This window comes from Schistocerca piceifrons, chromosome X (genome assembly GCF_021461385.2).
Source record: "Schistocerca piceifrons isolate TAMUIC-IGC-003096 chromosome X, iqSchPice1.1, whole genome shotgun sequence".
NCBI lineage: Eukaryota > Metazoa > Arthropoda > Insecta > Orthoptera > Acrididae > Schistocerca > Schistocerca piceifrons.
Window position 1 is genome coordinate 411,673,820 of NC_060149.1, and position 144,179 is coordinate 411,817,998.

Below are 144,179 nucleotides of genomic sequence, written 5' to 3' on the forward strand. Positions count from 1 at the left end.
TTCTGATCCCTTAACTCGTGCTAGGTCTAATCAATTTAACCTTAATCATAATGTTGTATATGCAGAGATAATGTGTTACAATAAAATACACACAGCTTGCAATCCAGTTTTCAAATCATTGTAAAGATTAAAAAGAAACAAATAATGTTACCTTACATATATTAATAGGATCATGATATTCACAATATGAGGATAATGCGTAGAATCAAGTCATCCAAATCATTTGGACCCCACAGAAAGAGAACGAGCCCTGTGAGTTGTCTTATGGCCCGTATACCATTATCATACAATCATTGGCATATACAAATACTGCCTGGCAGTATAAGTTGTCATCAACTTACTGCAGAGTCTCTCCTTGGCAACTACATTTTTCCTTACTGATTAGGGTCTCCAAGCCCCAATCATTTTGAAAGAACACATCCAATCTTGTAGTCATAGGAACCTCTTCCAATAATGCTGGAAGATTATTTTCAAGAAAGTGTAGGTAATGAGGCCCTATAAGATGATGCAGTTAATGAAACAGGCTCATCATCTGATTGTTTAGCATATCACACCACACATCTACAAAGAATTGGTCTTGAAAAAATGTTTTCACAGGCCATGTGGGTTTTTGTCAGACCACTCATGAGAGTTACATGTGTTGCTGATACCATCACAGGTGGTAGTGACTTCGCCAGTCAACAGTATTAATGGCATTACTTAGTAATTCGCAATTAGCCAATGACAAAATTCCATCTCCTCCTTGGAGGTGTTGTATCCATTGTAAATGATAGGGATAGAGGTCATGCATACATAACGTATACCATATTCTTGTATGTGGAACATTGATACATGTAAAAATTCTTTATGTGCTTGCTGAAGCAATATGTTCTACTGACTGAATATCACAATATGTTCTACTGACTGAGTGTCAAACTACATCCACAAACTATTCATTTGTATGTTCAGATGAAATTTGACTGCTGGGCATTGTGCCAGTCTCATGCAGTTTAGTGAAAACGTGAATAAATACTCTTGAGTCAGTAAACTGTGGTTATACAATTGTCTAGAATATTTTCTGCAAACACAGCAGCATTTCCGTTACAAAGCCTGTACAAAAATATCATATTGGGATACTCAGAATTTCTTAATATGTGAGATGAGATGTGTGTAACTGAAACAGTATAATTGACCAACAAATCACAACCATAGTTGACAAATTCTGTCATGTAAACTCAAGTACAGCCTCACAACATGGACTACAAAACGAAAAAGACAGCTGATTAATAAACCCATAGAAGATGGCGTACTGACAAGTGAAATGAAAACTTACATGTACTACCAGGTTGCATATCTGTAACCAATAAAATTTGGACACATCTTAAATAGAATGTTTTAACACATTAGTCTGTACTTCCACTTCCTAGAATATTTACTATTCCTCCTGAAATACCCTAGCTAATATTCTGGATAAGGAATGAGGGTAAGTTATTCAAAAATAGTTGCAACATAACATTTTGTTGTAATTGGTAACTTATTAAAATAATTCTCAAATAATTTAATTTTGTATTGCTGATTGTCTTGCAGACATCATCTCTCAAAGTAAAGGTATGTGTGACCAATGCAATTACAAGACAAAATCTTCTGCAAGCAGAGTCAGTATAAGAGGGCTATGAATAATATTCCCCAACAGATAGTGTGCAGTTGCCACAATTTCCTATGGTATTGCATTAAAAATGCATTATTGTGATTCATCAGGGGTATGAAAACTACAGAGAAGAGTTCTCATATTGTCAGTAATTATCCTTCATGTACTTCCCAGAAGCCAGGAATGCCACATCAGAGCCACTACTAGTTAGTGGGTAGATGATGCTGCCATTGAGCTGCTACATTGCCAACAGCTTTATCATCCTTCCCAATGGACATGGCCATCTATCTGTAGTCAACACACCATCTAGTGTAGGAAACTGACAGAACGTAATGATATTTTGTCATACACAGTTGTCTAGCCAGGCATATGCACATCCTGCAGAGGGCAGGCCCCTCTATGGAAAGTATGTATGTTGACCATCCAACCACAGAAACCAACAGCAAATATTTACCTGTTCAGTAACTATGCAGTGTATCTTTAGACAGTGACAGCTTAATCTGTTTACAAGGAAGTATTTGTTATACTTGGAATGGGACTGGTATGTTAAGAGGACTGTTGTCACATAATATTTCAAGTAATATGATCTCTCTCTCCTTTTTTTTTTTTTTTTTTTTTTTTTTTTTTTTTTTTTTTTTTTTTTTTTTTTTTTTTTTCCGAAGTGAGTGGCTCTCATATAAAGTTTTCCGATTTCCAACCGGCACCTTTTTGATGAACTCACTCAGCTAAAAACTTGAGAACTTTGTTATTTTAAGTTCCTCTGAAGGGCTCTTCCCACATAGACTCAAACACTGACCTGTTGCATTTCATTTGAGGCTGTGTAGGACTTTGATTGTGATTTCTGCTAAACAATTTAAACTATGAGAATACTCAAGTAATTTATCATTTTTCACACTCTCTCTTCATGATTGTAGAACAGAATTTACTGGAACTACAAATGCAATTCCACTGCACAGTGCCATGGGAAAAATAAACAAGTGTATTTTTCGCATCATTGCACAACACAGTGACCAGTGTGTGAACTGTACTTGTGCAACAGTCAGGTACATACACCGAAACTATACTGAACAGAAAAATCAAGAAATGATGCATGTCAAATAATGAGTGCTGAGGCAAGTCTAGTTGCTAGTCAATAAAGTACTGAGGCTTGCCTCTTGATTGGTATACTTATCGTACTAGAAAGGGATGCTTTTAATGCTATAGTACTCCACTTATGATCTCATGTAATGTGATAATATTATGTTACAATAATTTGTTTTCCTGAAGTATAGAGATGAAGTGACAATCAAATCATAGTAAAAAAAGTGCTTTTAACAGGACTGATTCACTGTCTTTTAGACCCTGTGTTTCTATTGTCTAAAGACAAGAAAGATTTTGAAAAAATATGATATTACTGGTATCATGCAGAAGAAAACTGCACTGCACCGTGCGAATATACTGCTAGCCATCAAAATTGCAACATCATGAAGGCAGCATGCAACAGATGTCAAAATGGCATGAAGAGTTCTACATTTTCAGTTACCCCAATGGTTAAAATTTCATGCAACCACAAAAAGTAAGTGAAAGTGGTGCCATCTACATTCTGTATACAAACAAAGACTGTACAATGGTTTTCTCATTCAGAAATCATATTTGAATGTTGTTTGTCAGGAGATCATGTCATGTCTCATGTAAGCAAGAGAAGTGTCTGTTGGCAAGTGTCAGAATTCCTCAGCAGCAGGATTGTGGCCAATCGAAACTGCAGTTTACTGTTGTTTGGCAGCTCATGTCATCAGGATTCCACAGGTGTTATACGAATATGGAGTCAGTGAGCTCAGGAGGGCCATACTCAATATCATGTACAATCTTAATGGCCCTGTGAGACTTGCTCCCAAGAGACTGGACATATTGCTCACTCACCCATTCAAGATCGCACAGCTATGTGTCAGAAAATGGGCTTGTGTGCAGGAAGATAATTATTATAATAGGCAGTGTGATGACATCTGGAGCACTGAGGACTGTCAGCACAGTGACCATTGTTTCTGTTTTCCTTGACTCAACAGCAGGCAGAGGTGCTTAAAAAATGACACCAATGGACACAGGAGTGGCACCACATCATGTTTCCAGGTGAATTCCAGTTCTGAATACAGCATCACACTGCACATATCCATGTGTGGAGCCTCCAAGGAGAAAGAACCTTGCTGGATTGCATTTGTTGTCATCATATTGGCTTAGCAGCTGGAATAATGGTGTGAGATGCCATTGAGTATTGTAGGTGATATATTTCTGATGTGTTAAGGCCAGTAATTGTGCTCTATCTGGGGACTAGACAATGCAAGACTGCGTGTTGCCCATGCTGTCCTGATGTAGATTGATACAGACAGAGTTCAACTGTTGCCCCAGCTAGCAGGTACTGCAGTTCCCTCACACACTGAAAACAAACAGGCATGTGTTGCTGAGGTACTGCTATGCCATCACTCTTCAGCCACTATGACTGATGAACTCTGCCATAGATTTGAAGCTGCAAGAAATGATGAACCCATGCCTGTCATCCAAGCTCAGTTTAACTTGGTAGTTGGGATGGCTAAAGCCTTTTTTACTCCAAGGTAGCAGCTCTGTGCACTAAATTTCACATTCTGTATATCCTCAACTTACCTACAAATTTAATCAAGTATTCTTCCTATTATATTTCATATGCACCACATGTAAAATTTTATTTGCAATCCTTGCTGGTGTTGCAGTTGTAATTGTTCATACTGTACACATTCATTAGCTTGTGATTTGTGTCTCCTCCTAATGTTCAAAGTCACTACCTTATTTGTACTCACATTCATAAATTGTACCTTTTGAAAAATATCTGTTACCTTATTAACTGAAAATGCCTTCCAGACCCATGTATCATTACCTGGAAAGCTTCCAAATGACCATTTTCAGATTGAATACTAACTACAAGGTGTGTTCAGTAAGTAATGTAACACTTTTTTCTTGGCCAATTTCGGCTGAAAAAATTCGGAATTTGTTGTGAGACATGGAATATTCCACCTTCAGCTTCTATAGTTCCATGAAGTGCTGATGGGTGGCAGTGCTATGTATAGCCTTGAAAATGGCATCTGTAATGGAGGTGCATTCCAACCAGAGAGCTGTCATTGGGTTTTTTGTGGCAGAAAACCAGAATATCACAGATATTCATAGGTGCTTGTAGACTGTCTACAGAAACCTGGCAGGGAACAAAAGCACAGTGAGTGATTGCGTAAGGCATCTGTCATCATCACAACAAGGTCACGCAAACCTGTCCGATGTCCCGTGTGCTGGACGGGAAGATGCAGCTGTGATTCCTGCAATGTTAGAACATTTTGACACACTCATGTGAGGTGACCAACAGGTCACAAACGCCTCACTGCACAGTTGGACATTCCTACACCTGTTAGGGTACTCAAAGGTGTGTGCTTGTTGGGTTCCTCACTGCTTAATACAAGACCATAAAGAGCAGTGAAGGACCATCTGTGCACAGTTGCTTGCACTTTACGAGGCTGATTGTGACAATTTTTTGTCGAACATCATCACAGGCAATGAAACATGGACTCATCACTTCGAACTGGAAACAAAATGGCAATCCATGGAGTAGCACCACAGCACCTCTTCTCCAAAGAAAAAGTTCAAAGCCATACTCTCAGCTGGTAAACTCACGGTGATGGTGCTAGAACTCTTAGGGGGTTATGCTGTTTGAGGGGTTATGCTGTTTGATGTCCTCCCTTATGATGCAATGATCAACTCTGAAGTGTGTTGTGCTTCCCTCAGGAAACTGAAGAAACAACTTCAGCATGTTTGTCACCATAAAAATGCAAACAAACTTCTCCTTCTCCATGACAATGCAAGGCCTCACATAAGTGTGCACACCTGAGAGGAACTCAACTAAACTTGATTGGACTGTTGTTCTTCCTCACACACTCTACAGTCCACATTTTGTACATTCTGATTTCTATCTGTTTGGCCAAAGAAAAATCCATGGGAAGCAGTACATGTATGATGGGGAGGTTATTGATGAAGCAAGATGAGGGCTATGACGTCGATTAGTAGAGTGGTACCATGTAGGCATACAAGCCCCTCCCAGTAAGGTGGTGTAAAGCCATCACATTGAATAGAGATTATGTTGAGAAATGGGTTTTGTAGCCAAAAAGAGTGAGAATTAATATAAATTATTAGAATCCTGAATAAAACCAACCTGTTTTCAGAAGAAAAACCTTTGCATTATTTATGACAACAATAGTTTGAGTTGTAATGCTCAATGTATTTGTAACGGTTGATATGTCACATGTGTTTTCTGTTTTGTTGTCATGTTTCCATGACCAGAGTCGATGGTAGAATGGAAATTTGTGTTTTGTAAGAAACTCCTGGTTTGTGAGGGTGCTGCAAACCTCAGTGTGCAATGTTGATCAGATGGTTGTTAATGTGAAAGGCAATCTCTGGGGTTTTGTCAAGTCAACTTTTATTTCCCCAGCTCCATGTGGACATGTGGAACTTCTATGGTGGACATAATTTTTATTAAAACAGTCACAGTTGCTTGGGTGAGCTGCTGTGTAGCTTTAACATCAAAATCCAACTAGGCAACAGTAACAAACTACACATCAATTGTCAGAATATATTTTGAGTCATATAAAGAGAATATGGTACACTAAAAAAAATACAGAAAGCACTCTACAGAATAGGAGGAATCCTAAACCTGGTGAGAAGTCCCTGAACTGGGACTTCACTAGTGGTAACAGTCACATTGCATCAAGCTGCTCTGCTGCAGAATATAAATTACTTGGAGAGTATCCTATTTTGGCAAAATTGCACATCATCATTAATTTTAGTAAGGGATTTAGACAACAGTGAACTTAAGGAAGAATTTCCAGAAAGCAAAGGAGAAAGGGGGAGGGAGTGTTTAACTGGCAAATGCTACATTACATTGGAAGTTAATGGTTAACTGCAGGTGATTGTCATTTTTGTTGAATTTCAACATAAGTCTTCCAGAATATCAAAGGCTTTAAAATGTTTAGGGGTCAGCATTTCAGACTCATTATACTGGCACATAATGGTAGGGTGGCATGCATAAATCATGACAAAGCTGCTCATAAGTCTTGCATCTCACGCTAATCTGCACCACAAAGTGTTAATTGCACTGAGAGCCATGCTGCCTGGAATAGTATTTGTCTCATTCACCTGGAGGAGAAGACACTCCAGGAAATTGAAGGGATCAAATGTGTAACATTTTGCAAAGCAGAAAAGGTGTATAAGGAGGCATGTCAAGTGCCTCATTTTTCAGTCTAACTTGCTACTTAAGTGAAGTAACTACTACAAAAAATTAACATGTTAATAAAAATGTGAATGGTGTAAAAAGTTGCACCACTGGAACACTGGACAGCATGACCATGGTGAGAACAGGGCTAAAGCAGTTGTCACCAGGATATGCTCCCACTTATCTGTTAACAGCAGACGATTTGGACCAAAAAGTCCTCAGTGTTTTTATAAAATACTCCTCTGCCCATTCCTCCCAATGGTTGAATTTGTTGCACACAGTGAGCTGTATGGCTCAGTATATTACATTAGTTTTAATCCATGGATCCCACAGAACATGATTTTTGGAATGTAGAAGGAAGTCAGATATATATTTAATGTAATTTAAGAGCAAGGCAATGATATAACTTAACATTACAAGAGACTATTGCATTATAGAGGTAATTCTAATTATAAAGTAACCTAAATTGTTAACATTAACCGAATTGTGCATCGATGCCTGGCAGAACATGGCAGCAATATTAAAAAGAAACAAACACTTTCCCAATGTTCTGAAAAATGTTATTCATTTCATTACGAAACGGCTTTTAGTCAGGTTATAAGTAAGTGAATGTCACAATCATACACAAAATGACATGCAACTTATACAGATGATGGGTAAAATGATAAAATACAGAGTGCTTACAAAGGAAAAATGTTACTTTTTCATGTTATGCACAGACTGTTACTTTTAACAAAAGTCAAGCTTTTTTATCTTATGTGTAAATTATTACATGAAACAAAAGATAAAAAATAAAACTGAATTTACTATTGTAATCTACCATCTGCATAGTAATTGTGTTTGACCATTGAAAACTACGCTGGTGTCCTGTTTTACACGTTTAGTAATTTCAAAAATTTACAGAAGTTTCAATCTTTTGGGTTTTTTTTATGTGGAGATAATCTTTTTAGAGAAAACCACCCATACAATTTAGCTGTAGAATACTTTTTAGTAAAAGTCACAACTGGTTTTAGCATCCTCAGGTGAAAAGGATTCTTTTCACTAGGCCATTGCCAAAAGGTATCTTTAACTGGCTTAGAGCTGCTCCCCATCATTCACATCATGTGGTAAACAAATAACACACTAAAAGTGCTAGTACTTATTTACAAAATAAAAAATAAAAAGAAGGTTATGCGATAAGGCTGTTCTTATTTACTGGGTTCTGCTACTCTCTCCATTTTAAATAAGGACTACAGCTTTTAGCAGGCTATGTGATTACAACATGATTTGAATGATGGGGAGTAGTTGTAAGGCAGTTAGTTACAGTCATAGTTACTGCAATAAAAACTATTCTACAGCCAATGCGGATTATTTCTTTCAAAATGTTGAAGTTTGGCTGCAGTTGCCAGCATTTTAAAATAACATACAACGTAAATTATGATGTTTTACATACCGTTAAGAAAAGCAGAAAAATAATACCATTTATTGCGAGGGTATAAAGCTGGCAACATGTTCCTACAGATCCAGCAATACCCAAGCCTCTGTGATGAAGTTGAGGAGTTGCCACTCGCCATTCAGTAGTAACTCCTAATGCTCAGTCAGTTCCAGATCTCTGCCATACAAAACCATTGCTAGTCTCTATGTGGAACTGAGTGTCATGATTCAACCCTAACCCAGGGTTAGAGGCAATTGTCACAATGGCTATTGAAGAATTTTAAATTTGCCAAGTCACAGAAGGTACTGCATTCTTGAACATATTAAACTATTTGTTTCTTGGAATTTCAAAACTTGTTCTGAGTCTTGTCTGCTGTATATGTACAAGATACTTCCTCACATATAGGTTTGGAGGGCGTATTACAGAAACTAACTGTTATAACCTCAGTCTTTCCATTTCAAAATGCATATATCCTTCTTGTATGCTCTTTGATGCATGCTACAGTAGTGGACTACAAAATTATCTCATAAGTGGGCTGTGATACTTTTAATACTGCTTGTTATTGTTGTTGTGGTCTTCAGTCCAGAGACTGGTTTGATGCAGCTCTCCATGCTACTCTATTCTGTGCAAGCTTCTTCATCTCCAAGTAACTACTGCAACCTCCTTCTGAATCTGTTTAGTGTATTCATGCCTTGGTCTCCCTCTATGATTTTTACCCTCTGCACTTCCCTCCAATACTAAATTGATGATCCCTTGATGCCTCAGAATGTATCCTACCAACTGATCCCTTCTTCTAGTCAAGCTGTGCCACAAATTCCTCTTCTCCCCAATTATATTCAGTACCTCATCATCAGTTACGTGATCTACCCATCTAATATTCAGCATTCTTCTGTAACACATTTTGAAAGCTTCTATTCTCTTGTTGTTTAAAATATTTATCGTCCATGTTTCACTTCCATACATGGCTACACTCCATACAAATACTTTTAGAAAAGATTTCCTGACTGTTAAATCTATACTCAATGTTAACAAATTTCTCTTCTTCAGAAATGCTTTCCTTGCAATTGCCAGTCTACATTTTATATCCTTTCTACTTTGACCATCATCAATTGTTTTTCTCCCCAAATAGCGAAACTCATCTACTACTTTAAGTGTCTCATTTCCTAATCTCATTCCCTCAGCATCACCGGATTTAATATGACTACATTCCTTTATCCTCATTTTGCGTTTGCTGATGTTCATCTTATATCCTCCTTTCAAGACACTGTCCATTCTGTTCAACTGCTCTTCTAGGTCCTTTGCTGTCTCTGACAGAATTGCAATGTTGTCGGCATCAAAGTTTTTATTTCTTCCCCATGGATATTAATTCCTACTCCAAATTTTTCTTTTGTTTCCTTTACTGCTTGCTCAATACACAGATCGAATAACATAGGGGATAGGCCTGTCTCACTCCCTTCCAAACCACTGCTTCCCTTCATGCACCTCAACTATTATAACTGCCATCTGGTTTCTGTACAAATTGTAAATAGCCTTTCACTCCCTGTATTTGACTCCTGTCACCTTCAGAATTTGAAAGAGAGTATTTCAGTCAACATTGTCAAAAGCTTTTTCTAAGTCTACAAATGCTAGAAACATAGGTTTGTCTTTACTTAATCTATCTTCTAAGATAAGTCGTAGGGTCAGTATTGCCTCATGTGTTCCAACATTTCTACCAAATCCAAACTGTTCTTCTCTGAGGTCGGCTTCTACCAGTTTTTCCATTTTTCTGTAAAGAATTTGTATTAGTATTTTGCAGCTGTGACTTATTAAACTGATAGTCCAGTAATTTTCACGCCTATCAACACCTGCTTTCTTTGTAATTGGAATTATAATATTCTTCTTGATGTCTGAGGGTATGGGACAGAAACCATTTCTGGGACATCAATCCAGACATATGACTAAAGTGAAAGAAGTTGCAATGACAATATTTATCAGCACTCACATGCTAATGTGGACCACCACCACAGATCATTTAGCACTTGGGTCACTGACCTGCCAAGTAATCACCCTGACAGGATGCCGAAAACCAGAGCTCCTGAGGGGCCACCAAATGATAAAGATAGCACAATCCATTGTGCAAACATCCAAGAGTTGATGATGTTAATCCCCAGCTGGGTGATGCACTTTGGAGTTAGTTAACTGAGACCTTGAGCAATTGCAATTTAGCAATTGAACTGCTTAAGAAAGTGGAAAATAAAGATCTATCTAATATTAGTAGAATGGACCAACCTTCACAGTCTCCTTTGGAGATTTCCTCACCGTAGAAATGCATTGCTCTTAAGTCATATAATCTGTTGTTTGAAGTCTATTACAATTTTCTAAAATTATAATAGACTTCAAACAACAGATTATATGACTTAAGAGCAATGCATTTCTACAGTGAGGAAATCTCCAAAGAGGCAGCAGTAGAGGTTATAGTGTTACACTACTTTCATGAGTCTGAGGAATTACAGATAAAAACGGGTTCACAGTTAGCCTAGCACTCATACACAAATCTAGTCATGCTGCACTGTACAAGGAATTATAAATTCTTGGGTGCAGTGAGAACAGATTGCACTATCACTCCTGCTGAGGAACCCTGTGAATAGATCATACAATGCAGGCTTTCATGACCAGTTCAAATGGTTCAAATGGCTCTGAGCACTATGGGACTTAACATCAATGGTCATCAGTCCCCTAGAACTTAGAACTACTTAAACCTAACTAACCTAAGGACATCACACAACACCCAGTCATCACGAGGCAGAGAAAATCCCTGACCCTGCCGGGAATCGAACCCAGGAACCCGGGCGTGGGAAGCGAGAACGCTACCGCACGACCACGAGCTGCGGACCATGACCAGTATTTGCTTTATTTTGCTTTATTGCTGATAGCTGTTTTGTGGGCATAAGGTTGTGGTCCAAGGCATAATTCTTGCCTAACAGAAAGGAAGGAGGATTGAAATTAGACAAGTTGTATGCCTTAGTGCTAAATAACACAAACTGAGCCAATTCGTCCCCACTACAAGCTCCATAACATACTCTGGAGTGACTCTGCAATCTTAGGCAGAGGTCTGATGACGTCATGAACTGGCCATTGCATAGATGCATATAAAAAGTTCTGTTTTCTGAGCTTATTTGAGACTAGAACAGTTTTCTGAGTCGTTAAATGCTCTGATGATGTCTCCAGCATTGAAAGACAAAACATTAGGCAGAGAATTATGCCTTAGACCATGGCCTTGTGCCCATAAAACAAATATCAGCCATTGTGAATAGTCACCAAACACTGCAACAGTTAACATTATACTGTGAGCATGCCCACAAAGAGTACATGTACTAGGAGAATGAGTCATGCTACACATGAATTCTTCCTTCAGAGCAACTTCATGCGTATATGGAGCAGGAATGTGGGGAAACAGACACAGAATCATTTCATGAAAACTGCAGGGAAACATATGGCATACAAACAGTACTATTCACACAGTGTAACTGGATGGACATAATGCACAACAATGCACTTGCAGTTAGTAGTTAGCCAACCTGCATCGCCAGGAAACATGCCTGACGGAGAGGGATTAACAAGCAAGCCCACTCATACACATAAGGTACACTAACTGGGAATTGTGCATAAGCTGATGATATAGTACATACCGTATATACTCAAATAATCCGCATGTTTTTTCCCGAATTTAAGGATGAAAAACTGGGATGCGCAGATTATTCGAAACAACATTGGAACTGCTCCGCCTCCAACAACACATCCCATTACACTATTGCATTGTTGTGGGCTCAGTCTGTAACACATCAGTAGCACGATAGAAGTAAAGTATTGACGTCTTAAAACTTGTTAATCATGGCTACAAGTTCTTGTTATCACTCTTACAATACTAGAGAAAAACTGAAAATTATTGAAGAAGCCAAGAACACTGGAAACTGTGCAGCGAAAAGAAAGTACGGCGTGAGTGAGAGTTGTGCTCATGACTGATGGAAAAACAAAACGCGGCTTCAAGAAACTAACAGTAATTACCAGGCATTTTGCAGCCAAAAAGCAAAGCATCTGGATCTCAAAAAAAGGCTCTGCGATTATGTAGATGAGAAGTGACAATACAGATGCGCGGTGACAAGTGAAGTGTGCCAGCTTAAAGTATTGACTTTAGCCAAAGAACTAGGCATTACCAGTTTCAAAGCTAGCCAGGGCTGGCTATCAAGGTTTTTCAACCGAAATGGATTAGAATTCCAGAGGAAAACTACCATTGCTCAATGGCTTCCCAGCTTTTCAACCGAAATGGATTAGAATTCCGGAGGAAAACTACCATTGCTCAATGGCTTCCCAGCGATTATGAGGAAGGAAATAGTGCACTTTCATCATTATGTGATAAATCTGTTACACAAAGAGTCCTATTTGTTATCGCAAATTGGTAACACAGATCAAATGCCAGTCTATTTTGAGATCCGCTCAACAACACTGTGAACAGGAAAGGAGAGTCTAGCATCATGATACAAACTGGCAGCAGTGAGAAGCAAAGGTGTACAGTGATGTTGTGTGTGATTGGCGATAGATGAAAGCTACCACTTTACATGATATTTAAAAGGAAAAACATTCCGAAAATATCAGTGAAAGGCATACTAGTGAGAGCGAATCCGAAAGGGTGGATGGACAGTGACCTTATGATTGACTGGGTGACGCATGTTTGGCAATGTCAATCTGATGTGTTACTGAATTTACGTAACATGTTGGTCCTGGGTAGCTTCAGAAGACATACAACTAAGGAACTGCTAGACAAATTACAAAAATGGAAAACTGACTTGGTCACTATCCCTGGATGTCTAACATCCACCCTACAACCACTAGATGTGTGTATAAATTGGCCATTCAAAACTGCACTTAAACAGTGATACACACAATGGACTGAGTGGAAAAATCAAATGGCCAGATTTGTGAGTGGGTGAAAAGTGCCTGGCACTCCATTCTGCCCACTGGTGGAAAAAATCCTTCAAAAAATGTGGTATCACAAATTCACTGGATGGAGCAGAGGACGACGCTCTATGGGAAGATGGTGAAGACAACAGTTATTCTCCCACTAGTGATGACAGTGAAAGTGATGATGAATAGAGAGGTAAGGGAGCCTACGTATTGACTAAAATATTTTATTGCATATATCAACATTAAATTCTTAAACATGGTAATTCACTTTTTTTTCCTATTGCAGGTAGGCCCAGAGTCCTGGATGGCGCAGATAATGTTCCCAGGCCAGCCGCCCAGCTAATGGGCAAGTCGGCAGGCCCGACAGCCGGCCAGCTGCACGCCACTGAACTGGTTGCGTTTTAATGATTTATTAACCTGTACAACAGCATGCGAAGATTATGACACATTTCTTCAAACCAATTGATATTATATGTAATTTTGAATACATCATTACATTAGAACATTTTTTTTCTTTTTTTTGTAAATGAAACAAATTAAAGAAAAAAAATCCCTCCCTCAAAATTAGGGTGCACGTATTATTCGAGAACACAGATTATTTGTGTATATATGGTATTTTACTCTGAGGTTACTTCTGATTTGTGAAGTGGGAAATCTGCTTGTTGGAATGGGAAACCTATGCAGAGTAAACAGGAAGAAGGGTTGATGGATTAAAGGGATAATACAGGAATAAATATGCACATGAAGTGCAACAGAAACAATCATAGATGTAAGCCAGAGCTCAATATAATTGTGGAACGTCATAGGACACCAGCAGAAACAAAAGTAGAACACACTTCCAAAAGAATTATCTGCTGGTATTTCAGATGCTATTTACTGAGTGCACTGACCACAAACTGCTGCAAGTCTCAGCAGCACTGGAAATATTTCCTCCAGTAACATGAAAATAAAGCTAAAACTGTCAGAATACAACTATCAAACCACATACTGGAGCAGGAAAAGTAAACATGGTTAACAAGTCCTCTTATCCAGTTAAGGAATGCGCATCAAGCTGACATAGTTGGAATAATGTGCTCACAGGCATGTGCCAATGAATTTCACCCTCAATAATGCAGATAAAGTTGAAATAATACAACAGTAACAATACTGCAAGTTTATCTAGAGTTTAGAAAGTTGCAGTATAATAAGGCAGCAAAAAAATATGCTTCATAACCTAACTGCAATACCCACATACATTTTCAAGTGATGAAACATAGACAAGAATGATTCTTATCAACCATAGTAACTAGTACATTCTTATATTCCAGGATGCTCTAATCCTTAAACATTTTTGATAACTATGGAAATCTTCATTGCTGGTGCACACTTAATACAAAGTTTCAGATATCTGACAACATGAATTAACTAGCTCTTTCGCAGATATAGTTAGTGAGTATTGGCACATAGCTGCTGCAGAAACAGCAGAATATGATTAGGTGATTGAACTGCCAGCCGTTAACCAAGGAATTTTGTGTCTCGTAGTTACTGAGCAGCATCTCATCAGAGATCTGATAGCAAACTTCCCAAAGCAAGTTAAATGCAGTAAGAAGCCAACTGCACAGAAGCAACTGTCATTTCCTCCACTAACACTGAACATAAATACATCATTTTACTGGCATCTCAAATGGTAATGTTTAAAGTTTTTATTGCTACCTTCTATCTGCTGAGTTCATCCTTCACATGTAATATGAACAGTACTTGCAATGATTAGTGTGTGCTATTGAATGATGACAATGCACTCTCCATAAAGGAAGCCTTAATCTGACTTATGAACTGACGTCCGTAACAGACTATCCAGTCAATAATAAAATATGCTGTTGAACAGTCCTATTAATTAAAAAATAATAATTCAGCACATCATGTTATGACAGGAGTAATATGTAGAATTTTTAAAGACTTCTTCATGTAATCAGCTCATTGCCATATTTTGGGGAGAGGTGTGGTAACTTTTACGAACTATGAAATATGACGCTGATATCCATGTCACAGTATCATATATCTGTTCTCAACTTAGACTGACATGGACCGTGCAAAAAAACATCATAAAGAAATGGAACTTTTGTGTTCATAGTGTTATCCCTTACATACGCAAATAATAATGACAGGTATTACTGTCAACAATACATTTGCAAATTTATAATGGAAAATTAAGTAATCGTGTAATTCCCAGTATGAGGATTACATATTCTGTATAATGACACAAAAATCTGAGACAAACCATTTTTTTTTTAAACATTATCTTCTTCTACTGAAAAATTTGTAAAATTTTATATCTGAATAATGAAATGTGAAGACGTTAATTTTATGGAAAAAAATATTTATAGATTCCACTTGCCTTCATTTAAAGATATCCAAGATGAAGGCACTATTATTTCACAAGCAGAAATGTTTTTAAAGTCATTAAGTTGATAATATTTCAAATGTTTAAGTGCTATATATTGAATGTGCACCCATCTTGTACTGCATTATTGTCTAGAAAATTCAGTGACACATATTTTTGTCAAAAGGTTGAATCAAATAATTGCAGTGACATTAAAATGAATAAATAGACTGAACTGATGTGTATACTCAAAGTTTAAACAATGGAAACTCCAGGTTGGAATGTCAACAATATTAATATATTTGCTACTTACTGTAAAGATGACCCATTGAGCTGCTGATAGGCACAACAAAAAGACTGTTACACATTACAGCTTTCAGCCAGAACCTTCTTCAGCACAGAAAAAACACACACACACACACACACACACACACACACATATATATATATATATATATATATATATATATATATATATACACACACACACACACACACACACACTCACACACACACACACACACACACACACACACAAGCATGCATACCTCATGCATACATTACCGCTACCACCGGCAGCTCCTGGTTCTGTGATCAGAGCTGCTGGTGGTAGTGATCATGTGTGCTTGAGGTGTGCTTGCCTATGTGAATGTGTGTTTTCTTTGCTGAAGAAGGCTTTGGCTGAAAGCTACAATGTGTAACATGCTTTTTGTTGTGACTGTCTGCAACTCAACAGGTCATCTTTACAGTGAGTAGCAATCTATCCTTTTCCTAATATTGCTTACTAGAAGTTAACATCTCTAAATTTTTGTAGTTTAGTAATCTTCTTTAAATGATCTTAAATAACATTTAATATGTGTGAAAGTAAGAAGCACAAACACAAAACACAGATAAACATAATAAAAGTACAGTATGATGTTTTGAGTAATCGTGTAGACATATGTACTGTACAGCACAAACAAAAAGTGTATCACCTACTCCTGTACGGCACCGATAGTGGGACTTGCATTATGTAAATCTCCTAATCCGATAGTTACATCTCACACTGCAGCAAGGCCATAAAAGTGACAGCCAAACCACAGCACAACTGAATGAAATGTCAAAATCAAAACTTCAAATGGCCTTCTTTGAGATAGTGGTAAGATCGTGTATCAATTTATGTAGAAAATTATTTCAAGTCCTCAATGCACTACAGAAAACAAGAAGTTACTGTAATAAAGAATCTCATAAAGTTATTACTAGAATTTTAACTCTGGTGATTAGCTGTACCATCCAAACTTTTAATATTGCCTCATGTTGTGAATCATGTATTGTGGTGTTGAGGTTATTGTTGCTGCTGGCAACATTTAATCATTGGTTTGATTCTCGCCTCCTACAGTTATTTAGGATTTGACATTTTATTTCTAAAACATTGAGGGATTTACTTGTTTATGAAATATTGTAATTTGATATAACAATCCACGTATGCAAGGTGATTCTGTGATTATGATGATACGAAGTTTCAGGGATGATGGAGGAGAGTAAATGTAGCAGTTTGAGGTATGGGTCTGGTTTGGATATAAGTGAGTCGTGTGGTATGTTATAAGTGAAAATTGTCCTGCCTCCACTGACAGTGAAATACATGTACCAGTACTGTTGATAATATGATTGTGGGTAGGCAACTTCCAGAGGTCATAATAGATACCAAAACAAGAAAAAAGGTCTGATAAATATGGGCTCCAAAATACGTACCTTAAGAGCTATGGGCACTTGTCCAGTAGAAGAGATGAGTTCCACAGTAGCAAAGGTGGAAAAGTGCTCATAGCTCTTAAGGTATCCATTTTAAAGCCCATGTTTGCTACACATTTTTTCCTTGATTTGATCCATACTGTAACCTCTGAAAGTCAACTACCCTACAACCTTAGCAATAACAGTACCGTTACATGTATTCCATTGCCAGAGATATCAGAGTGATTTTTATTTGTACTTTTGAATCTGTACTTTCTGGACCAGGGTCCCTTGATACATTTACCCTTCTCCATCATTCCTGAAAGTTTGTGGCATCATCAAGGAATCACCCTGTAGAAGCACGCACTACTGAAACTGCTCTTGTAAATGGTATTTGGTACTGAATTCTACATGAGACAGTTTGATGGTGACATTGGATATCTCAGACAACAACGTTGCCATAGCTCCCATATGGCTACACAAAAGCTGTTGCCCTATATACATTCCTCAGATGGTCCTCATTGCCAAGGTACCAACGGATACCAGAGCTTAAGCGGGTCAAATGTACATTGAGCATACAACAGAGGTTTGAAAGATCCTGGGCAGGATCCAATTGGATAATGTGATCATGTCAGAAAATTCAATAGATAGGATCAAACACTGTGTCTCACAAATTTCTGCTTTTACTTGGGCAATAAAGCCCAGCAGGGGATTGACAACAATGAGGAAAAGCTCAGGAGCTGGGACAAATTACAGGTGGAAGTTAATATGGCATCTGGCAACAACAAGCAATAGGTCAACACAGCTTAAGAACACCTGAAGAACAGAACACAACACCAGAGGTAGATGTCACAGCCACATATAAAGAATGTTTTGTGGTTGTGTCACACAACTGAATTGGAATTAAAGGAGTTGTTCACGAAAAATAATTTTAGGTTAGGTTTAAAATTTGCTTTGCCACCCGTCAGACATTTTACATTATTGGGCGAATGGTCCAAAATTGGAGAGGAGGCTACAGGATGACCGTGGGTAAACACCACATATTATTTTTATTACTCATTTTTGTACAGTCAATACTTTTTTCCCTAAGTAATGACTTACAAAAAAATTAGAATTCTGTAAAACATTATTGAGTGCAAATATGCAAAATACATCAGGAGGTTGATTAATTTGTTTCAAAGATAAGCAATTTCACAAAGAGCAAAATTAGATGAGCACACCAGTGGTGCGAGGTCTCTGGCTGCACGCCTACCTAACACTCCCAGCACAGCAGTAAGTGGGGCTGAAGAAGGGTGAGGAGGAAAAGGAAGACTGCAGCCAGATGCGACTAGAGCAAGACAGTTGCCTTGTTACATGCCAAACAATCTGCTAGGTAAACCAGTAGTGTTAAATTTGATTTCCAGTCTGCATTAGGAATGCTACTGTGTCTGTGCGGTGGGGGGAAGGGGGGGTGGGGAGGAAGTGGAGAAACCACAGAAACACACCATTCAGTGTGAAATGGGAACTGTTTCACTCTTTCATATCACTTGAACACCAATGTGCTTGACATGTCATCACACTATTATGAGTGCTTGACATGTCATCACACTATTATGAGTTGTAATATCATTACATTTTTCATCATTAGTTCCCAAAGAGATTCCAAGGCTTTTTAAGAGTGAAGACTAATTTCAATTTACTTGTTAAGACAGTTCTTGCTTTTAGCTGATGGTATGCCATTAATTCCAACTTGAGCTGATAGATCAATAGGGTAGCACCTGGCTGTACGGCCTGTTTGTCCAATCCACAAATTTACAAGACTGTAATAAAGTGTTGCACCAAGAGTAATACCCTTGAGTGCACAGGCAAGCTGTCAAAGTTATTTCGATGTCTGATGTCAGGTTAGCATGTGTGTATAGATGTGATGTGTTACTGTCCACCCCCCCCCCCCCCCCTTCACGCACTCCAATTATGAAATTGACAATCTGGCCAACATTTGGGTTTAACAGATTTTACGCTTCATAACTCCCCACATTTGGCTGTATCAGGAACCATAGTTTCAGATCTATTACACATCATATTATTGGAATAAGTGTAAATTTATAAACATTACAACTAATGTTAAGTGCCTGTATGTAAAGTATTTTGTTTAGCAAAAAGGATGTTTAGTTTCACTCATCATAATAACACTATATAATATATTCATTTAACTAAGTATTAAATTTATTGCTTTCGTAGAAAGATAAAAGATTGAAAATAAACATTAGTGATAAAATCCTCATTATAAAAGTATGTGCAATATTTGTCTCCCAGAAATAAACCCACTGTGTTGCAATCATATCTTCCTATGTTTCCCACTTGTGCAATCTGTGGCATATAGCTGTCTCTATTACACACCTCCTCAAAATAGTGCAGTGCTGGTGGAAGCTCCAGTGCTGAGCAGGCTTGACTGCACTCCCAAAGTGCAAGTGCTTGCCAATAGCAAAAATCTTATCCAGGCCTGCCACAGATGCATTTTTAACACACAGTGCCATTTACATATCACTCCATTTGTCAGTATTATTGGACAAACATGTTTTCCAAGAGCTGGTGGAAGAGGATGTGTATGGCAAACCAATTCATGTTCTAAAGTGGAATAATTAGGTCTGTCATAGATATTGTCAACTAAGTGGCATATACGTGGGATTATAGATATTTCATTGTGTAACAACTGATTAAGATATTTTGTTAGATCTCATGACTATCAAAAATAGTAAATATTGTGTGCGTGATGCAGAAAAATTTTAATTACAATATATTTCTCAATTTTCTTTATTAAAGCCATAACTTCAATCTTTGAAACCTTACATTTACATCTTTCTTAATATAAGTTACATTTCATCTGACACATGTATTTTCTGTTCTATTCACTGTACTGATGGTCATTTTTCAGATTTAAGTGTAGCCTCTTCAACGAGGTTAATAAGTTCTTGCAGTTTTTCAACTTCTGATCTGTTTAGGCCCTTATTTTCAACCTGAAAAACAAACAATTGCATAATATGGCAAATATAATAACAACTTACTTTGTGTGTGACAGAGAGGGAGGGGGGAGGGGGAGAGGGAGGGGGAGCTGCTGTAAGTTACTTAATATCACAAAAATATGATGGACAAGTTCACCAAAAATCTTATGAAGAGACCAGTAGAGATTAATATGAGATCTTTAAAAATCATATGATGATTACTACCAAGCACTATTTTGTATCTGAACGGCATTTCTTTCAAAAACTTTCTTTATACACTAATGTCTAAAAGTTAAGCATAATCACAAAAACACGTAAATAAAAAGAGAAAAGGTGAGTAATCACCCAATGTCACCATAAATATTTACCTACAACCCCTGCTTTGTACAGGAAAGGAGTATTCCCTGCTGTGAACAGTGGTGTAACTGAAAGGTAAACACAAATAATGTGCGTCTCATTCTTATTTGTCGATTCATAGTGATCAGAGTGTAATCTCTTGCTGAAGCTGACAACATAATCCAACAAAGACGCCATTTGGAACCTGTTATGCAGGGCAGAATACTGGGCCACCTGGAAGCAGGCCAGAGACAGACCGAAATCTCACTATCCTTGTATGTGCCAGTGTCATTTTGAAGTTTTGACGATGGTTTCAAGATATGGGAGATGTTTGTCTTCCACAGCAGGATTGATATCAGGCCGTAACTGTCTGACAAAATCAGAGTACACCTGCAAGGCAATTGGCTGCATGGTTGCAAAGCTTGCACCTGCCTCAGGAAATGATGTTTGCTGACAAACTATGTATCAGAGGTTCAGAACAGCAGGACATGTGCATTCCACTCACTACAGCACAGAGACAGGCCCATGTATTGTGGAGTCAGCAACATCAAAATGGACCATGAATGATGAGAGGAATGTGCTCTTTACAGTAAATCCGATTTCAGGTTACAAAACAGTTTTCATTGCATATTATGCTGGAGAGAGCCAATGCAACCCCAGGAGCATTGTAGGAAGAGACTGGTTTGATGGTGATGGCATTATGCTATAGGGTGACATTATGATGAATGACCATATGGAGCTGCACATCTTCGTTGGTGGTCAAAGGACTACTTTAAACACTCAGCTACAGAGATGAGGTGCTACTACCATACATTCACCATTTCAAAGGTGCAACTGGTCCACACTTTCTCTTTACATACGATAGTGCTCGTCCGCATCGAGTTGCTCTGGTGAATGAATTTAAGATAACAATATCCATTGCACGGAGTGGACAGCAAAGGCCTGAATCATATAAAACATGCCTGGGACGCATTAGGGAGATGAACAGCATCCTGTCAGCCTCCACCAAGGACAACCCCAGACCTCCACATTGCTCTTCTGAGGAATGGGTCGATCGCCAAGAGAGTCCTTGAAACATCTTACCGTCACAGTGCAGCATGTATGGTTATTAGGGGGTAACCATATCACATATTAACAGTTTATTCTTCTTATTTCCTAGTTGTTTTATTTTCTTACAAACGTTCATCTTAGCTATCAGATTTTTTTAACAGTCTGTTTTGGGCACTGTTGTATGTCAAATGTCTTGTGATTAAACTGTAGCTTGTCCAGTAACCCTTCGGCCACACTGATAAGGCAGTATGTCCTCTTTTCAAGATTATGCTTAACTTTCAGACATCCCTTTTTCTGCTGACCATCACCCCTACCACCAGAAAAGGTCATGATTGCAAAATTGTCAAGGCAGAGTTTGACAACCTGGTCACTGCCAGTGTGCTGCACACTTTGAAGAGCCCGTAGGCATCCACTCTCCACCTTGTCAAGAACAGATGGTGCCCATGGGGCAATTACCAGGTGCTAAACTCCAGCACCATTCCTGCCTGGTATCTTGTGCCACTCCTACGCAGCTACAACAATTTGCTGGCAGATGCTACAATCTTCAACAAGTTTGACTGCACCAAGGCTTTTCCCAGATCCCTGTCTCACATAAGGACAACCAGAACACTGCCACTATCACACCCTTTGGCTTGCATGAGAGTGCCTTTACGACCTTTGCTCTCTGTAAAGCTGCCCAAATGCGGAGGTGTTTCCTGGATGGCACCTTGCAAGGCTTGAACTATTTGGATGACATCCTTGATTTCTGCACAATGCCCAAGAAAATGGAAAGCACCTCTGCATAATCTTTGAGAACCTCCAGGAAATCGGCATCCCTGTCAACACAGCTAAGTGCATTTTTGGTGTCAGCGAGGTGGTACTCCTGAGCCAGACCACCTCCGCCACCAGCTCTCACCCACTGTCCAACAAAGTGCAAGACATCCTCAGTTTCCCATGCCCTGAGAATTTGAAGGACCTCTGCTGCTTTCTCGGCTTGTTAAACTTTGTCCACCGACACCTATGGGCTGTCACTACTATGCAGGAGCCGATTGGTCCTGATTTCAAAACAAAGGGGAACAAGTCAGTGCCATGGATGCCCCAAATGGAAAACAGCTTTGCTGCTGTCACGTATGACTTGGCAAATGCCACTCTGCTCATCTAGCCCCACCCCACCATCCCACTTTCCATCATGGTTGATACCAGCCAGATGGTCACTGGTGCTATCCTGCAGGAGCATGTCAGTGACACCTGACAGCCACTCGCTTTTTTCTCCTGCAAGCCCTTTGCCACACAATGCCACTGGAGTGCATACGACAAGAGCTCCTTGTCATCTACAAGGCAATCAAATACTTTTGGCCATCAGTGAAGGTCTTTCACTTCACAGTCTTCATCGACCACAAGCCTATAATGTTTGCCCTCTCGAAAGACACTGACCAGTGCTCCCCATGTAAGTTTCGGCGAGTTGTTAATCTCTGAGTTTATCACCAACATAACTCATGTTGCCATGATTGGCAACGTCATCATTTACTGTTTCAGCTGCACCTGCACCATCACTTCATCCCTTGACTATCAGGTACTCAATACTACCCAGGAGCACAACTCAAAACTCGTCTGCCCTTGGTTAGGTGTCACTTTCAGCCACTGCCTCAATGTATGTTGACCCCTGGCTCAGACAGCAGTATCTGGCGTAGCATATCCATTGGCTCGCCATGCCTGTTCCTATCTGCTGCCTTCTGCAAGGCAGCATTCAACTAGTTAAACAACCTCAAAAACCCCAGTGTGCACATTTCCACCACTCTGGTGATACAGCATTTTGTGTGGCCAGGTGTTCAGAGGGGCTACAAGACCTGGGCCCACACCTACCTCGCCTGCCAGTGGGCAATGTCAGTCACCACATACACATCCCTGTCGCGACTTTCCCAGATGCTGGGCATCACTTTGCCCATATTCACATGAAAATCAGCAGCCATCTATCTTCCTCTGATAGCTGACACTACGTTCTCACCATTGCCAACCACACCAGCAGGTAGACTGCACTGGTACTTCTCGGCATTTACGTCGCTCATGAGACCAACGTGGAGACATCAACCACTAACCTGGTCACAGCTAGCCAGCTGCTGTTCCGGGTTATTTCCTGGAGCTCACCAACCTGCCTGCAGGTGATGTCATGTCCGAGTTCATCCACAGCTTACAGGACTGCATGGCTCACTTGCGAGACACCCTCCCCCCTCAATGCCATGGAACCTAGTCTTGCTCACCCAAGTAATACTGTGCATAAATGCTCACCAGCCCCCACTGGGTCCTGAAGTGGGACCCCAAGATGTTCCTCCATCTCCACGGCACACGTACCAGCACCACAATTGATAGGCTCAAGCCCAACTATATGCTCCCTGACCTCACACCATTCAACCTGACCCCATTCTTATTAATACCCAACAGACATCTGCTGCCACCCATGGTGGCACCACACCGACACCACTGGCACCACACCGACACCACTTGAAGCACCTTTGCTGTTGATACTGGTCTCCCCCTGCCCTATCTCTGACCCCCCCTCCCCCCACTCCCCAAAAGATGCCAGCCCACTGCACCACTGCCTAGGACATTGTCATAAACCCACTAAGCTCATCAGCATCAGCACTGATCCCAATCCACCAGCTGCCAACACAAGTGCCAGCATCCCTGACATCTGGCACACTCATGCCCCAGCCCCTCTTTCTCTGTTGCAGCCTATGCCTGATGCAGTGATTTCGCCTCTACTGCTGCCAATAGCTGACTGTGTCCAATGTTGCCTCACCATCCCTGCCACCTCCACCATTCTCACAGCAGTGTTATTTCACACACTGCAGCACCTTGTCCTGGACCTACTGGCACCCAACCTCATGCCAGAGGCACTAGTGATTCACTCTCAGAGTGGCATCCCTTCACCCTGTTGTTCCAGCCAACCTGGCCTGGCACCTCCACACTGTGTACTGCTACCTGACACATTGCTCATGCTTGTGGCCAGCACCTTGCTGGCCCTCCCTGTCGTACATTGGTCTGGCAATATTTACAACCAGTCACCCCTCCTACCTCACACCCAGCGTTCTGAGTCCAGCACCCACGATCTGTACCCGCATCATCAACACCACCACCCTCGGCCTCGCCTTTGGTACAACATGGTCTCCTCCCCTTCCCACTGGTACCATCCTCTGCTGTGACCACCTTTCTCCTCCTTCGATCTCTGTGAGGGTGGAGAGGGAGGGTGTGTGGGGGTGGGTCCTGTGTGGAGGCCCCATGGTGCGCCTCAGACTAAGCAGTACATGTTGGCCTAAACTCATCCTCAGTTCAGATCTTCCCTTTGCAGTCACATCATCATCATCAGAATTCCCCCCCCCCACACACACACACACACACACACACACAGTGACGGGTGCACAATGATGTGCTTTCACACTTCGTATCTGAGACTCACCCATGCCACCTCTACTCCCGCAACACAGCTACGTATGTAAAACAGTGGTTCATGCCACAAGGCATTTCCGCAAGCGTTTGTGCCCCCGTGTGTGTGTGTGTGTGTGTGTGTGTGTGTGTGTGTGTGTGTGTGTGTGTTATGGGTGCTCAAATGCAAGGTATTCAGTGTCTTTACACTCATTAAAACAAACGAATGTGAATAAAATTTCTAAAATTGTTCCTCATTCATGCAATCGAACTGACCACACAATCACTCTATCCCACATGCACTAAAACAATGGAAAAAGAGTAAAAGTAGCTATACATGAAATTAAAGCATAAGTATAATGACAAAGGAGCTAAAAGAAAGGCATAGGCAAACGTCACTGGCTGTCCACTTTCAAAAAAAATTTGGGTGAGCCAGTCACCCTGTTAACACATTTAAATCATTTTCTTAAAATCTTAGGGAAAATGTTGGAGTGATCTGTATACCACAAGCACCACGCATTGGAGGGCTCTCTTGCCAGAGCACGAACCCAGGCACCATAGGGCTGTGGCCTATGTGAAAACATGTAAGGAGGACATCACCCTGTCATTGTGGCTGGAAGGAGGAACACCAAGGCAGCTCTGTGGACTTTACTGGATGGAGCTTATTGTCTGTCACTTCCAGCAACTCGTCCTCCCACCAACGCAAGACTCCGGAGCTCAACAGCAAGCCTATAGCATGCAAAGGGATGGAACACTGAAATAACTGAGGATCACAACATGCCTCCTTGGCTGCTAAGATCTGTCCTTTTGTTCCCCGCAGTATGCTGGTACCCAGCAGAAAGACACCTTCTTCCCGAGTTGTCATAGTTGGGAGGAGGGCACCCTGGATGTTGTGGGCGACTTTATCTGCTGGGTACAAATGTTGCAGAGAGTGAAGGGCAGTCAGAGAATCGGAACAGACCAGAAATGTAGCACTGGAAGAATGTCTCATCTGCTCCAGTGCTCCCAATATTGCATATAATTGTGTGTCAAAGACAGTAAAGTACTGAAGCAGCAGGACCTTGATGACATGATCCAGGAACACAACACAGCAACCAGCTGAGGCCTACTGCTTAAACCCACCCGTAAAGGCAGCTACATAGTTGTGGAGGTCATATAAAATGTCAGAACATATTGCATTAAAAACATAAGCAGGAGTGCAGTCTCTCACCTAATCTCTCACTGCACCACTCAGATGTTTAGGACGGGTGGTAGGGACAGAGCATCGAGTGACATTATACTGAGTGCACTATCCGAAAATTACCTCGAGCAATTAAACAGAGAACCGACTCGTGGAGATAACATATTGGACCTACTGATAACAAACAGACCCGAACTTTTCGAATCTGTATGTACAGAGCAGGGAATCAGTGATCATAAGGCCGTTGCAGCATCCCTGAATATGGAAGTTAATAGGAATATAAAAAAAGGGAGGAAGGTTTATCTGTTTAGCAAGAGTAATAGAAGGCAGATTTCAGACTACCTAACAGATCAAAACGAAAATTTCTGTTCCGACACTGACAATGTTGAGTGTTTATGGAAAAAGTTCAAGGCAATCGTAAAATGCGTTTTAGACAGGTACGTGCCGAGTAAAACTGTGAGGGACGGGAAAAACCCACCGTGGTACAACAACAAAGTTAGGAAACTACTGCGAAAGCAAAGAGAGCTCCACTCCAAGTTTAAACGCAGCCAAAACCTCTCAGACAAACAGAAGCTAAACGATGTCAAAGTTAGTGTAAGGAGGGCTATGCGTGAAGCGTTCATTGAATTCGAAAGTAAAATTCTATGTACCGACTTGACAGAAAATCCTAGGAAGTTCTGGTCTTACGTTAAATCAGTAAGTGGCTCGAAACAGCATATCCAGACACTACGGGATGATGATGGCATTGAAACAGAGGATGACTCGCGTAAAGCTGAAATACTAAACACCTTTTTCCAAAGCTGTTTCACAGAGGAAGACCGCACTGCAGTTCCTTCTCTAAATCCTCGCACAAACGAAAAAATGGCTGACATCGAAATAAGTGTCCAAGGAATAGAAAAGCAACTGGAATCACTCAATAGAGGAAAGTCCACTGGACCTGACGGGATACCAATTCGATTCTACACAGAGTACGCGAAAGAACTAGCCCCCCTTCTAACAGCCGTGTACCGCAAGTCTCTAGAGGAACGGAGGGTTCCAAATGATTGGAAAAGAGCACAGATAGTCCCAGTCTTCAAGAAGGGTCGTCGAGCAGATGCGCAAAACTATAGACCTATATCTCTTACGTCGATCTCTTGTAGAATTTTAGAACATGTTTTTTGCTCGCGTATCATGTCATTTCTGGAAACCCAGAATCTACTATGTAGGAATCAACATGGATTCCGGAAACAGCGATCGTGTGAGACCCAACTCGCCTTATTTGTTCATGAGACCCAGAAAATATTAGATACAGGCTCCCAGGTAGATGCTATTTTTCTTGACTTCCGGAAGGCGTTCGATACAGTTCCGCACTGTCGCCTGATAAACAAAGTAAGAGCCTACGGAATATCAGACCAGCTGTGTGGCTGGATTGAAGAGTTTTTAGCAAACAGAACACAGCATGTTGTTATCAATGGAGAGACGTCTACAGACGTTAAAGTAACCTCTGGCGTGCCACAGGGGAGTGTTATGGGACCATTGCTTTTCACAATATATATAAATGACTTAGTAGATAGTGTCGGAAGTTCCATGCGGCTTTTCGCGGATGATGCTGTAGTATACAGAGAAGTTGCTGCATTAGAAAATTGTAGCGAAATACAGGAAGATCTGCAGCGGATAGGCACTTGGTGCAGGGAGTGGCAACTGACCCTTAACATAGACAAATGTAATGTATTGCGAATACATAGAAAGAAGGATCCTTTATTGTATGATTATATGATAGCGGAACAAACACTGGTAGCAGTTACTTCTGTAAAATATCTGGGAGTATGCGTACGGAACGATTTGAAGTGGAATGATCATATAAAACTAATTGTTGGTAAGGCGGGTACCAGGTTGAGATTCATTGGGAGAGTGCTTAGAAAATGTAGTCCATCAACAAAGGAGGTGGCTTACAAAACACTCGTTCGACCTATACTTGAGTATTGCTCATCAGTGTGGGATCCGTACCAGGTCGGGTTGACGGAGGAGATAGAGAAGATCCAAAGAAGAGCGGCGCGTTTCGTCACTGGGTTATTTGGTAACCGTGATAGCGTTACGGAGATGTTTAATAAACTCAAGTGGCAGACTCTGCAAGAGAGGCGCTCTGCATCGCGGTGTAGCTTGCTCGCCAGGTTTCGAGAGGGTGCGTTTCTGGATGAGGTATCGAATATATTGCTTCCCCCTACTTATACTTCCCGAGGAGATCACGAATGTAAAATTAGAGAGATTAGAGCGCGCACGGAGGCTTTCAGACAGTCGTTCTTCCCGCGAACCATACGCGACTGGAACAGGAAAGGGAGGTAATGACAGTGGCACGTAAAGTGCCCTCCGCCACACACCGTTGGGTGGCTTGCGGAGTATCAATGTAGATGTAGATGTAGATCTAAAATTACTCTAGGCCTCTGCAGTATCCAGGGCAGCAGACAGTTAAAACTCTGGATTTGGGGTTGCACTTGCTCTAAATGGAATGACTCCAGCTTATGATGCATGCGGATTCCAACTGGCATTGTGGCTCATGGACGGTTGGAGAAAAGGTGTTCCAGAGGCGGACAAGCAACAGTATAGTATGTGGGTGAAAACTGAGCTGTGAGGAACTTACATTGCTGACGCACCATGAAGAGCTGCCACAAGATGGTGAGTGGCAGTTCCTCACCCTCAGCACAGAGACTTGCTATGGGACTGATCCTACAAGCCCCCATGGCCAGCTGAATCCCCTCATATGAACAGCGCCAATGATCTTAAAATAAGCAGACCTCGCCGATCCTTACACCATGCACCCATGGTCTGGCCATGAACACATGAAAGTCCCATAAACCTGGAGAAGATGTACCCTGTCCACTCCCCAAGACCTGTGCCCATGGCATTTTATGATGTTCAGTGCCTTGAGGGTTCTCGCAGGTATGTCAACCACGACAATTTGGAGTAAAAAATGAGGCCCAGAAACCACACTCAGTTTCTAAAATGTAGGATGGTGTCCCTCTTATGCAAGTCAGGTAAATTAAAAATATGACGTGAACAATTAAAATGCGCATGCGTGTGTGCCGCCCCCCCCCCCCCCCCCCCCCCCACACACACTGATGGCTCACTGTTGCAACACTGGAGGAGGAACAGTAAAACTGTCCACAAATAAGGAGCACTGTACAGGACATCTTACCATAAACTTGACACAGTTTATGGCTATGGCAAGGAAGGTGACATTTAAAACACTGCCTTGAGGGACACCATTTTCCTGTTCCGAATCACTGGACAGTAAGTCACCAACTCAGGTTGCTGAGACAGAAAGGACCATAGGAAGATGGGGACACGGCTACAAAAGCCCCATTGTGTTGCACGAGAATACTGTGTCTCCAAGTAGTGTCATATGCATAACAGATATCAAAGAATACAAAGAATATGTCAACATATTGACATTTACATAGGAAGGACTGTCGAATAGCCACCTCTAGTAGCGTCAGGTTGTCGACAGCGGACCAAAACCTCCAGCACCACACTGAGAGTGGCTAAGGAGTTGCCAAATCTCTAACCACCAAATGAGATGACAATTAACCATTCGCTCCAGGGCCTTTCCCACACAGCTCGTTAAGGCAATACTTTTGTAACTACTTGGAGATACTGGTTTGAGAAGAGGTATCCGAATTCCCTCCCTCCATGAGTTGGGAATGTTACCTGTCTGCCACATAAGATCAAAAATTTGAGGAGGACTTCCTTTGATGCCACTGGCAAATGTTGAACCATGCAGTAGTGGATTTGGTGCAGTGTCACAAGTCTCAGACAGTGCTGATTCCAGTTCCCAAATGGAGAAAGGGGAGTTGAAGGACTCAGAATTACTGGATCTGAAGTCCAACTTGCCCCTCTCTCCAGCCACACTGTTTTGACGAAACGCCTGATCCTGGCTTGCATTAGCAGTAGTTTTTGCAAAATGCTTGGCCAGCACCTGAGTGATGTCTCCAGGTGTTGTCTGGAGACATCCTTGTCCCAGCACTGCTGCTATTGGTAAGCGAATGTGTTTACCAGAAATTCTCCCAATGGCTTCCAATACTTTAGTAGAACAAGTAAAATGGTTGATAAATTATAGGAATGCTTGCCATTACCACTTCTTGCTCTCCTTAATAATGTGAAAGGCTCTGAGGTTGTCTGCGTCGGTCGGCACTTAAACTGTCCGAGAGCTACATGCCCGTCCTGGATTGCAGAACAGCACTCATCTGTCCACCAAGGAACAGTTTGCCTGCTATGATGACATGAACACTTTGGGATGGATAGATCAGCAGCACATGTGTGATGTGGTCCACCCATTCCTGGAAACTGTTCAGTGTTCAAGCACAGCCAGCAGGCTGAACAGCACCCAGTTAACCTTGCTGATCATCCATTTTGATGGCTTCTGTTCAATTAACCCTCTGTCCATTAGGTGGATCCACAGTCAGACATGGTCAATGGAATGAAAGTCTTCAGTTGTTTCCCACTGTGCTGAGTCTGCACACGCTGGGGAGCAGAATGAGAGGTTGATGGCTGAGGGTGACCCAGTAGCAGCCAAGAAATGAGTGGGACTGCTTGTGTTGAGGATGCATAGCTCACAAGGTCCTTCAGACTTGGCCCCTGGGGCTATTATAGTTTGAGCCCCGTAATACAGTGTGGGTATTGAAATTACCCAGTAGGAGAAACAGATAGGGGAGTGGGGAAGCGTTCAATAAGGCCCACAAGAGCTTCAGAGTCTATTGCATCCTGGAGAGGTAAAGACAGGGAACAGATAGCGACCTTCTGATCCACATGAACTACAACAGCTACTGTTTGTAGGTCAGTAACCAAGGAGACAGCAGAGGAATGGTGTGTTTTATTGACAAACATAGGAAGATCCCTCTTGGTTCCATCCCCAGTAATATCCTTTTGGTGGAGAGCATAGCCCCGTAGCTCAGAGCACAGGGGCATCAGTGGCTCTTGAAATACGTTTCCTGTAAACACAAGCACAGGGACAGTGCCTGTGCCAGGAGTTTCAGCTCCTTCACATGAGTCCCGAACCCATTCATCTTCCACTGTAGTATGGTGGGGAGCCCACAACAGATGGAGGTTCAGCCTTTGGGCAAGATGGTTGCTCCAGGCAGACTTCACAGTCCATTGGCTCTGAAGCAGAATCAGCAGAGCATCAAGTCAAATGACACTGACATCTGATTTATTGTCTGTTCTTGTCTGTTGTAGAAGCTACCCATTTGCTTTTGTTAGACTGGAAGGGTTTTGGAGGAGGTATCGCAACAGTGGTGGAGGCAATGCGATATTTTTTACTGGGCTCTGCCTTTGGAGGTACTGCAATGTATGCAGTTGTGGCAACTATCGCTTTAGCTGATGTTCTCTGAGGGGCTATGGGCTCTGAAAGAACTGCATCTTGATACGTGCACTGAAAAACACAGGTACTAGTGCTGACACTAGCAACCTCCATTTGTGTAGAAGCACTGGCTGTCAAAACAGGCTTTTCAAGGGCAAAGCAAAAGATGTAGTGAATGGGGGAGGCTGCATGACCTAACAGATCTTCTTGGTCTCTCCATATGGGAAGCATTACCATGTCTTAATCTCCTGCAGCTTCCATTCTTCATGGAAGACACTGCAAATGCTACTCCGGACAAGACAGGATGATTCCCAGAGCAAGTTACACATTTTGGAGGGGAGGAGAATCCAACTTCATCATGGGTTATCTTGCCACTTTTGTCACAAGTGGTTTCACCCTTACATCCTACAGTGGTGTGCCCAAGGTGCTGCCACTGAAAACAGCGCACTGGTTTGGGGACATATGGCTGTATGCTTAGATGAACGAAAACTGCCTTGATATGCTCTGGGAGTTATATGCTACTGAATGTAAGGATGAAGGAATCAGATTTTATGAGATCCCCATTCACCCTTTTCAATATATTTTGCACATCAGTGACCCCCTTCTAAACCCAATCATCCTTCAATTCCTCCTTGGGAATGTCGAACAGATCTCTACAGGTCACAACACCTTTGCTACAGTTCAAGCTATTGTGGAGCTCCATTTCTATGGCATATTCCCCAAGGGACTTAGCTTTCCAGTGATTGGTGACTTGTTGGGAACTTGCAGTTGCAACCAACAGCATGCAATTACACAATCACTTCACTGATTTCAGAGTACCTGTGACACCCTCTAAACCTTTCTGAATATAAAAATGTGAAACCTTCCCAAAGCTGCTCTCTTTTCACTTCACAATCAAAAACACATTCTGACCAGCAGTGTGCATTCTGTTATTATGTACTAAGGAACTCTGTATAATATCTGAGTCAGGAGGATTGGTTACACAAGCCCTCTTGTTACATTGGGTGTTGGTACTTATTAGTGGTCCACCCTTTCCGCATGGAGGAGGACGAGAAAATTTTGAAGGATACATCTTGGTCTCGCTATCATGTAGGGAAATAAAAGTCCACCTAGACAGAGCCCCATGTGCCTAGGTAAGCCTTAAACAAATGAGGCTCTGTAGTTTCCCCAGAGGTTGCCTACTAATGGCTGTTACACCTCAACAGCCAAGCATCTCATCGATGTGCAGCATACCTTGAGGCTGAGGGTTTTTTTATAGAGATTTTTACAATCCTCACAATCCGGACAGTCAAGCCAAGACCTCCTTTCCTGAGACACACCCACACTGTAGAATGGTTGCTGAAGCATGCCCAGAGCTTACGGTGACAGGGGACCGGTGGTACTTACCAGTCCCCAGCTCAGGAACCCTGGGGTTGTCAAGATGTGGATACTAACTGAATTTCAAGCTCACACCCATCACAGCTGGTACATTCATGTGATAACTGTGTTCCATTTCTCTGGTTCTTGCCCTGGCCATTTCTCCCATGAGAGACATTTGAGTCTGCACATTGTGTTGGTGAAAATTGTGTTCACGCAGGTGAATACTCAGCAATGAAGAAGTGACACTCGGTTTTGTGTTCTATAATTACTGGAACAGTTGTAGAGCATTTACTTTTTGGGCGGGTCACCACTACAGAACCTATTCTCGTGCGCTGTTGTATTTAGTGTTACCATATCAGCAAATGACTAATCTATTATATTTTGAGACCATTCAGTCGTCCATGTTGTAATTTAGTTATTTGAATAAACCTGTTGTCTTTCTTAAACCCCTGAGAACATTATTCATTGTGCAGTACACAACATGCCTGTCCTCATGTCCTCAACTTCAGTTAAATTTTTGTGATTATTTTATTAAGTTGGGTAGGGATACTTTCCAACAAGATTTAAACTGCTGTGTTTGATTCCAATACAAATTTCACGTACAGCGGAAGAGGTACAGAAACTGAAATTGGAAGGGCCAGTCAGACACCAGGATGAGAATGTCCCACCTATTGTGACACAACAGATATATGTATAATGAATTTTACCTCCTGAAGATAGGTATTGTACAGCATTTCTGTTCCATAATTTCTTAGTTTTCTCAATCAAATTTTCCTTTTGTTTTTATCATTTTGTTAAAAACAATATTATTTTGTTAAAAACACACACACACACACACACACACACACACACACACACACACACACACACACACACAAAATTATTTATTATTTTTACTTTTTGTGTAATTGAAGCAAGTGTACCTATGACTGCCATTGCAATAAATATACACTGACTAACAAAAAGGGGAAGCGCCCACAAGACGTGATCAGATGTAAATGTAACTTCATATAAATTCACACCAATGGCAGGTATGTGAATGATCAGAGTTGGAATTCTCTGAGACACGTAGAATGGCCACCAGAGTGCACTCGTGTTGTTCATGTTTTAGTGTTGTTACCAGGCCTCATAAGATATATGAAGGGTGTGAACAGCGTCAGATGTTGAGTGATCACTGTGAAGGACACAGATATGCTACATAATTGTGTGAGACAGTATTGTCAGCACCCGCCAGAGTTTAAAGGGGTCCTAATTGTGGGTCTCCATTTGGCCAGCTGGCTGAATCATACAATATCCAGATTTGTGGTGCATTCGGATGAGACAGTGGTCCAATGTTGGAATGCACATGAATGTGAGGGCAGGCATATTAATTGTCACGTTTCCAGCCAACCATATCTGACCACTACAAGGGGGATCACCATATTGTGCACTAAGAAAAGCGTAGCCCCTTCATATCTATGCCTGCCACTTGAGAACAAGTAACGGACTCCCAATTTGAGAACACGTAACGGACTGCCTGCAACGTTTTGTGTCATCCCAAATCATCAGAGACTAGCAGCAGCCAGACTATGGAATTACCATTCCATTGGTAGGCTGCCATTAACACCACAACACAAAAGGCTATACTTAGTGTTGTTGTGGTCAGGAAGCATGGACTGCTGATGAATGGTGTCACATTGTAGTCTGCACTACCCAGGATGACCACTGTCAATGAGTACGGCAGTGACCTTGGGAGAGGTTCCATTCTTCCAGCATTTTTAAGAGTCACAGTGGTGTTACTTCTGGTGTCACAGTGTGGGTGGCCATTGGGTATGACTTCAGACTGCTGATGGTGTGATCGTGGGAACTCTAACAACATGCATTACATCACGGGCGTCCTACATCCTCATGTGTCAACCATTATGTGACAGTATTGTTGTGCCATTTTTCAACAGGAGAATGCTCGTCACCGCATGGACTGTCTGCACGATGTTGAGGTACACTTTTGGCTAGCACAATCCCAGCACCTGTCATCAAAAGAACACATGATGGACCAGCTTGGATGTCACCTCCATTCCAGTGACAGTATTCAGTTACAACAGTTGGCTAGCTTGCCTCAGGAGAGGATACAATGGCTTTATGACAACCTTCCCAACTGAATCAGTGCATGCATCTAGGCCAGAGGGGATGCAACATCATGTTGATATGTGGACTCATACTGCCAAGTTCTTAGTAAATGTGACTAAGTTTTGTAATCACTGAAATAATATCACATACTCTCTCAACCTGTGAAGCTTCATTTTGTCTTCTTCTCCCCTTTTGGGTGCTTCACTGTTTTTGTCAGATAGTGTACATTTCATTATGCTCTTTCTGTTCCACTGTCACAAGGCCAAATCGACAATGAACATCTTAATTTTGTTTCTACCTGATAATATTCAGAATGATTACTTAAAATAAAACTGAAAAAGCAGAACAAGTGGCCCACACACAAACTTTGAACAGCAAGACTATAGACCAAGAGTATCAAAACATCAAACATTGTTCAGTATCTTATAGAGTGGAGTATGAATTTTTACACCCATACAATTGTTATAATAATTGTTGAACTTGTCCTTAGGCCCTACAGAATCCTATATTTTTTGCTGGATATTATTACATGCAAAGCCAAGGATTACAATCTTATTAAAAACTCAGATACCTGAAGACCTACTCTGTGACCAGATAGTCTTGGTCGGAGAAGCTATCTTTGAATTTAAAAATGGATTACAAATATTTATTGCAGTCAAGACTGCTTCTAATCCATTTTTAAAGTATTTAGGCAGACCCCTATTTTTCTCCATGAGAAATGTTCTCAAAAATTACTTTCTTTGAATGTCATAGTTGTACTCCGTTTGTGAGAATATGACTATGGAATGCTTAACTTCTGCCGTATATGGAACTCTGACAAGGTCCAAGCCAGGAGTATGTAATCATCTCAGAAAAAGGCTGTGGTGCTGCAGATTGCTGTTTTCACTGGAAGGACAAAAGAGCTGAAGACTGTGCGTCATCTACGGTGGTGTGACAGGTATTTGCTGGCATGCAACATGCAGGTCCAATGTTGTAATCTAGCCTTGTGCCAGAATGTGTAAATCTGGAAGTCCCCCCCCCCCCTTCCCCCCTCCGCCCCCCCACACACACACAAAAAAAGAAGAGAATATTGTATATAAATATGGTAATGGAGTGTTCTAGCAGAACACAAGTACTTCAGGAACGAATGTATCATCTTACTAAATAAAAGAAGTGTTGAGTTGTCAATAGGCACATAAAAAAGATTGAAAAATTGGGTCATGTATGAGGTAAAAGCTTGTAGGGGGACTGAACAGAGATCAGGAGGTGGAAGGATCAAACTTCCTTGGCAGTAACATCAGCAATTTCATTTCTCTGGATGACTAAATTTCCTAGGACTCAACAGAAAATTATTTCCTTTTCTTACCCCTATAAGAGAAGGATCATATCTTGTACCATTCTATCTGATGAACAGCCTAAGTTTTATTGGGAGTGATGCAGCATAGCTCTGTTTATCTGCTTTTGCCACAATTCTGAATCATACAATAACATATCAACTTGTGTCATCAGAAAAAGACTCCTATTGTCTTCTCAGTACGCTATGCCACACTATTCAGTAATACTTAGTGCATGGCCTGTGAACTTGAGCTATGTCAACAGTCTTTTTTTTTTTTTTTTTTTTTTTTTTGGGTACCGTTTAGCCACACCACGGCCGCAGATTTCTTAGTGCTAAAGGCCTAAAAGCGATCGATATTCATCGTGAGATCTGTGCAGTTTATGGAGAAACATTATGAGTGATGGAATGGTAAGAAAGTGGGTGAGAGCATTTAAAGATGGCCGCACAAATGTGCATGAACAACGGAGTGGGCGTCCTTTGGTCGTTAACAAAAGTTTGGAGTAGGAAGTGCACAATAAGGTGAGAGAAAACAAACGCTTTACGATTTCCTCCTTGCAGGATGACTTTCCTAATGTTTCTCGTAGTGTTTTGTATGGCATTGTGACCAAGCACTTGAATTACCGACAATTGTGCACACATTGGGTACCGAAAACGTTGACAGATGTTCACAAAACCAAACATTTAGACAGTGCATTGACTTTCCTTGAGCAGTACCACAATGACGGTGATGATTTCTTAAGCCAAATTGTTACGAGCGATGAAACATGGGTGGCCTACATCACACCAGAATCAAAGCAACAATCCACGGAATCACAGCATTCAGATTCACCCAGTAAAGTGAAGTTTAAGCAAACAATTTCTGCCCGGAAAATCATGTGCACAGTTTTTTGGGACCGAAAAGGAGTATTGCTTGTGGAATTTCTGTCTCGTAATGAGACAATGAATGCAGCAGCTTACTGTAAGACATTGCACAATCTGCGCCGTTTGATTCAGAACAAAAGACGTGGTAAGTTGAGCAAGGGCATCGTTTTGCTGCAAGACAATGCCCGTCCGCATGTGGCGAATCAGACCAAAGATCTCATCACATCTTTTCGATGAGAAACTCTAGGTCATCCTCCGTACAGCCCCGATCTTGTGCCCAGTGACTATCATCTGTTCCTGCACTTGAAGAAAAACCTAGGCGGTCAGCATCTTCAAGACGATAACAAAGTCAAAACAATGGTGATGCAGTGGTTAACAAGTCAGGTGGCAGACTTCTAAGACGAGGGTATTCAAAAACTGGTACAATGTTATGACAAGTGCCTCAATATTGATGGAAATTATGTAGAAAAGTAGATTAAGGTACAGGCTTTCATGCAAAAATAATTTTTTACCTGGTTATTAGTAAATAATGAAAAATACCAGTTATTCAGAACTAAAATACTTGTATTGGTTTTGACTGGTCAGTTTTTCCTGTCCCTAGTTTGGGTTTGGCAACTGCCTGGAGAATGTTGCCTGCCATCATGTGTAGTGTAAACAGTGATGTACACAGGAAGTGACGTTTCGGTATGGGGATATTTTTTATGATTATGGTGTAGTCCCCTTACTGTGCTTAAGAAAATGATAAACGTGGAATGATATGAACACAATAGAGGAGGAACAGTTTGGAGAATACGATTGTTTGTATCAGCAAAACAATGCAGTCTACTGTAAAGCAACATCTGTGAAGCAGTGGTTTGTAAACAATAACACTCCCAAAATGGACTAACATGCCCAGAATCTTGACCTTAGCCCAATGGAACACCTTTGGGATGAGTCAAAATGTTGACTTCATTTCAGACCCAAGAGTCCAACACACTACTTGCCCTGGGTTTTGGCTTTTGAGGAATAATGGGCTCAGCAGACATTCAGATACCTCACTGAAAGTGTCCCCAGAAGAGTTCTAGCTGTCATAAATGTGAAGTGTGGATATCCAATATCAGTGTCCACTAATAGGTGTTCATGTACTTTTGCTCATATAGTGTATCTTTTATGGTGGTTGAAGATTGTCTTGAGCCTAGGAAACTTCTGCCACATGTTTACCATGTCTGACTATTCTTTTAGAGCTGTGAATTTATCTTACAAGTCCCTCAATGATATGTTCATAAAGAACCTTCAGTTAACTCTGTCTATGAACTTCTGCAAAAGATGTTTTGTTGTCTGCAAGAAGCAAGCAAAATTGTCATTTTATTATTTTTCTATGAAAAATGTAAATTTCTTTGGTAACATATGCAAAATTCCATTGAAGCAGCTGTGACACCGCAACTGCACTTACACTGACTTTCTGGACAACACGTACAATTTTATTCAAATATTTATTAAAGCATATAACTGGTATTTGTCAACTTGTTATAGTACCTCTTCCCTTACTGTTTCTACCATTAAATAATACCTGACAACTCTAAAAATTCAGCAGTTTATTGTAGTAGCACTCTAACAGTTGAAATCTTGAGTGGAGGGATAGCAGGATTATCTATAATGTTATTTCTCCTCAGACTATCCATCTCTGCACACAATGCTTCCTTGGAAAAGAAGGCACACTCAGATGTATCAAAAGTAAGCTGTTTACATTTGCTGAATGTAAAGAAATCTGATTCGTCTTCAAAATGTCATTTCCACAATGCATTGTAATTTATCAGTCACGGGCTATACATAATGCTACACCGGACTTATCATCATGCTTTCTCGATTAGTCAGCTTCCAGCAGTTTGAACAAGCATCTCCTCCCTAAGCCGTAAGCATAGTTACCAAGCACCATGTTTGTTCTGTCACATTGTCAATTTCATCAGAAATTCCTTGATTCTCAATGCATTAAGCAGAATTAATGGCAAGCATGGTTTTGTACTTTAACAGTTTGAAATGACCTTCATTTTGCTGTTTAATAAAGTTATGATGTCACATCATTGTACTCCTTTGATAATAATTACCTCTTCACAGAAAGTCCTTACATCAAGGGCAAGCTGTAGTCTGATTTTATCATCATCACCAATTCCTCTTCCCTCAACAAGATTTGCTGATGTAGATCTATCTCTAATTTTCTTCAGCCGACGAAGGCTTTCTTCAGTTTTCTGCACGGATGTTAACACATCACTGACAGCTATAAAATATCTGAAACATAACAGTGTAAAAGAGATGAAATATGGCAACTTCCTAAGAAAACAACAAAAAAATGAATAAATTTAAAAAATTACAGATCAAAGTCCATCCACTGGCTATGTATTTTATCATCTCTACTAATTATAGTCATGAATGTTTTATGTCCTTGGGTCTGGCATGAGAAAGAACAGTAAATAATACAAATTATAAAAGAAATGGACATCTTATATTAAAATTAAGTTATTCCTTGAGTAGGTTTTTCATTGATGAAAGATTATAAGTTTGTGCTAGAGCAGAATTTCTAGACTGACATATGATCTCGAAGGTCAAGAACTGCCTTATCTAAGCATACATTATCTGATCAAAAGTATCTTGGCACCTATTAGTGTACATTAATATACACTCCTGGAAATGGAAAAAAGAACACATTGACACCGGTGTGTCAGACCCACCATACTTGCTCCGGACACTGCGAGAGGGCTGTACAAGCAATGATCACACGCACGGCACAGCGGACACACCAGAAACCGCGGTGTTGGCCGTCGAATGGTGCTAGCTGCGCAGCATTTGTGCACCGCCGCCGTCAGTGTCAGCCAGTTTGCCGTGGCATACGGAGCTCCATCGCAGTCTTTAACACTGGTAGCATGCCGCGACTGCGTGGACGTGAACCGTATGTGCAGTTGACGGACTTTGAGCGAGGGCATATAGTGGGCATGCGGGAGGCCGGGTGGACGTACCGCCGAATTGCTCAACACGTGGGGCGTGAGGTCTCCACAGTACATCGATGTTGTCGCCAGTGGTCGGCGGAAGGTGCACGTGCCCGTCGACCTGGGACCGGACCGCAGCGACGCACGGATGCATGCCAAGACCGTAGGATCCTACACAGTGCCGTAGGGGACCGCACTGCCACTTCCCAACAAATTAGGGACACTGTTGCTCCTGGGGTATCGGCGAGGACCATTCGCAACCGTCTCCATGAAGCTGGGCTACGGTCCCGCACACCGTTAGGCCGTCTTCTGCTCACACCCCAACATCGTGCAGCCCGCCTCCAGTGGTGTCGCGACAGGCGTGAATGGAGGGACGAATGGAGATGTGTCGTCTTCAGCGATGAGAGTCGCTTCTGCCTTGGTGCCAATGATGGTCGTATGCATGTTTGGCGCCGTGCAGGTGAGCGCCACAATCAGGACTGCATACGACCGAGGCACACAGGGCCAACACCCGGCATCATGGTGTGGGGAGCGATCTCCTACACTGGCCGTACACCACTGGTGATCGTCGAGGGGACACTGAACAGTGCACGGTACATCCAAACCGTCATCGAACCCATCGTTCTACCATTCCTAGACCGGCAAGGGAACTTGCTGTTCCAACAGGACAATGCACGTCTGCATGTATCCCGTGCCACCCAACGTGCTCTAGAAGGTGTAAGTCAACTACCCTGGCCAGCAAGATCTCCGGATCTGTCCCCCATTGAGCATGTTTGGGACTGGATGAAGCGTCGTCTCACGCGGTCTGCACGTCCAGCACGAACGCTGGTCCAACTGAGGCGCCAGGTGGAAATGGCATGGCAAGCCGTTCCACAGGACTACATCCAGCATCTCTACGATCGTCTCCATGGGAGAATAGCAGCCTGCATTGCTGCGAAAGGTTGATATACACTGTACTAGAGCCGACATTGTGCATGCTCTGTTGCCTATGTCTATGTGCCTGTGGTTCTGTCAGTGTGATCATGTGATGTATCTGACCCCAGGAATGTGTCAATAAAGTTTCCCCTTCCTGGGACAATGAATTCACGGTGTTCTTATTTCAATTTCCAGGAGTGTAGGACATTTCCACACCCCACCTTTATGATGGCTAGAACTCTGCTGGGGACACTTTCTGATGTCTGAATGCCTGTGGAAGAATGGCAGCCCATTCTTCCTCAAGGGCTGAAACCAGAGACGATAGTGATGTTGGAAGGTGGGGTCTGCAGTGAAGTCAATGTTCAAACTCATCCCAAAGGTGTTCCATTGGGCTCAGATCGGGACTCTCAGCAGGCCAGTACATTTTGAGTGTTGTTATTCACAAGTCACTGCCTCAGAGATGCTGCTTTATGTCAGGGTGCACTCTCACGCTCATACAATCAATCATTGTCTCCGAACTATTCCTCTACTGTATGGGGTTACAGCCTGCCATGAAATGTGTTCATATCCTTCCGCATTTATTGTTCTCTCAAACACAATGAGAAGACCACACCTTAACCACAAAGAACATTCCTATACTGTAACACCATCTCCTCTGTACCTCACTGTTAGCGCTACTTGTGACGGCATGTAATGTTCTCCAGGTGTTTGCCAAACACCACCCTTTCCATCAGATAACCTGAGGGTAAAGTTCGAGTCATCAATCCAAATCACTTGTCTCCAGTAATCCACTGTCCAGTGGCATCGCTCGACATACCTCCTCAAGTGTCACTTAACACTGACTACAGAAATGTGTGCTTTTGAGAAGTTGCTTGAACATTGTACTCCATTCGATTTAAGTCTCTAAACACGATCACTGGGTTAACTGGACTGGTGGTAGAATTTTGGAATTCACAAGTGATTCTTCCCACCGATTTCTTGTGATTTTTTTAGAATCAGCCCCGCAATACTCAATGGTCCTTTCCATCAGTACATGAGGTCACCCTGGTCTGGAATTAGCTGTGTTGTCCCTTTGTGCTTCCACTTCACAATCACAATCGCATCACCAACAGTTGACTTAGGCAGCTTTACTAAAGTTGAAATGTCCCTGATGACTCTGTTACTCAGTTAACATCCAATTACTGGTCTAAGTTCAAAGTCACTGAGCTCTTCTGATCAACCCATTCTGCTGTTACTGCTTCTCTATTGTCAAACTTCCTTTTATACTGACAGATCCACCATATGTGACATCCACTGGTCAACTTTGCACTACATAGGACTGTCTGGATACTTCTGATCAGATAGTGTACCTCAGGACTTTACTTTCACAAAACTACAATTTTATTCTTCTGACAAACGCAGATGCTTCTTCTGGAATCAAGAATTACAGATTTCTCAAAGAGAAAAGGTTAGCATATGCCTGGATTGGATTATGAAACTTTCACACAGTTAGCGGAAAGAGTAAAGGTAGCCACTCACTGTATAGTTGAGGTATTGTGCGGCTGACAGGAACATAAATGAGATAACAAGAATAAATCATACAATACTTTCGAATAATGTCCTTCCTGAAAGTTGTCTCTGATTGATTGACAGACAGACAGACAGACAGACTGACTGACATGCATGCACAAGTGCATGCGCACCCCCTCCCCCCCCCCCCCCCCCCACACACACAGAAAGAAAGGGAGAGAGAGAGAGAGAGAGAGAGAAATTGTACCCTAATCAGTCACATTGTTCTGGTTCTGCAGCTCAACTAGGGTGAGGGGCTGTTTTTGGCAGAGAGGAGTGACAGGAACTAGGAGAAGGGGTGGGAAAGAGAAATGTGGCGGAAGGGAGACTGATGACTGGGAGGGAGAGGCAGCAAAAGATTTTGGTACTGTTGATCCTGCCCTGGCATGGGCAGGGGAAGTTGAATATGGAAAATTAGACTGAGGAGAGACCAGTATGGGTGTGGATTAATGGAGTGAGGTAGGAACTCATAAGAGACAGGAGTGGAAGTGGATGTGGGTTAGGGACCGGCAAAGATTGAGGTCGAGGGATTTGTGGGATCAAAGGATGTGTTGTTAGAACACTTCCCATCTATATAATTCACAGATGATTGTAATTTGGAGAGGGGGGTGGAGTCTAATGGCACAGGTTGTGAATTAGTCAATGAAGATGAGCATGGTGAGCTCAGTAGTATGTTATGCTATGCCACTGGGTGGTCAAATTTGTTTTGGCCTCAATTGGATGGTTGTCACTCATTCAGAAATTGGAGCAGAGCTGGAATTTGGCAAGACTGCTTACACAGGTGACTCTGCCTTGGATAGGGTGGTATTTGTCTGTGAGAAGACTGGGACAGGATGTGCTTGGTGGGTATACAGGACAAATCTTGTACTTGCGTCTTCCACAGGGATATGACCCATGTGGTATTTGGTACTCATAGACTCAGTAGATGAGAAAATACTGTTTTGAGAATTGCATAGCATTTTTGGCAGTATGTTCCTCATTTCAGTGCATCATAACAGGCAATCGAAGACATAGTGAACAATGTGGTTAGGTTGTTAGAGCCCATGGTGATATCTGATAATGAGGAACATTATCCATTGCAACTGGCTCATGAAAATGGTTGAAGAATCTGGAGCATGTGTGGATATGAGAAGGGAGGTATAGGTTTGAAGGAGAGCTTAAAAGATCTTCAGTATAGCGGGCAATGGATTTCCTGTCGCTGTAAATGCATCATTGCTGGGCAGCTACACTTTAAGAGTTTTTAGTGTGGAGAGGATAAAAGCTATTGAAGTGGGGGTACTCTTGATGGTTGGTGGGCTTTATTTGGGAGAAGGTTTCAAAGCTACCATAAAAAGGTGTAGGTCAAAACCCAGAAAGGTGGCATGCAAATGAATAGGAGAGAAGGTGTTAAGACTGTAGAGGAATGGGTACAGATTGTCTTGGCCTTGGTTCCGCATGTTACACATAATTCAGGTCTCATTAATGAATTGGGAACTTGGGAAGGAAAGGAAGTAAGGAAGGTTAGGGTTTAGCTGTGTGTCAATGATGAGATTGTTATAGACAGACTAAAAGCTTAGATAGAGGAAGGAAGTTGGTCATGCTCTTTCAAAATATCCATCTCGGTTTTCACCTTAAAGAATTTACGCAAATTACTGGATTTACAGGAAACTTAAATTTAGAGGGCCAGACAGAGACTTGAACTACCATCAACCTGATTAAGAATCTAATGTCTTATCACTGTGCCACCTAACTCAGTAAATGGACAGAACTGAGTGGAACCATAAACTGGTTCCACCCTTAATTCAATGTGTTTCATGAATGAAAACTGCAAATATTTCCCTCCTGAATGGAAACTATTCAATTAATATAAGTTCATGGTTTAAGCATTTTCTTAAATCTGCAAACCACATGATAACAGACAACTAGACCACAATTGCCGGAATAAATGCTGTGAATGTTGTAAAATTAAACTTACTGCTTTGTAATAGCTGAGAATATAAGCAATAACCAGTGATCAAGCAGCTTAGGAGACACTGAAGAAGCACTAGCTGCACAAAACTTTGTCGGTGGAGCTAACATCTGAAGAACATATGAACATGCCTTGGTAGGAACCTCTCGATTAGTGCGTCTGTAGAGTCGAGGTATATCATTAACTTGTTTGAGCTGTAATATACTCCGATGGCTTACTGCACTCACTATCTCTTGTGTGACTTTCGGAAGCTGCTGTTTCAACTGCTCTTGGCTTGAATGCTGGCTCCCTGCAATATGAAGTTAAGCATGAACTTTTTTTTCAGAGTACATGGCAATAAAAATTATCTTATAGTTTCCAAATTCATTCTCTCTCTCTCTCTCTCTCTCTCTCTCTGTGTGTGTGTGTGTGTGTGTGTGTGTGTGTGTGTGTGTGTGTGTGTGTGTGAGAGAGAGAGAGAGAGAGAGAGAGAGAGAGAGAAAGAGAGAGAGAGAGCGGGGTGGGGAGTGGGGGGGGGGGGGGGGGGTGGAAGGGGGGCATGCAGTTGCATGCACTCATGCATACACACAATAATAAATTCAGAACTTAATCTGACTATACTTAAGAGTATTCTACTACTTATGAAACAGTAAGGGTGTCTGTGTTCAAACTGTGATGTAAGAAATGCTATTTTAGACAACAGAAACTCCAGTTTGGAATATCAACATTATCAGGATAGTTTGCTTCTCATCATAAAGATGACATGTTGAGTTGCAGAGGGGCACAACAAAAAGACTATTACACATTTAGCTTTTAGCGAAAACCTTCTTCACAAAAGAAAACACACACACACACACACACACACACACACACACACACACACACACACACTGGAATGCATTCTGGTCCAAGCTGCTATAGATGGCGGTTATCTGTGCATGAGGTGTGTGTTTTCATTTATGAAGAGGACACTGGCTGAAAGCTAAATGTTTCACAGTCTTTTCATTGTGCCTGTCCGCAACACAATGTGTCATTTTTATGATGAGTAGCATTCTCTCCTTTTCCTTATATTACTATAAATACTATATTAGGTTACCTGTATATAAATTTAATGCTTACTTTCAAATATTTTCTGAGCGTCTTGTGATATTTGTGTTGCTTTGCTCATGACAATGCTCTGGAGACTAGGAAGCATTTCTATCAGTTTTTCAATATCATTGTACAGACACACAAGATACTGGAGGCTCTGTACTGCACTTTTTTCATGACCTTCCTTAACAGTAGATGTTGAAGCAATTCCAGCACTTTCCACACTTAATGGCCACTGCATAAAAGTAGAATATAATGTCAAAATATTGTAATACTCAAATCTTAGGTGGATAAAGCACAAATTTTGTGTGAAAAAAACCAAAAGTTTGCAAATCGAAGAGCATTGTGTACCTGGGAAGCACGCGTGTATGCACTATGAAGCAGAATTGCTGAGGTATTCCCTCCAAAAACATTTAATACAGAAAACCATTAATGTTAATTTTGTGTCTATGATAATTACTTAGCATATGTATTCTACATTGAAGAGCTAAAGAAACTGGTATATCTGCCTAATATCATGTAGGGCCCCCATGAGCATGCAGAAGTACCGAAACACGACATGGCACGCACTCAACTAATGTCTGATGTAGTGCTGGAGGGAACAGACATTACAAATCCTGCAGGGCTGCCCATAAATCTGTAAGAGTACAAGTGGGTGGAGATCTCTTCTGAACAGCACATTGCAAGGCATCCAAGATACCTTCAATAATGTTCATGTCTGGAGAGTTTGGGGGCCAGCATAAGTGTTTAAACTCAGAAAAATGTTCCTGGTGTCACTATGTAGCAATTCTGAATGTGTGGGGTGTCGCATTGTCCTGACGGAATTGCCGAAGTCCGTTGGAATGCACACTGGACATGCATGAATGCATTCAGGTGATCAGACAGGATGCTTACATATGTATCACCTGTCAGAGTCTTATCTAGATGTATCAGGGGTCCCATATCACTCCAACTGCATATGCCCCACACCGTCACAGAGTCTCCACAAGCTTGAACAGTCCCCTGCTGACATGCAGGGTCCATGGATCCATGAGGCTGACTCCATTCCCATACACATCCACCCACTCAATACAATTTGAAACGAGACTCGTCCAACCAGGCAACATGTTTCCAGTCATCAACAGTCCAATTCAATGTTGATGGGCCCAGGTGATGTGTAAAGCTTTGTGTCGTGCAGTCATCAAGGGTACACGAGTGGGCCTTTGGCTCTGAAATCCCATAGCAATGATGTTTTGTTGAATGGTTCACATGCTGATACTTGCTGATGGCCAGCACTGAAATCTACAGCAATTTGCGGAAGGGTTGCACTTCTGTCATGCCGAACGATTCTCTTCAGTCATCATTGGTCCTGTTCTTGCAGGATCTTCTTCTGGCCACAGTGATGTCACAGCTTTGATGTTTTGCCGGATTCCTGATATTCATGGTACAGTCGTGAAATGGTCGTATGGGAATATCCCCATTTCATCACTACCTTGGAGATGCTGTGCCCCATCACTCATGCACCAACTATTACATCACGTTCAGACTCACTTAAATTTTGATAACCTGCCATTGTAGCAGCAGTAACCAACCTAACAACTGAGCCAGACACTTGTCTTATATACGTGTTGCTGACCGCAGCTCCGTATTCTGCCTGTTTACATATCTCTGTATTTGAGTACATTTGACTATAAGTTTCTTTGGCACTTCAGTGTATGTTAGTGTATGTTATAAGACAGTTAATGAACCCTTTATTCCATGTACACAACTGCAGGTATGTAACAACACAAGATGGAGGTTTATTCTGCAACACACCTTCCAATAGTGTGGTCTAATAGGCATTTGTATCTTCATTTATAGAAGCTGTGACTTGTGGTTTACACTTCTTTTCCTCTTCGGAAACTACTTAGAATGCAGTTTCCACTTTGTGTTAGTCTGTTAATGTCAGAAAATGCAAAATTCAAAGAGGGATGCAAAAATGCAATAAAATTATTTTCCTACAGTGTGCCCTAATACTTCATAATTTAATCTGGTCAAAATTGACTTTTGTTGTTAGTGGTCTTCCACTGGACAAGCTAATCATTGGTATGAAGATATAAATGTGTTCAGTCATGAAGAGACCCCTCCACCTATCTGTACACAAAATTATAGTTAGTTATCTTAGTTATTCGTACCAATTTTCTGATAAATTTCAGTACTGGTAACTATTCTCCTCCCCACCAAGCACAGAAATAATAAAAATAAGTAGTATTCTGACAACAAAGCAAGCTGAGCTTGGTTGTGTAAGTCCTTCAAAATGTGATTGTTTATTTTATTAAGGTAGCACACAAATCTACAAACTTCACAAAATGTTAATATATGGGATCTTTCAGCCTTTAATATGTCTGTAACTTCACAATAGAGCATCTTTTGAGATTAACATTTGAACTATAAGTAACATTTGCAAAGTCAGAGTAAAGCTAAAATAAATTTGAGAAAAGATGATTTTTCATCATGGACTTCATTCCTGCATGTACTGCAGTTCACAAAATCAAGTCCTGCGTAGTTCAAAGTTCATGTTACGTTATGTTCTCTGCATTTGAAAAGCAAAACTGCAGCCAAAAGTATTGTAAACACTTTTATGTTTGTGAGGAAGATGGTATGACCATGCAAAATGTGAAAGAAAAGCTCATAAGGTGCATTCAGAAGGCTGCTAATGACAATAGCAAGATCTGAAGTTTGTATTTCATAATCAGTGACATAGTTCAAATGATAATGCAAAAGAGGGGAAGTAGAAAGAAAGGTATGGGATTAATGTTCTATCTGTCACAAGGTTATTAGAGATAGAATAAGAAACAGATTTCAGTTGATAAATATTTAACTGCTGATAAACTTTATGAAGAAAATCCATAACAAGAAAGAATTGTTTTTCAGGAAGAACTCACAGAAAGATTAGGCTAAGAGGCAATGTGCATATGATGTACTGAAAATATCTTTGAAAAACCAATTTCTAATTACATTACATAGCCAACTGCAAGAATTACTACAAGTTGTGAAACAGAAAATAATTTTTTCTACGCATCACTGCAAACTCATATATAATTTCAGTGACCAAGAGAATATGCTGTTTTCAATCCAATTCTGACCATTTTTCACCGACAATTAAAATTTTTATAATATGAACATAAGATAAATAAATCTCACTTAGCAGCTTCAGAGATGAACAGAGAATGTTCCTTATAGCACTTTTTACACAAACAAAAAACTGTTAATGCCAGTGTTCACAGAAAAACAAATGGGAATAAACCAAAATATAAGGAAGAGTGACTATTATATGAAAACATATGTCCACGTACAGCTTCTGGCACAGGCCCTTTGCAATTTTTCAGTTTATTTGTTCTGGAGCACTGCATAAAACCTAATCATATACGAAGTTGTTAGATGATGATGATGATGATGATGATGATGATGATGACAAAGACAGTCATTTACTTTGTTACAGAGGAGCACAGGCTAAATATTCTGCACTAAGAAAGGCAATATATCAAGATTCTTTGCTCTGTACTTGGCTTTATCCCAATTTCAGCAAGTGCTAAATTGTCTAAACTTGGTGTTAATGACAGTGGCAGAGACTGTTGGAAAAAAAAGTGTTGGCCACTGTGTACAACCGTAAACAAAGCATTGAGTACTGATGCACCTTCAAACCTCACCATGTGTTCTCACTCTTTCTACCTGTCCCCATACAAAAGAAATTTGCCTTTACCTAGCCATGCTACTGCTCCTCTCTCCACTCTTATAGTCCCATATAAGGTAGCTACTCCCTTTCCATGAGAAGAATCCACCACCTAAAGACATCAATCTGAATTTCCAGAGTATCTCTGTGTGACGCTTTACAACTCTAACAGTACAGTTGTCAGTACCTTCAATCTCTTCCATCTGGTGGGCTTAATAAGACTCCCATTTACTAGAACAACAGAAAATAATACTTTTAGGTGCAGTGTACATAGACTACGTTTTTACAGAACTCTTGTAATAAACAAAAGTGTTCTGTTTGTTAACCTGGGACTTGAACAAGGTTCCTTTTGAACAGAATGCTAATAAATCATAATGTTTTCTTATTCGTATTTTAGTGCCATGTGCAATGCCCTATTTACCAAAAATGTTATACAGAACAGCTTTAAATAAATCATATGCACAGGAACTAGATAGTTCATAATACTAACCCCCCCCCCCTCTCTCTCTCTCTCTCTCTCTCTCTCTCTCTCTCTCTCTCTCTCTCTCTCTCTCACACACACACACACACACACACACACACAGAGAGAGAGAGAGAGAGAGAGAGAGAGAGAGAGAGAGAGAGAGAGAGAGAGAGATCACTGTTATTTACAGTAAGTTTCAAAATTTTAGTTTTACACAAAATGTCTCTTCTCTTACTGCAAAAATCTGTTCACACAACAAACTTACCTTATGTAATACTGCACTAATCCAAAAGTTGTATCTTGCAAGGATCAGTAAATTTAATTTCCAAAACCTGAAACAGCAAAGGATAATTCATCCAAGTTTATCTAATTTTTATCCTTCACAGTCTGTACTAATCATGTTGATTATTAGAGTATCAAATAAGCACGTTTGATAAAAGATCAGTCACACTCAGGAGTTTCGGACCTTGATAATGGCCGCAATTTAGCAAGTAAGAAAGTCCACTAATTCCTTCAGGCATACCACATTCAGCTAAAGCCACACACTGTTGATTAGATCCCATAGAGCTACCTGACTGCAGGGACGTTCAACACCACATTTCACCTGCTGTTCCAAAAGTTCCATGCATATTCCATGGGATTCGGTCTGAGTGATTTAACAGGCCAGTCGAGGTGTTATAGGGTGCCTCCATGTTTATCAAACCAGGAACATGTGTGTGCAGCCCTGAGACACAGCTACTGTCAACTTGGAAGGTGAGAATTGAGAATGTCCACAGCACATTCATCGAAAAGATGTAGAAGAAAATGCAACAGTTGGTCACCAAGAATGAAATAAACTTCTTGATTCATGTTCACGGTACACTGAATGAGTGGGCCACCACATATCAAGAAAATAATAATAACAATAATAATAATAAAGAATCACCTCCACCCTGAACTACATTCTGCACACTTACTGGGTTAAATGCTTCATTGGGTCACTGGTGCACTCCACCTTACATAATTTGAAAAGTGACATAGTCACCAATTGTCTGACTATAATACACTTCTCCAGTCAGGTACTGACCATTTTTGTTATTGTTCGGCCCACTGAAAACATGCAACTTTATAAACTGCTGTGAGCAATGACCTTTTGCAAGGTACACAACTCCAAATATCCAATGCACACAATTCCCTTCACAGTGTTTGCTCAAAAACTGCTTGATATGGACCTGCATTCACTGGCAGCAGCAATTTGAAATCAGTTGTAATTGACAAGGCATGACATTCACCTCTGGTCCCTGTGGTTGAATCTTTTCACAACCACTGTTCTTATGCCCGACACCAGCCTGTTGCTCACTGCTGAGGCACGAGCATGAGCCAGCTCGCATGAGCAGATCAGCAAACAGAGCCACATCACAAGTTTCATTATAAAATAACTCTCAAAGATTTGTATGAAAATTTTCCTCAACATAAATTTCCATGACTTTTTAAGTGCAGCTACAGTTACATCAATATTTGGACCTACATACTCATATGAGTAGCTGCTTTCCACAATAATGAGAATGAAAACTCAGAAGCTCACTGACACACTTCAACTTAAGGGGCTCCGGAAAGGCTCAAAATCATGAAAATTTCAATTTTTACTTTTTTTGCGTTTTCTGAATCTGCAGACTATTACCTTTTAATAGATATATAATTTATTCAATTCCGAAGACTACAACTATTTTTAAATTTTTTTTGAAATGTGTTCTACATGGGCGTGACCCACTGTGGCGCTGTTAAACTGATGTCAAATGGTGTTATTATTAACGTCCGTGTTCATCAGGTACATTTTAGTGATGTGAGATAAAGTATGTGTTGTGGCTAACCTGTGATGGTTCAATATATATCGCTGGTGTGATTGTCGATTGTTTCATGTTTATTTACTCTGTCGTTATCTCGAAAATATTCGTAATTAATTCTGTTTCTTGAGTCTCTGTTTTGTTGAAGTATAATAATGAGTAAAAGTAAAGTTATTAGAAATCCTCTGAAGGCTTTTAAGAAAAGGAGAAATGTTGGAAAGCCAAAGGTATGTGTTATTACTGTAAACAATAAAGACGATAACCAAGTGAGTGAACCTAACCTCTCAAGTACACCTGTCCATAGCAGTCAAAGTGGGAAAGAAAATACTTCACAGAAGCAGCTTGGTTCAATGAGTGAAAACTATGAATGTTTTATGGGCGAATCAGATGTGAATGAAATATTTGATATGTCGGTTCTCAAAGGAATTTTTTCAAACTGTGTAGGATGTATTCATTGTAGTGAAGTTGGTCTGGAACTCTCCATAATAAAGCACGTAGGACTTGCTAGTGAAATACAACTGAAATGTGATAAGTGTTCATACATGACCACCTTTTGGAACAGTGTTGCAGTAACTGCAACTGAAGAAAATGGTAGCAAAATCTACGAACACAACATTAGATTTGTTTATTCCTTGCGTTCAGTTGGTAAGGGTGCTACTGCAGGTACAATTTTCTGTGGCATCATGAATCTTCCAAATTCCCCAACCAAGTTTACGACCTATAATAAATTAATAGGGTCTAAAGTAGAAGATGTCTGTATAGAATCTATGAAGAACGCTGTGGAAGAGGCAGTAATGGAAAATAATGGTAACAGAGATTTGACTGCAGCGTTCGATGGTACCTGGCATAAACGGGGACACACATCTCTTCATGGCGTAGTATCTGCCACCAGTATGTATACAGGGAAAGTTTTAGATGTAGCAGTAATATCAAAGTATTGTAGATGTCCACAAAAATATAAAGGTACACATGAAAATAATTGCAAAGCTAACTATAGTGGCAGTAGTGGAGGAATGGAAGTGGCTGGTGTTGCCAGTATGTTCCAGCGTTCTGAGGCGTGTAATAAAATGCGATATGTTAATTACCTTGGTGACGGTGATTCTAAAAGTTTCAAACATGTTCAAGGACTGAAGCCCTATGGTGATGATGTTGTAGTGCAGAAATTTGAGTGTATTGGACACTTACAGAAGCGAATGGGAACAAGACTTTGGCGACTGAAAGCTTCGTACAAAAAACAAAAACTCAGTGATGGTAAAGGGTTGGACGGGAAGGGAAGGTTAACTGACAGTGTAATTGACAAAATACAGAACTATTATGGAATGGCTATTAGGCAAAATACACAAAGTGTCGACGAAATGAAGAAGGCTGTTTGGGCTCTTTTTTTTTTTTTTTCATACTTCTTCAACCGATGAAAATCCCCAACATAGCTTGTGTCCCAAAGAAGAAGACAGTTGGTGTAAATATAACAAAGGATTGCTAACTGGTGAAGTGTACACTCATAAGCATAGTCTGCCTCATGCAATAATGGAGGTGATAAAACCTATTTTCAGAGACTTAGCACCACCTGAACTGTTGAAAAAGTGTATTCACGGAAAAACTCAAAACCCCAATGAAAGTGTAAATAGTGTTATATGGTCGAGAATCCCCAAGACTGTATTTGTTGGAATAGAAACACTTCACTTTGGTGTGTATGATGCTGTTGCGACTTTCAATGATGGCAACATTGTAAGGTGCAAGGTATTTAGAAATATGGGAATGAAGATAGGTTCTAACATGGTACGAGCGATGCTTGCTTTAGACAACGAACGCCTTCGGGCTGCAGACAGGGCTGTAAAGAGTGTAGAAATACAAGCAAGAGTAAACAGGAGGAGGAACAAGAGGAAGCTGGAGGAGGAGTTTGCAGAGGATGAAGATAATCCATCCTATGGACCTGGAATGCACTAAAAAGTTAATCCAATCTTTGTCGCTCGATTCCCAAAACTTTTATTTTCTCATACTAATTACATGTTTTCTAAGGATCTTCCAAACATATTTGTTTCAAACTTTCAGTAAATGTTACACAGTACCTTCTGCATAATTTAACACAGCCTTTTTCCAAAAAACTGTATATTTTTGAATATATAAATAAAAAAAATTGCAAAAAAATGTTGTGAATTTTCATTACAATTGAAAAAAAAATCATCTTTAATAACTGAACTAAAATTTTGTAAAATCCCTGTGTTAAGTTGTAGCCCATATTCCAATAAATAATCTGTAAAAAGTTCAACTTCCTACCTCAAATACTTTGTGAGGAAAGATGAAATTTATAAGCGTTATTTTAACATTGCAAATATAGGGTGTTCCGGAGCCCCTTAAAAGCTTAAAATAGGAGATCATGAAATTCATCTGAAAATGATATTCATTATAAGGCAGCATCAATCGTGAGAAATGTCACATTTCATACTTAGATGTGCCACGTTCTTCACTTCATCAATTAAAAGAAATTTAAGTTTCATTTTGTTGTCATTTCTCATCACTGCAACAGTCTAGAAAATAAATTTGCAATGAAAGGGAGTAATTAACCACCATAAAGCAATATATCTCCATAGAACTAACATTAGTGGTCGTAGAATGGACTCCTCGATGAGTTTCTCCGATACATCCCTCCGCTCCTGTCCCCTTCACCCTTCATCACTCACCCTACACCGTCTGGTTGCCCACTGCTGAGGCATGAGCATGAGCCAGCTCGCATGGGCAGATCGGCAAACAGACCTGTTTGTCTCGAACAGGTTAGTTCTGCTGCCCTTCTTCTAGATGGATGTGACCTGAGCTTTCATTCAACTGCTAGGAATTTTTTTTCTTCAAGGAATTTATGGCTTTGACTGTCACTGTCAACAGACAGCTTGGCTATTAGGTTTGTTACTTTGAAAGGCACGATGACAATGCTTGTCTGTACTTATGATTTATAAATATTACAAGTACGAGTTGAAGCTGACATACCTTTGCATTGTCAACAGCCAATACTGCTGTGTATATTTTGATCTAGATATGACTGGCAATGGTCAAAATCAGTTATGAAATTTCCAATATGTGACCTTGGCTAGTAAAGAGTTTATAAGAAAACCAGTAGTCATCAAAAAACAATTGTCAGTTTTTGAAATCGCCTATGGGTTCAGTTGGAACTGCTCTCATTGTCCATATCACATTGTCACAGTTGTCCCTTTTTCTGTTGACATCTAGTGTGGTGCAGCACCTGGGTCTGACTGTGTGGCAGCTGCCAGTTGAGTTGCTGGTGGTGGGGGGTGAACGTAGGCCCGTGATTCAGCACTTTGTCAGTACTCTCGTATGCTGGTTCACAAACATCGATGGACACGATTTTCTTTTGCCCTTTTATCTGTAAAGTCAGTGTCCTCTCACCACACTCAATAGCCAGGCAGGGGCCTTGGTAAGGCATCTCTGAAGCTTTATGCAAGGGGCCTTGGCTCACAAAGATGTGTTTCATCGTGGTTATGTCTGTGAAAACAAATTGCTATGGTTAGGCCTTTTGCTTACCCAGCCTACAACCCAAACTACATCCCAGTTACATAGCCAGCCTGCTTCCTTGCAGAAGATATTCGGGGCTATCGTGACACACACAATTGCCAGATGGTGACCAAAGCTCCAGCAGAGGTCACTGGCACCACAGACCTATATCTTACAACAGCCATGTGACAGGAAGCAAGACTGAATATATCCTGGCACCAATGCTGTATTTAGGGTGATGCATGGGTCCTGGGCAGTGAGTTCCCACAGAGGGAGCTTCCTGGACCTGGTGCCAGATGCTTACTGCATTTTCACAATAAGGAGCTCAGTCTGGGGTTGTCACTATGCTGGTATCACTGTATGAGACAGTCTCCTCATTCTTGATCTTGCAGTATGGCCTCTTTACAAAACCTGTGGCCCTGACAGAAAGACTGATTCTTGATTTCATAATATTTATGAGACTGCCAGTTTTTTGGCCTCACTGGACATAGAACATTCTTCTTTGAAACTTGGAATCTAACAGCCGGACTATGTTGTCAGATTTAGTTTCTATTGGACTTTGCCATTATCATAAATGTGTTGTGAACTTTGAACAGACTTAGTTATTTTTCTAAGATACTCAAGAGCTTTACTCCAAAAATGTTTACCTGAAGTGTGTTAACAATTTATGATCACAGCTGGTTTCCTATCTTTCAGAGCCAAGGCTTAGTACATCACTTTGTTTTCCTCATTACCACACAGTTGAACTGTTTTAATGTCCTACTCAGTTGACTTCATGTGGGTTTTTCCTTTACTAAGATAGTTCAGAACTATAACACTTTGTTTTCTCCTTCCAAGTATTGAAAGACTGTTTGTGCTTAACCAAGTGAGTTTAGTTTGTGTGGTGTGCGAACTGTAAGACCTTCGGTACACACACCATCAGATTATTTGACTTGTCGCACTAATGAAGTAGGTGTGTCAGCAATATGTCTCGTGGTCTTATCGTGGCGTGTTTATCTTCTGCCATTAGGTCAGATGATAGAAATGCCACTTGGACGCTTAGAGTAGCAGATTGACGGTGACCAACTTTAAACAGAACTTGATTAATTTTCACACACATTTATTAAAATAATAAAAAGGCATGGATATTATGTAACTTGATTCTGGATGCTGTTTACAATGGACAATCTGAAGTTCCTTTGGTCTTGGTACGTTCACCTTATTCTCACATATCTCTGATACTTGACAGAGTGTCTATACAATTTCTCTTCATGGCTATGTACAGGAATATGATAATCTTATTAGGCACAGACTGAAACTTGACTATAGACTGGTACAGACAAATGCAGACTAATGCAGGGCTTTAAATTTTAGGAAGTAATAAAACAAGAGATAAGCAAAATGATTCTACAGTTACACTCAAGTGTTTAGGATGGTCCTTGCACAGTAAATTAATTAAAAACTGGGTTAACACTTTGGTTACACCAATTATAGATCTTGTCAATTGTGGTGTCAAAGAAGTTATGTTTCCCAGTGCACTGAAAAGAAGCATAGTCAGACCAATTATAAAAAAGGATCAAAGGAGGAAGCATCAAACTACAGACCAGTGTCACTGATTCTCACATTTAGTGAGATTTCTGAGTCAGTGATTTTTGCTCAGCTTACTGCCTTCTCTGCTCAGAAACCCAACATAGATTTAAAAAAAAAAAAAAAAAAAAAAAAAAAAAAAAAAAAAAAAAAAAAAACCACAGCAGTATAACAGCTGTTACAAGATTTTTGCACAAAGTCTATAGCTATCTAGATGAAGGGAAGAATACATTGGGCAAATTTTTAGATCTTATAAAGGCATTCAATCTGGTCAACCATGCACTGCTTTTACAGAAACTGAGGGTACGCAATGTCAGACACATATCTGTTTTACTCCTACCTACATACTGTGAAACTGTAAACAATGCACGAACATAAGCTATCAAAATAGGGTGAGAAAATTCAACTTACAGTCTATGCCAGAAACAGAAGTGTGGCATGTATCGTAAGTGTCAAAACTGGGACTATTTCTATTTCTCATGTATGTCTAAATGATATTATACAACCTATAATTTCCATGTAATTACTTATATTGATGACACTTCTCTGTTTTTTATGGAGATAACAAGGAGAAGGTAACTCATTCGTCAACATATGGGAAATCTGAAGTGACTAAATATTTTTGTAACCAGGGTGTAAATATCAATACTACAAAGTAAGAATTGTAGGAGGTCAAAGCAGGCAACTCATGCCACAGATGTAAAGGAAATATTTGTGGAATGTCATACACAGACAACAAAGACTGTAAATTCCTTGGTCCGCACTTGGATGGCATTATTTGATGGGAAAATCATGTTATGTATGTATGCAGTAATCTTTGATGGGAAAACCATGTTAAATATGTATGCAGTAAAATATGCAGTGAATTACACTTGCATAGACAGCTGTCCAAAACAGTAGGTAACACAATGCTGAAAACAGCATTCTATGGGTCAGTTTCCGATTCATAAATTATGGGATAGAACTGTGGGGTTGTGCTGCTGAAGTACACTGGAACAATACTAGTGCCACTAAAGAGAGCTATTAAGCTGCTACGTGGTCTGGCATACATGAGACCTATCATGATGCTCTTATTCGAAACAAATATCTAACTGTATACTCCTTTGATGTATACAGACTTATCACTTTTTCTGTAGACCATCAGAGTGGCACACCCAAATGTTACGATCTACAACGCAAGTAGTAAGCACAGTTACTACAGACAAAAACAAAATTAAAAAGAATAGATCCCAGAACATATATCAGGGGCTCAGTGTTGTATAACAAATTGCTAGAATCCATAAGAGCATGCCTGGGCAGGAATTAAAAAAAAAAAAAATTATAATCTTTTCTTGTAAATAAATGTGTGTGTTCACAGACATGATTTTTTAAGTTATATATGTTACACAGTGACCTTTGTACATAATTATAATATGTAGTAAAAGTTGTACACAAATGTTATACATATTATATGTACATACTATGATGTTTTCAATGATGTCATCATTTGATGACTACATGCAAAAAGAAATGTAAGTAAAAGAATAAAATTCCCACAAGATAGGATTTACAGAAATAAATGTTCAAAATTTTCTGTGTAGTGATACAGCCACTCCTATGACAATTTGCAAATTCACCTTGTTCTTATTCTTCTTCCCTTTCAAAATTTGTTGGCACTTTTATGATCAGATTTTATATCAAGAGAGCTCTTACTTGTGTGTTAGTTGCTTCAGAAAAATGCCATCGGACCAACACCTGTTAATGTTGTTCCAAACTGTTTCAGATGCCACAAGTTTCAAACTGGAATTACTTGCTGTTGAAAATGCAAGATTTCTGTCACCACCTAAAATAAATTCCACAGGACCCCCAATCTCCTGAAACCTGTGACAAAACACGTCATGACAATATTTCATTCCATCTTATCTGTTGTTTACAAACATCTTCTTAGTATACCCGAAAAATAACTTGTGAGATATTCTACGCTGCCTCCCCACAAGTGTGGCATTTGAAGTTATCACATTAGCACTCTTCAATAAAAATAAGTAATTATATTAATGTATAATTTTATGAACTGAAGTTTACAATGTTATTGCCAGTGAAGATTTATTACTGGTAAATAAAATTAAACTATTTGCATAAGGCATTAATTATCATACAAGGAAAAAAGACATCATAAATATGATGTTAGTTCATTAAATTAAAATGTTGTTACTGAACATTTAAATGCACTAAATATATGCATTCTTCATAAAGATGACTAAGAAAGAAGAACAAAGGTTAATTCACATGTTCTTCTCAATGTTTTATTTTTCAACATGTTAAGTGGCAAAACTTTCATAATATATACATTTTGTGTTATCTATACAACATTTTGTAGCTTCCATAGAGTAAATGAATTACGGCAGACCATCCTGTAATGCTATACATACAACTTACATTTTTTGTCCATTCCATTCTACTGTTTCAGTTCATTAATATCCCATTGGCAACAACTTTGTACAGACAATACTTCCTATACTTTACATTCCTTCCCAATTTCCTAAATATTTTGAAGTCAATTTCTATAGAAATTGTTAGTTCATGTTTCAGCTTAGAGGGAGTCTTTGTAAAGAGCCTGCTGTGTGTTTTAACACGTACAGTGAATATTAAAGTGATATATTATCACTGAACAATGAGGTATGTCTTACTACTACAAAGCTGACCAAACAAATTTACCTTCACTTTATTATTTGGATTTAATATCAATAATATTAATGCTGTGAAGTTGGTCATCTTGTGAAGGACAAAAAAGTTAACTGAATTGAACTAGTTTATTGGCCAACTTCATCTAGTTTATTTCTGTGAAGCCATATGCTATGAAAGATGCAGGGATGTTATTGTTTCATATGAGAGAATTATTTTATTTTGTTGATAACACAAGAGGTAACTTACAGAAAATTATCTTGTTCTACATCCTCATTTTGAGCACTTCTGACAAAAACAGACTGCCCATTGAATTTCATATAAAACATTATTGTGAAAAACATAAAATGAAATAAAACAACAGTAAAATGGAAGCAAAAAATTGGAACGTAACACTACTAGACTCACATAGCTTAATGTGCAGCAAACTATCTTGAGAGACAGGGATGTGGGTGGGTCAGATCTGAATCGAATCTATGTAGCAGGCAAAAGGCCACTGGTCTGTTAATTTTTCACACTAATTTAGTTGAATGCTAGGCTGGTCCCCCATTTCTACCTCAAAAAACATGAACCACCACCAGTTAAATATGATAATACATAAAATGACATTAACACGATGCACTGATAGATAGTGCACACTAATTCCCTTCCTCAGATTGACTGACAGCTGTAGTGACAGGGAGTGCATGTGCTCACGAAGTTGAAATAATCTAAATTTGCCAAATCATGACAATCATCAACCTCTATGCCTTCTTCTCATGTTGCTTTATTATTTTTTAAGTTTTTAATTGCATTATTCCCTCCCTCTAAGTCTGGTGGTTTGACTTCCTGCTCCTCTGTTTCTACATCAAATTCCAATTTCAAATTCTGTTCCTCCTATTCCTCATTCAAGGCTTTCTCTCTGTCCAAAGCTTTACTTTTATCTAGAATTAGGTTACCATCTTCATCCTTACATAAGACTGCTCTCAGTTGGAGTTCTCTCCTCAGTTCTCTAGATCATTCATAGAACTTTCATATCTCATTATTTTCCCTCATTTTGTTGAACTGCTTTATCTTCCTCCTTTGATATTGCCTTTCTGTCACCTTGCATAACTTATCTGTTCTTTTCTCCTGCTTTCAATATTCTTCTGTAGCTAGCCTTTTTTCTTTTTCTTTTTTTTTCTTTTCCCAGTATTCTTTGCCTTGCTTGATTTCTCTCTTGGACACCAGTGAACACTCCCCATCGGACCATTTTATTGTTTTTTGTATTCTACCCTCCACAGTATTTCCTCTATGGCTACACTGATGGCTGTTTTAGCATCTCCCATTTAGTTTCCATGTCCCCTTATCTTCCATGTTCTTCCTTTTCTTGAAAAGCACTTCTTATTTATTCTTGTATTCTTCTTACTTTTCTTTAATTTGGAGACTTTCTGTATTGTGTTTCACTTTTCCCCTACTCTTTCTGTTTCTCACCAGCTCTATCTCCTGTCTATATCTGATTCACACTAAGTAATGATCTGTGTCTCAGATTCCCCTCTACAGCTACTAACTTCCATAATGTCTGATGTGTGCCATTTATCTATAATTACATGGCCTATATGGCTTTTTGTAACTCCGTCCATGGGTACCCAACTGCACTTCATAATATCTAGTCTTGGATTTCATGTGCTTTTTATCATTATCATCATCCTCTTCCCTCTGCCAAAGTCTATCAGCCTTAGTCTGTTATCATTACTGACTTCATGCTGGCTTTCTTCTTCTTTTATGTTTCTATACACTTCTTATTTTGCTATTTTTGCATTCAGATTCCCATGTATCATTTTCACATCACAACTTTGAACTTTGCTCATTTCCTCCCCCAGTTTGGAGTAAAAACAACCTTCTCATCTTCATCTGCATCCTCTGTAGTAGACATCATTGTAACATTAAAAAAACTTTGCCCCAGGTCTCAAAGGGCACATCCTACCACAAATTGCTGTGAAACTAATTACATCTGCCTTCACTGCACAATGCATAAGAAAGCCAGTACCATGATGGCCCTTTACATTCTCCACTACACATCAGTATATGCAGTGGCGGTTTGTGAATATACATTCTGGATGTTCACAAATTTTTAGATTCAGATCAGTCTCAGAGTGTGAAATTAATAGCATCTGCTGTATAACAATTTCACTTACTAACAAATTTATACAACTACAGCCATTGCAAATAATAATAATAATAATAATATGTATAACTTATCTGACACAAGAAAGAATTGTTTTTGTGGAATTTTGTTGTTTTGTACATGATTAAGTATGGTTTAGGGCAATAATGAAATAATGTGTAAGCTTTTGCAACTCTCCATTTTGCATTTTTTGTGTAAGTGGGAGTTTTCACACTTTTCCATTTGTTTGGACAAATGTACAAGATCCCTAAGAGATGTATCAGATCACGAATTTACCTCTGGACTGAAAATTAGATATTCTTATGCTGCACCCACACAGCAACCTGTGCTAACTGTACACTTTCCTTGTTCACTTTTAGTCACACTTATTTGATTTCGTCACTCTCTCAATCAACGGATCTGTTCTTGGAGGCTCTAGTTCCTTTGCGACTAACTTTTCTTGGTAATTTACTTTTCTGTTCCCAGAATGAGATTTTCACTCTGCAGCAGAGTGTATGTCGATATGAAACTTCCTGGCAGATTAAACCTGTGTGCCAGACCGAGACTCGAACTCGGGACCTTTGCCTTTCATGGGTAAGTTCTCTGCCGACTGAGCTACCCAAGCACAACTCACGACCCATCCTCACAGCTTTATTTTTCTGGTAGCATTTAATATAGATTCAACATAGTTCATGTTTAAACTGCACATGAAAGCTGATTCCCGCACAGTAAAATAACCAACTCCAAACACAAAGTGTCGTTTGTCGAAATGATGAAACTCGTATAGTAACGTCTACCAAAATGGTCATTTGATGAGAATACAAATGAGGTTCTCAGATTCATAAGGGTCTACAGCACATTATCATCAATCACACATTTAAGCAAATATCAGAGAAACCAGTGATATAGCTTTTCATGAATTTTCATATATGCAATGTGGGCCTACAGCGCAGATAAACCTGACTCACAATAAGATCAACAGATTTCAAAAGCAAGAATAAATGCTACACTCTCACAATCAACGGTGATGTACTTTAGGCCCTTATGATTCTCACAAGGGAAACTCCCCATCGCACCCCACTCAGATTTAGTGGTAAGATGGCCTGGTGGATAGCTAGTCAAAAACTGAACACAGATCAAGCATGAAAACAAGAAGAAATTGTTGTGAACTGTGGAAAAATAGGAACAGTAAATGATCCAAGCTTAACAAGTGCAATATTGAATGAAAGAAAACAGTCGCAGCATCGTGGTCAAGTGGTCACAGTGATAGACTGTTTGGCGTGCGAGCCATGTTCAAAACTCCCTCATGGCAATTACATTTTTTTTCATAACATTGTGAACTGTCCATCCAGTCACTGAAATCTTTGTTGTCTTTTTGTAGTATTAGCAGTTGTCATACTATAGACTCGATATAGAATATGAGTTAACATATCTGAGTTAACATTGTTGCTGAAAATGCAAGATTTCTGTCACCACCTCAAATAAATTCCACAGGACCCCCAATCTCCTGAAACATGTGACAAAACACATGTCATGACAATATTTCATACAATCTTATCTGTTGTTTACAAACATCATCTTAGTATACCCAAAAATATGTTAACATTGTAAGTAAACGTGAGAATTGTGAGAGCACGTGAGCTAACACATAGACATCTCACAGAAATGAACACAAAAAATAAATGGATGTCAACTATGTTACAACAAAGGAATTCAACAGTCAAAACTTCAAAAACAGAACGCAACTTCAAAACCAATAAAAACATATGTTACATAGCACAGAGAAACTGTGTGATTGTGAAACTGCTTTTTTCATCATTTCCCCTGATCACATTCACACGAACACCTAAATTGGGCAAGGACGCATATCTCACTCACTCACCAGGCTACAAATTAGGTGCATCGGTAAGAGATTCCCACCATATGACACAAATAGTGTCACTAATGCCATGTATGACACACCAGACATGTTTTCCAGTGGAGGATTTGGTTGACTTGTTGCCTTGTCATCAAATGTTTGCGGTTCCCACTTGACAGCCACTTACTTTGGGTTGCTAATAGGGGAGTTGTGCAGAATCCAGAATCAATTGTCATTACTGGTCCCGTCCTTTCACCTTGCTGTTGCAAACGGACATCACATCATGACACAGACACAAATTTGAATACAGCGGAAAAAAATTGGCACGACAGAGTTTCGAACAAGGCTCGATCGCGTTGCAGTCCAACCTGTATGCACTTAACCATGATGTCACTGCTCTGCTCACTTTCTCTATAACTGCACTTCTTGTCCTTGGACAATTCACTGTTTCTATTTTGCTTTTTTTTTTCACAGTTCAGTACACCCTCTTCCTGTTTTCATGCTTGATTTGTGTTCAGTTTTTGACGGGCTGTTCACTGGGCCCTCTTAGCACTAAATCTGAGGGGGAGTTTTCATTGTCAGTGCCTCAGATGCATTACTGATGATAAAATTCATAAGTTAATATACTATAACTCATTCAGAAACCCATAAACTAGGTTTACTGTTGGTACAACTTTAACATATACTGACATTCGATGTAATTTTACTGCAGTATATAGTGAGTGAATTAGCATATCTGAAGAGTGTGCTATCATCTAGCAGAATTTATCTCAAGCAAACAAGGATAAAAGTATGTTGCAGCGTGCTGCCACCCATTGGCACTGATGTAAACCTCTAGTTGAGTGACAAGGGTTAGAAGTGCACATCGTGAACAGTGCACATTGTTTATCAAACCTGTATGTATTTGGCCCATAAGGTGATTACACCATGTGAGTTGCGCATGTGCAAAAGCTCCTTAAAATGTGCACAACTGAAGGTATGTTCATGACCCTGTTGCCAAGTTTCACGGAGTCTATAGGAGCAGTAGCATGGTAGATTTAAGTGCCATATCTTTCATATTGAAGCACCTATGTTATTTTTAACAGCATTCAAAGAAAAATAATCAATAAATCCACAAGGTGTCGAAAGGTAGGGTGTTCGCATGCTCTTTTGCTCTTACACAGCAGCCACCACTGAGTATATGTTACCACGATGCTATCACTCCATCCTCCTTCCATCATGTTTCTTATGGTGCCACTATTTTTTCTCTATACTAATCCACTTCTTCTCTAATTTCTTGCCATTTGTCAGGTCTCTTAAATGTCCCCACATTCCACGTGGCTAACGTAATATTCATTTTCCTTCTCCTTAACCTTTTTCCTCACCATGCATAGCAGTTCTGCCTGCTTTATTTATTTCTTCGTTTCTTGTCCACTGTGTCGATGTACTGCGTTGCTACACTGGCTGAAAATTGGGTTGTGGATTCTGACATTGACTACTGTAAATAATGAAGCCGACAGGTGCAGTTGCGTTTCACAGTACTTTCATTTCACTGTTCACAAGCACCTAATAATACACAGTTATATGGCCAGTGTGCTATTGTTTAACTGTTGATGAGCCTCATTAATAGTTTGCAGGCAAACCTCCACATACTGCTACAATAGTTTCCTGTTGAACATCTACGAGCAGCAAAGCATAACCACAAAGTTCACAGTTCTTGAAGAATAGAAAGGTGGAGCAGACACTGTTATTGTTTTTACACATGGCCTAATTGTTTAACACTTATTCCATAGTCAATCTGTTGTTCTAACCAACACAGGTTTCTTGTCTGAAACTTGGCTGTGGACTGACTGTCTCAGGACCAAATATTGGGCCCTTATATATCTTCACAATAATAGGTACTGAAACTACACATTGTTTGAAGTTAAATTTACAGAAATTACAATTAAAGCTTAACTCTTTAAATTAACTGAATAGATCGAAAAATTCTGTCTTGTAAACAGTTTCGTCTACCACGAGAGTTAGGCCGAATTATTTGTTTAAATCATGAAATTAACACATATACTTATGCAAACAACACTTTTGACAATACTGTTAATTACTTTGGAATTAATTATGGGCTGGCTTTGCTAACATGTTTTTGACGAGAGCTAAATAGATACTTTAAGATTAGTAGTATGTTGTCTTCCAAATGTTTATAATAAGTACAGAATTTTTTTTTGGTTATATGTCAACAATAGAATTTTGAGTTACAAAATAATTAGTGATTTCACCCTATAATAAAAGATACTAACCAGGAATAGTCCAAATAAATTAGAAAATCAATTACATATCTAAAACTAAGCACAAAATTAGATCTGGTGTTATAGTCTTTAAAACTGAGGGCCAACCTTTCTCTTTTATGAAAATACAGATTATACTCACGTATGTTAATGATAATTAGTTGAAAATGAAAAAACAAATTTAAGTCGGCAGATGGCAAAACAAGAGGGGAATTAAAAATATCCCAGCCTGCTTCATCACACGTCATCATACTGTATCTGTAACCTTCTGAGACCAATGTGTGGTATCTGCAAAAATTTAATTTTATGAGATGAGATTGTTAGCCCCTCGCCCAACCCCCAATCTGGAGGACTAGCATTTTCCCTTGGGGTTTACTCCCCTACAGTGATTGTTTCCCAATGCCTATCGAGCCCCTTCCCCCCTGCCCTATGTGAGACATGATTCATTTCATTCCTCTGTCCAGGCCTGTCTGGCTTGGGTGACCTTGACAATTGCTATGCTACTGGTACAGTTCTCAACTTCACTGGAGCTTGCAGTCACTCCCACCCGTCACTGAAGGTGCCTTCAATAAGGCTGTGTCTCATGGGAGGGAAAGAGTTTGTTGCATAATGCAAAATACGTGTGCATCGACATCTCCTTGCTAGAAGAAAATGTTTCCCTGACAATGTAGGAAGAGCACCGGAATGGGTTGGATGATATGGGTATGCCCTCTACTTTTTGATGCTCCCTCAATAAACATCAGATGTGTAAAATCTATTGGCTATCAATACACTACCATTTTGGGCATAGTTGATCCTGTATGCCAAAACCTGACACACTTTGCTGCTGCCTATCTTCTGTCAAAGCTGTACTGACAAAGGAAAACCATTAATGCCATGGCAGAATCTACTCCAAGATCAACTCTGCATAATCAATACCTCAGTTGGCATATTTCACTACACCACCAATGGCAGGCTGCACAGTCAGGAAGAGTGTGTGGAAGAGATGTGAGTAGCATCCATGCTCACACCCTAGCTTGCAGCAAAAAGTTTTTGTTTTTCCATAGCCATATTTTCAGAGATATTAATTTTTCATTCTCAATAAATGTAACATTAGAAACATTTGTAAAGGAATTATGTTCACTTAACACCTGTTTTATGATAGAGTGTCTGTAAGTACCAAGAACATGCTGTTACTGATTACTTTGATGGGATCAGATCAATGGTGCCAACTAATTTCAATTACATAGAAGTGGGTAGTGAAAAAGTTTGTGATCCAAGTACTTGACTGAGAACAACAATTTTTAAGTACATTATTAAATGTTTGTAAACAATGTGTTAACAGCAGTGACCCACTGAGTTTTTTCATTCTGCTTAAAACAGTTTTATCTGCTACTCAAATAACATGCAAAAAATTTACTGTAGATGGTCTAAGATCCCTTGAACTGTCCTTAAAGCTCCAGTAACTTTTCAGCATGCATCTCTAACATGTTGACTGCTTTCTGACTATTGCCAGTTTGGCTCAACATTCAGGGTTATGAAGTATTGAAAGATTGTGATATTTTCTTTTGGGTAATAAATACTGTGGCTTTTCTTAGCATACAATTTTTGTTCATAATGATTTTAGCACTGTAACTCCCCACATGTGCTCATCTTTCCGTTAACTCTTCTGTCTTAGTCCCTATTGTGCCATAGCAAGTAATGAAATTAAGTATGTTATGCACTTCAACAACATTGACTATTCATCTTTGTTTTTCCACTAGAAAGCTACCTAGCTGCCTTCAAAGGCATGGCTACCGATTCCAACCCTTGGTTAGGCACTTTTCAGAGATTCCCCATCTTCATAACAATATAGGCACTATGAAAAACTTCTGACCTGTAACTGCTATTAAAAGCCATCTTTTCCATTATTTTCTGGGGAGAACTAAGCATGTAAACTATCTTCATTATTTGGATGCCAGTACCAACTGACAACAGTACATTCCATTTCATTTGGAGTGTCAAAGACATCACACTAGACCCCATGACCAGTGAAATATACAGAAGTACAACAGAAGTACACACACACACACACACACACACACACACACACACACACACACACCAGCTATTAAAATTGTACATTTGTTGGTGATCTGGGGTTATACAGGGTGTGAAATTTTGTACACAGAGCAAACACCTCTGGCTGCAGCAATAACTCTTAACTCAGCTGGGCATTCGGTGAACTGAGTCTGGATGATAGATAAAGGTATATCATTCCATAATGCATCAACTCTATGTCGGAGTTTATCAATCATAATGGCCAGTGAGTAATGGCAGGCCAGTCTCTTGGCATTCTGTGACCTGATGTTTTCAGAAGGTGACACATCTGCAGAACATGCCAGTGAGAACAACAGTCGAACACCATCCACACTGAGGCAGGTTGCAACAGCACAGGCAACATGCAGTCTCTCAAGTAATATTGTTGATAGTGCACAGCCATTGACCTTAGTATATCAGATGTCCAAATTACCATCTATCTGTGTACCCTATGAAATCCCATACCATCATATTGGCTGCCAGCCCATACAGTGACAAATGCAATCTGGCAATGTTCGGTCTTCTCCAAGCCTCCGCATACACGTGTCCCTCATGATGCTGTATTCAGAACTGGGATTCATCTGAAAATAAAATGTTGTTGATGGGTCCATTTCCTGAGCCAAGGAACAGGATGTGGCTGTGTGATCATGCATCACCAAGTGAAAAATGTGTCCTTCCTCTTGGGCACTAATTACTTAGGGCCATTGATACTGTGCATGGCACTGACTACAGCCCTCAAAAATCTACTGATTCCATATTTATACAGCACTTGTGGGTCATGACCAACATGAGCAGAAATATTGAAGAATGATAAACTGCAATCAGCAGCAAGCGATACTACCTGCTGGTACATAGTGCACAGCCATTGACCTTAATATAACGGAATCCTCATTCACCTGTCATGGCATATTAAGTGTTCAGCAGCTTTTTGACATAGTAATTTGTTTTCCATTTTGACAAGTTTCATCAAAATCAAATAACTCAGTGGCAGTTTTAGAGTTACCAACATGTGTGTTCTTGCGCTCTGCTGTAAAAAGTCATGTACAGGGACTGGAGGAAGAGAATGGGTGGGGGAGTCATAAGAGAAAAAGCAGGGGATGGGAGAAAGCTGTAGATAAAATGAAAGTAATGGTATTTCAGTGCAGACAACCAGTAAGATCTAAAATAGTTTTAGATAATAAAATCTCGGAGTAAGTTAAAACATTTTAAATATCTAGGATGTGATGTTGCTTACTAATATACCCACGACATGGACCAAAAATTAAATAAATTTACTTCCACATGTGTAATGACCATAAAATGTTTGCAAAATAAAGCCAAGAAAGAAACCCAGCTGAAGTTTTATTAAACAATAGCATTACTAACACTTATTTATGGAAGTGAAACATGGACAAGACACAAAGAAAGTACAATACAGGCTCCAGAAATGAGATTTCTAAGAAGAGCAGAAGGATGTACAAGGGAAGATTGTACAAGAAATGAAGATATAAGGAAAGATTAAGGAATATATGACTTAAAATAAAAACTGAAGGAAAATGGGAGACAATGGAAGGAAAATGTAGATCATATGGGTAGAGAAAGAGTTCCTGAAAAGTTTCTCAATTATGAATGCAGTGAAGAAGAAATGATGTAGGAAGACCATACACGAGATGGAGTGCCATAACAGAAATTTGCCTTATACATGAAGTGAAGAATGAGAAGAAGAAATTACCTTCCCCCCACCTCCGCTCTCTCCCCCTCTCTCTCTCTCTCTCTCTCTCTCTCTCTCTCTCTCTCTCTCTCTCTCCCTCCCTCTCTCTCTCTCTCTCACACACACACACACACACACACACACACACACACACACACACACACACACACACAATTCTACTCGTGTACAATATTCCACTTTTCAAGTCAACAGATGCTCAGAAGTATACACTGTTTAATGGTAACAGATGACTTGCGGAACTGTTCAGCCTGCAGCAAAGGAACCCCAAGTTCAACAAACCTGAACCTAGCCATTAGTGGCTGAGAGCCCTCAGATGGCATATGTAGCTATGTATATGTAATGTATGAAAACAGAGACTTTTGTGAATGGAATGGGTGAGCAGCACAGTCACAAAGTGAAAATTTAAATAAAGAGATTTATATCATTTGTGGAATCTATGTCTAATGATAAGCGCCAACAGTTTTCACTGAATTGCTAGAGACGAAGCAAGCTGGAATATATTTAATTCACCTCTTGTTTTTGCCATCTGCCTACTGAAATTGTTTTTTTTCATTTTTGAACTAATTACCATTAACATACATGAGTATAATCTATATTTTCATAATGGAGAAACGTTGGCCCTCAGTTTTAAAGAATACAACACCAGATCTAATTTTGTGCTTAGTTTTATGTATGTAATTGATTTTATAATTTATTTTGACTATTCCTAGTTAGTATCTTTTATTATAGAGAGAAATCAGTGATTGTTTAGTAAGTTAAATTCTATTTGATGTATATACAAATATAAACTGTGTACTAGTTATAAACATTTGGAGGAACAACTAATAGTATTCTTAAAGTATTTATTTGGCTCTATTCAAAAACATGTTAGCAATTCCAAAGTAATTAACAGTTTTGTCAAAAGTATTGTTTACATAACTATATATGTTAATTTCATGATTTAAACAAATAATTCGGCTTAACCCTCATAGCACAAGAAACTGTTAAAAGGAACCAATTTTTCAATGGATTCAGTTAATTTAATAAGTTAAGTTTTAATTGTAATTTCTATAAATTAAACTTTGAACAATGTGTAGTTTCAGTACCTATTATTGTGATGATATATAAGGGCCCAATTTTTGGTCACAAGACAGTTAGTCCATGGCCGAATTTCAGTCGAGGAACCCGTGTTGCTTAGAACAAAAACAACGTATCAACAGTGAAATAAGTGTTACACCAATAGGCCATGTGTTAAAGCAATGACAGTGACTGTTCAACTTATTTGAAGGACTGTGAACTATGTGGTTATGTTTTTATTGCTCGTAGATGTTCAACAGAAAACTATTGTAGCAGTATGTGGAGGTTAGCCTGCAAACTATTAATGAGGCTTATGAAAAGTTTAAACAAATGTACACTGGCTATACATCTATAACTGTGTATTATTGTACCTGTTGGCTACATTATTTACAGTAGTCAGTGTCCACATTAAAAACCCCAATTTTTCAGCCAGTGAGGCAATGCAGTACGTCAACACCGAGGACAACAAAGAAAGAATTAAAAAGTAGGTGAAACTGCTACACACTAGCCAGTATATATACAAATATAAATTTGAGTAGCTCCAAAGAAAATTTTAACGAGTTAAGCATTTCAGTTGAAGTGACGTATTGAGCACTTACCAGCTACAAAATTATGACCACTCATCTAATAATATATTGACTTGGAGGAGACGTTGGGAGGAGGGGGACATCAGACATGAAGTCATCCAAGTTCTTTGCAGTAACAATTATGCAGCCCACAGTTTTATAGCACATTTTGTGACAGCTAGAGATCCCAGAGATTGCACACAGGAAGATACGGAGTTTATCTGTTGATGTGTCTTCTTGCAGTGTATTAACTATTCCATGTGTTAAATAATGTTTGGTTCATCTGAACTATGTCCTGAAAACATTCCAATTGTTGTTCATTTTAACTGTAATTAACAAGAAAAATTGTGTAGGATGGATCTCAAACCACACTTTGGTTACGGTCAAAAACAGACTGACAGTCAATCCTGTATGACCAGAAGTACTGTCACAGTGGATTAACCAGTCCTTTGATCACCACAAAATGGGGAATTTTTGTAGCAGTACCACATGAAATTTCTTTAACAATTGAAAGTAGTAATGCCTGTTAACCTCATTAACTGTGGTACCTTAGGAAATAAATTCATACTGAACTATCCCCTTTGTGTATAAAAAAGTGCTTTCACATTAGTTTTAATCTGTTCTGATTCCTTTGATTGTGGTGATTAAGCAGTATTCCAACATTTTGAAAACTGACTGATTTCTGTGTCACACTCAGAGCACTAAATCTCAACTATAATGATTTTTGAGAAAATCTTGATATTAGTAGGCTTTTTTGCCTGAACTCGAAAATTCTGAACATGAGAAAAGTATCTGTGAAAATAAGTACTCCAAATAAACAGTTGCATGGTCAACTGATTAAAACCAGTGCGGAATGTGGCACTTAACAGGAAAATCAGTCATTACCTCCTCTCCACCAGTAGGAATGGAATTCTAGTTACATTTTGGTGGCTCCTCATATCAGGTAGTCTCCCAGAAGACAATGTATCAGGAAAACAATCTGTGAGATGTTGGAACAGGAAGCACAATACATTTAACCAGAAATTTCTTTTTCCATTGTTTCAATTTCCAACCACAATATACCCACGCCAACTGCAACAGTAACTGTTGATTCCATGCCAAGTGTGATTCAAGTTAAACCATCGGCTCTGGAGTCGTGCACGTGGTGTGTGCAAAAACTTTTATGTTTTTCCCCAAGATTACAACCCACTGTTAGTTGTAACAAAGATTACAATTTTTTATACTATACAGAACAGAGAAGCTTTCAACATTCATATTTCTGTACAAGGAATTGATACTAAATGCTTTATAATCTTCTAGAATTTTTGTCATCAGTTTTACAGAAAACAATGAGTAATTGCCATTCACATTATATGTTTTTGAGAACACCAGTCATTACACTCTTTCATTTGTCAAAGTTACTTAAATCAATAACTCTCTCATTACATGAACACACAGTGAACCAAAACATTTCTTTCAATTACAGGTACCTGTGACATAATTTTATACTGCATCAAATGCACACAATATGATCTACCCATGCTAATTTCCACAGCAGAATGGCAGTAATTATGTAATGGTATATTCTGTGGTATGTAATAATTGAAGCAATCTCTAAATGTTGTACAAAACTTCTCGAAGAATGTAAATACTTTTGGATTTTAGGAGACCACTCACTGAAAGGCAGAAGTATTAAGTTGTCAATAGGCACACACAAAAGAAAAAAGAAAAAGCTTATTAACTTTTAGAGTTATCCTTTGATGAACTAGAGTAAAAACACACACACACACACACACACACACACACACACACACACACACTTATGCCTCTACATGGTGATGGCTGGACTAACAGTGCCAATGCTATTTTTCAGCAGGCAGACTGGTTATGGTGGGGGTAGTTTCAGGTGTGGTGGGGAGAGGGAGAGGGAGAGGGAGGGGGAGGGGGAGGGGGAGGGAGAGAGGGAGGGGGGAAGGGGAGGGGGAGGCAGGGAGAGGGACTGAGTGTGGATGACTATCGGCTCAGCGGGAGACCGCCAGTTTGCTGGCTAGGAATACAGGAGGGAGGGGTGGCAGGTATAGAGGCAGGCACAATGTAGCGACCAGTGGGAAGCAACACATGCTGAAGGCGATGTGAGGACATGAGTTGGGAGGAGGTGACAGGATGGAGGAAGGTGAAACTGTTGGGTGGCGGGTGCAAATACAGTAGGTTACTTGATATTGAGGCCAGGACAATTACGGGAGTGGAGGATGTGTTGTAAGGATAACTCCCATAATGATATGTATAGTTCAGAGAAGCTGGCAGGGGACGGAAGGATCCAGATGGTTTGAAGCAGCCTTTGAAATTGAGCATGTTGTGATCACCTGCACGTTGTGCTGCCAGGTGGCCAACTTTGTTCTTGACAACAGTTTGGCAATGACCATTCATCTTGGCGGACATCTGGCTGGTAGTCATACCAACATAAAAACCCGTGCAGTGTTTGCAGCAGAACTGATACATGAATGGCTGTTTTTGTACGCAGCCTGGCCTCTGACAGAATAAGATAAGCCTGTGACAGGATTGGAGTAGCAAATGCTGAGTGGGTGGATTGAGCAGATCTTGCAACTAGGTCTGCGAGAGGGATATGGTGCAGTAAATCTCTTTGTGGACTGGGTTTGCGGCGCAGGGGGGGGGGGGGGGGGGGGGGATTGCCTGTCTGTGAAAGCCTTTGTGAGTCCTTCAGCATACTGATACTGGGCAAAGGAATTCTCACCACAGCAGATGTCGGTCATGGGTGGCTAGATTGTATGGGAGGGATTTTTTGGTGTGTAAGGGATGGCAGCTGCCAAGATGCAGGTACTGTTGTTTGTTAATGTGTTTAATGTGGACTTTGGAGTGGATGAAGCCATCAGAGAAGTGGAGGTCAACATCAAGCAAAGGTGATGAGTTTGGTAGGAGGCCAACCAGGTGAAGCAGATGGCAGAAAAGGTGGTGAGGTTGAGAAGGAATGTGCATAGGACACTCTGGTCCTAAGTCCAGATCCTGACAGTACCATCAATGAACCTGAATCAGACTAGGTGTTGGGAGTATGGGAGGCTAGGAAGGCTTCCCCTAGATGACCCATAAACAGGTTGGCATAAGTGGGTATCATGCGGATGCCCATGGCTGTGTTGCAGATTTTTTTGTAAACCTTCCCTTCAAAGGAAAAGTAAGTTTCCGTGCCGCTCACGTGTGGTCCTTATTTCTGGTCGGCGTAGCTCCGTCTACGTTTGCCTTAATGATTTTAATTTTGACAGACATAATCTTATGATTATGCGTCTTTATTGTTTTTAATTTTTAATCTGTGACATGGCCTGTGTTTGGCTCTCAAAATAATTTAATTTTTTGTTCTGAAGAAGATTCCATTACTGGAATCGAAACCTAGGTTAACGAGTAAAAATTACCTTGCAACTGAAGGCTGAAAAAATTGTTTAATTGTGGGATAGGATATAGTTGGTAAGGTGTATAAGGAAAGAGGTGGTTGGTTTAGATAGAGTATGAAGGGCATTGGAAGAGATAGTGGACGATAGAGGCAAGGCCGTCAGCATGAGGGATGTTGCTGCATAAGGAGATGGCATGAACAGTGATGAGTAAGGATTCAGGAGGTAAAGGGGTGGGGATGGTGGAAAGTCGGTAAGTGGGCAAGTGGTCAGTATCTTTGATGTAGGAGGTTAAGTTTCAGGCAATTGGCTGAGGTGATGGTCAACAAGAGCAGAAATTCTTTCAATGGAAGCACAATAGCCAGCTCCACCTCTCCGATGGCTCCATCTACACTGCTGTCCACATTAAACCCAATAACCACCAACAGTAACTGCATTCTGACAGCTGCCATCCCTTCCACACCAAAAATTCCCTCCCACACAGTCTAGCCACCTGTGGATGATGTATCTGCAGTGATGAGAATTCCCTTGCCCAGTATGCGGAAGGCCTCACAAAGGCCTTCATAGACAGGCAATACTCCCCAAATTCAGTCCACAAAGAGATTTGCCATGCCATACCCTCACATACCCCCAATCCTTCCACCACCCCAAGAATCAGCTATAAAGGAGTGCCCTCTCACCACCCAACATCATCCTATACCGGAACAACTGAACCATATACTTCACCAGGGCTTTCATTATCTACCACCCTGGCCTGAAATGAGGGACATCTTACATAAGATCCTTCCCACCTCTTCTAAAGTGCTGTTCCATCGCCTGCCAATTTACACAACATCCCAGTCCATCCTGATGCCACTTCCAGTCCCTGGCCACAGGGATCATATTCCTGTCGTAGAATGAGATGCAAGACCTGCACAATCCACCCACACAGCACCACCTCCATCTGTCCTGTCACAGGCTTATCCTATTCCATCACAGGCTGGGCCACCTGTGAAAGCAGCCATGTCATGTATCGAATCTGCTGCAAACACTGCACAGCTTTTTATGTTGGTATGACTACCAACCAACTGCTCAACAGGATGAATGGCCAATGCCAAACTGTTGTCAAGAATAAAGTTGACCATCCTGTGGCACAATATCCAACTGAACACAACGTGCTCAATTTCAATGGCTCCTTCACAACCTGAGCCATCTGGATCCTTCCCTCCATCACCAGTTTCTCTGAACTATGCAGATGGGAGTTATTCTTACAACGCATTCTCCACTCCTGTTGTCTGGCCACAATCTCAGGTAACACAATGTGCCTGCACCCTCCACCCAACAATTTTCCCTTCGTCCATCCTGTCACCTCCTCCCAATGCATGTCCCCACATCGCCTTCAGCATGTGTTGCTTCCCACCGGCCTCTAAAATTGTGCCAACCCTTATACGTGCCACCCCTCCCTCTCACATTCCTAGCCAGCAAACTGGCCATCTCACGCCGAGCTGCTAGCTGCCATCCCAAGTCCCTCTCCCTCTCGCTCTACCCTACCCCCACCACAACCCTGTCTGCTGAAAAGAAGCATTGGCACTGTTAGTTCAGCTGACACGATGTAGGGGCACGGGCATAGGTGTGTGTGTGTGTTTCTTTTTTTTATGTTACCGTGTCAAGGATAACTCCAGGTTAACTCCAAAAGCTAAGAAGTTTTCTTTCTTTTGTGTGTGCAACTCAACACTTGTGCCTTTCAGCGAATGGTCTCCTTTTAACCCAAAAACACAACAATCTTTACATATATGTAACCCAAATATATATATTGTATTACCTGATCTGAAAATATATGGATAAATTCCATTTGTTTATGAAGGACTGGTACTGTGGGTGACTGCGGAATTTACTTATGTCCTCTTCCACTCCACAGAAGTACTCCAACTTTTTCATAAACATCTCAGTTTCTGAAAAATGCTAAAATCAATTAAATTAAAATCTGACATTAAAGTTCTTTATTTTAAATATATAAATACCTTGACTCAATCACAGTGTAAATTCAACAGCAAAATCAACAAACCTTATAAAACAAATCTGGATTCCCTGGAGCAAATATAGATGATAAATTCATTTCAAGCCTCTCTTCAACTTCAGGCCAAAAACTGTTCAAGACAAAACTAAAACTCTTTACAGCTGGAAACCTGGAAACATGTATGCACAAAAATTAAATTACATTCAAAATGTACAGAGATCTGTAAATTCAATAAGAAAGAAATAATTATACAAAAATAAGCAGTAGTTAACTGAACATAACAACCTATACATTCTTGTTACATGACATCACAGAACACTTGTGACCATAAATTAAAGAATCATTGAGATCAATGAAACAACACTATGTCATGATGACAACATGTGCAGTAAACTGTGCAGGGCAACACAGAAACATGTGACATAGATGATTAGCAGAAAGCTACTAAGAGTGCTTACAAATACTCTGTGTCTGTCAACACTTTATTTGAAGTAGTTGGGACTGCATTCTGTGTGCATTATGCACAGAATATTCCAGCTGTACGAAATGGGACTGTAAAGTGAACATACTGGCAGATTACATGCCGACCATAGTCACTGCAATGTGGGCTGGAAGTAAAAATGTTGCATGTAGCACATTATCATTGCTGTGGAGAAAATTTAACAAGTTGAGGACTGAGCGCGAGTGTGGACGCTCAACCGGCTGGTACTGAGCGATTTCACAGTTTTTCTGAATTTTCTACAGCAGATTCTATACCACAGAAAGTAGATTGTTCTTTTGCATTTAGAAACTACGTCCATTCCCTTCAGAGTATTGCAAAGAAATAAACATTTACATTAGTGACAAGGGTTGTATATTAATTTTTTTTAGGTTTAGGACCTCTAAGGGACATAGGATTGAAGTTGTTAGTTTTAAATGAATAACTGTTGAAATATGAACTTTTATTTTATTAATAATCACAAAGTTACATTGGCTTTTGTATGAAATATTTCGAAACATTTTGGAAAACAAAGCCCTACGTCACAGGTTTCACAATAATATCGCGTGAAACTTTACCATATCTGGCCTTGCTTGTTTCTGCGTGTACTTTGCACCTTCTCTGAGGCCACTTACACAATTTTGTGGGTGGAATTTTGGAAAATGTCTTCCGCTTAGTCTGTTGATGGGTGAACTATTCTGAGAAGCGCATGAGTCTAAGAGGCCACCTTTGTGAGCCAAGTTCTCTGCTAACTCTGTAATGTATTCAACCAGATGTTTGCTTGTATTTCGCGACGTTTTCTACAAAATGTATGAATTTACAGTCATGAGCATGAAAATGTGAAAGAAAACTTTTTTCCACCACTTTATTTGTTTTCGTTCAAAAGGATAGTACGCCATTAGCTGGTCGCTATGACCCATACCAGCTTTTTTACTATTGTAGTCCAAAACACAGTCTGGCTTCATTTTTTCCACCATTCCAAATATAGTTTTTACACTGACATTTGTTGCCATCATTTTATGCTTTGTTGTCAAAAGAAAAATGTCTCTGTTGTCGTTCCATTTTCCAATCAGTAAGTGATCTTGTCTGCAAAACGGAAGTTCATATTTTTTCAATTTCTGGCCTACAAGATCCCTTGGTAGTCCTTTCCTATTTTTCTGCACAGTAACAACTGCCTTAGTTCTTTTCCCCCATAAATAATACAGTAAATCAGGGCTGGTGTAAAATCGGTCCATGTACAATGTGTGACCTTTATTATGAAATGAATGACACAATCTGTCTACAATGTGTAAAATGCTGTTATTGGCATTAGACTGTTTCCCAGAATAAATTTCACAGTTCAGGACGTACCCACTTTCACATAGCATAAAAAATTTTACACCATATTTATTAGGCTTATTTTTCATATACACTCTAAAACTCAGTCTACCATGAAAAGGGCAAATTCCTTCATCTATAATAATATTTTCCCCTGGCTTGTAAGCCTTTCCACTTTGGGTCACACATCTGTCGAATATAGGTCTTACCTTATGAATAGGATCGTGACCTACCTGGTTTTTAGGAATATATGTTGCGTTATCTACGAGATGTAACATTCGTAGAATTGACAAAAATCTCTCTCTTGGCAGACACTTTGCCGCAAATGAGGACTGCAACACGGGATTTGTTGACCAGTAGTCAGACAGTTTTGGTTTCTTGACTAGGCACATATGCAAAATAATACCAAAAAATTTATACCCTTCACTGAGTTTCACTGTTGTCCACTTACGCCACACTGACTGAGGCTTCAGTTTTCCTGTAGCACTTAGTGTCTCTATTGTCATTCTAGCGTAGCGGTTTGTCTTTCATTTGATCACTCTCACCAGTTCTTCATTGAAAAATATGTGAAACAATCAAACACTGAGGAATGTTGGTCAATCCCATCTTGAATTCCACAGGATTCAGAAAAAACAGGAAGCTGGGGAGTGATTGTATCGTCATCTGTCCACTGGCCAGAAGAATATGGCAAATTGCAATGACCAGTTGTGTTTGTTGTGCCAGCGATGTCAACAGCCTCATCTTCAGGTCTTCCTGATGGTTCACTGTCCGAGGGATCGTTTTCATGTATAAGAAAATTCGTAAAAATTATCTTTTTTCTCATCAGGAATCAAACCACAGAATTACGAAAAATTTGGACAAAAAATAGCTTACCATCACTAATATCAAAATCTGCAATTTCTTCATCTAATTCTGAACCACTATTGTTCAATAAAAACTCTACTTCTTCATCTCACAAGGCCATGACGAAAATAAAGTGCAAAGCTATCAGCCGACAACAATCTAAAGTTTCGAACTGCCGCGCGCCTGTTGTAGGTCGAGCGTGAGCGCAGCAAAGCAAATTACTCTAAATGTACTCCTGTACCACCTCCAACAGTGACATATGCTGCCATCTATAATTTTTTCTTGGTACTAGGACAACCAGAGAGTACTTTTAAACCTACAGAATATGAAAGTCATGCGCTGGGAGTCGTTAACGTCGCTGATAATCGGCCGACGTAGGAGCTACGTCGGTGATCTTTTTGGGGTACTGTCGGACCGATGTAGGAGCTACGTCGCTCGTCTCGAAAGTGTTAAAGAAAGAAAAATATTTAACAAGAGTATGGTCAAGGTTGCCATGTGTAACAACCCAGACTCAGGGTCATTATCTTGCCGAAGTGCCAACTGCTGAAATTGAGATGATTTTACATATCAAAATGATGTGTTACTATAGGCCATGCTTGTTGTCTTGTTCCACAGTCTGTACAGATGCTGTGAATCCTATACTGGCATGCAACGGCTTCACAATTTGTACTGACATAATGTCAATCAATGAAGAGACACTACATGTAGCATTAGCCGGCCGCTGTGGCCGAGCGGTTCTAGGTGCTTCAGTCCGGAACTGTGCTGCTGCTACGGTGGCAGGTTCGAATCCTGCCTCAGGCATGGATGTGTGTGATGGCCTTAGGTTAGTTAGGTTTACGTAGTTCTAAGTCTAGGGGACTTATGACCTCAGATGTTAAGTCCCATAGTGCTTAGAGCCATTTGAACCATGTAGCATTACCTGTAGACCACAGTTAGTTTTCCAGTATGATTTTTAATCAAATAACTGTTCAACATGTCGCTGTTTTTCCAGTATACCTATTAGCACATACATTATTGGCATATCTCACGTTGTTTCAAGGATCTCAAAGACCCCTTGGACATGAGTGTACCATGATCATGTTTGTCTACATTTTATTTCCTCACGGTACGACAAAATTTTTGTTTCCTCATATTTTGTTCCCAAAATGAAATTGCTGAAATTGCTTTCCACATTACCTTCACTCACATAGTTGCTAGAATGGACTCTGTTGTGTAATGTGCAAGTCATTTTTATTGATGACCATGTTTGGTATGGCTGTCTGATCAATATTGTTGTGGTTGTATAATAATAATATGGACAGTGTGTGTGTGTGTGTGTGTGTGTGTGTGTGTGTGTGTCGGTGTGTGTCAGGGAAAAAGGGGGGGGGGGGGGGGGGGGGACTGCACATCACAACAGAAGGATATGCAAAAATGAATATCTTGCTGTGAATGAGTAATTCTCCAAATAAATATTTAATTTGCCTTTTGATGGCTGACCTGACAAAGTTTAAAAAAAAAAAAAAAAAAAAAAAAAAAAAAAAAAAAAAAAAAAAAAAAAAAAAAAATTGTATTCAATGGTGACATGTCATTTTATGAAGAGAAAAATTAGCTGCAAACAGTGATAATACCTTTTGAATATCATGGGGTCATGCATTCAAAATCTATGTACAGTAAAACCCGGGTTAGCCGAACTGGGGTCAACTAAACCCTGGGCTATATGAAATGAATCCAAAAAACACCCACTGACTCACCAGTCTAAACAAAGCTACATTTCTAACACTAATGCACTGGAGTCTTTGTTTCTTTCCACTGCAAGTGTATTTTTGTGCTATGTTATAAACAATGATGTACAGTGCACTGCATATTAATTTATGGTAATCATAATGCTGTAATTTTAACTTTCATAAGAATTTAAGTGCACCCTGAAAAGAGATTTCTTTTGCTTCAAAATTTTCAAAAATACATACAATGCAAAATACTGTAGCACATATCAGATGTCTACGGCTTAACTGAAAAAACTGTTAACTGGAACAGGTTCCCCTCTTTATTTCGGTTAACCAGGGTTCTACTGGACATTGGTACTAGTGATGTGTAGGTGGACTCTTGAAAATGAAGATAATATGATGTAATACTTTGAAAAATTCAGAAGAATGTGGCTGAAGAGATACACCCATCTGTCAGAATTTGACATCACATTCCAACATGGAGCCATTTTTTGAACTAGGAGCTTGACTGAAATAAATGCTCAGGAAACAAAGGCACTGATCAGATTATTAATTTGCAAAGGAATTTTATACAAACCTGGGAACAACCTGAATCCAAGATCCAGTTTTATTTCTCAAAACTTGTGCAAAGAACATACAACCTATCTTATACTAAAAAGCCTCCATTTTGTACATAATTCCACATTTGATACTCTTGTGTTCAAAAAGAAGCTGCATAAAAATCTGTTCAACATCTCATGTCAAATTTCTCCTACACTTCCAAACAACATATCTGTGTTGATAAATCTCTTGCACTTTGGTAAGGAAGATGGGAATGGATTCAGCACATTTCATTGAAGAGAAGTTGATTTAATGTGAAAGATTACAGATGGAAGCTCTGGTATCAGGCTGCAGCAAATGGGCCTTGATGGACGATAGAGGGCAGTGTTGCCACACCGCTGCACACACCTAGTGAGTGCGCCTCCGTCTCACCACATGAATACACCAGCCAATAGTGTCCCTCATGGCTGACATAAATACTGTCGCACCTTGACCGCTTAGTCAGTCGTTTACTTCATCTGATATAAGTCTCCACTGCACTACTGACTGCTCATCTACAACTTCGCTTTGGTAATGGTTTTCCTCTTTGGTCTCTATTTGAATGGTGGCTCGTACTTGACCCGTTGACAGCATTGTGTCGAAAGTTTGTTGCGCTTCTTTGTTGCATAGTTTGTTATTGACTTGCTCTTGCTGTGTCAGGTCTGCTGTTCAGTCAGCCCTGTTGCTTGACTTTGGTGTGGGTTTGAGTCCCATCTGCAGGCGGTTTTTCTGCTTTGGGTCATCATCGTTTCTCTCCTGTTTTTCTGATGTGTGCACCACTATCTGGCTACTTACCGATACATGCAGAAGCAACGCTGGATACTTATGGAATTTCATCATCAATATAATTATACTGTTTATGGTAAGGACATCATGACAAACTTCAGTAAGAATTGTGTTAGAACTTTATTAAGATTTGCTCGACAAGGGCACTGGTTGTACCAAAGAGACAGGTGCATGTGGACTTAACTTTTGATACATTATTTTTTAAATGACGAGTATGTGTTGGTAAGGAGTTTCCTGCATGTGAGAATGGTTACACTGCAGGGAGGAAAGACTGTGACATCATGCAGATGAAAACAAAATATGAAAAACATAAGGATTTGTCCAGCAGATATGTTTTCAGAATTTGTTTGAAGTTAATTTTATTATCTATTAAATTCCTTACATCACTCTACTGGGTAAGTTCAAAATGGTTCAAATGGCTCTGAGCACTATGGGACTCAACTGCTGAGGTCATTAGTCCCCTAGAACTTAGAACTTGTTAAACCTAACTAACCTAAGGACATCACAAACATCCATGCCCGAGGCAGGATTCGAACCTGCGAGCGTAGCGGTCTTGCGGTTCCAGACTGCAGCGCCTTTAACCACACGGCCACTTCGGCCGGCACTGGGTAAGTGGTCACGGATATTTATGTCTGAATACCTCATCCTTTCTGTACCACACTAACAAGAAGTGATAGATAGTATAAATCATTTCTCCTTTTAGTATTATATTTAACAAGGGGAAACTAACCTGGCTCCAGGGAGGCTGCTTCCCAAAAATGGTGCTATCTTCATTCAAGGAATACTCTACAAAATGATATGCCATGTCCAGAAAGAAAGGAAAGAGAAATGAGATATTCTACTGGTGTGTCAATAGGGAGAAGGCTTCATGCCTGATGCCATATTTTTGAAACAAACATTAAGAACTGAAACATGAATATAAAGAATGAACAATATTGCAGATAAGTTCCTGCATATTTCACAATGGCTGTTGTGTACTTGTAAAAGTTACTTCGTGCTGACTATGAAATACATTTCATTGTTTGAATGATATTTCTGCCATCTGACTGTATAGTCAAATTGTGGTAATATCACTCAAACATTATTACATGACTGTGGCTCAAAAATATGAAAACATTTCATTGTTACAATGAAAAATATTACTGCACTTTGGGTTCACTGATCACTGTTAGTAAATCATACAACACTACCATTTGTAGAGTTTTGTATTTATATGCAGATATACCACACAATGTAAAAATGTTGCATATTCAACACTGTTACAAATAACCAGTGCAGTCTTACCAGGCATGGTTGACTGATCTGTGCATCAAATGTATTTCCAAATGTGCAATCCCAATGGGCAAGCATTCTTTTATTGACACATTAATTTGAGATGAAATCAGAAGAGAGAAAAGGCTGAGGATGAAGGAGGTGAGGAGGGGGAAGGGGTGAGGCATTGTGGAGGGGGAAGTGGGTGAGGGAGAGAGAAGGGGGGTGGTAGGGGGAAAGGAGGAAGGATAAGGAAGTAAGGGAAGTGCAGAGGGGGTGTAGGGCACGAGGTGGGAGGGGGAAGGTAGGAGGGAGGGGGAGGGAAGAGGGAGATGAAGATGGAGAGGGAGGGGGGGGGGGGGGAGAGAGAGAGAGAGAGAGAGAGAGAGAGAGAGAGAGAGAGAGAGAGAGTTATCATACCTTCTGGTGAGTTTGGTGAGTTCTAAAAGATTACTCATGTCAACCTTTACAAAGTCAAGTAATCTGTTATAAACACCATTCAGGCCCACTATATTGGATTCCATTGCTGTTTCACTTATAACACTTGAAATAGCTGGTGCAACCATGTTCTTACGATACAACATTTCTGCTTCATGTACTTTGTCTAATGCTGCATAGGTTCTTAAGCAACGTGCAATGGAACTCATGTCTTTCATTTTCAAACTCTTCAAAAACATATCATTCAGGCCCAACATCATGGCTTCAGATATTCTGCTTGTTTTCTGGAAAAAGTTAATGAGTGACACAAGAGAAATATTACAATTAAAATACAGCTTCTTAACTTTGTTAAAAATGGTTGATTTGCAAGTAACACATGGAAATCTACGTATGAATAACTGAGTTTCCTCTACAGTATATACAGCATGTAGCAACTCAGATAATTAATCTACATCTACATTTATACTCCGCAAGCCACCCAACGGTGTGTGGCGGAGGGCACTTTACGTGCCACTGTCATTACCTCCCTTTCCTGTTCCAGTCGCGTATGGTTCGCGGGAAGAACGACTGTCTGAAAGCCTCCGTGCGCGCTCTAATCTCTCTAATTTTACATTCGTGATCTCCTCGGGAGGTATAAGTAGGGGGAAGCAATATATTCGATACCTCATCCAGAAACGCACCCTCTCGAAACCTGGCGAGCAAGCTACACAGCGATGCAGAGCGCCTCTCTTGCAGAGTCTGCCACTTGAGTTTATTAAACATCTCCGTAACACTATCATGGTTACCAAATAACCCTGTGACGAAACGCGCCGCTCTTCTTTGGATCTTCTCTATCTCCTCCGTCAGACCGATCTGGTACGGATCCCACACTGATGAGCAATACTCAAGTATAGGTCGAACGAGTGTTTTGTAAGCCACCTCCTTTGTTGATGGACTACATTTTCTAAGCACTCTCCCAATGAATCTCAACCTGGTACCCGCCTTACCAACAATTAATTTTATATGATCATTCCACTTCAAATCATTCCGCACGCATACTCCCAGATATTTTACAGAAGTAACTGCTACCAGTGTTTGTTCCGCTATCATATAATCATACAATAAAGGATCCTTCTTTTTATGTATTCACAATACATTACATTTGTCTATGTTAAGGGTCAGTTGCCACTCCCTGCACCAAGTGCCTATCCGCTGCAGATCTTCCTGCATTTCGCTACAATTTTCTAATGCTGCAACTTCTCTGTATACTACAGCATCATCCGCGAAAAGCCGCATGGAACTTCCGACACTATCTACTAGGTCATTTATATATATTGTGAAAAGCAATGGTCCCATAACACTCCCCTGTGGCACGCCAGAGGTTACTTTAACGTCTGTAGACGTCTCTCCATTGATAACAACATGCTGTGTTCTGTTTGCTAAAAACTCTTCAATCCAGCCACACAGCTGGTCTGATATTCCGTAGGCTCTTACTTTGTTTATCAAGCGACAGTGTGGAACTGTATCGAACGCCTTCCGGAAGTCAAGAAAAATAGCATCTACCTGGGAGCCTGTATCTAATATTTTCTGGGTCTCATGAACAAATAAAGCGAGTTGGGTCTCACACGATCGCTGTTTCCGGAATCCATGTTGATTCCTACATAGTAGACTCTGGGTTTCCAAAAACGACATGATACTCGAGCAAAAAACATGTTCTAAAATTCTACAACAGATCGACGTCAGAGATATAGGTCTATAGTTTTGCGCATCTGCTCGATGACCCTTCTTGAAGACTGGGACTATCTGTGCTCTTTTCCAATCATTTGGAACCCTCCGTTCCTCTAGAGACTTGCGGTACACGGCTGTTAGAAGGGGGGCAAGTTCTTTCGCGTACTCTGTGTAGAATCGAATTGGTATCCTGTCAGGTCCAGTGGACTTTCCTCTATTGAGTGATTCCAGTTGCTTTTCTATTCCTTGGACACTTATTTCGATGTCAGCCATTTTTTCGTTTGTGCGAGGATTTAGAGAAGGAACTGCAGTGTGGTCTTCCTCTGTGAAACAGCTTTGGAAAAAGGTGTTTAGTATTTCAGCTTTACGCGTGTCATCCTCTGTTTCAATGCCATCATCATCCCGTAGTGTCTGGATATGCTGTTTCGAGCCACTTACTGATTTAACGTAAGACCAGAACTTCCTAGGATTTTCTGTCAAGTCGGTACATAGAATTTTACTTTCGAATTCACTGAACGCTTCACGCATAGCCCTCCTTATGCTAACTTTGACATCGTTTAGCTTCTGTTTGTCTGAGAGGTTTTGGCTGCGTTTAAACTTGGAGTGGAGCTCTCTTTGTTTTCGCAGTAGTTTCCTAACTTTGTTGTTGTACCACGGTGGGTTTTTCCCATCCCTCACAGTTTTACTCGGCACGTACCTGTCTAAAACGCATTTTACGATTGCCTTGAACTTTTTCCATAAACACTCAACATTGTCAGTGTCGGAACAGAAATTTTCGTTTTGATCTGTTAGGTAGTCTGAAATCTGCCTTCTATTACTCTTGCTAAACAGATATGTACAGGAATTTGCAAATAATTGAAAGACTCCCAATATCTTAAAATTAACACAATTAAAAACTTGTAGTTATTTGGGAAACATGACCCAAGGCACAAAAAAAACTTTAAATATTACATGAACAACAATGAAAAATAGTGTGAATCTTCTGTAGTACTTTAATTTCCTTGACTTTCTTTTGCTTCAACAATTGATTTCACTGACCACTATTTCAGTTATGGGACTCTATAAAGATATTTCTGAATGACAAAAGCCAATAAACAAGAATGTTTCAAACTTCCTCAGTTTTCCCATGCTCTCTTTCAGACAGAAACACATTTCACTGTTTTGTACAGGTACAGCCTAAAAAATAAACTGGTGTTATAGACAATAACAGCAAGTTGTTATAAAATTAAGTTAATTTAAAATAGTCTTCAGTATTAATACAACAAATGAAACTTGAAAATCAACCATCACTTTAGTCTAGTAATACAAATGGCAAACAATTACAATTTGTGTTAATATGTGTATGTGATACACTAGTGTGTGTTCAGGGCTTGGCATAAAAGTTTCTATTAAATATAAGAAAAAAAGGAAACACAACACAACTGGAAAAATAATTATATACCAAATTTAAGACCTGAAGTTTAATGAACTCTTTCTTGTATTTTGCATAATGTCTTACAGCAGCACTGTAACCTATTCTCATAACCTACAATAACATTTAGTGTATAACGCATTCCTTCTAAATAAGTAGATGATTATATTTATTTGTCATATTCTAACGTAATACAGTTAGGCTGAAACATTTTTAAACTCTGAGAAATGGCATACCCCATATTTGACTTCATTAGTGCCACAATACATAACACAAAAAGTGTATGTATTCAAGAAAATGTTAATATATTGGTTACTAATACCTAAGAAGGTCATGGCAACAACAGATAGTGAGTTTAGGTAAAAGCACACCTATTTTATAATAAGGAATGAAGCAGATGATAAACTAACAGTTAAAATATGACATCAGAAACTTAATGATGACGTGTTTTAATATTCAACTTACTGACAGCAATGTCCTCCTGATCCTATATGCCATCCATCACCATTTCCCTGAAAATTCAATACTTTTTTTTTCTTCTAGAACACCACCTGTCTTTCTGAGTCCGATTCAAAAATGTGAACATATGTCTTATATTCCACCACTCACCTTCAATTATGGAGAGGTGCATTTAGTTGGTGCCTACTGTTTTTCTAGTCTTGTTAGTCTGCTCAGTCATTCACAGCACTCTGTGTGCACAATTTAGTAATGTAGTAAATCAATATGGTACTCACACTGCCTAGAACAATGAAAAATCTGTGACAGACTCCTTCAGCTGTTACCTGGTATTTGGCACAGGTGCTGTCACTGATCTTTCACACAGCCACTGCAGTGGTGACCAACCACCTGCTTTCAATTACTTGATAGTATTTCGTCTGTAGCTTCTCTAAAGCAACAAACATTGCATCTAACTGTGCTGATATCTAATGTGGCACCTCCAAACAACAGTCTCCAGTTTTTTTATGAATGTAAATTAGCATTTCACTTTCATAATTTAGGAATTATAATATGCACGTCAGTGTTAGCCATGTTCTACATACTACGGTGCAACCTTGTGTTTCAACAGAAGACGCTAGGACTGTAGCTCAGAACTTTGGCAGCAGTGTCAAATGTCACAAAGTATTACAATATTTTATGAGAGTAAGGATTGGAGGCATTAATTTCCAACAATAACGGAATAAAATACACTTATCAACTGCTGGAACACAGGAGTAACAACAGGTCAATCATACAATTAACTATGAGTGTTTGATAATGGTTAGTCCCTCGCATGGAGATAAAACTATGTGATAAGGGAATATGTGTTGAAAGGTACAAGAGTGGAAGGAAATTCATGCAAGAGCCTGGGTTAAGAGCAACACAAATAGTAGCTGGACATCATCAAGAGAGAAACATTCTGACTTCTTTTTCCTGCCTTCAGATTTCAACTTGATCCATGTTTCTGCAAACATTTTCCTGTTATCTTATCACATATTGCTTTCCTCTTTTAGTAGACAAGAATATAGTTTTAAATATCTAGATTTATCATGTTTAAGTATCTGATTTCCTTACTTCAACTGCTACTTCGGGTCAGATAGTAATTAGGGTTCTGGATATGGTGTTAAAAAGAAATATTAATCACTGTGTCCAACTAGCTAAAGTACTGGATTTAGATTTGACAGATGTGTGAATCATATCCTTGACTAGCCACTCAGATTTATAAAGTTCCTTGGGCACTCTACATTGCATATGCTGGGATGGTTCCTTTGACAAGGACACAGCTTATCTGTTATCTTGCCCTCATCCAATTCAAGCTTGTGCTCCATGTTTAATGAACACCTTTTACTGAAAATAATATAATACAGTTTTACATATTACACAGTTAAACAAATGACGCCAGTCTTAGAAAAGTTATTTTATCTATCTGATTTATACCGAAAAAACGTAATGGCATTCACATTCAATCTATTTATTTTCTTCAACTAACATACACAAAAGGCAAGTCAGTCAATCTATTTAGTGTGTGGAGCATGTGCAAAAACTGCAAGGCAAACATATACAGAAATGTGGCTGCAAGCTATCAGTAATCCATATTTCTTTCTATCAATACAGAATAGTTGATACTAGCATGAAAATAATAATAATAATACAGACAGCACTACAATCTATGACAAAAGAAATAGTATGTATCATAAATGGTTTTCAAAAGATTTACCTTTGAATGTAAATTAGTTAAATAAACCTCACACTGTGAAATAGAAAACAGCAGCTTGTTATATTCTGATGCAACTCGTTCTGTGAAATCTGGATCCAGAAAATATTTATGAGGTGTTTCTTCTGAGTCAAGTACATAGCCAAATTTACTTAAAAAGAATTCAACATTAATCAGATTCTGCAGGCACAACTTCTTCACAAATACATCGTGGCGGCACTTCAGTAGATCTGTTACACCATTCAGAGCTTCTTCTAAAGCAATCTTTACCTGCTGCATGAAAAAAGAGATACTATTTCAGTTGGAATTTAGTCTTAATTGCTAACAACAGGTATTACATAATGAGAATTAAAATGAACTCATTGTACTCTATGTGGACTTTTAAAGAGTACTATTGGTAAGGAGGCTGATGGGAGTAGCTGAATTGATGGTAATCAAATGTTGTTGACCAGTTTGTATTCCTTTTCAGTCACTACTAACTTCAGGTAGAATTGAAAACTGTCTTTAATGGATTTAACACATCAGTAAATAAGATTATTTCCAATTTAACTACAGCTAACATTTCAGTAATTGTTGCCTCCACCTCTTAATTCTGATTATGTAAGAGCAGATGCACAAAACACAGTGTTGTTTGCAAGCTGTAGTTGACAATGATCAGAAATCAGTCAATACTAGCTGATGTCATTCAATTGCTATCAATTTAGAGGAAGCAGAAATTTTTAGATCTACAGTGAAACCCCTAGTCTATGTTTCCGTATGGTCCAGACTTACAAAATGCAAAACTGAGGAAAATGCACAATCAACGAAAATGTTAGAAACCCCCAAAATATAAGAAAAACACATGTAATTGGCATATATGATTAAAAACTGCAATCCTCTCTAATACTTTGCATAAAATCTGTCTAAGTGAAGGAAATTAAATGCACAATACAATGTTTACACAATAATTTGTGGTAATGACACTCATCAGTTCTTAAAAAATCACAGATGTGTAACAAGTAAAAATTCATCAAAAAACTGAAATTGGTGCCTACATATAAGGTAATCAAGCTGTTTTCCAACAAGCTACAACAACAAATTATTCGTCAAAAACACACATTATTGAGAGATTGTCCTCTGTGCTCATCCAGAAAAAGGCAAAAATTTATGAACATGTTGAATTAAACTAAAAACCATCGCAGCAGCTAAGAGGTTAAACCACAAGCATAAACGGGGACATCTGCTTAATGATGTATACTTTGTCACCACTGCTGTTATCGTTTATAGCTTTTCTTACGAATCACACCTCATATGCTCACCACCATTAAATTGTTATTTTAGTTTTGATAAGAAAAACAATTAAAATTACATCCTTATCAGATGTCAGCTCAGTGAATTTCTGTACACTGTGTAAAACGTAAATGTGAAAGAAAACTCAGGAGCTACAGTTTCGCTTCACGCCCTCTATCACTGCTGCCAATCTACAGTGTGTGGTGTGTGGGTTACAAAGTATATACCTGAGTAGTGTATGTAGTTGTTGCAACTGCATCAGGTCAGCTTTCAATATGAAATTATTTAAAATGTGCTATCGAAAAGAAACCCTTGTACTATTTCCGTGTAAAATCTCCATCATAGCACATCACCTGCATGAAAAGTATATTTTCAGCACTTCACAAAATGCTTTCATACCTACCCCCCCCCCCCCCCCCCACATGAACTATGGACCTTGCCGTTGGTGGGGAGGCTTGCGTGCCTCAGCGATACAGATAGCTGTACCGTAGGTGCAACCACAATGGAAGGGTATCTGTTGAGAGGCCAGACAAACGTGTGGTTCCTGAAGAGGGGCAGCAGCGTTTTCAGTAGTTGCAGGGGCAAGTCTGGATGATTGACTGATCTGGCCTTGTAACACTAACCAAAATGGCCTTTCTGTGCTGGTACTGCAAACGACTGAAAGCAAGGGGGAACTACAGTCGTAATTTTTCCCGAGGGCATGCAGCTTTACTGAATGATTACATGATGATGGCATTCTCTTGGGTAAAATGTTCTGGAGGTAAAATAGTCCCACATTCAGATCTCCGGGCAGGGACTACTCAAGAGGAAATCGTTATCAGGAGAAAGAAAACTGGCATTCTACGGATCGGAGTGTGGAATGGCAGGTAGGTTAGAAAATTTAAAAAGGGAAATGAATAGGTTAAGGTAAGATATAGTGGAAAAAAGTGAAATTTGGTGGCAGGAGGAACAAGGCTTTTGGTCAGGTGAATACAGGGTTATAAATACAAAATCAAATAGGGGTAAATGCAGGAGTAGGTTTACTAATGAATAAAAAATAGGAGTGCGGGTAAGCGACTACAAACAGCATAGTGAACGCATTATTGTGGCCAAGATAGACACGAAGCCCACGCCTACCACAGTAGTACAAGTTTATATGCCAACTAGCTCTGCAGATGACGAAGAAACTGACGAAATGTATGATGAGATAAAAGAAATTACTCAGATAGTTAAGGGAGACGAAAATTTAATAGTCATGGGTGACTGGAATTTGATAGTAGGAAAAGGGAGAGAAGGAAATGTAGTAGGTGAATATGGATTGGGGGTAAGAAATGAAAGAGGAAGCCGCCTGGCAGAATTTTGCACACAGCATAACTTAATCATAGCTAACACTTTGTTCTAGAATCATAAAAGGAGGTTATATACATGGAAGAATCCTGGAGATACTAGAAGGTATTAGATAGATTATATAATGATAAGACAGAGATTTAGGAACAAGGTTTTAAATTGTAAGACATTTCCAGGGGCAGATGTGGACTCTGACCACAATCTACTGGTTATGAACTGTAGATTAAAACTGAACAAACGGCAAAAAGGTGGGAATTTAAGGAGACGGGACCTGGATAAACTGACTACACCAGAGGTTGTACAGAGTTTCACAGAGAGCATAAGGGAACAATTGACAGGAATGGGGGAAGAAATACAGTAGAAGATGAATGGGTATCTGTGAGAGATGAAGTAGTGAAGGCAGCAGAGGATCAAGTAGGTACAAAGACCGGGGCTAATAGAAATCCTTGGGTAACAGAAGAGATATTGAATTTAATTGATGAAAGGAGAAAATATAAAAATGCAGTAAATGAAGCAGGCAAAAAGGAATACAAACATCTCAAAAATGAGATCGACAGGAAGTGCAAAATGGCTAAGCAGGGATGGCTAGAGGATAAATGTAAGGATGTAGAGGCTTATCTCACTAGGGGTAAGATAGATACTGCCTACAGGAAAATTAGAGAGACCTTTGGAGAAAAGAGAACCACTTGTATGAATATCAAGAGCTCAGATGGAAACCCAGTTCTAAGCAAAGAAAGGTAAGCAGAAAGCTGGAAGGAGTATATAGAGGGTCTATACAAGGGCGATGTACTTGAGGACAATATTACGGAAATGGAAGAGGATGTAAATGAAGATGAAATGCGAGATATGATACTGCGTGAAGAGTTTGACAGAGCACTGAAAGACCTGAGTTGAAACAAGGCCCCAGGAGTAGACAACATTCCATTAGAACTACTGACAGCCTTGGGAGAGCCAGTCCTGACAAAACTCTACCATCTGGTGAGCAAGATGTATGAGACAGGTGAAATACCCTCAGACCTCAAGAAGAATATAATAATTCCAATCCCAAAGAAAGCAAGTGCTGACAGATGTGAAAATAAATTACCGAACTGTCAGTTTAATTAGCCACGGCTGTAAAATACTAGCGCGAATTCTTTACAGATGAATGGAAAAACTGGTAGAAGCTGACCTTGGGGAAGATCAGCTTGGATTCCGTACAAATATTGGAACACGTGAGGCAATACTGACCCTACGACTTACCTTAGAAGAAAGATTAAGGAAAGGCAAACCTATGTTTCTAGCATTTGTAGACTTAGAGAAAGCGTTTGACAATGTTGACTGGAATACTCTATTTCAAATTCTGAAGGTGGCATGGGTAAAATACAGGGAGCGAAAGGCTATTTACAATTTGTACAGAAAACAGATAGCAGTTATAAGAGTCGAGGGACATGAAAGGGAAGTAGTGGTTGCGAAGAGAGTGAGACAGGGTTGTAGCCTATCCCCGATGCTATTCAATGTGAATACTGAGCAAGCAGTAAAGGAAACAAAAGAAAAATTCGGAGTAGGTATTAAAATCCATGGAGAAGAAATAAAAACATTGAGGTTCGCCGATGACATTGTAATTCTGTCAGAGACAGCAAAGGACCTGGAAGAGCAGCAGAACGGAATGGACAGTGTCTTGAAAGGAGGATACAAGATGAACATCAACAAAAGCAAAATGAGGATAAGGAAATGTAGTCAAATTAAGTCGGGTGATGGTGAGGGAATTAGATTAGGAAATGAGACACTTAAAGTAGTAAAGGAGTTTTGCTATTTGGGGAGCAAAATAACTCATGATGGTCGAAGTAGAGAGGATATCAAATGTAGACTGGCAATGGCAAGGAAAGCATTTCTGAAGAAGAGAAATTTGTTAACATTGAGTATAGATTTAAGTGTCAGGAAGTCGTTTCTGCAAGTATTTGTATGGAGTGTAGCCATGTATGGAAGTGAAACATGGATGATAAATAGTTTGGACAGGAAGAGAATAGAAGCTTTCGAAATGTGGTGCTACAGAAGAATGCTGAAGATTAGCTGGGTAGATCACATAACTAATGAGGAAATATTGAATAGAATTGGGGAGAAGAGGAGTTTGTGGCACAACTTGACCAGAAGGGATCAGTTGGTAGGACATGATCTGAGGCATCAAGGGATGACCAATTTAGTATTGGAGGGCAGCGTGGAGGGTAAAAATCGCAAAGGGAGATCAATAGACGAATACACTAAGCAGATTCAGAAGGATGTAGGTTGCAGTAGGTACTGGGAGACGAAGAAGCTTGCACTGGATAGAGTAGCATGGAGAGCTGCATCAACCAGTCTCAGGACTGAAGACCACAACAACAACACGTACCAGAACTCCGGTAACTGAAGGGCCACTTCCCTCTCCACACATCCAGTAGCCGTGCTAATTTTATGTGAGTTAATGTGGTGAGCTGACTGCGCTGGCTATTGGGTGGCTTAACAAGTCAACATGTGATAAAAGTTCACTTGCCAGAAATGGGTGACATTTCTTTGATTATGACTGAGCATATTCTTCAAGACTGTGTCTGAATTTAAAATGTTGATGATTGATACTATTACTGAATACAGTACATCTGAAAAACAGGCAAAACGACTGGGTTTGAATGGCACGAGAAAAGCTGATGGCTGGGCTCCTTTGTCACGTATTGGCTCAGTCTGGAACACTTTGCATCTACCGTCTTGTTTTTCCATTACTGCTGCAACCTAGAAGTAGTTGCATCATAATTGTGCCCTGAAGCTAAATGTTGCAAGTTGTGCTGGCAAGACTGATCATTTCCCCTTTCACATCTCCCCTCTCCACAATGGCCTAAAATATTCCCTTGACGCCACCAACACCCATGGAGTGAACCATCTGTCTTTTGTGTCACTTATAACTAATTTAGTCACATCAAATGTCAACAGGAAGAAACAGGACGAAGTCGAGTAAGAACTTAGAATAGATGTAAACTTTGTTAGGAAGAAATGTAAAATCTGGGAATTTTTAGCATTGATCTTATGGATTTTTCACAGGGGCTGCGAATTTATGGTGTAGAACCACAAAAAAGTAAACCTGAAGAACGTAAAATCGAAGTTCCAGTGTAAAAAAAAAAAAAAAAAAAAAAAAAAAAAAAATTTGCACAGTTGATGCCAAATAATCAGTTATAATTACAGCATCATAGAAGCCGGGCTAATTTTGATTGTTTATGCAATTAAATACTAATACATAATCAAATTAACTTATAATTGAAGTGACCTGGTGCTCCTAGTTATGAGTACAGGATGTCACACTGTCCACAAAATGCTTTCTGTTCCACCAACCTGTTAGTCTGTCTTAGTCACTTGTGTGGGCTGCCTCTACTCTTTCCAACACCGGAAAGAAAGTATCAACTTATACCGTTCCACAGCACGTAAAGTGTTTCCCACTGGTTCAGTATCAGTTAAAGTAGGGAAAAACACATCAAACTTGATAATTTCTTGTGGTTTTGATTGCGCTGCATAACACATCAGTTTCCTTGTGTTTCCTATAACTTTAGGAAAATATAATGCCTACAGATCACTTCAAAATACTCTTAATTCTACTTTTTGGAGGCCCCTCAATGTATGATCTATCACATAACAGTACATGATAAAGTTGTCTAATACCGAACATGTACAATCTTGTTCGTCTTTTGGCCAGAGAGAATATTTTCTCTCATTTATTATCATTATGTCTGCTCCTAGTTTTGAGGTTTGTGAGCTCAAAAGTATTGGGTATTTGTGCTTCACCACTTGTCCTGTTGCCTTTTACTGACATGTTGACACAATTGCTCGCTCTTATTCATGGGGATGGTTCAGCTTAACAATTATATCTTGTCAAACTGCATTTCTTCTACATGGCAGAAATGTATATTCTTGTAAAAATGCACTTAACTGGATACCCACGAATGTTCATGATTACCAACAATGGTCACAAAGCCTTCGGTTTCTTATCCATGCCTTCACCGTGTTTTGAAACTATACACAAGATAAAGCAGTTATCACTCAACTACAACATGATGCATTTTGTGGTCAAATAAAAACACTTATAATTAGTTCAGTTCAAAAGGTTGGTTCAAATGGCTCTGAGCTCTATGGGACTTAACTTCTGAGGTCATCAGTCCCCCAGAACTTCGAACTACTTAAACCTAACTAACCTAAGGACATCACACACATCCATGCCCGAGGCAGGATTTGAACCTGTGACCGTATCGGTCGCGCGGTTCCAGACTGTAGTGCCTAGAACAACCGCTCGGCCACCCCGGCCGGCACTAGTTCAGTGACCATACGTTTTATGAAAGAGGGAAGGGAGTATGATCTAGAGTAATTGCAGAGACACTTACAGCTTCATCTATTGCACAATATTTTCTTTTGAAATTCATTAGTCTGTGAGCCTTCTTGAGGAAAATTCACTCTTATGTCAAGATCAGCATGGTCATTCCACATCAACTGCACTAATTTTTGGAATTATCTACCCCTAACCAACTCTACATCTACATCTACGTCCATACTCCGCAAGCCACCTGACGGTGTGTGGCGGTGGGTACCTTGAGTACCTCTATCAGTTCTCCCTTCTACTCCAGTCTCGTATTGTTCGTGGAAAGAAAGATTGTCATTATGCCTCTGTGTGGCCTCTAACCTCTCTGATATTATCCTCATGGTCTCTTCGTGAGATATACATAGAAGGGAGCAATATACTGCTTCACTCCTCGGTAAAGGTATGTTCTCAAAACTTCAACAAAAGCCTGCACCGAGCTACTGAGCGTCTCTCTTGCAGTCTTCCACTGGAGTTTATCTATCATCCCCATAACGCTTTCGCGATTAAAAATGATCCTGCAAAGAAGGGCGCTGCTTTCCGTTGGATCTTCTCTATCTCTTCTATCAACTCCATCTGGTACGGATCCCACACCCATGAGCAGTATTCAAGCAGTGGGCGAACAAGTTTACTGTAACCTATTTCCTTTGTTTTCGGATTGCATTTCCTTACGATTCTTCCAATGAATCTCAGTCTGGCATCTGCTTTTCCGACGATTAATTTTATATGGTCATTCCATTTTAAATCACTCCTAATGCCTACTCCCAGATAACTTATGGAATTAACTGCTTCCAGTTGCTGGCTGACCTGCTGTATTGTAGCTATATGATAAAGGATCTTTCTTTCTAAGTATTCATAGCGCATTACACTTGTCTACATTGAGATTCAATTGCCATTCCCTGCACCATGCGTCAATTTGTTGCAGATCCTCCTGCATTTCAGTAGAGCCTGCTTTAACCATGACCTTCACCCAAATTATTTCACATTTCAGATCTCCGTCAATTTGATTCGATACTATCGCACTTTTTATCGCTATAAACACGCCTCCCCCTTCACTGTACAGCATGTCTCTGCAGTATACGTTCCACTCTGAGTTTAGAATTTCATTACTGTTTACATCTGGTTTCAGCCAATTTTCCGTCCCTAGTACTCCATTTTGAAAGAAATTTTGCACAGTTGCTCTACACAGAATGAAAATATGTTACGCAAAACTTTGGTTAAAACATCAAACCATGCAAGGTTTGTGTGAGCTTTCAGTGAGGGACAGGAAAATATCATAAAACTTCTGCTACAGTTTTGAGCAAATTTAAGATGGCATCAAATTAAAACAAAGTGTAAAGGGGGATATTCAAATTACATACACAAATTGATGTGCTCAACATCCTATTGCAATTTCAAGTGGTTTGTCTTTACATATTTTCAGGCTACAGCAGATCAAAGACAAGTAAAATAAATTGTGGCAGTTTTTGAACCATTTTGTGACTGAAATAACTTTTTTGATAAGCAAAGTATATTAGTGAACTTTAGTAGTTCTGCAGAGAAGTCAGGAATTACGAAGCTACCTCTGTATAATTACAATAATAGTAATAGCAATAATAATAATAATAATAATAATAATAATAATAATAAACTACCAACTGCATGTTCTGCATGTACCCACATTTACAAAATAATTGTCAATATGAATGTAAAATGATTCATTCCACATCATTAAAATTTATTGCTCAACATTAGACTAATTAAATATTTTCATCTTCAATTTTCTTAATTTTAGTTACTGCCATCAAACATTTGTAGATCTTTCTTATATTTAATTTTAAATGATTTCTGGTTTTCAGGTACCACAATTTTGTATATGTGTGTGTGTGTGTGTGTGTGTGTGTGAGCGAGAGAGAGAGAGAGAGAGAGAGAGAGAGAGAGAGAGAGAGAGAGAAGACTTACATATGTGAGTTAGTAATTCCTAGCCACCACCTTTTAGACATTGCAGTAATGGAAATTCTTCTGTGGATTGGACAGAGTTGTCAAGGAGAAACTTTTTCAGTTTATTTTCAAATTTTACGTTGTCATTTGTCAGATATTTTATATCACTGGGTAAGTTATCAAAAATTTTTGTTGCAGCATTGTGCACCCCATGTTTTGCTAAAGACAACCTCAATGTGATGTAATGAATGTCCTTTTTTCTACTGGTATTGCAATTACATACATCATTGTTCCTTTTGAACTACTGCGGATTATTTACAACAAATTTCATGAGGAAAAGTAGTAGTCATGATGTCCTACTCCTTATACAAAAGTCTACAAGATGATCATGGGAGTGCATGAAATAATATTCTTACATTGTGTTTTTTGAACAATAAACACTTCCTATCTTGAAGGTGAATTACTCCAGAACATTATTCCATACGACATTAATGAATGAAAATATGCAAAATATGTCAACTTACTCATTTGTCTCTCCCCAAGATTCGCAATTATTCAAAGTGTAAATGTGTAGATGGGTGAATGTCTGTTCTGGTCTCCTTCTTAAATTAAAACACAAAATTAGCCATATCTGAGTCCAAGTGAGTAGTGAGCAATGAGCAATTAGTTGTAAAACCACCAGTTAAAATAGAAAGTTTAAAGGTGTCACAGCACAAAGGAGTCTAATTACAGTTTATTCCGTGTAGGGTAAGTGAACCTAGCTATTGACCCTGACAGACTTTTGGACAATTTAGTGTGTTAATTGCAAGAACAGGACTTAAGACTACATAAAATACAAGATTCTTCTAGGTCAAAGCGAAACTTGCAGACAGGTTATTACTTCTGGAATATCAGCACTGTTGATTATGATTGCCTATTGGACACACAATTCAAATTTCTTCAAAATTTTTAGTTCGAACCAGAACGATAAATAAAGCCAGAAATCCTAAACTGTAGGTGAGTGTCCCACCAATGCCTGGCAAGGAGGAGGATAAACACATTTCTGACAGCATAAACATGGGTTTGGTTTTCTTCAAGGATCATGAATTGAGCCAAAGTCATAATGTAGTAACTGAACTGTTATGTACAAAAACAATTAAAAAATTTTGGGTCAATGGAAGCGTCCGATTCCACCCGTCTGCTTTGGCCCATGACATAAGGGTGTTACGGTGCGTGATGTCATTACGGCATGGCGTTTATGAGCTGGTTGTGTTTGCAGATGTCGTCTTGTTGTGTCTGATGGTGCCCTCTGCTGGTGTGTGTGTGTGTGTGTGTGTGTGTGTGTGTGTGTGTGTGTGTGTGTGTGTGTGTGTGTGTAGTATGTTGAATCGGATGTGTGAAATTGTTGGCAGTGTTTGTAGTTAGGAACGTCAGGTTTGGAAGCTTTCCCAGTGAGTTCTCATTTAATTATTATTTTTTGTTTATGTGTTTGGCATTGCTGGTTTGCTGTTTAAGGTGCGTTAAGACATTTAATTAATTGTGTGGTTTCTGTTGTTAGGCATCGATATCACGGCTGGAGACCGGGGAGGACATTTTGTCCATTATTAAATTGTACTGATTGCTGAGATTGTGAAGTGTAGTATTTGTCGCGAGAACATGAGGTTGATCAGAGTGCCGTTGTCTCAGGCCAGGGACGGGTACGCGCGCGCGAGTGTGTGTGTATGTATGTGTGTGTGTGTGTGTGTGTGTGTGTGTGTGTGTGTGAGGGGGGGGGGAGGGGGAGGAGGCAGAAGGACTTAGTTTGCAGCGTAGGAATTTGTTGGTGGTAAGTAATTGGTTATTTTGTGTCTATTCTTCTCAAGTTGTGATGTTTTGTTTATTTATGGCATACTGAATGTCTTTTAATTTATGTAGGGATATTTTATTTTTTATATTGAGGTGTTGTGCTTTTTTTTCCGTAGTCGTAGGTGTTGGTTTTTTGGTATCAATAATTGTGGCTAACCTATGTAGGTCAAGGGAAATGACCGATTCAAATTTTCGTAGTTTTAGGTGTAGGTATTGGTGTATTGTTATCGTCAGTTGCAGTCAAGGGAAATGTCCAATTCCAATTTTTGTAGTTTTTAGCTGTAGGTGTTGTCTTGGTATCATCAGCTGCGGTTGAACTATATATGAGGGTAATCCTAAAAGTAAGGTCTCCTATTTTTTATAAGTACATAGACCTGTTTATTTCTACAACGCTTTACATCAGTTTACAGCTTGAACATTTAGCTATTTTTCGGCATAATCACCATTTCTGTCAATACATTTTTGTAGACGCTGTGGCAGTTTTTGAATGGCCATGCCATACCAGCTCGCTGCCATGCTGTTCAGAAAGTTATGAACCTCTTCTTTCACCTCGTCGTCGGAGCTGAATTGCTTTTTGGCCAAATGTTCTTTTAACCTAGGGAAAAGGTGGTAGTCAGTGGGCGCCAAGTCAGGACTATAGGTGGATGGGTCATTATGTTCCACTGAAACTATTGCAGGAGAGCAATGGTTTGCCAAGCAATGTGTTGACAAGCATTGTCATGGAGAATGTGTGTGCCTTTGCTCCGGTTCTGAATTGACTGTTTGAGTGTTTTCAGAGTCTCACAGTACCTGTCAGCGTTAATTATGGTCCCAGTGATTCAGCTCCGATGTGGAGGTGACAGGAGAGGTTCACAACTTTCTGAACAGCATGGTGGCGAGCTGGTATGACATGGGCATACAAAAACTGCCACAGCATCTACAAAAATGCATAGACAGAAATGGTGATTATGTCGAAAAACAGCTAATTGTTCAAGCTGTAAACCGATGTCAACCATTGTAGAAATAAACAGGTCTATGAACTTATAAAAAAAAGGAGACCTTACTTTTGGGATTACCCTCGTAGGTAAAGGGCAATGTCTGATACCTATAGATTTTGTTGGTGTAGCAGAATGTTGTAATTTTTTTTTATCATTTTGTGTGGTTTGGGATCGTGGTGTGTTTTTTACTGTTATATTTAGCTTGTCCTCACCCTAAAGCCTCCAATTTCCCGCGTTGTCCCGTTAGTGTGATTGTATTTTTAGAGGGAGATGTTACTGTCTTATTTATAAATATTTTGGTATTGTTGCGCGCGCGCGTGTGTGTGTGTGTGTGTGTGTGTGTGTGTGTGTGTGTAGTGATGTCATAGGCACCATACTGGAGACGCTTAGACTAGCCATTTCCATCATATTGATGACCTCATGGGTCTAAGCAGACGGGTGAAATCAGACACTTCTGTAATCGCAAATTGCAGTTGATAGTTAGAATAACAAATATTTAGCTAATAAACAAATATTTTTATTCTTTTATACAAAAGTAATTCATGAAAATCATTTTCTATGTATGTTTGTGAGAAGTATACATACCTAAAATCACTTTCCTTGGTCCAAAAATGGGTCCAATATTCAGGAAGACACATTTTCAATACACTGCCAGCAACCATTAAAAACTTGGTTTCAGATAAAGCACGGTTTAAACAGAGTTTGGAAGAGTTTTTGATAGGCAACTCCTTCTGCTCAATACATGTATATTGTAACAGGGACTGTTAGACCAGCTTACGTAAAAGTGTCAGTTAGAGTTCAGTTTTACAGCACTTGGTCACAACAGTCATGATTAGGTATTTTGTGTGTGATAAATTTATTAACAGTGCATAACAACATTTCATTCTGACAGTGTATTAATTCTGCAAATATTAGCAGTTCCAGTTTACTGTAAGGAATTCACCTATTTTGACAAAATGGTTCAAATGGCTCTGAGCACTATGGGACTTAACATCTATGGTCATCAGTCCCCTAGAACTTAGAACTAACCTAAGGACATCACACACATCCATGCCCGAGGCAGGATTCGAACCTGCGACCGTAGCAGTCGCGCGGCTCCGGACTGAGCGCCTAGAACCGCTAGACCACCATGGCCGGCACTATTTTGACAATCTCTTGAGAAATGATAAGGGTAGCAAGTATTATATTCAAATGTTCTAAGTTTACACTTTCTGACATGTTCCACACCCACAAGAATCATCTCATTTTTTCGGTCTATAGAACGAAAACTGAATCTAATCCAAGCAAATTTATTTCAATCTTAGCTTGAAAGTGTTAATATTTAGTAATTGGATAGGAAAGTTTCCACTACTTTAGCACAAAAAATTTAGATTACCGTTTTATGTACTCATGATTTCTACAGTATTTATAAATAACTGCTGCAGCTCAGAAGAATTGGCAACAAGTGACTGCTCTGTGGAATTCCTAAGTCTCCTTAAATTTTGCCAGAACTGATGTAGAGCTCACGCAAGATTTTGCTGCTCCCCTCCCCCACCCTTCTTTCCTTCCTGAAGGCTTTATGATATCTACCGTTGTTGCACCTGACACATTGATCCACTAACAAAAAAGACACATACCTTGTAACACAGTGAAGAGATAAACGACTGGATCACATATGGAATGTGGTATTCCAATGGCACAGAAGATCTGTCTGTGATATTTCAATGATTATTGCAGACAGGTCTCTTGCTAATAACAGATATAATGTTTCTATTACGTTTATACAATAACGTTTTCCTTGGGCAAACAAATCCAGCGCTGAGCGATCGGAACGACTTCAATGAGTTGACTATCTGTGTGTATATGTTAAAAGAATTTATAGAATTAATTCCCTCTTACACTAACTGGCAAGCAACATCATACTTACAACAATTTCTTCTTTCAGCTGTCCAAGCGGAAACTGCATGCCATTTATAGCTCTATCGAGGCCGATGAGGTTACTAGACAGATTTACAAAATCTGCATAGTCTTTGTTTATGAGTTCAATCATCGACGATCGTAAAATCCTTAGGTATATTCCCAAATCATCTCTGAGTGTTTCCAAACTGGTCTTATTACGGTGCTCTTGAAGATACTCATCGACGGAGAATGATTTCTATGTGAATAAAAACTGCTAGAAACTTATTTATTTCGAAATTACGATATATTCAGCAACTATGAAATACAATTATACTGTCAGTACTTCACCTTCAAAAATTCGTTGCTGTCGAATGACAGATTATACAACGAAACAGGTGGAGAATACACGTCGCTTTCCACTGGCATGTTCACTCACTTGAGAAAAATAAGTCGACCCAACAATAAACACTTACTTAGTAACGTGACATTAATCAACTACTCGTGTTTGTAAACACAGGTTACACGTCATACGAAGAACAAATAAAACAAGCAACCAAAGGCTTTGCATCTGAATAGACTCGCCGCAAAGATATTAGACTCTGCACTTCCTTGTATCGTTCCTCGGTATCACAAGAACAAGGATGTTCAATTCGAGCTCAGTATTCAGTTCAGTGTTCTAACCTCCCCGCACACTATGACAATAGCATTGAGAGCGCTGGATAACTTTTAGACCTTTGGCATGTATGCAAAGGGCTCAGTGACTCACTGAAAGTGATCGGAGTGATCCGTCGTATGAGCATGCGATCCCTTCGTGGCTGGCATATGTGTGAACCAGTTGACCGATAGGTAGCTGATCGCATGGAAATTCCAGGTAATATAATAGATCGCATGAGATTCGTGCATGCAAAGTGGCTGGTTGACTGGTTAGTTGTGATCAATTCTTTGGTTGTTAGTTACACGTTCAATAGATTGTTTGAACGGTTCTTCTATCGAAATGGTGTGAAAAGAGTCGCTTTACAGGATATATTACACGTGATTAGTGTTTACATCAATGAATATGATATTTTTACTCCTAATCAAGCAACTACTGCTAAAAATTGGATTTTTTTACATGCTGCCAGTTCTTAGATACAAATTCGCCCATGGGATAGAAGGAGTTGTCCAGGAGAAATGACTTTGGGCTAGGTACAAAACCTTCTTTGCCAGCTGTCAGATATTTTATATCACTGGACAAGTGATCAAAACTTTTTGTTGGTGCCTATTGAACTCCATTCTGAGCCACCGACAGCTATAATGTGTGATAAAGGTTATTTTTTCCTCTAGTGTTGTAGGTATGGATGTCACTATTCTTCTGAAGTTCTTATGGATCATTTATGAAGAATTTTGTTAGGGGCTATATGAATTGTAATGGTGCAGTTAATATGCTTAACTCCTTAAAGAGGTGCCTACATGGTGACTGTGGGTAAAAATATTATTCTTACTCCTCACTTTCTAAGTCTTGAGATACCTCACAAAATTACTCCATAAGACATTGAGTGGAAACATGTAAAATATGTTATAAGGTTGATTAGTTTGTTTCCAAGGCTAGCAATTATACAAAGAGCAAAAGTAGCTGAACTTGATCATTTGAGAAGCTCAGTAACATGCTTCTTCCATTCCAAGTTTCCATCAATATATACAACCTAAAATTTGGAACATTCTATCCCAATTACTCACTCCTGTCCATGTGCTACATCAATTGTAGGTATGTGTCTGTTTGTTGTACACAACTGAACATAACGTATTTCCTCAAAGTTAAGTGAGAGTTTATTTTCAGAGAACCACTTAATAATTCGTTGAAAAACATCATTAACAATCTCATCTGTCGTTTTCTCTCTAATGGGCTCTATTATAACGCTAATATTGTCTGCACAAAGTATCAGTTCTGCTTGATGACTGTTAAGTGGAAGGTCATACTTAGGTTTAAGGAATAGGAGTGGTCTCAGAGTTGCACCTTGTGGGACTAAGTGATTTCTTCCCAATCATCAAACTTTTCTCTCCTTTCAACATCGTATGAATCATTCAGTACAACTTTTTGCATTCTGTTTGTTAAGTATGATTCAGATCAACTGTGTTTAAATCTATGACTTCATGAAACACAAGTTTTTCTGAATCAGTAATACGATCTATGCAATAAAATACCTTCGAAAGAAAACAGAAAATATCATCATCATCAGTCTTCTGCTCAATGGCAGGTTTTCACATGGTAACTCTCCATGTTCTCCGTCTTCTGTCAACCTCTTCAGGTTCGTATAATCTTCATTACCTTTATGCTGTCTATCATCTTTTATCTCCTCTTTCTTCCAAGTTTCCTCCTATGAACTAGATCTTCGAAAGCATCTATTAAAAGGCAATCCTCTCTCACAGACACTTTCCAACACTCTTTCGTTACTTACTCTTTCCATCTGGCTTATCCTCTCCATTCTCCTCCATATTCACATCTCAAATACTTCTAGCCTTTCCTCATTCTCTGGTCTCACTGTCCATGTTTCTGCCCCATAGAGTGCCACACTCCAGACAAAACATTTGCCAAGTTTTTTTCTCAGATCATTATATAGTTTGCCACATAATAATATTTCTTTTGAATGCCTCCTCCGCTTTAGCAATGCGATGATATCTCAAGTCTTCAGTATTTGTACTTCCAAAATATTTAAATGGTCTAACTTGGCTACTAACAACTTGTCCTAACTTAATATGTGCCCATATCTTTCCTTTGCTGGTCACCATACTCTTTGTTTTTTCTGTGTTTAGATCCCATATTCCACACAAGCATCATTCAGATCTTTTAGCATTTTATTTATAGTTCGTTCACTTTCTGCCACTATCTCATCAGCAAATCGTATACATTCTATTCTCTGTCTACCAATATAGATTCCTTTTTTTCCATCCAAGTCATTCGTTATAATCTCTTCTAGGTGTAATCTGAACGTTAAAGGAGAGAGGCAACAACCTTTTCTAACACACCTTCCAATGCTTCTTCCTTCAGGCATTTCATTTCCAATCCATATTCTTACTTTCTGTTGTAAATATACCGTGTGGCTATAATTAAACTTTCCCTATTTAACATGTCATAACACGGAAACTAATTACCGTACGAGAACCAAATTTGGCAGTATTAATGTCAAGGACATGGGCAAGAGAATAATATAGAATCAATTCAATTGAAACAATTTTAATGTGCTGCTACAGTATACCACACCATTATGTACCAGTACCATTACTGCTCCAAAAGGAGCTCAATATGGCGCCCATCAGTGTCCAGAAGCGTCTGAAAGCGCAGGATTGCATTATGCACAGCAGAACGAAGCATGTCCATATGTATGCTGGCTACGTATTTGGAAACGATAGGCTGATAACTCGATCGTTTCCAATTGTGTTTCGGAGAAGCAGGTGAACTTCACAAGTGATGTGTGGTGGGGCCCTACCCTCCGTGATAACTGTTCAATTCAATGCATCTCCCTCCTACGGACATGCTGGCGAAGCATATAGCAGTAACGCTGGCCAGTCACATTCCACATCTTTGGTCCTTGAGCACCAATGTGTTCAAAAAAGAATGGATCAATGATGAACGTAGCTGTGAAGCCACACCATATGATGACTCATTCACCATACAGAGGAACTTCATGCACAGTGACTGGAGGTCACAAACAGAAAAATGAGCTGTGTCTGTCCATAGCATGGTCCTGTGCCAGCCCTCATCAACTTCAATCCTTGCAAGGAAGTGGAAAGCGAAGTCAACATGTCGTTGTGTGGTCTGTGGTGCAAGCTGCTGTACGATATGCATCTTCTATGGATATCATTTGAGAATGGTTGAAATAATCTTCTGTACAGTGGACCACAGGATGTTCAGCTGTCGTGACACAGCACGCACACAGCCTGACGTTTGGGAATTGTGTGCAGCATTGTCTGCCACAGTAACAGCGACATCATCAACCACCTGTGGTGCAATGGTGGTCGGCCTCTTCCTGGAGCGACCCCCAGTTCTCCAGTTGATTTGAAGTTTTTCATCATGCTCTGCACAGCAGGTGTGAAAAGAGGATCCTTCCATAATCTTTTCAGCTGGCGATATTCTCCAAGTGCAGCTACAGCATTACTGTTATTTTGATAATAGAGCTTCACCAATAATGCCCTGCTCCTTTTGTCCAAGCTCATGATGACACATCAACAAGTGCACTGTGACTGGGCAGTTGTGTGTGACTATGAATCACAATGATTGGTCAAGGCACCTGGTGGCCATAGTTAGAACTGAATGGGGTGCTGTGACACATGGAAATCATGCGCCCCATACTCTCGACATTAATGCTAGTAAGTTTGGTACTCATACCGTAATTAACATGTTAAACAGGGAAAGTTTAATTATAGCCACCTGGTAGGTTCTGTATCCATCGTCTCTTTTTCCAAGCTACACTTTTCCTCTTCAAAATATCCTTCAGAATGTTCCGCTGTACTCTGTCAAAAGCTTTCTCCAAATAAACAAAAACAGCATATGCATACATCAAAAAACGTTTTGCAGCACCCCGGTTCCCAGAACTCCTGAAAGTAGATGTTCACTGTGGATATTGTATCACAGACACAGTCCCTTTGGCTGTTCAGAGATGTCACTAAACCTACCCAAAGATGTAAACAACCATTCATGAGCAGCCGCTATTAGACAGAGGGGGTCTGACAGCTGACCAGTTCCAGTCATTCCACCAGGAAGGAGGTACACATCTCATGTTGTCTGTAGTTCAAGCATGCCTAGGCGGTCAATACCGCGGTTCGATCGCGTCTGCATTGTTACTTTGTGCCAGGAAGGGCTCTCAACAAGGAAAGTGTCCAGGCGTCTTGGAGTGAACCAAAGCAATGTTGTTCAGACATGGGGGTACAGAGAGGCAGGAACTGTTGAAGACGTGACTCGTTCAGGCCGCCCAAGGGCTACTACTGCAGTGGATGACCGCTACCTACGGATTATGACTCGGAGGAGCCCTGACAGCAACACCATCATGTTGAAAAATGCTTTTGGTGCAGCTATAGGACGCCATGTTATGACTCAAACTGTGTGCGATAGGCTTCACTCCCGACATCCATGGCGAGGTCCATCTTTCCAAGTATGACACCATGCATGCGGTACAGATGGGCCCAATGTCATGCCGAATGGACCACTCAGGAGTGGCATCAAGTTCTCTTCACCGATGAGTGTCACATATGCCTTCAACCAGACAATCGTCGTAGACGTGTTTGGAGGCAACCCGGTCAGGCTATACGCCTTAGACAAACTGTCCAGCGAGTGCAGCAAGATGGAGGTTCCCTGTTGTTTTGGGGTGGCATTATGTGGGGCCGACGTACGCCGTTGGTGGTGATGGAAGGCGCCGTAACGCCTGTAAGATACGTGAATGCCATCCACCGGCAGATAGTGCAACCATATCGACAGCATATTGGCGAGGCATTCGTCTTCATGGACGATAATTCGCGCCCACATCATGTACATCTTGTGTATGACTTCCTTCAGGATAACGACATCGCTTGACTAGAGTGACCAGCATGTTCTCCAGACATGAATCCTATCGACATGCCTGGGATAGATTGAAAAGCGCAGTTTATATTCGACTTGACCCACCAACCACTCTGAGAGATCTACGCTGAATCGAAGTTGAGGAGTGGGACAATATGAACCAACAGTGCCTTGATGAACTTGTCGATAGTATGCCACCACGAATACAGGCATGTATCAATGCAAGAGGGCGTGCTACTGGGTGTTAGAGGTACCGGTGTGTACAGCAATATGGATCACCACCTCTGAAGGTCTCACTGTATGGTGGTACAACATGCAATGTGTGGTTTTCATGAGCAATAAAAAGGGCACAAATGATGTTTATGTTGATCTCTACTCCAGTTTTTGCACAGAATCCGGAATTCTCGGAACTGAGGTGATGCAAAACTTTTTTTGATGTGTGTACTTCTATCTTGTGTCAGTACATCTTTCCCCTATGATTCTCATCAGTCTAGTAGCATATCTTGTTCCTTTTACCGTTCTAAATCTGAATAGTTCCTTCCCAATCCAGCTATTCAACTTGCTAAATGGCCTTCTACTCAGCACTCCCAGCAATACTTTAGGTGCATGAGAAATTAGGCTGCTAGTCTTCCGCTCTTCACATTTTTTGGTATTTATCTTTTCCTTAATTGGTGTCGTTACCATTGCAAGAAAGTTATCAGGCCATTTGACTTTGTCGTACATCTGACTACAAATGTGGACTATTTCCTTCTTTCCCCCATTTTCCAAACTCTTCAACATTTCTGCTGGGAAGTTATATTCCAATTTTTCGTCTCCTTCAACGCGTTTTCTACTTCTACTTCCAAGATACTGAACATCTTTCCATCTTCTGGTTCACATTCCTCCTGTTCAAGCTTGAATTCACTTGGTATTTGATCCATCTTATACAGACATTCTGTATGTTCTTGACATCTGCCCAGAACCTCCTGTGGTTCTTCAGCTAATATACTATCCACTTTTTCTATTTCCGTGTTAGTCTTCCTTCTTTTACCTTCAAAAACTGTCTCCCTCTAATCTGTACATCAGTTCAATATTTCTTTCTCTCTCCATTTAATCTATTTTTTCCCATTACCGTTTCATTCATCTCTCTCTCTCTTGCTTCTTCAGTTTATCTTCTTAATTCATTATTCATTTCTTGTATCACTTTTTGCCTTCTTCATTTTCTACATTTTTCGATTTTCTCCTTTCTTCCATCTTTGTCAAGATGTTTTCTGTTATCTATTCTTTCCTGATACGTTTGGAGACATCAATTCCTAGTACTTCTTTGGCAGAGTTCATGAGTCCTTCCCTCATTTTTACCTATTTGTCATTTACACATTCTCCTTAAATATTTCCAAGTTTAATCTTTCTTTTGCTTTACCTCTCCACACTTTCTTCAACTTCACTCATATATCTCCCACTACAAGGTTTTAGTCTGAGCTTATGTCTACTCTCGTGTAAGCTTTGACGTCACTCAGACTGTTTCCAAACCTTTTTTGTATCAGAATCTAGTCTAGTTGATACCTTTCTCTATTCAGATTTGAGATCCATGAATAATGTTTCCTTTTGAGATTTTCAAATAATGTGTTACCGACTGCCAATGAGTTTTCTTTGCAGAAACTAATTACTTGTTCCCTCTCTTATTTCTTATCCCTAATCCAAATTTCCCACTGTATCTTCATCTCTTCCTTCGCCCACCACAGTATTTACGTTCCTCATAATGATAATGCGGGTGTTTCTACTTTCTTTCTCGATAAGTTCTTGAATCTTCTCATGATATCCTTCCAACTTTTCACCTCTAAGCTAGCTGGTCAGCATGTATACCTGCATTAATACCACATCTTCCGAACATATTGCACCTTTGTTACCTCATTTTTTAGTTTCTTTAGTAAAAGTATTCCTACTCCTTTTTCACCATTCTTGATTTCCCCTGAGTAGAAAAGTTTATAATCTCCACTTTTTACCTGTCCAGTCTCTCCCCATATTACTTCCCATGTGCCAAGTGCATCTAATCAGTTCCTTTCCGTCTCCTACTCTGCATTTTCAAGTTTCCCTCCTTGAAGCTGAGTGTGGACTTCCATGTTCCTATCTTTATCTTTCCTTTCTTCATTTTCTCTTTCTTCCTTTCATATACGTTTTCTCTCAATGTGTTCCCCTCCCAGAGATCTGAGAGACGGGAGGTTTTAACTCCTGACTCTCTCACGGTCAGAGGTATACCATGTACTGCTTGGGAAATTTATATGGTAGTATCCCATTAATTTCCACATAGGCAGTAGGTTACCCAGCCTAAAATCAACCACTCACGATGAGTCAAAGTCTGTCTGGAGTACAGTCGCTATTTGTCCCCCAAGGAGAAAACGTGCCTCTTCCACCAGCTTCACCATTCTGAAATTTCACTACCGAGCAAGGTAGCACAGTGGATAGCACACTGGACTCTCATTTGGGAGGATGATGGTTCAAACCTACATCTGGGAATCCAGATTTAGGTTTTCCATGATTTCCCTAAATCGTTTAGGGCAAATGCTGGTATGGTTTCTTTGAAAGGGCATGACTCATTTCCTTCTGCATAATTCCCTAATTAGACCTTGTGCTCTGTCTCTAAGGATCTTGTTGTTGATGGGATGTTAAACAGTGATCTCCTCCTCCTCCACTGTTGGTGCTATTAAGGTCTTCACCAAGACCCTGGCGAGGGGCATGACATGGTTCTATCTATCAGGGCCAGTTGAACCAAGCTTTCCTAATGAAATGTTATTCCTCTGACTCCTCCTTCCCCATATTATTAGGGTAATTGCGCCATGAGCACAGTTTGTTAGTGCCTACATCAGGGACATTCAGGGGCAAATCTGTTGTTCTCTTCTGATTGACAGGTCCTTAACGTACTGTTCTGCTAAGCTGATTATGACCCCCCTGGGGATAATCCGTCCTTAACCTGTTGTTCAGATAGGTGGTTGTCCATGTCACTCCTACCCCTCCCCCCTCGCCACTCCTCTCAGGAATTGGCACCCCTTCTCATGTCAAATTAATTGACTGATTAATTAAATTGATTGAAAAGAATATGTGGGAAATAGCTCAATTGTGCCCCTTTCGGCGTTCATGAACTGCTTTAGGTTATTGAATAGCCTCTCCCCTACCACTCTATCAATTTGATTGACTAATTAATTAAATCGATATCCTTTACTTTTCCTTGTCCCTCCATTCTGGAAATATTGACTGATTGGTGTAAATTGATTGCAGTGTATGGAATATTGCCGAAACAATTTAGACAACGTGTGGAATATTGTTTATTTAACCAATTTATGGGATACATGAGATGTATGGAATACAGTTTATTTAAAAAAAATAGTCAGGAAATCGATTGCTGTGTGTGGAATATTTAAACAATTGGGGCGCTTTTTTCCATTCCAATTCCGTAAGAGAAACGTAATTACTCTGTGACAGTCTGCTTAAACATATCTGAAAAAGTTTCTTGTGTCTCGCTACCCATGCAGATTGCCCAGACTCGGGACGCCCTAGAGGGACTTGGAAATACCAGCCAGCTCGCTGCACTGTTGTCAGCTGTCAGCTGCTCCACAGCCCCATGAATTACGGTGCTAATACCTGGAACAAAAGCACACAACCTGTTGACGTCCTCTGTCATCTCAAGTGGTCTGTATGCATGAATCAATGAGTCAGATACCAGAGCAGATGAGAGCTATCTTTCTTTCAGATCCAGAAATACTGCTGAAGTTCATAAATAATTAATTTCCTATCACATGATCGTGATGTAGGGGATATAAGGCAGATACGGTATCTATTTCACTCATTCACACCCCCCCCCCCCCCCACACACACACACACTAATTGACGATGTCACAAAACTACTAGCAGGCTGACTGGGGATACACTTTAAAAAAGATCAGAACTAAATATTGTATACAGGGTGAGGGAGACAGGGAGAGGGAGAGAGAGCTGTAGTTTACTTTGCAGATGACATAGCAACTAACATGGGATATTTGAATTACACTTTTTATTTCTGTCATGGACTCTAAACCGCCCCAGCGTTCCTGGCGCACTTTCTTTGTGGTGCACTTGTCATTGAACGCGAGATGTTAAATCTGGTGTAGTATATCATCTCTCGAAGATGTCACAAATGTTGCCTCTGAATATGTTCCATAGGAAATATTAATTAAATCGTTAATATAGACGTTTAAACAATTTGCTTCACACACACACACACACACACACATACACACAGTTTAAAACTACTCGAAATAAAAATATCGACACTGCATAGTGGTTTGTGTGCATAAAAATAGTGTTATGTTTTTCACGAGAAATTTCATTAAATAATCCAAACCTATTATTATTTGATAACTCAACTGGAAATGGTGATGTACGAAATGATAGTTGAAATTTCAAATTCCGACATAAATTTATACTGTCACAGTTGTGGAGTTCCTGACAACTACAGGCCTGCTAAGTGTATTTTCTTTTTAAAAGTACTAAAGAATGCCTAAGTTGACTGGTTCTCTCAGCTACACCAAGACAAAGAAGGAGAGAGGAAAGGGTCTACCGCGTGATAGGATAGTAATAACAACAAATGTTGTTTTGAGAAACACGATCCATTCACTGCTAGATGTCTGAGATTGCTGGAAGCACTCTTACATCCCACGTACTCGCTTTCTGGACGTCCACACGCAGTGCACCATGCTGCAACCAATGCTCAGAGACTGGAGAAAACTACCACCCTATACGAGGACCATGGCTGCCATGGCCACAACTGCAGAAGCGCATGTCAGCCACAAAGAGAGGCCTACCAGCAGTGGAGGGTCCTCCGCCCAGGAGGATCTGAGTGGTAGGAGTTCGAATGCTATCAATACTCCCGGTGCCAACACTCGTCATATTGAATCTTCTTCTTCTGAAGGTGGCTTAGTGCAAACTAGGTACTAGTTCACTATTCATCCAACCAGAGGGAGCTTCGAGCCAAATCGTCATAAGCCATGACAGATTGGAAGCTTTCTCGGACTCTCTGAACTGGTGTACAAAGGATGGACCACCACTAGCCTGGAACAAAGGCATTACTGTTTCCAGCCCTGACCTGTTTGTTTGCTACTATGCTTTCTACGGCTATCTCTAGACACACAAATATATTGGGAACCAGGCACATCTTTTATCAGTGTAATGACAATTACATATTAAGATTGCTGCTGCAATCTGACACTGAGCGACACACTGGAAATGTCTCATCTTGACAGCTGTGGATCTGGAATGCATCTCACGTTGAAATATCAATATCTATAGCGTACATAATTTTCCATGTAAAATCTCTCCCTTACGACTAGACAAAGCCATTTTCCTTGCACATGCCTGAACATTAGCCACAGTAACTTTACACTGCAACATATATGCATTTCAGACAAGCAGTGTAGTTATCGTTTATATAAGGGCTCCCATGGACAAAAGGATTGGAAAAACATCACCAGTACGGGTTGGTGTACTGTAATCAACATCGCAGTCGACAGGACAACAAATAAAACTTGGGGATCTACATAGGGTAGCACATGATGGGACAGTCTGTATATCCATTTTGTTACAGCTGTATTCCTCATCCTTTTGTACACTAAAGCAGATCCAGTTGAACCCTCGTATTGCTATGTTGCACAGCTATTTCCGAAATGAATCTAACCCCTTATGTTTGGATATACTCCTCAATGCATTGAAATCACAATTCACCACATCAAATCTATCCTCCCATTACGACTGGACATACGTATTTTTCTTTTACATGAATAGTAGTCTGATTACTTCCCACAAACTTCTGGTGATATGTTGGAACATAAGTCACAGTACCGTTACGTTCAAGCTTGATAACATTTCTGACTATCATTTATAAGTGTATAAAAAATTGTAATATATCCGGTCTCGGCAGGTGGGTGTCGTTTTCGCACTGCCCAGTAGCTAAAAGGCCTCCCGCCGTCACATATTAATTGATGAATAAAGGATATAATCACAGTTTAAAAAAGCCCTAGCATCTTTTTTATTTTATCGATTTCGCCACTTCCACGAAACGTTTTCGTATTTTTAATACTTGTAAATCCAGCCAACACGCAGTGACATCCTATATATATTCAGATCGCCAAGTCGGGGTTTGTGTCAGTGCATTCAATGCATAGCACCCTAGACCTACCACCCAGATCATAGAAATTTCTCCTGACTAAGAAATCATTCCGAGTGCAATATATACTAGAGTATGTCCGTTTGGAATTAATTTTCAGGGGCCAAGCAAATGGGTGAAGAAACCACAAAACTGTTCTGTGTCTACTCTAAGCTCATTTTAAGTTTCTGATGCTAAGCACTACACCTGTTTAACACTTCGAAGTAGGATGAAGATCACCGCGAGACGGATCTATTGTTGCAGCTGGCAAAATTGTGTTTGTTACGAAAAAACAAAAGAGCCTGTCAGAGTATCATACAAAGATTTGGTTGGTACATGTGCGAGGCAGGGCAACATAATGATACATACTTGTTTAGATCCTATAACATGTTTGTGTGTGGGAGCTGAAGTTTTGGAAAGGAATACCATGTTATGTAGAAACCTCTGATCGGCTTGAATGCAAAGACTCACTTATTCCAAACGTACAATAGACAATCACTATGAATCCATCATTCAGTTATTAAACCTCATGTGTGTGCAGGATGTCCGTGAATAAGGTAATGGCATAATTGTGATAGTAAATTTGATGAGTGGTAGTAAGTGTATTGTGGAAAGTGAGGTTATGCTTTAGTTATCGCTATTAATGTCGGACAGTGACTGCACAACTCTGTTTATTGAAGAACAGAGCTGTAGCCACACATTAGAAAAAAATATTCTAGTGCCCTTGCTTCCTCAATATGTTACGACAGCGTTGAGGACTAATGGATTCGCTGGTAAAAGAGAATGTTTCTGCTTACAACGTGTCTGAGAGGGTGAACTCAAGAAACGTGTATAGTTGTTTTAGGCTGGGTTTGCTGCCATCTCTGCATATTGCTTAGTTTTCACTAAGGAAAGTCTCGCAGGATGTGGGTACTGCGATGTTTGCGTACGTCTGGTTAAAATTAACTATTAACACGTGCTCATCTGGAGATAGATTGGGTTGAATGTTGAACAAAAGATAGCGGTTTAAAGGACAGAAGAAAAAAAGTGCCAAGTCAAGAGCCATGGGAAAGAAACCTCTGCGACAGTTGGGTCGGGTTGTAAGAGCAGTAACGGTTTTCTTGTTGCCTGCGACAGGTCATGCAAGGGTAGGCTTTGTTAGTAGTGGGTATCGTGCTGGCGGATACCTTTCACGTTATGGAGCGGTTTACTCGGCAGCTGCAGCTGGGTACGGGTGTTGTCTTCTCGGTCAGCATCAGCATGCCTGTAACAGTTGGGTTCATCATCATTTAGTGTCCGATAGGTCGTATATCGGATTGACAGTGCAGGGTAGTTTTGGTGGTTTGTTTGTGCCTTAGCGTGCGAGCTTGTCGGCTTCCCTGCTGTAGCCTGTTGGTCGGCTTTAATAGCAGTTGGCATATCCTGTCAATGTTCCTGATTTGAAGGGACTTACCAATGTTGTCGCTGATGGGTATATATTATCTCGCCATAGGTGGCTATGCATAGCTAATAGTGTCTTTAAATGTGTGTAATGTGCTCTCTATATCTATATGTATGAAACTGTTTAAGAGTCGTCACCATGTGAACGCTCTTAATTATTACATGTTTCCTACACAACTTGTACCGTTATTGTATGATATCCATCGTACAGATTTTATTTGCTACCTGACGTGTTTAAAAGGGATGAACTCATTTCAAAGTATGAGCCCTGCTTTAAGCACCATGACTCGAATGTGCGATGCCAGATTGATGGACCACCATCAGTGTCCCTTATCTAAGTTTAGTTTAAGGTTTGCAGCAACGTGATTCACTGTTTCTCTGAGTCGTATCATGGTTAATTTTTTATGAAAGTATTTTAATGTAAAAAGTGAACTCAAAATGCCGAAGAGGAAATGTTGATGCCAAGGAAAATATTCAGATGAATGGTTCTTCATAAAACGAGGGAGGCATGGCTATGAAGCAGAATGTGTAATTTTTAAGTGCTATGATACCATTGCGGATGGTGAAGATCAGATAGTAAGGATCATTTAGCTGACAATAAAGTATAAATCAAACGTGCACTCTGGAAGCACTTAAAGAAATGCACAGTTACTTTGTTTCAAATCAGTCAAACAAGGTCAATTAGTAACAGCAGCGAAATTAGCAGTGTGCTGCCATACCGTTAAACATCGTTATATCTTTGAAATCAGTGAACTATACTTTCACGCTAGGCTCCAAAATTTTAATGTTTCCGAAGGTAAAAGAAAAGAAAAAGTGACGTTGGGCATGAGAAAATCAACAGTAACTGTGAAATCATTGTTAGCGGCCGCCACTGTCAAACAAATATGCAGTGGTCTTTCAGAGATCCATTGTTTTTGGTATAGCAACAACTGTTCGCAACTGAAAGCAGCATTTGCTCCAATCTTAAGAGAAGTAGTCCGCTTTGTCCCGATTTATCCTTCGCAAATTACGTCCATTTTTAGTCAATTTGAGAGAAATGTCCCGGTTTGTCAGACAGAAATTATGGCAACCCTAGATACATAGGAAGCTGAACGTATAGTTCTCGTGAAATGGGGGGAGAATTACTTACATTTAATATAACATTCGGTTTTGTCGAATAACAGAACCCCACAACCAGTAGGACCCAGGCTGTGCACGCACACCAGCATAGGCATTTCCAGGGGGCTCAAACCGGCACCGACCTGTCGAGCATAATCAGACCAGCATTCATCAGCAGGTGGGCTGATTCTGCGTTCCTATTGGCTCCCTGGGGGAAGTGGTGGGTGGAGGGGGCAGAGGGCATATGAAGGCCACCCCACCCCCAGTCGCCCTCATTCTGTAGTCTACCACTGTAGTGTGAGGTGGATCGTCTGGTTCTTGCTCATGTACGTTAATCGGCAGTTTGCTCCTTATTTGCATGCGTGTTACCTGTGTAGGTGAAAAATGAAGCATGGCAATAGCAGCAACGCCGGTGTCAGTGGCAGTAGCAAGCAGCCAAGGCAGAGAGAGGATGAGGATGGAGAATTACCCAATAACTACAGATTCAAATAGGAAACTACAGCTTTTTTCTTCACTAAGAATTTCGTAGCATTGAATAAATTTTGTCTTATTGTTTCAAACGAGAAGTGTCTAGTAACCACAGTTTAGTCAGCTATCAACCGCCTTTAGTGAATTAGCAGTCTAGTTAAAAGTTGATTACTTAACTCTCTACAGTAAATTGTTGATTTCTTAGGACGCATAGGATGTGTGAGTGGTGTATGGACCCAGGAGGAGCTGGCCACTGTTCACGAACAACTGAACGTGCTGACAGCCACAGTCAGCCATCTTCAGGCTGCTGCCTCGGAGTGTAGCGGCAGTGGGGAGTCTAATGCGTTGCATGGTACACACCAGGTGTTACATGCTTCACCCACGGTTCCTGCTGTTGAGACATCTTCGCAGGTACTGGGCGCGGTTAGGCCATCCTCACCCCAAGGGGAGTGACGGGTTCAACAGCGTTCGCATCGCATGAGGCGGAGGGTCAATGTGGAGGCTGGCCGTGTGGCATCGCCCGCTCTGCCTGTGAGTGGACATGTGGCCGCTCCTTCAGCAAGGTCCGAACAGGCACAGGGGGGGGGGGGGGAGGGTTTATTAGTGTTTGGGGGCTCCAATGTTAGGCAGGTGATGGAGCCTCTTAGGGAAACAGCGGAAAAGTCAGGCAAGAAGGCAAGTGTTCACTCTGTCTGCTTGCTGGGGGGGTCTCATCCGAGATGTGGAGGAGGCCCTGCCGGCGGCGATAGAGAGCACTGGGTGCACCCAATTGCAAATTGTTGCTCATGTCGGCACCAAAGACTCCTGCCGTCTGGGTTCAGAGGTCATCCTCAGTTCATATAGGCGGTTGGCAGAGTTGGTGAAGGCGGAAAACCTAGCTCGCAGGGTAGAATCTGAGCTAACTATTTGTCGTGTCGTTCCCAGAACCGATCGCGGTCCTCTGGTTTGGAGCCGAGTGGAAGGCTTAAACCAGAGGCTCAGACGATTCTGCGGAGATCTGGGGTGCAAATTTCTCGACCTCCGCTATTGGGTGGAGAAATGTAGGGTCCTCCTGAATAGGTCAGGCGTGCACTACACGCAGGAAGTGGCTACAAGGGTAGCGGAGTATGTGTGGAATGCACATGTGGTTATTTCTGGGTTAGAGAATTCCCACCCCTAGGCCCGACAAAACGCCTCCTGAGATGCGACAAGGTAGCAGCGGGCAAAACGCAACAGGGACTGACAATACTAATGTAGCAATAGTAAACTACAGGAGCGTCTACAGAAAGCTCCCAGAACTGCTCTAATTGCTAAACGGTCACAATGCCCACACAGTACTAGGGACGGAAAGTTGGCTGAAACCAGATGTAAACAGTAATGAAATTCTAAACTCAGATTGGAATGTATACTGCAGAGACATGCTGGACAGTGAAGGGGGAGGCGTGTTTATAGCGATAAAAAGTGCAATAGTATCGAATCAAATTGACGGAGATCTGAAATGTGAAATAATTTTGGTGAAGGTCATGGTTAAAGCAGGCTCAAACGTGGTAATTGGATGTCTCTATAGGACCCCTGGCTCAGCAGCTGTTGTGGCAGAACACCTGGAGGAAAATTTGGAAAATATTTCGAGTAGATTTCCCTACCATGTTATAGTTTTGGGTGGAGATTTTAATTTACCAGATATAGGCTGGAAGACGCAGACGTTTATAATGGGTGGCAGGGACAAAGAATCCAGTGAAATTTTTTTAAGTGTATTGTCTAAAAACTACCTTGAGCAGTTAAACAGAGAACCGACTCGTGGCGATAACATATTAGACCTTCTGGTGACAAACAGATCCGAAGTATTTGAAACAGTTAACGCAGAACAGGGAATCAGCGATCATAAAGCGTTACAGCATAGGTGATTACATCCGTAAACAGAAATATTAAAAAAAGGTAGGAAGATTTTTCTGTTTAGAAAAAGTGACAAAAAGCTGATTTCAGGGTACTTGACGGCTCAACACAAAAGTTTCATCTCAAGTACAGATTGTGTTGAGGATCAGTGGACGAAGTTAAAAACCATCGAACAATATGCATTAGATGAGTATGTGCCAAGCAAGATCGTAAGATATGGAAAATAGCCATTATGGTACAACAATCGAGTTGGAAGACTGCTACGGAAGCAAAGGGAACTTCACAGCAAACATAAAATAGCCAAAGCCTTGCAGAGAAACAAAAATTACACGAAGCGAAATGTAGTGTGAGGGGGGCTATGCGAGAGGCATTCAACGAAATCGAAAGTAAAGTTCTATGTACTGACGTGATAGAAAATCCCACGAAATTTTGGTCTTACGTCAGAGTGTTAGGTGGATCAAAACAAAATGTCCAGACACTCTGTGACCAAAATTGTACTGAAACAGAGGATGACAGACTAAAGGTCGAAATACAAAATGTCTTTTTCCAAAGTTGTTTCACAGAGAAAGACTACACTGTAGTTCCTTCTCTAGATTGTCGCACAGATGACAAAATGGTAGATATCGAAATAGATGACAGAGGGATGGAAAAACAATTAAAGTCGCCCAAAAGAGGAAAGGTCGCTGGACCTGATGGGATACCAGTTCGATTTTACACAGAGTACGCGAAGGAACTTGCCCCCCTTCTTGCAGCGGTGTACTGTTGATCTCTAGAAGAGCGTAGCATTCCAAAAGATTGGAAAATGGCACAGTTCAAAAATGGTTCAAATGGCTCTGAGCACTATGGGACTCAACCGCTGAGGTCATTAGTCCCCTAGAACTTAGAACTAGTTAAACCTAATTAACCTAAGGACATCACACACATCCATGCCCGAGGCAGGATTCGAACCTGCGACCGTAGCGGTCTCACGGTTCCAGACTGCAGCGCCAGAACCGCGCGGCCACTTCGGCCGGCCTGGCACAGTTCATCCCCGTTTTCAAGAAAGGACATCGAACAGATGTGCAGAACTATAGACCTATATCTCTAACGTCGATCAGTTGTAGAATTTTGGTACACGTATTATGTTCGAGTATAATGACTTTCCTGGAGACTAGAAATCTACTCTGTAGAAACCAGCATGGGTTCCAAAAAAGAGATTGTGTGAAACCCAGCTCGCGGTATTCGTCCACGAGACTCAGAGGGCCATGGACACGGGTTCCCAGGTAGATTCTGTGTTTCTTGGCTTCCGCAAGGCGTTTCATACAGTTCCCCACAGTCGTTTAATGAACAAAGTAAGAGCATATGGACTATCAGACTAATTGTCTGATTGGATTGAAGAGTTCCTAGATAACAGAACGCAGCATGTCATTCTCAATGGAGAGAAGTCTTCTGAAGTAAGAGTGATTTCAGGTGTGTCGCAGGGGAGTGTCGTAGGATCGTTGCTATTCACAATATACATAAATGACCTTGTGGATAACATCGGAAGCTCACTGAGGCTTTTTGTGGATGATGCTGTAGCGTATTGAGAGGTTGTAACAATGGAAAATTCTACTGAAATGCAGGAGGATCTGCAACGAATTGACGCATGGTGCAGGGAATGGCAATTGAACCTCGATAGAGGCAAGTGTAATGTGCTGCGAATACGTAGAAAGAAAGATCACATATCATTTAGCTACAATATAGCAGGCCAGCAACTGGAAGCATTTAATTCCATAAGTTATCTGGGAGTATGCATTAGGAGTGATTTAAAATGGAAAGACCATATAAAATTAATCGTCGGTAAAGCAAATGCCAGACTGAGATTCATTGGAAGAATCCTAAGGAAATGCAGTCTGAAAACAAAGGAAGTTGGTTACAGTACACTTGTTCTCCCACTGCTTGAGTACTGCTCACCGGTGTGGGATCCATACCAGATAGGGTTGATAGAAAAGATAGAGAAGATTCAATGGAGAGCAGCGCGCTTCGTTACAGGATCATTTAGTAATCACAAAAGCATTACGGAGATGATAGATAAACTCCAGTGGAAGACTCTGCAAGAGAGACGCTCAGAAGCTCGTTACGGCCGTTTGTTGAAGTTTCGAGAACATACCTTCACCGAGGAGTCAAGCAGTATATTGCTCCGTCCTACGTATATCTCGCGAAGAGACCATGAGGTTAAAATCAGAGTGATTAGAGCCCACACAGAGGCATATCGACAATCTTTCTTTCCACGAACAATATGAGACTGGAATAGAAGGGAGAACCGATAGGGTTTCTCAAGGTACCCTCCGCCACACACCGTCAGGTGGCTTGCGGAGTATGGATGTAGATGTAGATGTAGAACATGTATCCACAGAGTCGTGGATGGTGTGATAGCAGAGGTGCAACAGCAGAGGCAGTGGCAGCAGCTGCAGCAGCGGCAGCATTATAAGTATATATTCCATCTTTGTAGTACTGGTGTGCCAACTGGTCTGTAGATGATTTTGAGGGATCAAAATCGATAACTGTAACTTTTTTTCACAAAGAATTTCGTTCTGAATATATATCTTATTGTTTCAACATATATCCAACTGGTAAAAGAAAAGACCAAGAGGCAACAGCTGCAGCAACAGCAACAGCAGTAGCAGCAAAAGTAGCAGAGGTGCAATACCAGCAGCATCAGCAACAACAGTGGTTGCACCTGTACCAGCAGCAACAGCAGTGGCTGCAGTTGCACCAGCAGGAACAGCAACAGCAGTGGCAGCTGCTGCAGCAGCAACAGCAGTACAATCATAAGTGATACACATATTTTTCATCATATGTGTCATATGTTGTGACTAACAAGTCTACAGTTGTTGCAGATGATTTTGAGGGACCAAAACTTTAAATGTTATTTTTTCACTAAGATTTTCGTATTGTTGCAGTATATGTCGTGTATACATATTTTCTTACAAAAAATTTTATTATTTACATAACATGATGTTGATGTAGTTGATTTTGAGGATAAAAACCGATAAAACGTTACTTCTTTTCTTTTCACTAAGAATTTCGTATTGTTTCAGACTATATATCCATTATTTTTTTCATCTCCATAGTACTGTGTATATGTAATTAAATTTATTTACCACCTCAAGTGGCTACTCCCAGTTGCAGCATCAGACCAAGGTGTCTCAGAATGCCACGAGGGATTCGCCGAGCGGTCTAAGGCACTGCAGTCATGGACTCTGCGGCTGGTCCCGGCAGAGGTTCGAGTCCTCCCTCGGGCATGGGTATGTGTGTTTTTCCTTAGGATAATTTAGGTTAAGTAGTGTGTAAGCTTAGGGACTGATGACCTTAGCAGTTAAGTCCCATAAGATTTCACACACTTTTTTTTTGTCTCAGAATACTGCACTCCTATTGGCTCAGCGTTCCGGAATACTGAGTTCCTGTTGGCTGACACTGAATCAGTGAAGGTATGTAAACCCTGCCCTCTCCATTTCCAGTCTCAATCGCTGAGGTTGAACATCTGTTCCTCTAACTCGCGCACTGTCAGCCATAGGATCCCGCTTGCACTGGTGACAAATCAGCAGATGGTGGTGGTTGTTGGGATGTTTAAGGGGGACTAAACAGCGAAGGTCATCAGTCCCCCAACAAATCAGCAGAACCCACGGATTTGCTTTTATTAAAGGTCTGCAGTAAGCGATTACGGAGAGCAGGATATTTTGCTTAGCGACGCCTGACAGCAGAATTGTCGTGTTTCTTTTCGTTTTGCGGGATGTCGAGCTCCAGTGGTGCCTTGGGGTCGAAGCATTCTACCGCTGTTGACAGAAGGCGCGTCTTGTTGTTGCCGCGGGCCGCGTCGTCGGCCGTTTCGAGTGCCCCAGCTGCCACAGAGCCAGTCTCTGCTCCCCATAAGGTTAGGTAAATTGTGAGCCAGGACCTGGAAGCCGGACGCGGAACCAAGGAGAAGATTTCCGTCGCCGCCGTCCAGCCCTCCGCGTCCATCAGCGCAGTAGGGCCAGCAATGCAGCCAAGTAACCTAACAGTGACAACAATGGCTGTAACTGTCACCCCCTTGGCAGCAGCCCCCTTTTCTGCCCCGGACATGGCGAGAAAAACACCTAATGCTGTAACACACAAAACGCCGACATCGACATACATAGTCAGTACTTGCGATCCCGCCCCTCCTCGCCTTGTCCTAAGTCGGCTCCTGCTTGCCAACGCCACCAACAACCTACCAGACTACATTGCATCCCTGAGTAAAAGCAAGCAAACGACCCGTCTGCCGATCGAAATCCTCTGCAAAGCCACTGCCTCGACCCAACCCTGCACCCAATCCAAATACCCTAAATTCCCCCCCCCCCCCCCCCCCCACATGTCCACCTCATCCAAACAGCGGCGTGTAAAGGAGGACCACAAGGACAAGCACCCTAAGGGCAAGAAACGTACCACCACCACTACCACAACCACTCCCTCACCCTCTAAGGAGAGTGCGTCCCCGGCAGCACCTATAGTCGCCCTGGGAGGGAAACAGGAAGCCATCACTCTGGAAGGGAACCACGTAACTGGGCAGGATTTGGATGGTTTCGTGTTGGCGAAGAAAATCTTTCGCCAGCCGAGGCTTCCTGCGCCCCAGAGTGTGGAACCCACCCTGAACAGGTTTCAGGTGGTGGCTGGTGAGCCAGAGACAACACAAAACAACACGACAGAAACACAAACACAGAAACAAGTCACCCACCAACTCCCTCCGATTGTCGCAGAGTTTCCTCGGAATTACGAGAAACTCTTCGAGCTGTTAAAATCGGAAATCAGGGGAGACAGTTTTAAGGCAAAACCTGTTGGTGGTGACAAAATAAAAATAACACTTCACACATTGGAACACTACAACGCAATAAAAACACTTCTCACAAACTAAAACATACCCCACTACACGTTCCCTACAACAAAAACACGCAACAAAAATATTGTAATCAGTGATCTCCCAAGAGGACTGTCCCTCCAGGCAATCAAAACAGACTTGACTGCATAGGGGTACGTCGTCACAGCTGTCCAGCAGATGGGCAAAGTTGAAAGTAAGTGTCCCCTATTCCAGGTCACCCTTCCTGATATATCTCAAAACAAAAGGGAGATAAAAATGGTCTTGGCTATGCCTGTCACCACCGAGCCACTGTGCCACAGAAACAAGACGGTGCAGTGCTTCAGGTGCCAAGGCCTAAACCATATCGCTGCACACTGCATCATGACGATAAGATGCAGCAAGTGCGCTGAAGCCCATGATCCCAGGTCCTGCGCACTAAAACCGCACATAAGGTGCGCGCTGTGTGACAAAAACTACACAGTGGGTTACCAAGGTTGCGAGGTCCACAAAAGACACTCACAGCAGGCAAAGGGCGCAAAGGCCGGCCCCCACACACGCAAACTAAACACAACCACCAAAACCAGTCACACAAAGAAACAAAACACATCAACACACACTGACAAGGCTTGGATAAAACCAAAACCAGACACACCAAGGGCAACATATGCAGAAGTGGTTTCTCCTACGAGAAGCCATGAAAACGTAGCCCCATCACCACAACACCAAACCCACAAGAACAACACCGGGAAACACACAACTACAACAACCCGGTCCACCAACACAGAGGAAGCCCTAGGGAACCTCACACTCAGTCCACCCCCTCAGATCAGGTGTCAGGGATTATGGTCCAGACCATGACCCTCGTCACAGAAATGATGAAGGAATTCAGGGAGGCCCAGAAGTAGAACACGCAGATCCTCGTTGCCCTTCAGGCAGCAGTCCAGCAGTCGCTTCCCTTCGCGACTTCTTCAGTAGTTTCAAAACCCCATCATGGATAAACGACCAATCATCCAAGGCCTGGCAATGTTTGTCATTAACGCAGACAGCATTGTTAATCAAGAGGTCGAGTTCAGAGAACTCATGAAGGAGTTCTCCATCGACATATGCATGATGGGGGAAACCCACCTAAAACCGGGAATAAAAGCGACAGTCCCCAACAATGTTAGCTACTGTAAGGACAGGCCAACCCATGCAAAGGAGTGGCCATTCACATAAAAAGGAGGGATCCCCCACCACCAGGTATTCTTACCAGCTACCAATAAAATCGAAGCAGTGGCTGGGGAAGTAACCACTGCCACTGGACCACTAACTATTGTTGCAATCTACCGACCCCCACAAGACGAAATAGATGAGGGAGACATAGCTGCTCTAGGGCAAATTGAAGGCATACTTACACTACTGGCCATTAAAATTGCTACACCAAGAAGAAATGCAGATGATAAACGGGTATTCATTGGACAAATATATTATGCTAGAACTAACATGTGATTACATTTTCACGCAATTTGGGTGCATAGATCCTGAGAAATCAGTACCCAGAACATCCACCTCTGGCCATAATAACGGCCTTGATACGCCTGGGCATTGAGTCAAACAGAGCTTGGATGGTGTGTACAGGTACAGCTGCCCATGCAGCTTCAACACGATGCCACAGTTCATCAAGAGTAGTGACTGGCGTATTGTGATGAGCCAGTTGCTCGGCCACCATTGACCAGACGTTTTCAATTAGCGAGAGATCTGGAGAATGTGCAGGCCAGGGCAGCAGTCGAACGTTTTCTGTATCCAGAAAGGCCCGTAAAGGACCTGCAACATGCGGTCATGCATTATCCTGCTGAAATGTAGGGTTTCGCAGGGATCGAATGAAGGGTGGAGCCACGCGTCGTAACACATCTGAAATGTAGCGTCTACTCTTCAAAGTGCCGTCAATGCCAACAAGAGGTGACCGAGACATGCAACCAATGGCACCCCATACCATCACGCCAGTATGGCGATGACGAATACACACTTCCAATGTGCGTTCACCGCGATGTCGCCAAACACGGATGCGACCATCATGATGCTGTAAAAAGAACCTGGATTTATAAAAAAAAAATGACGTTTTGCCATTCATGCACCCAGGTTCGTCGTTGAGTACACCATCGCAGGCGATCCTGTCTGTGATGCAGCATCAAGGATAACCACAGCCATGGTCTCCGAGCTGATAGTCCATGCTGCTGCAAACGTCGTCGAACTGTTCGTGCAGATGGTTGTTGTATTGCAAACGTCCCCATCTGTTGACTCACGGATCGAGACGTGGCTGCACGATCCGTTACAGCCATGCGGATAAGATGCCTGTCATCTCGACTGCTAGTGATACGAGGCCGTTGGGATCCAGCACAGCGTTCCGTATTACCCTCCTGAACCCACCAATTCCACATTCTGCTGACAGTCATTGGATCTCGACCAACGCGAGCAGCAACGTCGCGATACGATAAACCGCAATCGCGATAGGCTACAATCCGACCTTTATCAAAGTCAGAAACGTGATTTCTCCTCCTTACACGAGGCATCACAACAACGTTTCACCAGGCAATGCCGGTCAACTACTGTTTGTGTATGAGAAATCGGTTGGAAACTTTCCTCATGTCAGCACGTTGTAGGTGTCGCCACCGGCGCAAACCTTGTGTGAATGCTCTGAAAAGCTAATCAGTTGCATATCACAGCATCTCCTTCCTGTCGGTTAAATTTCGCGTCTGTAGCACGTCCTCTTCATGGTGTAGTAACCTCCAGAGCAGGCGCCAAACTGCAACGACTAGCATGCGACCACCACTTCGAACTTTCCAAAAAATGAAGGTAGGCCTGACGTGTTAGACATAGCCCTCACTTGGAGGATCGCAGGGTTTGTGACCGCAAGGACAGTCAACAGAATGTCCTCCGACCACAACCAACTGATTCTAGAGATCGATGTGGGAGAATGGGTAGCACTCCCACGGTACCAGACGTCTTACAAACGTTCAGACTGGGAGCGATACCGCCTCTGATATCGCTCGCGCTCCGCCACCTACTGCTGAAACAGTAGAACAAGCGCTACACGATCTAACAGGTTCCATCTTGCAAGCATCGAAAGAGGCCACACCCCTCGTAAAGGGACGGGCCACCCCCACAAATACAGCTCCCGGACCAGTTGCTAGCTCAAATTCGACATAAGAATAGAGTGGCAAAAGAGTGGAAGATCACCAGAAATCAGGCCACCAGGAGGCTGCTCAATCGTCTACAGAGAGAGCTGAAGGTCGTTCTCAATGAGCACAAAAACCAGCAATGGCAAAACCGCCTTACAGCTCTCGAAGTAGATGGTCACACACTATGGGAAGCAACCAAGCAATTCACAAAAAGACGCGCTAGGATGCCGCCACTGCACGGCGAGAGGGCTTCAACCACAGATGCTAGTGTGGGACAGTGCTACTAGATGTAGCCAAAACCTTTGACTCAGTATGGCATAGTGGGCCACACTACAAGTTATACTCACAAGGGTTCCCTGGAATCATAGTTAAGCTGATCAAAATCTATCTCACGAATAGGACTTTCTCTGTCAAAGTATAAACCGCCACCTCAACCAAAAATCATATTCGTGCTGGGGTGCCACAGGGATCGGTCCTGGGGCCCGTTTTGTACAGTCTGTACACTGCGGACACACCAACTGCTCCCCTGGTGCACACAGCGCAGTACGCAGGTGACACAGCCTTCTACACACAAAATGCGAATAAAGACCTGGTCATCCGTAGGCTACAAAGGGTTCTAGATGACACAGAAACTCAACACCCCCATCCCCCTCTACCTTCACCCAAACTGAACCCAACTCCCCTGGTGCAGAACCGCCAAGTACCTTGGCATAACCTTGGCTCTCGTCTTATGTGGAAACCCCAGATAGATGAGGTCCACAGGAAGGTCTGTGCCAGAATGTCCATCCTATACCCAATCGTAATCTCAACCAGTTCCCTTCCCTGCTCTGTGGGTGTGAATGTATACCAGGCCCTGATACAGCCAGTAACGGAGTATGCATGCCCCGTCTGGGTATATGCGGCGAAGCAGCACCTGGACAAACTCCAGAAGCTGCAGAACCACACCTTCAGGAGGGCACTGCGTCTACCCCTCAGATTCCCTATTGACGATCTGCACGCCGCAGCTGAAATCCTACTCCTAAAAGAGCGTTTCCAAGATCTGGCAAGGGCCTTCTATGAAGGCTCTTCCAGGTCAGAAAACGTCCTCATCTACTCCCTAGGTCGGTATGCCATGTCCCGCGACAAGCACAAACGCTCAATGACGATCTTCAATGACTAAGTCGAAGAGAAAATCCGTATATCCAATTCTTGATCCTTCTCCCTTCCCCATCATATCAATCATCTCGCCAACCCCCAGTAGGTACCAGACACAAACAGAACAATCATCACATCACGCAGACAACCAAAAATCACAGAAATAAACGCACACGCAAGTGCAAAGTGGAGTAAAAGCCGTAAGGCTACAAACTCCCCCACAGACTTACCCAAAGAGGGGAAAGTATTAGATGAGAGTGACTGAGGCTTCCCAGTCTCATTCTGCCTTCATCTTCATCGCCGTTGCATAAGGTCGATTTCCTTGTTCTCGCTCGTGTGCGTTAATCATTAGGTTGTTCGTCCTGACCTAAACTGAAGCGTTCAGCGGCATCGAGCAGCAGTAGTGCCAGTGACGGCAAGCGGCAGAGACCCTTAGAGGAGGATGGAGCATAACCTGTTTAAGTACAGATTCAAATCAGAAACTGCAACTTGTTTTTTACTCAGAATTTCGTACTATTGAACATGTGTCGTCTTATTGTTTCAGCGTATATCCACCGAATAGCTGATGAACAAAGTGCTGAGATGCATCAGCGCCAGCAGTAGCAGCAGTTATAGCGTCGTAAGTGTATATTTCTTTCTTCATCTTCGCAGTTGCGACAACGTGTCTGAAGTTGTTGCAGATGATTTCGAGGGACCAAAATCGATAAACGTAACTTTCTTATTGTTTCAGCACTTGTCCAGCAGATAATTGACGAACTGGGTGCTGAAAAACAACAGCAGCAGCAATATCGTAGCATGATTATTATTATTATTATTATTATTTTCGATTATTCCCATTTAAAGAGAGCGTTTGAACTTGAATCCCTTTATGATGATTGTTTATGTTTTTTCTGAGCCCATATTTTCTTCATGTGTTCTCTGTGTTGTTTCTTTCGCTCCGCTGTCCATTTGCATCCTGGTCTCTTCTGTGTTGTGGTGTCAAATTTATGGTTTTTGATGATGTTCATGAATTCAGTTCTATTTTCTGCATCGTTTACTGTTATGTATGCTTGTCTGAGGTCCTCTTCAATTTCTTTTATCCATTTTGTTTTTCCCCTGCTTGAGTTGAAGACTTTAAGAATTCGCTTTGAAATTCTGTTTTCATTCATCCTGTAGATATGTCCATAGAACTGTATTCTTCTTTTCCTTGTTGTATCCGTAATCTTCTCTGTGTATTTATATAATTCTGATGTTGGTCTCTTCTTCCAGTTTCCTTGCTCTTGTATCGGGCCAAAAATTTTCCTGAGAATTTTTCTTTCTTGTTTCTCTATTTCTTTGATTTTAGTTTGCTCACCTATTTGTGTTGTTTCAGATGCATACAGTGCCTCCGGAAGTACGACAGTGTTGTAGTGCCTCAATTTTGCATTAATGGATATGGACTTTTTGTTATAATAGTTCCACGTGAGTTTATATGCTTTCTGTAGTTTTTTTTACTTTCCTCATTGGCCTTTAGGTTGATCCCTGATGGCTGGATGATTTCTCCCAGGTACTTGAAATCTCGTACTTGTACGATTTTCCCATGGGTTGTCACAATAGGCAATTTGTCTTGTGGCACTCTTTCTATGTATTGGGTTTTCTCATATGAGATTTGCAGGCCAGTTCTTTGTGCAATTTCGTGTAACTTCTCTATGACGTTAGTGGCTTCGTTTCTATTATTTGTGAGGATTGCAAGGTCATCTGCAAAAGCTAAACACTTCACATTGAATCTATTATCTTTTCTAATGCCAATTTGGATTCCTTAGACTTCTTTTTCCCATGTCCTGATAATTTTTTCAAGAATGATATTAAAGAGTAATGGTGAATTTTTCTTCCTCATCGTAGTATACATAATTTCTTTCTAAACACTTTTCTTGTATACATAATATGTTGCATATGCTTTACTAGTGTAGACGATTTTTAGGGACAAAAATCGATAACTGTAACTTTTTCTCCCCCTAAGAATTTTGTATTAATATCAAGTAAATATCGGCTTATTGGTTCAGTATTTTCCCAACGGATAATTGACCAGCTTGATGCTGAGAAGCAGCAACAGCAGCAGCAACAGCAACAGCATTGTAAGCAGTATAGGGCCTATATATTTTTCTTCTTCATAGTACTGTGTATACGTAATATGCTGCTGTTTGACAAAAATTCGTCGTATATGTAATATGGTGCATATTCTTTATTGTTGTTGTAGACTATTTCCTGGCGGAAGAAGAGGAACAGAGAGGGGTATGTGTCGAGGATAAGCAGGAGCCATTACAGATCTCCTTTGAGTGTATATTTTAAAAATATGTTTTTTTCTAGTAATTTTTTTCATGTTCATATGTTTTAATATTAACAAAAATTAATATGTGGTTTTAGGTGATATAAGTGAGATGGACAGATGGCTTTTCCCCAACTCAGGCGAGGACAAAATGCCACAGTGGGTGGAGGAGATGGAGAAAGACCTTCATCGGCGTGAGAAGCTGTTGGATGATGTGAGGGAGATGCCAAGGAGCCAGTTTGAAATAGTTAATTGACGCTGAAGTGCCAAAGAAACTAATATAGGCATGCGTATTCAAATACAGAGATATGTAAACAGGCAGAATACGGCATTGTGGAAGGCAACGTCTATATAAATGTGTCTGGCGCAGTTGTTGATCGTTTACTGATGCTACAATGAGAAGTTATCAAGATTTAAGTGAGTTTGAACGTGATGTTATAGTCAGCACATGAGCGATGGGACACAGCATCTCCGAGGTAACGATGAAATGGGGTTTTTCCATATGATCATTTGACGAATGTACTGAGGATATCAGAAATCTGGTAAAACATCAAATCTCTGACATCACTGCGGTCAGAAAAAGATCCTGCAAGAATGGGATAAACAACGACTGGAGAGAATCGTTCAACGTGACAGAAGTGCAACCCTTCCACAAATTGCTACAGATTTCAATGGTGCACCATCAACAAGTGCCAGCGTTTGATGATGATGTTTGGTTTTTTGGGGTGCTCAACTGAATGGTGATCAGCGTCCACACAAAGTCCCAATTTTTATGCAGTCGAATTTTTACACAGTCCAATTCAGCCACTGTCACGAATGACGATGATGATGATGCAATGATGAGGACAACACAAACACCCAGTCCCCAAGAAGAGAAAATCCCCAACCCCGGACAAGAATCGAACTTGGGACCCCAAGATCCAGAGGCAGCGAAATGTCAGAGTGTGAACCATTCAACGAAACATCATCAATATGGGTTTTCGAAGCTGAAGGTCCACTCCTGTACTCTTGATGACTGTGCAACACAAAGCTTTACACCTTACCTGGGCCTGTCAACACTGACATTGGACTGTTGATGACTGGAAACATTTTGTCTGGTCGGACGGGTCTCGTTTCAAATTGAATTGAGCTGATAGACGTGTATGGGTATGAGTCAACCTCATCAATCCATGGACCCTGCATATCAGCAGGGAACTGTTCAAGCTGTTGAAGTCTTTCTAATGCTGTGAGGCATGTGCAGTTGGAGTGATGTGGGACCCCTGATATGTCTAGATACGACTCTCACAGGTGACACATACGTAAGCATCCTGTCTGATCACCTGCATCCATTCATGTCCATTGTGCATTCCGACGGACTTTGGCAATTCCAGCAGGACAATGCGACACCCTAAAAGTCCAGAAATGCTACAGAGTGGCTCCAGGAACACTTTTCTGAGTTTAAAGACTTCCGCTGGCCACCAAAGGCACCACATATGAAAATTATTGAGTATGTGAGGGATGCCTTGCAACATGCTGTCAGAAGGGATCTCCATCCCCTCGTGCTCTTACGAATTTATGGACAGCCCTGCAGGATTCAAGCTGTCAGTTCTCTCCAGCACATTAATTGAGACTGTGCCACGTCATGTTGCACTTCTGTGTGCTTGCTGGGGCCCTATGCGATATTAGGCAGATGTACCAGTTTCTTTGGCTCTTCAGTGTATATGAATGTACTCATTCTACTTACAAATAATAATAGTCAGTGTTATTTCTTTCCTTGTAGCAGCAGCAGCTGGCGATGTCTGGAATGTTGTACTTAATTTTCCTTATTATCTCTCTCTTCTACAGCGGCTGCATCAGGGGAACAATTCCCGCAATACGCCATAGCGGAGGTACTGAGGACGGCGGAGCTTGTTTTGCCAAAGCGGGGCTGGGTGAGGCATGCTTCGCCATGTAAGACAGACCTAGTCGCCATGCAGGAAACTGCGGCCGCCACCACCACTGCCGCCGCCATCACTGCCCCACTCTTGCCGCCCCAGCATCGCTCTGACATCCATGGGTCACTTTCCTTCCAGCAAGTGGTTCAGGGCTGCAGCAACAGCCGCAGCCAGGATGCTCACACTGGTCTGATACCGCAGCATCTCCTTTTTCTCTACCTTCTTGTCCTCGCCGATCTCGCAAGGTAGGGCACATACCTCACAAAACCTCACTGCAAGCAGCTTCATCATTTAGTTGTAGTAGTATTAGTAATAGCAATGATCCTATGGCTAGCGGCAGCTCCTTCACCTGTTCCTTTAGTGAAAGACTTTAGGTCAGTTACACTGTGTTGCAGTTAGAATACTCAGTTACTGCAGACACCTTTGAGGAGTGAAGGAGTGAATCTTGTTCACTAGGATTCAGAATCCGGCTGGAGGGTGTTGCGACCCTGGTGGGTTTCTAAGAGTGTGTCTTCCTCTCATGGAAACAGAACTCCTCAAGGTTGTTAATGATCCGTGACGTCCCATCATTAGATGTGGTGCAGTGGTGTGCATTGAACTGTCGCACCACCCCCACCCCACCCCCCAACCCCTAATCCCCCCCTGGAGCCACCTCTACTGTTGAAGACACAAGTCTTCGTTCTTGTGATAGCATGGAACACATCAATCACCGAGTGGTTTCGTGAATCCACCTTGAGAGCTATACTGGCCTGGTTTTCCAATATGGAAGTTACAGTGTCAGCTACAGTGCTCAGCCAAATACTACACCTTGACATACATACACACATCTATGATCCAGTAAAAGGAGGGTCTAGCTATATGAAGCTCCCTAAGGATATAGCTGATAAGAAGGCATGCATTAATGTCCAAAATAAAACTGATCTGGCTAATTTTGCATGGTCCATTCTGGCTTGTGAGAGAAATTACCCAAAAGATTCGCAGTGCTCATCTTGATATGGCAAAGGTATTGATGTTCGTAAGTGTTATAGCTTTGATTGTATCGAATATTTCCCATTAAGATCCAGGATATACCTAAATTTGAGGCTCAGAGTATTGGAGTATTGGTTTATGTCTATGGCCTGGAGAAATGCTAGTCAGATGAGCAGAACAAGCGTATAGTTGTCGGCCCCCTCCATTTCTCAAAATTTGCTGATGAGTGTAAGATTCATGTAAATATGTTCTTATTCTCCGATGAGAAAAATAAGGAGAAAGGCAATTATCATTACGTTTGGATCAAAGACATGTCCCATCTCCTTTCCTGCCAATTGTCAACCAATCATGTGTAAAGCATATTTGCTTAAGATGTGTTTGACTTCTTTTTCCAAAAGCGAGTATTTTGCAAAGCATCTAGTCAACTGCGCTTCCAAGGATCAGGTACCTGTTATTATGCCTACTGAGGAAACCAAATTCATTAAGTTTAAAAATGCTCATCATTGGGAGTGATGCCCATTTGTAGTGTATGCCAACTTTGAATGTCTCCTCACTCCTGTGACCCGCTGTGAAGATGACACATAGCTTCAAATACTACCTTCACAGAAAAACACATACCATACGTGGCAGCATACCAAATTTTATCATACTATGATTCAAGTCTCAACCATTACAAATCTTATTTTGGGAATAATTCTGCTGTTTGGCTTCTCAATGAGCTATATAATAGAGGGAAACATTCCACGCGGGAAAAATATATTTAAAAACAAAGATGATGTGACTTACCATACGAAAGTGCTGGCAGGTCGATAGAAACACAAACAGACACATACATACACACAAAATTCAAGCTTTCGCAACAAACTGTTGCCTCATCAGGAAAGAGGGAAGGAGAGGGAAAGACGAAAGGAAGTGGGTTTTAAGGGAGAGGGTAAGGAGTCATTCCAATCCCGGGAGCGGAAAGACTTACCTTAGGGGGAAAAAAGGACGGGTATACACTCGCACACACATACATATCCATCCACACATATACAGACACAAGCAGACATATTTAAAGATCTTTAAATGACTCCTTACCCTCTCCCTTAAAACCCACTTCCTTTCGTCTTTCCCTCTCCTTCCCTCTTTCCTGATGAGGCAACAGTTTGTTGCGAAAGCTTGAATTTTGTGTGTATGTATGTGTCTGTTTGTGTTTCTATCGACCTGCCAGCGCTTTCGTATGGTAAGTCACATCATCTTTGTTTTTAAATATATTGTACATAGATATATTTACATGTGTGCACATAGTACACCCATGCTGTCTATGAATAAATAATTATTTAGATGATATATATTTGCATCTGCTTTTATACATTTCTCAATACATTTTACTTTTTTAACTTTTCTCACAGCACACACATACACACACACACACACACACACACACACACACACACACACACACACACACACACACACACACATACACACAGACACACATAGACTCTCTCTCTCTCTCTCTCTCTCACACACACACACACACACACACACACACACACACACACACACAATGAGGTGACAGGCCGATTTTAAACTGCAGCACAGTGTACACCCCACGTCGTCTCGATTGAATACTAGTTTTCCATACCATATGCAGTGGCTGCGGTGAAGCACTGTGAACACCATTGTCAGGCACTGCAAATAGTCTTTGATAGAGAGATCTCAATATCATATGGTTCACACCATTAGCCTGTCTCTGGGTGTCGCCTTCCAACCTGCGATAAACATACATTTTTGATTACAGACCCACAAACACAATCAGTAGTGCATTCACCTCATCTTTCATAAGGTCGATAAGCTTCTTGTTCTGTGAATATACCAACAGGGTTATTGGCCATGTAAGATGACATGTGGAATTCATTACCATGGTACCTCATTAATTCATATGGATTGCAGTTCATCACCCAATATATGATGCTGTCTGTATCCATATGATGTAACTTAGGATCAGTGGAATGAGGTATCACAAACTCATAATGAAAGCAGTATGTGTGGAATTTGGACAGGTTTAGTATGCACATCTCCACACAGATAGGTCTCGTGAAAACTACTGCTACCTTTGCCATCCCCACAGCAACAAGTTCTTAATGAATGTTGTGACACGTTTAAAATTTTGTCTGACAATGCATTCTATCACTCCCCAAAGCCCATCCCATTTGGTGTTGATCAAAATTTCACGATATTCCCTCAAATTCACCATTGTTTTGCAGAAAATTTATTTATTCATTAATTTTAAAAACTCATTCTCAAAGTCACTCATTGTGGAAGCTCTCTGCCTCAGATTCAAGTCAATATACTCCTTCATCCAGAGGGACTGCTTGAAGGAGATAGCCCATGTGATTCTAACCAGCGTCATCTTGAATCTGAGATACTGTTGGAGAATACAGAATGAATCATATATCTCCACTTATTCCCCAGCATTGTTATCGGTTATTTTGGGGTGAAGCCTCCTCACCAGAGAAGTTGCTCTGGACACAGTGGCAAATCATGCAAATTAATATGGTATTTGAGTTCTGTCTTCACCACATACCCCACATCAGAATCAACCAACATAACCCCCTTGATTTTTCCACCTAATTACCTTGATTCATCTTCGGGTACCTGTCGAAACTCCTCAATCAGCAGTGATCGTTGCATGGCATGCCCATATGTTATTTACATTCAGATACATGACGTAACTCAAATCAAGGGATGCCCTGAACCTGTCACCCAACTGTGAGATATTTGCCTTGGTGTGCCTATGGACACATTGACCAAGTCCACCATACCTCTCTCGCTCAAAGAAAATAAGCATGTCGGTATCGGTCAGTAGTTCAATGCTGCACTTCATTTTCTTGAGCATAGCATCCCAGGATAACCCAGGTGCCATGTAATAAAATACAGGATCCAGAGAATATGTGGCTATGCATAGACTCCGGAATTTCTCAGAAACATCCAAAAGCAATCCCACGTCTGTGTTCTCGTGAAGTCATGCGTACTCTCCTAAAGAGATGATGCTGAATTCCTGCCAGATATTCTCAGCATGCTCATACTCTACATCTGACATGGCATCACCTGTGAGGTTACTGCAGAATGCAGTTACTTCAGATAGCCTGGTTTCATTGAGTTTTACCGTAGTATCCAGATATTCATACAGGAAACTCCATTTCCTAGTCACATGTTGAAACTTTTCCTCATGGGGAAATGCAGTTCGAGTGATGTGCATACCCTCCCGAGGTAGAGTTTCAACGAGTTTCTGGAGTGGCCCCTGGGTAAAACGTAGCAAGTGAAGGAAGCGGAGCGTAATTCTTGGCATCATTCGTTTGGAGAATGAAGCATATTACTCAACGTTCTCAGCCAGGACACTGACGTAATTTTTCTCCCACCCGAAATAAGCCAAGTGCTCAATAAGAAAGTGAGTCATACCAGCTTAAATTATGGAGCAAAAGGGTTATGTGCCTTGATAACTGGTACTTCAAATTGCATGTATTGTGAGCTGGCCACAGAACTTACCCTAATGACAGTGGTACCTATGAGGAGTTTCAGCTTTTTTATCTAACAGCAGCCCACTGATACGGCAGTCAACCACGTTATTGTACAAACCTTCACTCTCCTTTGCTTTGGTCATGGGAAGGTTGTTGCGTGGAATGTTTCCCTCTATTATATATCTATGTACAATGTGTGTCATGTAAATAAGATAGTTTTTAAAGTTTCACTTGGCACAAGCTGTCAAAGACTAATTAATTTTTAAGTGTATATAGCTCACAGTCCATCAGAATTATTGTAAAGCGTATGCTGTTGGGAGTATGAAATTATACTGTAGTAAAAAAGTATCTCTGCATTAGTTTTTAGCGAAGATTTATAAAACAATTGTAAAATATTCCCATTTAATGTTACTGGAAAAAATGTAAAAATATTCTCAGTCAGTTTTACTGTTAAGAGGTTCATTTTTTCCTTGCTTTAGTAATAGCATATACGTTAAAAGCATCTATGAATTGAAATATCAGTGCCAAATTGTATGTCATGAACTGAACTGTACCTTAAGAACTGATCTGTACCTCAAGAACTAAATTGTATCTCAAGAACGGAACTTTATCTCAAAAATGAAATTGTATCTGTATTAATTGAATAAATGAATGTCTTTGTGGTTATTATTTACAAAAAACACCCTTCCCCTATTGCTTTGTGTATATAAATGATGTTCAGGACACAAATGACATTGGTTTTGAAAATGAAGGTGAAGTTAAATACGGACGATAATAAAATATACAGAAAGGCTGCATGGGATTACTCCTATTGTGCAGCACGAATTGGCTTATGGGAGCAGGAGGCACATGACCATGTCCACTTTCAAAGACATATAGCAAATATGTCTAAAATTATATTGCCAGTACTTGAAGAAAACCAACCAAAGTGGGAACAGGTTGAAGAAAAGTCATACACAGATTGCAAGGTAAAAAATTCATTTATTTGTCATCCAGCTAAAAGTAATTTTATATTTTCATAAGTAGACACAGCAACACAATTTTCACAAATCTTCCTGAGTTGATGGAGAGCAGGAAACCTGTAGAATTCTGGGTCTTGAATAGCAGCGAACATAAGATTCGGTGCATCCATGCCATCTTCTCCTTCCCCTTGATGTTTATGATGGTTGAATAGTCGAAGTGACATCATCATATGTTTATAGGGGATACTGGTGAATTTTGCGACAACCTTTTCTTCTCCTCCACATTTAGCTTACTTTAAATTGGTCTAAATTTGTAAATACTTTGACATGTCCTATATCCTTGTAAAAAGAGATCTACGGATGAATAAAGCTACTACTACAAAGGTTGGAACTTTAATAGTAGCAACTATTTATTTACTGCTCGTACAAAACAGATACATGTTTCAAAGTTTTACTGACCTTCAGAGCAGTCACCAGCATTGTGCATAACCCATTGTCAGCGATGTGGAAGCCGTAGGATATACCTAGCAGCGCCATTTGTGTTGACAGTTCGAGTGGCGCGGTCTATTGCCCGACGAATTTGTAGCAGTTCTGAAGCGAATGCCGTGAAGTGTTTCCTTCAATTTAGAAATCGAGTTTAACTCAAGAGGGCTTAAGTCATGGGAGTGCTGTAGGTGGTATAGCACTCACCAGCCCCATCAGTCAAACAAATCAGTAACAGCTTGCACTGTACGTGCTTGAGCATTGTCCTGCAAAATGATGGGCAGGCCCTGTAGAAAGTGTCATCACTTCTGTTTCTAAGCTGGTCGTAGGTTGTGTTCCAAAAATGAACAGCATAGAGACAGAAGTGAGGACACTTTCTGCAGGACCTGACTATCATTTTGCAGGACAATGCTCAAGCATGTACAGTGCAAGCTATTACTAATTTGTTTGACTGACGGGGCTGCTAAGTGGTATACCACCTACTGCAATCCCCCTGACTTAAGCCTTCGTGAGCTAAACTCGATTTCTAAACTGAAGGAAACACTTCATGGCATTCGCTTCAGAATTCCTACAAATTCATCAGGCAATAGACCGCGCCACTTGAACTAACAACACAACTGGCACTGCTAAGATTATCCTACGACTTCCACATTGCTGGCAACGGGTTATACACAATGCTCATGACTACTTTGAAGCTCAGTAAAACTTTGAAACATGTAAACAAGTAGTTGGCAATTGTAAAGTTCCGAGCCTCGTACTACTACTACATTTCACATCCTCGAAAGAACACAGTGATTCAATCCTGTCGGAGAGTGTCTCTATTATTCTGGCATCTTCTGTGTATACTAAGAATGCAACATATTTCAATATGAAGTGTGTATGTTCATCATAATAGAAACCATGAAGTAAAGCTACAGGTTATTAAAAAATTGTAACATCTTACTTGGCTGTTGTGACTATGGAACAGACATCATTATTTATTACTAGTCATTTCACCTATACTTCTAACACAATACATCTTAATTGATGGTGGTCCATCAATCTGTCATTGCGTATTTGACTCACAGTGCTTAAAGCAGGGCTTATACTTTGAAATGAGTTCATTCCTTTTAAGCAAATTGAGGCTGTGCATACAAAGTGAGCAGGGAACATGTAGTAATCGAGAGCATTCAAGTTGTAACGACTCTTCATATAAATAACCAAAAGCACATTAGAAAAATTTTGTGATTTCACCCACTGAAACGTTTTGTATGCAGTAACATTCTCTTTCACCAGTGAATTCATAGTCTTGAAGGCTAATTGTCGTAACATAAATATTCTTGAATAAGGCAGAGTTGCGCAGTCACTATTTAGCTTTAGTAGCTGTGAAATACCGATATTAGTGAGGTGATGAGAGCGTGGGTGCAATTTTGATATCAAATTAATTATGCACATTAATTAATTGATCAATTAATTATCCCAATCACCTGATAATATCACGGGTTTTCCCTAGCCGGCATGTATGCCCCTTTCCCCTCCCCTGGAAATCCTGGGAAACTGAAATTTTGGAGGGGAAATTCAAAAAATGAAGGGAAATTTAAATTTATTAGAGGGAATGTAAAATTTTGTGATCACTTCGATATTTGGAGACCAACTGACCTAGTTCACAACACCACCACAGGGCACTGTTGGCCCTCTCCTCTCACCTCCCCCATCTGGGAAGACTCACTCTGTGCTGGGCCGCTGTTTAGGATGGAAATAAGTCTTCATTTTGTATGTAGAGAGGAATTTCAGTTGCCGCTAGACAGTAGCTTACGCCACATTTGTCAATAACTGTTGGATGTGGAGAGGATATTTTCTCTATTAGTCTAGCAGAGAGCACTAAAGAGTTGCTCCAGCCAGTCTAGCCAATACCCCTACATGGGAAGTAATCACAGGAGTGCAAGCTGTAACTGAAGTACAGGGGAGTAGCCTCCTGCTGCTCTATATGTGAATAGCTGCTGCTGGGAAGAACATAAGGATGAGTAATAATACTATTAGAACGGCAACCCACTTTCTCACTGTGCCTGTTTTTTTTCCTTTATCGTAATTTCATTCCCCAGCCCCATATGATCACAGAAGGACTGTCAGTGGCACTCTCCGTCGCTCTTCAGCCAAGTGACAGTATAAACAGAAAGATGAAATGATACACATAAAAGGCGATAAAAAGGGGACATAACAACATAACAAGGGGAGACAGTGGGGCTTAAAATATACACTCACATGGAGATGTTCATTGTTGAACAGTTTAAAAAGTCCACATAAAGATAATAAACACAGATGGCTATTTGCAGAGCACATAAAATACACTGAAGTCACGTGCACAAGTGAAAAGTTGGGCACACTATTAATACATTCCAGAACGATGACACTTTAAAACCACTGCACAGGACGGAGCACACACGACAAAGAATAAAACCCACCGGGAGGGACTTGCTGAGGGAGGAGAGGCCTGTGAGAAGGGAAAAGAGGGGACAAGAAAGGACGGTGGGGGAGGGGGGCTCGAGGGGTTGGGATGAAAAGAACGTGGGTCAGGGGGCGCACTAAGGGGCAGGAGATGGGTGCAGTGGGAGACGGAGAGGGAAGACAAGTCAGGAGGGAGCACAGAGACATGGAAGGGGTGCACTGGAAAGGGAGGGAGTGGAGGAGGGAGGAAAACCGCTCAGGGGAAGGGAAGAGGAGGGCAGAGTGATCCCTGAGAAGTGGGAGGGGAGAAGGTAGAACTAGAGTTGGTAAGAGGGGTAGATATCATGGTGAAGCTCATCATGCGGGAGGGATAGGTGCTGGAAGTTGCCTTGGGAAAGAAGGTGGAGGGTGTGGAGATGGAGAGAGGGGGGGAAACAACAGTGAAGGCACGGCAATGGGCTGGGGGTAGAGAGGATAGAAGACACCAGGAGGTGGGGGGGATCAAGCCTGCGGACGATGTACAGGGTGTGGATGTGTTCGAGTAAAAGAAGATAATGTGGGATGGGGATGAGGTCGTAGAGGATCTGTGTGGGGGACAGGAGGCAGAGTGCATGGCGTTCAAGGATTTGGAGGGCTTTATAGAATCTGGGAGGGGCGGAAATCCAGGAGACGCTGGCATAACAAAGGATGGGGCAGATCAAGGATTTGTAGATGTGAAGGATGGTGGAACAATGCCGTCCCCATGTCCAGCCGAAGAGGAGTTTCAGGAGGCAGCATCTATTGCGGACTTTTTCTTGGATCGTAAGGAGATGGGGAGTCTCTGTACCTGTAACCCCTCGCTCACTGTGGCAGCCAGCTGTTAATTATTCCAGTCTCACAAAAGTAGTTCTGTTCTTCTCAGGAGGACTGGGCACTTAAATGTGTTGGGGTACATACCAGGATGTTGAACAATATGCTTCCCCCCAGCCCTCCTGCAAACCGAAACGTGTTTTCGAAATATTCCAGAAAAGCTGACACAGTGGGCAATAACAAAATACCTGTCTACTGACCACCACATCCCACACATGTACGAGTCTGAAGACCTAGGTTTCCTTCAGCATACAGCCCTATAGAAGTGTTCCTATTGGCAGCCGCCAAATTAGTGGGTGAATGTTTTGAGAACTCAGTTGAGAACCAGTTGAAGGAAGATGATGTTCTTTTTGAAGAACACTATTCAGAACTGACATTTGAAGCTGACCACAGAAGGATTCTACTGCTGTTATTGTACATTTTGCATAAAGACCGCAAAAATAAGATACAAGAAATTAGTGTTAGTCTACCTATTAAGACGTCAGTCCATCCATTTATAGGTCCACAAAACTCATGGGAGAATATTGTATCTTATTTAACGAGAAAATCAAAAGTCAGAACTTATACTGCTGATCATCGCTTTGTGCAAGCCTTCATATTAGGCCCTAATTTTCTCATTACAATCACTTCATGAGACATATGAAAGAGGTTGTAATATGTCTGCCCACAATACTTAGAAGAAACGGTATAGGGCTCACCCCTAAAATCCCCTTTCATCAGAGTATTGTTTACTTGCCGTATTCTTACAAGTCTTCCAGTCTCCGATCTACGGCAATTGAATGAACCTGATTTCGATTTGTAAGAGATGCCTCCGCCAAGTTAAAAACCTCTGCTAATTCATTCCAATTATTCTCCACTTATTATTGATCCACTTATTCTCGCGATTTCAATGGGAAAAAGTTGTCAGATTATAGTGCTCATGGACAGAAGAATGGCCTGAAAGCAGTTGCGTTTCTGCCTTGTATACCTGAGTATTTCTCTTCAGTATGAGACCCTTATGAGGCAGGACTGATAGAGAAAGGAGAGAAGATTTGAAGAATAATAGCACATTTCGTCACAGGCTTGTTTAGTAAGCTCAACCTGCGTCTTTGAATCGTTAGCCTCATTCTGTTTATGTTTAGTAGACATAGACTGTGAAGAAGATTTTTGGTTCAGCGCAAGAAAATCCCCCACAATTGCCAGCATCTCTGATGGCTCACTCCTTCCAACTGCCCCCCCCCCCTTCCCCCCTCCCCCTCAGAGGGAGGTCGGACACACCTTAAATGATTGTTTACACCTCAGGTCACATCTCCTGAACACCCGAAAGAGGGATCAATTGGCAATTTGGGAAGGTAACAGCTTAGGAAATCACCCCTCCCTGGGCCTGGCCTGTACCAAGGAATACATGCGAACCCTACCTGTCGACCCAGGGCTGGGAATTATGCTTTACCAAGTCACCATGTCAGATGGATGAACCGGCCTTCAGGAGCACACAGGGAGGAAGAAGAAAAAGCGTAACCTAAAATGCTGAAGCGGAGGAAGGATAGGAGAAGGAACAGAAAAGTAATATTGTTTCTGTCTAGGCAAAGGCACCACACAAAGTAAATGCTGTAAGAATGGCAATGGGTAAGGGTAAATCTGTGGCTGTGATTTACTGGTCTAGAAAAGCCTTTGACTGCATGCTTCAGTTGTTAATATGGCATGCTTAAGAACCCGATGTGCCTGAACATTATGTGAGCATTTTGCAAATATGTACAATAATGTTAGTATGCATGTCTGGGGTTCAGAAGGACAATGGGAGAGTTTCAATGTAAATGTTGGAGTATATCTATACAGAACTCTAGTGCCCACTCCTGTTTAATATTATTATGAATTATCAGAGTACCTCACTATAAAAGTCACCAGAATATTTTGTAAGCTGATGACATGGTATTGATATAAGACGAACAAAACAGTCAAGAGTTGCTGGAGAAGTGGTGAGAGGCATTAGTGTGCTGGTATGAACATCAGAACAACTACAACAGAATACAGAATTAGGTAGGATTGATCTTTTCAGGTCTCTGTCCAATTAACTGGAACCAAATCAAGAGAAACTATACAGAAGAGCTATTAGTCCTACAATGATTTATGGCAGTGAGGTATAGGTCACAGAGAAGAGGCATGAGCAAAAAGTACACTCAAAGGAGATGCATTAACTGTGATGTCTCAAGTGGGATCATCCTTAAGGATAAGCTCCTTAATGAATATATAAGGGGTAGTTTGGAACCTGCAATCTGATCCGTAATGGGTACTGTTTTCAGACAAAGATGGTATGGTTACATTTTATGCAGACTAGATGACTCATCTTATGCAGACCAGATGACTTAAGTCTCTAGCCACCTGGCAGACATTTATTTAAAAGTATATAAAGAAGATGGAGATTGGTCTAACAATGTGCATACCCCAAACAAAATGGTGCCTCAAGGTCAGATAAACCAAACCTATGTAACAAGGCTGTGAGGAGGAGGAAGACGAGGAGGAGGGGGAGGAAGAG

The 144,179-nt window shown here is 40.7% G+C and overlaps 1 protein-coding gene across 3 annotated transcripts; it reads right to left on the reverse strand.

The window, feature by feature from the left end:
- Positions 1-20,079: 20,079 nt before the first annotated feature.
- LOC124723048 (conserved oligomeric Golgi complex subunit 2) lies at positions 20,080-103,167 on the reverse strand. Of its 3 annotated transcripts, none has more exons than XM_047248228.1 (12): positions 102,965-103,167; positions 102,645-102,872; positions 89,081-89,347; positions 83,751-84,052; positions 76,422-76,542; positions 76,179-76,318; positions 58,397-58,564; positions 50,080-50,146; positions 45,691-45,895; positions 44,599-44,881; positions 39,306-39,486; positions 20,080-20,298 (listed from the first exon to the last, which is right to left on the reverse strand). In XM_047248228.1, exons 1-12 carry the CDS (start codon positions 103,040-103,042, stop codon positions 20,206-20,208), a joined length of 2,133 nt encoding a protein of 710 aa, XP_047104184.1. In that variant the 5' UTR covers positions 103,043-103,167; the 3' UTR covers positions 20,080-20,205. The 3 variants fall into 3 exon arrangements, with proteins under 3 accessions (XP_047104184.1, XP_047104183.1, XP_047104185.1); XM_047248227.1 differs by having other exon boundaries at positions 89,081-89,350; positions 102,965-103,166; XM_047248229.1 differs by lacking the exon at positions 58,397-58,564 and having other exon boundaries at positions 89,081-89,350.
- Between the last annotated feature and the right edge of the window lie 41,012 nt (positions 103,168-144,179).

What these genes read in the sequence shown, in the direction of transcription:
- LOC124723048 (XM_047248227.1), bottom strand. Translation starts at nt 103,042, where the DNA reads ATGCCAGTGGAAAGCGACGTGTATTCTCCACCTGTTTCGTTGTATAAT. An exon ending in TAACTAATTTACATTCAAAG is followed by an intron (nt 84,053 to 89,080) that starts GTAAATCTTTTG and finishes AACTTTTTCCAG; the next exon opens with AAAACAAGCAGAATATCTGA. An exon ending in TTAGTGCAGTATTACATAAG is followed by an intron (nt 45,896 to 50,079) that starts GTAAGTTTGTTG and finishes ACTTTTATGCAG; the next exon opens with TGGCCATTAAGTGTGGAAAG.